The sequence below is a fragment of the Dasypus novemcinctus genome, chromosome 1 (assembly GCF_030445035.2).
Source record: "Dasypus novemcinctus isolate mDasNov1 chromosome 1, mDasNov1.1.hap2, whole genome shotgun sequence".
NCBI classification, from domain to species: Eukaryota; Metazoa; Chordata; class Mammalia; order Cingulata; family Dasypodidae; genus Dasypus; species Dasypus novemcinctus.
In genome coordinates, this window is record NC_080673.1 from 1,431,629 (window position 1) to 1,575,807 (window position 144,179).

General features: G+C 41.2%; 1 long non-coding RNA gene across 1 annotated transcript; it reads right to left on the reverse strand.

Annotated features, from left to right (window-relative positions):
* Window positions 1–25,122: 25,122 nt before the first annotated feature.
* LOC131279202 (uncharacterized) lies at window positions 25,123–80,708 on the reverse strand. Its single transcript, XR_009186581.2, has 3 exons — window positions 80,612–80,708; window positions 79,850–79,936; window positions 25,123–25,555 (listed from the first exon to the last, which is right to left on the reverse strand). It is a non-coding gene; the product is annotated as an uncharacterized lncRNA (long non-coding RNA).
* Between the last annotated feature and the right edge of the window lie 63,471 nt (window positions 80,709–144,179).

A 144,179-nucleotide genomic window follows, 5' to 3' on the forward strand; every position in this document is an offset into this window, starting at 1 on the left:
AGGGGCAACATACAAACATGGGAGAGTGCCAGAAGTTCGTTGAGAACTAAATGTTGAGTAAAACGTATCAAAGTATAAGTAGGAGGGTCACCTGGTTAGGACGCTCAGGGGGTATGGTCTGATGTGGGACGGACTCCAGAGGGAATAGCTGAAGGCTCATTTTGCCAAGGTGGGTTCTACCATTGGGTGGGGTTGGACCCATATCCTGGGGAAGACTAATGCCGTCGAATAGAGAGAACTGTATCTCTCGTGAGAAAGGACGGCTCCCAGGGCATTAGATTGGCAGGCGTTGTGGGCCCTAAGGGGATGGGAAAATGGACCGTGCAATGGATAGAACAAAGGTAAATAAGGGGGCAAAAGAGGAGTTATGTGAAAGTACACGAGGATGAATATAAAACAGCTAATATTACACCAAAAACACATAGGGGACGACAGACTAATAATGGAAAACCATAAGACAAAACATAGGATAACTAAAAAATTTAGAAAACTGTACAACCTAAAGTATGGACCACATAGTAAGCAACAAATGTTACCTTGTTTGAAAACTATAGTTTCGGAATCTGTACATCAGTTTCAGGAATATGATATGAATAAGTTAAAAGATTATTGCTGTGGAAGGGAAAAGGTTTATGGTGGATCTGGGGAAATACTGTATATTGTATATATGAATTTTGGTGATCTAAGACTCTTCTGAAGCTGACATTATGTTGGGATTCACTTTACGGGAAGTTTTGGATCACAGAGTGGTTCAACAATGGCAGCGGAGGAATACTGATATGGGATGTTATTGGCAGGATATATATGGTTGACAGGGAGTTATATAGGGCATATGCCCAGGGTATATGGTAATGTCTATATATACTCATAGTGGAAACAATTAAAAACAACAGCTGGGGGGGTACTGGGCTCCTGGCCAGGGGGGTCACTGTTGTGGGCCCTGGGAGAGCAGCGGCAATCCTCCAGGTGCAACGGCAAGAACCAGGAAGGAAGGAGGGCCCAACAGTGGGTTCTTGATACTAATGGCTACACTTTTGAGCCTATGCACCTGCAATAAGAACAAGGCCTAGAGTAGCATTGTGCCTGGGGGTTTCCTCCTGACAGCCTTCATGTTACTCAAATGTGGCCACTCTCACAGCCAAACTCAGTGTGTAGATGTGATGCATTCCCCCCAGTGTGGGACACGACACCCGGGGATGAGCCTCCCTGGCACCGAGGGATCACTACCACATACCAGCTGAAGAAGCAACTAGAAAATGACCTTGAATTAAAGATTCAATGTGGAACACCAGAATATACCTGTCTACATATAATAACATGACTTCAGGAAGCGGTTTGACCTAATGTAAGGGGGAAATGGAAAGAAGAAATGAGATTATAAGGCTGTGAGTCTCCAAAAAAGAGTCTGGAGGTTGTCAGAAGGAATACCCCTATGTACAACTGAACAGAGTCTAAGAGACAGATAAGGTAGATACAACCCCAGGTATTGGTTCTTTTGAGGGATAAAAGAGACCCACGGGTTCTATGGTCATGGCAGAAGGGGTTCACTGCCATGGACAGATGGCCCTTCTTTGGAGCTGGTGTTTCTGCGTGATGGAAATGGACTCAGAGGGGATCTCTTTTCACAAGACTTGCATGCTACTTTATTGAAATTGTAGTTGGTGCTGAGTTTAAGATATATGTAGGGGATTTGAATCTCTGGACTGATAATATGACACCCAGGCCCAGAGCCTCAACAGACTTCAGCTCCTACACTTTGACTTATTGGGCTTACTCCACTCAGCTAACATGGAGTTGAAGAAGGCCAACCACCACAACATGGAGCCTAGAGTGTCTACAATTAGAAGCGGAAGAGTGCATCCAGTACCCATGTGGAATCTAAGCCCTCACTTGACATAGGTGTGCAATGGACACAACCAATCCAATGTCCACAGAGAAAATGTGGAATGGGTGTGGGAACGGTAGCCATGGGGGCTGCTGGGTGTGGGGAACGGGAGGAAGAGATGAGATGTGGAGGCATTTTCGGACGTGGACTTGTCCTGGATAGTGCTTCACGGACAATTACGGGACACTGTAGATCCCCCCAGGGCCCACTGGATGGAACGTGAGAGAGTCTGGGCTATGATGTGGACCATTGACTATGGGGTGCAGTGATGCTCAGAGATGAACTTACCAGGTGCAATGGATGTATCACGATGATGGGAGAGAGTGTTGCTGTGGGGGGAGTGGGGGGCGGGGGCGGTGGGGTTGAATGGGACCTCATATATTTTTTTTAATGTAATTAAAAAAATAATAATAATAAATAAATATTTAAAAAAAAGAACAAGAATTCAAGGGCATAAGATTTAGAAAGGAAAAAATAAAATTGCTTGTATATTATTTGTCAATTTACATAGAACCATTAAAAAATCTACAGGAAAAGTATGAGAATACAAGGTAGTTGAATGAAAGAATAATATAGAAAATTATGTTTTTCTGTATCCTAATGACACAAACAGATTAATCTAACCAAAGGCATGCAAGATCGAAGGTAAAAAAAATGTAATACTTTATTAAGGGAAATTAAAAGTCCACAATAAAGAGATACATGTCCCAGTGCCTGAAGGGAATCTTGCTCAAGATCTGCAGCTTCAGCCTGGCCAAGAGATCACTTCAGAAGGAGCACCTAGACCTGGGTCTCCCGTGGGACCTTAGGCCTGAGGTAACTGTCTGCTGTCCTCTCCCCAGGTCTCTACTGTCATCTGCTTCTCCTACCCTAAACATCACCCTGCCTGGGGTTCCACCTGGGATCCTTCTCATTTGTCCCTCTGTGGGGCACCTGGTCACACCCCATGCCTTAAAATTCAGCTGCTCACATTCACATACACTGTCTTTACTACCCATCTGTTTTCCACACACAGGCATTCCCCCATCATTTCATTATGGAAAATTTCAAACACAGAAAAATTGAAAAGATCATGGAGAAAACAGCCCTAGATCCACCTCTTAGACTCCTGTGTCCTTGTCATGTAACCCATCTACCCCTTGATGTGTGGTGCCTTCCAAAGCCAGGGCAGTGGCCAGCACACTGTGCTGAAGGGAATCCGTGACCTGTGACTCCATTACACCCACTTCTGTCACTGTTTCTCTCTCATACACATACATGGCCACAGTGACAAATCGTGTGCCTTCCACTTTATTTTTCCTCTCTTCTCCATAACACATGGTTGAGTTTAAGTATCACCCTTGTGCCCCCTAAACATGCTTAATCTCAGTAGTCCAGCAATTCAGAGCATTGCCTGAAACTTGTCCTTGAGGCCATGAGGCTGCATCTGCCCACCCCTGTATTTATGTGGTGGCAGTCCGCTGCTCACCTGCAGTGAGGAGTAGCTCTGGGGGTGCACAGTGTTGGTGGAGCTCTACATTGAGGTCCAAAGAGAGGGTGAAAACTCCTTGGACTTCTCCCTGATAGGAGGAGAAAGAGTGCACATATATCCGTAAAGAACTCTTGCTTTGGGGAAAGCTGAAAGATAGTCTCTGAAGCCAGCAAATCATCCTACAAAGCATCACTATGGTGTTTTGCCTTTTATCTGCAGAACTTCAGAAACTATCAGTCCTGGGAGTTTGTTTGGGCCCTAGTGAGTTCACTGCACCACATAAAAGACCTACACAAAAGCTTCATGGGGCTGCTCATGTCATGGGATGCAGCAAAAAGATGTCCCCCACACCCTTACCACCCCTACCTCCACTCCCCTGCCACCTTGTCCCTTAGGCTGGCTTATTTACAAGTGGGTGCAGTGACCTGTTCTGGGCCCCATGACATCATCAAGGGAGGAAGACAGAGAAGAGCATGCAAGGTAGTTCCAGCTTGAGTCTGCAAACATTTTGGAGACAGGGGCTGAGGCAGGAAGTGGGAGAGGGACTATCTTGAAGGAGGAAGCCAGGAACCCATGGGCCATAACCCACTGGAGGTACTGGGGAGGGTAGATACTACAATGTAAACCACTATTCATGTGGTGCAGCAGTGCTCCAAAATGTATTCACCAAATTCAATGAATGTGCCACGATGATGGAAGAAGTTGTTGGTGTGGGAGGAGTGTGTATGTGGGGGGTTATGGGAAACTCTTACATTTTTTAATGTAATGTTTTCTGTGATCTATGTATCTTTTAAAAATAGACAATTTAATCTAAAAATTATATAAGAAAAGACATGATCATCCTATTGGGGCTACTTTTAAAATTAATATTTTTTCATTACAAATTTTTATTTTATAAGATGTCAATACCATTTTTTTTCTTTCTGAGAGACGTGGGTTTACAGAGAAATCATACATGATATACAAGATTCCCATATACCATCCAAATATTAACACTGAGCACTGGTGTGGAAAATATATTACAATTGATAAGAGCACATTTTTATAATTGTACTATGAACTCTAGTCTATGGTTTAAGGTCGGGTTTGTTGTTTATGTAGTGCAGTTCCCTGGAGTTTTGTAAAAGTTTTATTTTTTTACCATGTACAAAACTTTACATTTCTTCTTCTAACCACATTCAGATGGCTATTTCAGGGTTCTTAATTACCTTCACAATGTTGTGCCACCATCACCACCATCCACCACCAAAACAGTTATATCATTTCCAAATAATAGCCGTGTACATTTTAAGCCATAATTTCCCATTCCCTCTCCACACCTCATCCTCTGGTATCCTATATTCTAGATTCTGACTCTGTAAGTTTACTTATTCTAGTTTCATATCCATGAAATCATACAATATTTGTCCTTTTCTGTCTGGTTTATTTCATTTAACATGTCTTCAAGCTTCATCCACACTGTCTTATGTTTTAGTTCCCTAGATTGCTCAAAACAAATACCATGAAATGAGTTTGTTTAAACAATGGGAACTATATATTCACTCATGGTTAGAGTTCAGAAAAATGTCTGAATCAAGGCATCATCAAGGTGATGCTTTCTTCCTGAAGAGCAGCTTCTGGCAATCATTGACTCCTCTACCACATGGAACATGGTGGCATCTGCTGGTCTCTCCCTTCTTCCAGTTTTTGTTGATTTCAGCTTTTTGCTTTCATGGCTTTCTCTCTCTCTGTATTCATTCTGTTTATTAATACCCATCCTGATTGATGTTGGTGACACCCTAAATGAAGTAACCTTAACAAAAATCCCTCATTACAGTGGGCTCACACCCACAGGAGTGAATTAGATTTAAGAATGTGTTTTTCAGGGGCACATACAGCATTGCACCACCACAGCCCATCCTCTGGATCTGTTAAAGACATGTTCTCCCCATATGCAAAATACATTTATTCCATCCCAGAACCCAAAGACTTTAAATCATTTCAAAAACAATGCTTATTACAAAGTCTCATCAGAATTGGTTATGGGTGTGGTCTGTCCTGTAGCACAGTTTCCCTCCTTCAGTTGACCTGGGAATCCAGGTTAAAAAGTTATCTGCTTCCAATGTACAATTGAGAGATAGGCATAGGATAAACATTCCCATTCCCACAGGGAGAAATTGGAAGGAAAATAGGGATTAGAGTTTCCAAGCAATTATGAAACCCTGAAGGGCATACTCTGAGAGTCCTCTATTGAAAGATGTCTTGTTCTATGGGCCTGATGGAGTGGAGAACAACCCTTCCAAGTGTGTGTGCAGTGAAAATGCTCTACCCAAATACTAGTGGTGAAGGCACCACCCTCTCCACCACTGAGATGACATCTAGGCTGTCAGCAATCTTGGGACATAGGTTCCAACTTCCTAGAACACTGGGGCGATAGCACTTTCCCTGAACAATTGGCTGGATGGCCTGCCCTCTCCAATGCTATGGCAGATGCACATTTTCTGCACACATGGTGTGTCCACACTCTTGGCCTGAATTGTGTTTGGTCCAGAACTCAGCTTCCATGGTTCTGCCCTTGAAGTGATTTTAGTCTTTAATGTCTCCCTTTTAATCCAGGCTGGCAGTGGCTCCACTTATACAGATCTTGCAAAAAATCTTGTTGGTCTGCATGTAGTAAACAGGGTTGAATCCATCAAACAAGACTTTTCAGTTTTTTCCTGAGTAACTACACTGCAAGTCCTGACTTGCCCTGGAATGTCTGTCTAATTGGATTCATGTTCAGTTAAATGCTCACATGGACACTGTTCTCTAGGGACTTGCTTTATGGAAGCCCAGACTTTTCCAAGCCAGCAATTTCTGGTTTCTTTATGCTCAGGAATTCAGTTATCAGCTTTTCCCTTTCCTCTTATATTTTACCATAAGCTGCAATGAAGGGTAAACTGTCCTTTCTATAGTTACCTTGGAAAACTCTTCAGCTAAATAACCCAGATCAGTACTTTCAAGTTCTGCCTTCCGCCAACATCAGAACTTAATTTTGCCAAGTTCTTTGCCATTTTGAACAAGGATCACTTTAACTTCAGTTTCTAATAACATTTTCAAATTTCCATCTAAGGCCTCAATGGAAGTATATTTACTGTCCATATTTCTAGGAACAGACACTAGAAAGTAATCTTTAAACTTTTTCTAGCAAGTGCTGCACAGTTGTATGAGCCTCTAACCATTACTCAATTCCAATGCCATTTCCACATTTTTAGAACTTCCATTAGCAGCACTCCACTATCCTGGTACAAAAATCTGTTTTATTTTCCTAGACTGCTTAGAGCAAATATCATGAAATGGGTTTGACTTAAACAATAGGAATTTATTTGTTCATGGCAATAGTACAGGAATATGTTCAACTCATGTAATCCATCAAGGCTATGATTTTTTCTTTAAGACTACTACAGTGATTCTTGGCTCCTCTGCCCATGGCAAGGCATATGGTGGCCTCTCCTGGTTTCTTCTTTTTCTTCTAGGTTTTGTGACTCCAGCTTCTTCCTACCATGGCTTTTTTTCTCTCCATAATGTGTTCTGTTTAGAATGGACTGCAGAAATAGGAGTAAGTTCCATCCTGATTGAGATGGGTCACACCGTAACTAAATGAACCTCATCAAAAGACCCTACTTACTGTGGATATGCATCCATAGGAACGGATTGCTTTTCTGAGGTATGTACAGCTTCAAATCTTCACAATGCATGTATCAAATCTGCATTTCTTTTTATGACTGAATAATATTCCATTGTATGAATATATCACATTTTTTTCCGTTCACCAGTTGATGGACACTTGGATTACTTCCAACTATTTGCAATTTTGCATAATGCTGCTATGAATATCATTGTGCAATTCCATTCTTTTGGATTTATATCTAATAGTTGGACTATGGGGCATGGTAGTTTGAGAATTTTTAGACCCTAGAAAATCATGTCCTTAGAGCTAATTAATTCCCTGTGTGGAAACCAATTGTTGGTGGGATTTTTTTTTTTAAGATTTATTTTTTTATTTATTTAATTCCCTTCCCCTCCCCTGGTTGTCAGTTTTCTGTGTCTTTTTGCTGCGTCTTGTTTCTTTGTCCGCTTCTGTTGTCATCAGCGGCACGGGAAGCGTGGGTGGCGCCATTCCTGGGCAGGCTGCACTTTCTCTCGCGCTGGGCGGCTCTCCTTTAGAGGTGCACTCCTTGCGCGTGGGGCTCCCCTACACGGGGGACACCCCTGTGTGGCAAGGCACTCCTTGCATCCATCAGCACTGCACATGGGCCAGCTCCACATGGGTCAAGGGGGCCTGGGGTTTGAACCACGGACCTCCCATGTGGTAGATGGATGCCCTAACCACTGGGCCAAAGTCCGTTTCCCGTTGGTGGGATCTTTTGATTAAATTACCCCATTAAGGGCCTTTGATTAGATTGTGTGACCCAGGGTGTGTCTTAATCCTCCTACTGGAGTCCTTTATATATGGAGGAATAAAAGGTCACTGATGGAGGAAAAAACTTCAGAGACAGGGAAATGACTCCAGAAGCTAAAACCAATGCCCAGCAGAGAGAACAGCCAAAGACCGAGTAGTCAGAAGCTGAAAGAAAGGTGTGCCTGTTTTATTAACCTTTTCAAAGACCCAAGTTTTAGTTTCCCTGATTCTATTGTTTTATTATATTCTATTTCATTAATCTCTGCTCTAAACCTTGTTATTTACTTCCTTCGACTTACTTTGGTTTAGCTTGATCTTCTTTTTCTCTGGTTCTTCCAGGTTTGGGGTTAAGTCTCTAATATAAAATCTTTCCTAATTTTTAATATAAGCATTTACAGCTTCATACCAATTTTAAATGTAAGCATTTAGAGTTTTTTGGTTAGTTTTAGTCAATTTTATTTCACTATTTTTGTTCTTACACCTTTCAGAGCATTACACAATTACAGTTTTTTCATTTTCTGACCTGCAGACAGATACCTTATGTGGAAATTTTTTTTTTAATATAACAAATTAGGTATTTCCAAAATGCAACAACTACATATAAGACAATTCACAAAGTGTAATTTACTAGGACATGTACTAAGAATTTAGAGCAGCCAATCAGTAGAAATCTGACTAAATTTGGCAATCAGGAAAATTCTGACCAAATTTAGCAATCAGTTATTTATATATTAAAAGACAAACCTAATTAATCTTCCAAACAAGAAGCTTGAAACTTTTTGTTAAATCCACATTGGAAGATAGGAAGTGATCATTTAAACCTATATCCAGCCTTAACAGTGTTAATCCCAAATACTAGGCTATTTCCAGTCTGCCACTGAATAAGGAGCATCTCAGTTTGTCTGACCCCATGTATCAAACTCTTACGCTATTGTGTGCATAGAAAGGTTAAGTGATCGTTAATTAAAAAGCAAAACAAAAACTCATTAAATATCTGTACTATTCTTCCAGCTCATCTGCAATTCCAAGTCTTCAACTTGTGTCACTTAGTGACAAGCTACATTTTCTATTACATATATTTATGTTACCTGTGAGTATGTATGTGTACACACGCACACAAAGATACTATGTACAAACTGGCTATTAAAACTCTCTGCAATTGGAAAGCATCTACAGGACCTTGTAATAGGAAAGGGCTTTATGAACACCAAAAGCACTAGCAGCAAAAGAACAAATAGATAAATGGGACTTCCTCAAAATTAAAGCTGTCTGCATCTCAAAGGAGTTTTTCAGGAAAGTGAAAAGAGAGCCTACACAATGGGAGAAAATATTTGGTAACCATATATCTGATAGGAGACTTATATCTTGCATATATAAAGAACTCCTATATCTTGAAAGTGAAAAGACAAACAGCCCATTTAAAAAATGGGAAAAAGATTTGAACAGACACTTTTCCAAAGATGATATACAAATGGCTAAAAAACACATGAAAAAATGCTCAAAATCCCTAGCTATTAGGGAAATGCAAATCAAAACAACAATGAGATACCATCTTACCCCCATAAGACTGGCAGCTATCAAAAAATCAGAAGACTACAATTGTTGGAGAGGATGTGGAGGAATGGGAACACTCATCCACTGCTGGTGGGAATGCAGAAGGATCCAGCCATTCTGGAGGACAGTTTGGTGGTTTCTCAAAAAACTAGCTATGGATTTGCCATATGACCCAGAAATTCCACTGCTGGGTATATACCTAGAAGATCTGAAAACAAGGACACAAACCAATATATGCACATCAATGTTCACAGCAGCATTGTTCACTACTGCCAAAAGTTGGAATCAACCCAAATGCCCATCAACAGATGAATGGATAAATAAAATGTGGTATATACACACAGTGGAATACTACTCAGCTATAAGAACAAATAGAGTACAAACACGTGATAACATGAATGAATCTTGAGAACCTTATGTTGAGTGAAGCAACCCAGGCATTGAAGGACAAATACTACATGACTCTCTGATATGAAATAAGTAAACCAAGCTGTCTCAGAGAGCTAGAGACTGGATGATAAACTTTAAGGTGGTTGGAGGGTAGAGGAAGGTTTTGAGCTGACAGCTACTTGGGTGAAATTGATGATAAGCTGGAGGTAAGTATTTGTACAGGGAAGGGATAAAATGGGGGCATAGGGGTAACTTAGGGTGGTGCTGCATGGGCATTAGGGGCACTAGGGATGGGAGGATGGGTCAGATTGCCCAAGAAATTGGGCAGAGCATGAGGGGAACATTTGATCATGGGAGATTGTCAGGTATGTGGTTGAAATTGTGGTGCAGAGAAAACTCTTTAGAGAATGTAATATGGAAGGTTGCCTGTTTTGGCTGCTTAAGGGCAGAGGGCATCTGACACAGGGCAAGCTTCTGGGGAGTGTGTGAGTGCTCATTTTGTCATAGTGGGTTATATCATTGGGTGGAGACCCATACAATGAGAGTGAAGGTATACCCACATCCTGGGGAGGACTGATGTTCTCAAACAAAGGGAATTGTAACTCTTGAATCAGTGGCTCCCAATAGGTTAGGGCAGTCAAGTAGATCAAGCCCTCAACATTTTTGCAAGTATCTCTGAATATGGTCCCTCAAGTAATGAAGATTGATTGTCATGGTGGGCCCTGAGGGGAGGGGGAAAGTGGTGTTGAATACATGGAATCAGGGTAACTGTGGGGCAATGGAAGTGTTCCACAAGATCATGCCATGATGGATATAGGTCATGTTAAATTATACCAAAAATGTATAAAAGTCTATAGGCTAAAATGTAAACCATAATGTAAAACATAAGATAACTAAAAATTTAGAAAAGTGTATAGTCTAAAATATAAACCATGATGTAAACCCAAATGAAACCATGTTTGAAAGCTTTCATTTCAATATCTGTACATTAGCTGCAGCAAATATAACATGAACATGTAAAAAGATCACTGTTGAGGAAGGAAAAAGGGTTTGATGTTGGATATGTGGGTGTACCATATACTGTATATGTGAATTACTGTGACATAAAACTTACATCAAGAGAAAATTGATAATCAGGAAAAAAAAAAGGAGGTAGATACTGAGGAAGAAATGGAGGAAATTGCCTTGCCACTGTACATACAAGGCAACAGCTATAGCAGTGATGAAAGGCAAAATGTCAAAAACAAAGCTTTTTCATTTTTTTGATGCCCCAATTTATTTTTCCTTTATTTAATTTTTCTAAATTTCTATATATTCTATGCCTAACCTTTAAACCAATCACTATATTCCATTTTCTTATTAATGGAGTCTGGCAATATATTGGGCTTCCTTTTTGAATAAGTTTTGGATTACAGAGAGGTTCAACTATGGCGGGAGAGGAGCATTCATGTGGGGTGTCATTGGAGGGCTACACACGGTTGGGAGGGAGTTCTCCAGGGCATGTATACAGGGTACATAGAAAGGTTTGGATATTTTCATAGTGGTTTCAGTTGGAAACTACAGATGAGAGAGTGCTGAATTCCTGACCAGGGGAGCTCTACCACACTCCCCAGTGGGACAAAAACAATCCCCCAAGTGCAATGGTAAAGACCAATAAAGATGGAAGGTCCAATGATGAGCACTTGATACTGATGGCTCCAATTATGAGCCTGTGTGCCTGAAATATGAACTAGGACAATAGCTGTGGGGTACCTAAGAGTTACCTCCTGAGAGCCTCCATGTTGCTCAGATGTGGCCACTCTCTAAGCCAAACTCAGCATGTAGATGCATTGCCTTCCCCCCAGCATGGGACATGACTCCTGGGGATGAGGCTCTGTGGCACTGAGGGACTACTACCAAGTACCAGTTGATGATGTAACTACCAAAAGACCTTGAACAAAGAGGTCAACTCAGACCGGCACAATATCTCAGCCTACATATAATATCAGGTGTTAAAAACTGCTTTTTTACTTTGGATAAAAAGGGGGGAATGGAAAAGACAAGTGAGTTTATATGGCTAAGAGTCTCCAAAAAAGAGTCAGGAGGTCATCCGGGGGTGATGCTTATGCATGCCTCAGCAGGGTACCAGAGAGAGCCAAGGTAGATGGAAACCCAGGTGCTGGTTCTCCTGAGGGCTGCAGGAACTCACAGTTCTATGGTCAAGGCAGATGGCTCTGGAGTTCAGGACCATGTTAGTTGGCCTGACTTTGGAGTTTGTGTTCCTGAGTGTGATGGAGTTGGACTCAGATACAACCTTTCTACACATGCCTCTTCTGTTACTTTTACTGGACCTGTGGTTGGCATTTGGGTTGGTGTATACTCAGGAGACCTGAAACTCTGAACTGTCCAAGTGATGGCCAGGCCCTGGGCCTCAGCAGACTTGCAGCTCCTACCCTCTGGTTTCTTGGACTTACCCTAGCCAGCTGACAGGGAGGTGAAGAGGGTCAACCACCACACCAGGGAGCCAAGAGTGCCTACAGCTGCAAGCAGGAGAATTGCTTCCATCATCCATGTGGAATCTAAGCCCCCTCTTGAGGTAGAAGGGACTGGACATAGCCATCCCAGGTCCACAAGACACAGGAACAGAGTATGGATTAGAGTGGACTTAGTGGTGTTCTGCTGGGGAACTATTGTGATAAGTAAGGGAAAAAACTGTAGTAGTGATGTGGAGAGGGTGGCCATGGTGGCTGCTGATGACTGGGAGAGGGAAGAAGAGATACGGTGTGGGGGCATTTTCAGGATTTGGAGTTGTCCTAGGTGTTGCTGCAGGGATGGATGCTGGACATTGTGTGTCCTGTCATGGCCCACTGGGTGGACTGGGGAAGAGTGTGGACTACAATGTAGACCACTGTCTATGTGCTGCAGTGGTTCTCCAGAATGTATTTGCCGAGTGCAGTGGATGTGCCACTATGAGTTTGCTGATATGGGAGGGGTGGGGTGGGTGGGATGGGGGGTATATGGGGACCTCATTTTTTTTAATGTAACATTTAAAAGAAAATAAAGAAGAAAAAAATTTTTTTAAAGTGCAAAAATTCACTTTCAATTGAGGCTATGGTTCCTATGCCTTGGGGTTTTTTTGACTTCACAACTGAAAAATACTACTAACATTTCACTTCCCTAAGACAAAATTTCATTGCTTGTTCAATAAGTTGCTCAGTCAAAAAATGGCTATATGGAAGTAGAAAACCAAGCCCAACCAAAACATACAAACAAACCAGCCAATTCAGTACAATTTCTCTCTACAATTTGAACAGGCAATTTGTAGAAGTCATTGCTAACTAGATTAGAAAATCTGCGGTGCTTTCCAATTTTTCTCGCCTACCTTACTGTCCATGTTCATATTTCAAATTGCACCAACAGAGCCCACATTTCAGGGGTTGGCTGCTTGGCAGTCTTAGCTGCCTCTGTGACAGGCTTGTGGCACAGGCCCTTTCTCTTACTAAAGTGTTACTGGAAGTTTTCTATAAAGGGGGAGGGTTGCAAGAGAGCAAGGAAAGATGTTGGAGACTCAAACCATGAAATATGGGTCTCTTGTTGGATTGAAAGGCCATTATAAATTTCTGTCCCACAGTTATGATATGAATAATGGCCAATGGAAGCTGTAAATGTGGATGCAAACAATGTTCCCTACACATATGATCCTGCCATCTGGTGTGAAAGATTCAGAGATGTTTTTGGAACAGGCTTTCATTATCAGGAATTCCTGAGCTTTTTCTCTCCCTTTGAAGAGGAGGAAGTAGTGGAGGCAGAAGATGCATGCATGCTTCCTGGAGGAAAATCAAAGCTTTCAAAAGAACTAGGGTCTGCATGGGTTGATTTCAAATCAATGCTACAACTGATGCACTGGAAGAGTCAGGTCTCAATTTGTTTCTTTTGTGCCTTTTCTTTGGCAATTTTCAGTACATCCTGAGCTTTGTATGATCCAGTTCTTAACTCTGAAGCACATTTTTTGTACTTAACTGAGTGTTAATGTACTTGCTTGAGCAACTTGGCACTACTCTGTCTCTGTCATGAGCAAAATTTGAAACCTTAACCACAGAATAATCCATGGCTGCCCTTGGAGAGATGACAGTGGGCTTGGACTGACTGGGGGGCTTGTTTTCCTGGGCAGGAGCATGTGGCATTGGAGATGAGCTGGGCAGTCAAACATCTACAACTGTTGTGCCAGCTTCCAGGGGTGCTGAAGGTCTCTCCTCCTGAGTTCCATGCAAGGCCTGCCAGGACCATCAGGCAGCACCCAAGCTCATGCCCAGTTTGGGGACAGGCCTGTGCTGTCAGGTGAGTGGTGTGAGGGCCCAGACTCCTCATGGTTTGGGGTGGCTGCTGGCCTCCAGCAAGCTTCACATTCACCTGTGCCCTTCTGGTTAGACAGGGGCAGTGTGCCATTTGCAGGTTCAGAGCTTCTGGTGGCTAGAGCTCACCCTCAGGTGTTGTGGGGTCAGTTTGTTATCAGGGAATGAGAATGATGCAGCTGAGGCTGGCAAGAGGTTGGGCTTTGAGGCTCCTATGTGGCCAAGTATTGGCCAGGTGGGGCTGTGGCAGCCACTCTGTGTTTAGAGGTTAATGTGCAGCCAGGGCCGGGAGTCAGGTGGAGAAAGGGCCATCATGTGGTCAGAGGTAGGGAGCTGGTGAACCATGTGTTCTAGTTTCAGGGTGTCCAAGATTCATAATTCTGGTTGTTGGTTAAGACTGAAGAGAGACCATGCAGTAAAGGACAGCAGATTGAAGCAGTGGCAATGCCCTCTTCCAACCAGTGGATGCTCTTCCCTGCTCAGATGACCTAACTCTGCCAGGGGAAAGAGGCAGGGTCATGGAGCTTCTAGTCTCCTCTCCTTCTGACTCTGCCAGGGGAAAGAGGCAGGGCCATGGAGCTTCTAGTCTCCTCTCCTTCTGACTCTGCCCTGCTTTCAGCAGGAAGTCAAGGAACTGACCCTCTGTGGTCCCCAGAGGCCACTCAAGGACTGTGGGAACCACTGGCCCTGGTCCTGGAATTTCCTGGAGATGAGAACCTTTCAAAGCCACTGGAGCCCAGGTCCTGTCATCTCGATGGCTAATGTGACCAATCAGCAGTTTAGCCCCAACTCTGCTCTCAGGGCAAGAGTGGGGCTTGGAGAGAGTGGTTCTTGGAGGCTGAGAGCAGAGACAGCTGTCCCGGGATGGAAGGAGCCCCCATGGCCGCAGGTGGGGGCAGCTTCCATCTGGCAGCAGGAGAGGCAGACTTAGAAGTATAATGTGCTGCTGTCACCTTCATCTCTTTGTAGTATTTTGAGTTTTCAAATGTCATTGTGTTGCTTAAACCAACCCCTTCTGAGTCCCTCCTCTGCCCCAGGTGCTGTTCTAAGCACTGCCCCTGCCACTCTGCTCCTCCTCTCAAGAGTTCACAGTCCCTGGAGCTGTAAGGATGCTGCTGGTACCCATGTGGCTGGCTGGGGCAGGGCTGGGGCCCAAGCCAGGGCCAAGGCCCATCCTGACCTGCCCTTGACCCTGAGTGCATCTGTTCCTCCTTGTCCTTTAAATGATCTGACATCGAATCTCTCATGGCTCCCAGCTGGTTCACTTCCAGGCCTGGCCCCACCTTGCTGTGTGACCCTGAGCAGGTTCTCCTGACCTCTCTGTGCCTCAGTTTTCCCATCTGTGAGGTGGGCTTAGTGATAGGACTTTCGTGTTGAGTTGCTGCAGAGATTATCTGGGGTTAACCAAAGGCTCGGAGCTCAGTCTGAGAGACACTGAAAGTATGATGAATATTAATCTGTAAATTACTAGTTACTGCTGCCTGGCGTTCCTTTAATGAGCCACTATTCGATGTGGGAAGCCATGCTCCACTGAGGCCCTTGCTCAGCCTTTTCAATTTTCAGTCTTGTACCCGTGCTCCATTGCAGCCACTGTAAACACAACTGCTAATGAGTTGCAATTAGGTGTCTCTGGGGCCAGCCCCTCAGGTACAGCCTCTAGCCCCCTCATCTCACATGTGCAGGAGGACAGGGTATCCTAGTGTGACTCCTGTGTGGGTCCCACAGGTGGTCAGGGATGAGCCCAGATGGAAACCCAGATTCCCAAAGTCACTGAAGTCCCTTCCCAGGCCCCTGCCTGCAGGAACCTCTGCCCACTGAGGGGTGGTGTTTGCTTGTCCTTCAAGTCTCTTCAGGGCACCAATATGTTGGTGGAGGGTTCTGGCCTCCATGCTGCCTCCTGGACCCCCGCCTGGCCTGGGCCTGGCCTCTGCCCACTGGCAGCTGGCAGCAACCTGGTGGACCCACACTGGCCACATCAGGATCGTGGCTTATGTCCTGGTGTCATCCATGGAAGTGGGCAGCTGGTCCCCACTCAGGAGCTGGAATTCATGATGCCCCATCTGGATCCATCTGGATGCCAAAGCAGCTGTGTCCATCATTGCCTTGGACAATCCCAGCCCTACAGGTGGGTCTCCTCTTGACAGGATGATTAGTTCTGTACCAGATGCCATGGCCTCCTCACCTCTTTGTTGAGGGGGCAGAAGGATGGAAGGACCAGGATGTTTACCTTCCCCCATTGTCATCTGATTAGACCCAGAACCTGTGCCACTGAAACAGACACTCTTCCCACAGTTACTACCAATAGATTTTATTTATTTTGGACAGAAAATATGCACATTGCTAAAGAGTAAGGCAGTGTAGAAAGAACTAAAATGAAAGGAAAGAGCTGCTGCCTCTCTACTTCCCCCTCCAGGGCCATCTGGCCTCACCTGTTACCACCTGCCAGGGACCAGCAAATGTGAGGAGGGATTTCACTGGTAAACCACTAGCTTTCTTGTTCTTCCAATATTATTTTTGCCAGGTTTGTAGAATTCCCTGTCCGGGTATTCCTGCTGAATGCCCAAGCACTGGGATAAATAAGGACCCTTGGACAATGGCTGTTTCCTGGCTGCCAAACAGTGGATTGGCTTGAACAGTGGGAATTTATTTACTCATAGTTTTTTCAAGGAGAATACCAAAATCAAGAGTGTCATGAGAGTGACGCTTCCTCCCAGAAACTGAAGCACCCTGGAGCTGGCAGCCAAGGACCCTTGGTCCTAGCTCTTCTGTCATATCCCAGTGCACATGGTGGCCTCTGCTGGCTTCTTTCTATTATTCCAGGTTTTGTTGACTTTCACCTTTGGCTGCTCCTGGCTTTCTCTTGCCACGTGATCTTCCCTATAAGACCTTCAGTAACAGGACTGAGACCCATTCTACTTTAGCTGGGCCAGGCCTCAGCTGGTGTTACCTCGTCAGTAGACCCACATGATGGATTAGTTTTAAGAACATGCTTTTCTGGTGAATGTATCTCCAAACCACAAAAGTGAGTTACCCTGCTCTTGCCCCACCCTGTCCCCTGCCCTGTCCTGAAGATCTCAGATGACCATTGGCCATGGCCCTTACACTTGCTTCCTGAGTCTACAGAACTGTGGACATCTCCCACCTGCTGCTCACCTCACACCTCATCTCTCAGTTGTGGGTTCATGGCTGTGTGCTTGCCTTTCTCTTGGAAGGAATAGATACAATACATTCTCCTATGTTTGAACTAGACCTGGGAACTAAGCTCAAGGGTCTTCTCTTCCCTGCAATCACCCTGAACCCCCAAAGCCTCTATCTGGTATTTTCTTTACACCAGATAAATTGCTCCCAGGGTTCCTAAGCAGCATGACCTCCTTATTTTACATTCCCATTTGTAGTTTGAAAGGCTCTGGAGGGTCTTGCACATTCCAGGTGACAGTTTGTTGTTGATGGTGTAGGAAATGGAGAGGAGAAAACCAAAAATCCCAGGGCTGGGGGCCATGGCAGGAGGCAGGAGAGACAGAGGAGAGGGCACCAAGGGCTGAGAGTGCCAAGGGGCTCTGCTGGGGACCTTGCCCCATCTCCCAAACCACAGTGGACACCACATCCTGTGGTTACATCAGGTGCCAGCAGGACCATGTCCCCCAGGAGCAGGGTCTCCCTAATGTGGAGCCAAAGACCCCACTGCTGGGCACTGCCCTGGGAGGGCAGGATGATGGGACATGAGAGGGAGAGGGTGGGCCCCAAATCACAAGCTCTTAATAAGAGCAACCATTTGTGGGACCAGCAGGACCCTGTGGCCTGCACTCCCCTCACCTGTCCCCATCAGCCTCTCTGGGCCCCATGTCCTGTGGACAATTCCTGCATGTGCTCTGCACCCACCCTTACCTTCTTTTGCTCCTCAGAGCCCCTAGCTTCCTCCCCCCCACTCTGACCGGATGACCTTGTTTCTTTCTGTTAAAAACTCCTCCTTTGAATACTGGTATGGGATGTAATTGACAGGGGACACATGGTTGGCAGGGAGTTCTACAGGGCATATATCCAGGGTACATAAAAATGTTTGGATATTTTCATAGTGGCTACAATTAAAAACAACAACTAAGGGAGTGCTGAGTTCCTAGCCAGGGGAGCTCTATCACAGTCCCTAAAGGAACAGCAACAATCCCCCAAGTGAAGAGTAAAGACCAAAAAAGAAGGAAGGTCCAACAATGAGCCCTTGATACTAATGACTATGCTTGTGAGCCTGTGCACCTGAAATAAGAACAAGGCCTAGAGCTGCAGGGTGCCTAAGAGTTTCCTCCTAAGAGCCTCTGTGTTGCTCAAATGTGGCCAGTCTCAAAGCCAAACTCAGCATGTAAATGTGTTGCCTTCCCCCCAGCATGGGACATGACTCCCAGGGATGAGTCTTCCTGGTGCCAAGGGATTACTACCTAGTACCAGCCAATGATGTAACTAGAAAATGACCTGGAATAAAAGGGTCAACTCAGACCAGCAGAATATCTCAGTTTACATATAATACCAGGAGTTAAAAATATGTTTTGACCTGAATAAAAGGGGGAAATGGAAAGGACACAATGAGTTTATATGGGCTATGAGTATCCAAAAAGAGACAGGTTATCAGAGGGGTTGCCCTTATGCACATCTCAGCAGAGTCCCAGAGACAGATAAAGTAGATACAACCCCAAGTACTGGTTCTTCTGAGGGCTACAGGGACCCACAGGTTCTATGGTCATGGCAGATGGAGTTCAGTCCCATCTCAGTTGGCCCTACATTGGAGTTTGTGTTTCTGTGTGATGGACCTGGACTCAGATCTGATCTTTGTCCACAAGCCTCTCTTGTTACTTTTACCAGAACTGTAGTTGGTGCTGGGATTTAATGTATACCCAGGGGACCTGAATCTCTGGACTGACCATGTGATAGCCAGGCCCTAAGCCTCAACAGACTTGCAACTTCTACTCTGGTTTATTGGACTTACCCCACTCAGCTAACATGGAAGTGAAGAAGATCAACCACCACAACAGGGAACCAAGTGTGCCTACAACTGAAAGCAGGAGATTTGCATCCAGCATCCATGTGGAATCTAAGCCCCCTCTTGATATAGATGTGGAGTGGACACAACCATTCCAAGGTCTACAGAATGGAGGAATAGAGTATAGATTAGAGTGGACTTACTGATATTCTATTCATGAACTATTGTGATTAGTAATCGAAGAAAATGTGGCATTGGTGTGGAGAAAGTGGCCATGGTGGCTGCTGGGGGTAGGGAGTGGGAGGAAAAGATGTGAGGTGGGGGCATTTTGTGGACTTGGAGTTGTCCTGGGTGGTGCTGCAGGGACAGTTACTGGATATTGTATGTCCTCCCATGGCCCACTGAGTGGACTGTGGGAGAGTGTGGGCTATGATGTGGACCGTTGACCATGAGGTACAGCAGTGCTCAGAGATGTATTCGGCAAATGCAATGAATGTCTCATGATAATGGAGGAGGTTGTTGTTATGGGGGGAGGAGTGGGGTAAGGGGGGTGGGGGGATATGGGACCTCATTTTTTTAATGTAACATTAAAAAAATAAAGACAAAAAAAATCCCTCCTCCTTTGGGGGCATATTGACCTACTTAAACTGCAAGTCTAGAGGCTACAGCTGTTACGGTTTGTGTTTACATGTGTCCACCTATGTAGCCAAGACTAACATAAGGAACATGTCCACCCCTGGAGTCCCCACTTGCCCGTTCTCCACCCTCATTCCCTGCCCCCTATCCAGGGATCACTGCTGTGCTTCCTTTCACAACAGAGTCCCCTGCACCTTCTAGAATCGCATGGGGGGGATTTGCACAGCACTGCTCTCTCTCTCTTCTCTCCCTGCCCCCTTGGTCTGCCTTCATTAGCCCAGCATAATTACTTGGAGATCCATCATGGGGTGTGTATCCTTATTGCTAAGTAGAATTCCACAGTACAGATAGGCCACATGTGGCTCATGCTATATACCCTGTCAGACCTCTGAGTTGGCTCCAACTTTGGGCCTTTGCAGATAAAGCTGCTATGACCCAGGGACACATTAGTGGTGGCAGCACATTTGATCTCATTTCTCTCAGGTAAAAACCTTGGGGTGGAGTGCAGGGGTTATGTGACAGTCGTTGGGCCTGGACACGTGGCTGCACCTGGTTCCTCACTTCCCTCCCTACAAGTCCCCCGAGTTGGTCCTCAGGGCCTCTTCTCTCCTGTTGCACCCCAAACAGGCTGCTACCCAGAACCCCCACCTCCTTCCCACTTCTGTACACAGGTCCCCTTCCCCATTAGACCTCTCTGACATCCTACTTAAAACTGCTCTGTGCACCCCAATGTGTGAGATCCCCCCAGTCTGTGGTGTGACACTCAGCAGGTCTGACATCCTGGTTGTCATCATCACTCTCCCTCCAGCACCTCTCAGGGTGCAGAGCTCTGCTCCTGATCCACACCAGCCATCCTGAGGCTCACTGACGGTAGGAAGCACTCCCTGGGGCTGTTGATTTCTAGGGCTCCCTTTGCAGCTCTCCAGACCTGGTACACACCTCCGCCTCCTTCCCAGCCCCCTGTCTGCTGTGGGTTGAGGCAGCACCTGCCTCTGGTCAGGGAGGCCTTCCTACAGGGCTCCATTTGTGTCCCTTCTCCTGCCTGTGTGCCCTGGGGAAGATGGAGGAAGGGAGTCTTAACTTTCCTGAGCTGGCAGCAGTAGCTTTTGGGTGTGTTAATTCAGAGAGAGGAGAGTGGAGGAGCTTCCTGTCCTGGGTGGGGTTGACAGCTCCCTCTGCTGCTCCTGCTGCTCACTGGGTGCCTGAAAGGCCACTGCTGTTCCCTCCAGGCTTGGGGGCTCCCTCCTGCTTTGCCCCACCTGGTGAGACCAGGTCAGCTCCTCCTCTGGCTCATCAGGCTTTGTGCCAGTGCTGCCAGCTCCCCTCAGGCAGGAGCATCCCTGGAGGCCCCCCCAGAGGCCCTCGGGGTGCAGAGGGCAGAGGCACCTCCTGGGGGGCAGATTGCGGCTCTCTTCCTGCTCCACAGAGTTTCTTTCTCCTCTAGGGAAGCATCTTCAAGAGCAGATGCTCTTTCCATCCTTATTAAAAATCACTCCCTGCTGAGATTGACAATCCAAGACATGTTTCACTAGCAGATTTTTTTAAAGAGACAACCTTGTGACTTTGGGTCCATTATGGGTTTTCTTTTTTTTTTTTATTGACTTTGTAATAATATTACATTAAAAATATATATGTGAGGTCCCATTCAACCCCACCCCCCCACCCCACCTCTCCCCCCCCTCAGCAACACTCCCTCCCATCATCATGACACATCCATTGGATTTGGTAAGTACATCTTTGGGCACCTCTGCACCTCATAGTCAATGGTCCATATCATGGCCCATACTCTCCCCCATTCCATCCAGTGGGCCCTGTGAGGATATATAATGTCCGGTGATTGCCCCTGAAGCACCATCCAGGGCAGCTCCATGTCCCAAAGACGCCTCCACCTCTCATCTCTTCCTGCCTTTCCCCATACCCATCAGCCACCATGTCCACTTTTCCCAATCCAATGCCACCTCTTCTATGTGGACATTGGATTGGTTGTGTCCATTGCACCTCTATGTCAAGAGGAGGCTCAGATTCCACATGGATGCTGGATGCAATCCTCCCACTTTCAGTTGTAATCACTCTAGGCTCCATGGTGTGGTGGTTGTCCTTCTTCAACTCCATCTTAGCTGAGTGTGGTAAGTCCAATAAAACAGATTGTAGGTGCTGGAGTCTGTTGAGGCTCAGGACCTGGCTATCACATTGTCAGTCCAGAGATTCAAATCCCCTAAATATATCTTAAACCCCAACATTAACTGCACCTCCAGCACATTAGCATGAAAGTCTTATGAAGGGAGATCCCATCTGAGTCCTGATTCATCACACATAAACACCATTTCCAAAGAGGGGCCATCTGACCTGGTAGTTAACCCCATCGGCCATGACCATAACTCCCATGGGTCTCTTTAGCCCTCAAAGGAACCAATATCTGAGGGTTGTATCTGCTTTATCTGTCTCTCTGACTCTGCTCAGTTGTGCATAAGGGCAATCCTTCTGCCAGCCTCCAGACTCTTTTTTAGAAACTCGTAGCCATATAAACTCATTTCTCCTTTCCATTTCCCCCTTACTTTAGGTCAAACAGCATTTTAAAGTCATGTTATTTTATGTAGACAGGGATATTCTGCTGACCCGCATTGAACCTTCCATATAAGGTCATTTTCCAGTTGCATCATCAGTTGGTAGTTGATAGTGGTCCCTCGGTGCCAGGGAGGCTCATCCCCGGGTGTCATGTACCACGCTGGGGGGAAGGCATTGCATTTACATGCTGAGTTTGGCTTCGAGACTGGCCACATTTGAGTAACATGAAGGCTGACAGTAGGAAATTCCCAGGCACAATGTTGCTCTAGGCCTTGTTCTTATTTTAGGCTTATCAGCTCACAAGCAACGTCATTAGCATCAGGGGCTCACTGTTGAACCCTCACTCCCTCCCGGTCCCCGCCGCTGCACCTGGGAGACTGTCGCTGTTCCCCTAGGGACCACGACAGAGCACCACTGGCCAGGAACCCAGTACCCCCCCTGCTGTGGTTTTTAATTGTTACCACTATGAGTATATCCAAACATTACCATGCACCCTGGACTGCATTATGGGTTTTCAACCAGGTTTATCAAGGAGAAAATGTGGGCTCCTTCCCCTGCTCTTTTGTTTTTACTGTATATGGAGGGGAGGAGACCTATGAAATGTCAGTTGAATGACCCTCTGGTGCACCCTGCCAGCTATGGACCAGAATGTGTCACTTTATTAAAGAGTGTGTGTAGAGTTGCTGGTTTACTCACAGTACTGTCTCTGGGGGGTGTTAGTTTACTTCATTGCTTTTTTGTGAATTCCTTCATTTCAGACTTTTTCTCTTCCTTCCCATCCTGCCTTCCATCTTTGCCCCCCTCTGCTGAATGCCACTGTGCATGCATTTGCCTGCATGTGCATGTATGCAAAGTGCCACTGTGCACACAGGGCCCTAGATTTGTGCAAACTAAGTTTCTCCCTATGTTTCTGAGAAGCCCTAGGTGTCTCCTCTGTAGCACAGGCAAATACTAATGCTGCCTTTAACTTCCAAAAGATAGCCCACTCGCACCTGTTCAGCAGGCAGGTTCACATCTGTCATCAGGTCTGTCCACAGGTCACCATCAGCCATAAGCTGGAGGGAGCAGTAGGGGAGGCTGCAGACCTTTCCTTAGTTCAGGACAGCCCATGTGCCCACCCACAGAGCACCAGGGCACCTGGCCTGCTGGGCCCCCCATCCCAGGAGCTTGTGGTGGTCTGAGCAGAAGTGCCCAGTGCCAGCAGAGCAGTCCCCAGATGGGGCAGGAGGCCAGCTCTTGTGGTGACTCGCTGCAGGAGGATGGTGAGTGAGGAGCAGTGTCTGTTCTTTAACTGATGGCTGAGGAGATCACCCACCTGGGGCTCTTTAAAAGACACCTCTTGGCTCTAGGAGTTGCCATATTCCATGGCTCAGTGCTGCAGCCCTGGCTGTGGTTTGATTCTTGGGTGCCTGGGATGGGGAGATCATGAAAATCACCCTCTACAGACAGGCACTATCAAGATGATTTGTTTCCCTTTACACAGTCAGCCCTTACCTGGCAGGTGTGGGTGAAGCCAGGGAAGGGGCAGGCATGGGCCATGTCTGAACTGAACCCCAGTTTTGGGAAGCACCTTCCTCTCCAGCTGCACATCCTCCCTGATCTTATTTTGTAATATATATTCACCAACTAATCCATCCAATAGTGGGATCCACCTGCAGACATTTCAAACATGCAACTTTTACATGAAAGAAAAATTTCATTGCTTTTAATTGCCTCATCCAAGATCCCAGGTCTTTGGTGTTCACTAGTGTAAGCCCTAGCCACATTTGGCTATTAAATTTCAATTAATATATGAAATTTAAAATAACATTTTTTTTTCTTTCAGAGAAGAAGCTGTAAATGTTTTGTAGCTGCCAGCAACTGTTTCCAGTGGAAAACTGGGTGCTGGCTTATACAGATCCTGTTCTTTGGGGCTGCATAGCTCCCTTGCTTTGTGTTACTGAGGACTTCCTCTTTGTGCCCTGCATGCACCCCCCTCCAGTTTGGGGCTCTCTAGGTGCAGTGGCCATGATCTCCCCCTGGGGGTCCCTGTGCCCCCAGGTCCTGGGGACTCCGTGATAGGGAATGCTGTTATATCTTTCAAATTTTTGCAGTTTCTCTCCATCTTATTTTATGAATCATTTGTATGCAGGCCTATGAGCCCCTTATAGATAAATTTTCACTTTTTAGGATGTTGTGCTTTCATTTATACATTTGTTGAAAATTTGTGAAATTCATTCTACTTTTTTTGAGAAAGTATAAGAACTGCCCTTGTCAAAATAAATAGGAGATACAAGCACAACAGATAAATAAGTTTACTAGACCTGATATGGAGACTTTCATGCTAAGTCCATATCAGAAACCAAAGCTTAATTAAGTTCCTGTCTCTTGTAAAGGGTCCTTCTCCCTGAACCTGAAATTGGGGAGCTGGTTGCTCCCCTTTTTTGTTCTGTAGCCTACTTCCTCTAAGTCAATATTAAGCCAAGTAAGGCACTCTGTAAGACGGTATTTCCTTTTTTTTTCCTTAAGATTTATTTATTTATTTCCCTTCCTTCCCCCCACCCCAGTTGTCTGTTCTCTGTGTCTATTTGCTGCATCTTTGTTCACTTCTGTCATTGTCAGCGGCAAGGGAATCTGTGTTTCTTTTTGTTGCGTCATCTTGTGTCAGTTCTCTGTGTGCGCAGCACCATTCCTGGGCAGGCTGCACTTTCTTTCGTGCTGGGCAGCTCTCCTCATGGGGTGCACTCCTTGCGTGTGGGGCTCCCCTACGTGGGGGACACCCCTGTGTGGCATGGCACTCCTTGTGCGGATCAGCACTGTGCATGAGCCAGCTCCACACGGGTCAGGGAGGCCTGGGTTTGAACTGTGGACCTCCCATGTGGTAGATGGATGCCCTAACCCCTGGGCCAAGTCCACTTCCTGACTGTATTTTCTTTAAGACTACCTTGTTCTGCCTATATGAGCCTTACTCTTGGGTTGAATACTGCCTAATTCATGAATCACTTAATAAAGGTGTGAAATCCAAAATGTTAATTACCTGGGTATTTTTTTGCACAGGTTCAGTGATGAGAACAGAATCTGAATGCCACTGTGAAGGGCTCTGGAGAAAAGAAGACAGAAGGTTCCTGCTGAAACCTTTCAGCATGCTCTCCTCTCCACCATCTCTAAGGTTCATGAGTGAGCCCCTCTTGGATCTGAGTTCCACTTATTTGTGTCTGTGCTCTCCACTCTCACTAGCTTTCAGTCCAAAGGTCAGTGGGTCAATCTTTTTAATGAGAAAATTCAAGTTTTGATCCTAAATCTCTAGCCTTATGGTTCAGTCCACAGTTTCATGTTTGCTATGGCTGGTTTCTTTGACCTGTGCACAAGTTAAGAAGCAAAATGATAAAGATGGATCCCCATTCTCTTAAAATTTTAATTCTCTATCCTATGGCACACTGGCATATTATATATATTCAAATATTATGGAGTTGGAAGCTGTACATATCGAACAAATTGGCAATATCTAACAAAGACAACCTAGAATTTTAATGTTAATTATGAGAAACATTCCAAGTAGACAAAATTATTCATCTCAGAGATGTGCTCCCAAATGTGATATCCCAGCCAAACAGTCAAATGAGATGCCTATTTCAACGGATGCTCAGAGCATGTTAGCAATATTTTTAAAGTTTCATTAAATGATTCTTTGAAAAAGGCAAATGAGAAATTAAAAGCTCATGAGATATCTGTTTTCTGTATATCTGTTTTTTATGTTTGATTAGTAGCTTAAATTGAAAGTATAAACTCTGTAAGTGTGTCTGTCTTTATGTTTGATGCATATTTTCCTACATCTGAATATTATTTCCAAATTAACTTATAAAACTCCTGCAAAGAGCTCTATTCAAATTGACTTAGAGATAAGTAAGCATTTACATATAAATTAACACTCCTAATGTTACAGGGAGCCCCATGCACAAGAGTGTACCCCCTAAGGAGAGCCACCCAGAGCAAAAGAAAGTGCAGCCTGCCCAGGAATGGCACCATACACATGGAGAGCTGACACAGCAAGATGAGTCAACAAAGAGACACAGATTCCCGGTGCCGCTGATAAGGATAGAAGCAGTCACAGAAGAACACACAGCGAATGGACAGAGAAAGCAGACAACAGGGAAGGAGGGGAGAGAAATAAATAAATCTTAAAAAAAATAAGTACAATATAAGCATATAATTTCATTCTACATGGGTGTGTTCTTCCCAACTCTATGTAATTACTGATCAAATAAACTAGAACTATATCTATTAGAGCTTAAGTTGATTTTATTATTTTTATTATTTTTTGGCTTTTTAAAAAATACTACATTAAAAAAATATGAGGTACCCATATTCCCCCCATCCCCCTCATCTCACTCCTTCCCCCATAACAACAATCTCCTCCATTATCATGAGACATTCATTGCATTTGGCAAATACATCTCTGGGCACCGCTGCACCTCATGGTCAATGGTCCACATCATAGTCCACACTCTCCCACAGTCCACCCAGTGGGCCATGGGAGGACATACAATATCCAGTAATTGTCCCTGCAGCACCACCCAGGACAACTCCAAGTCCCCAAAACACCCCCACATCTCATCTCTTCCTCCCACTCCTTACTCCCAGCAGCCACCATGGCCACTTTCTCCACACTAATGCCACATTTTCTTCGATTACTAATCACAATAGTTCATGAACAGAATATCAGTAAATCCACTCTAATCCATACTCTATTCCTCCATTCTGTGGACCTTGGAATGGTTGTGTCCACTCCACATCCATATCAAGAGGGGGCTTAGATTCCACATGGATGCTGGATGCAAATCTCCTGCTTTCAGTTGTAGGCACTCTTGGCTCCCTGTTGTGGTGGTTGACCTTCTTCACCTCCATGATTATATTGAAAGAAAAATTATGTTTTCAAGATTGTTACATTGAAGAGAGTTTCCAAGATCTTTTTGATAATTTTAATACGTTTGCAAGATATGTTTTGTTAAAGGAAAATAAAGTTTTGTCTTAAAATTTAAAGTAAAAAAACTGGTTGTTGTAGAAAGAAATGGGAATATGTAGGACAATCATGAGTTGATATAGAAAGTTGAAGGTTTGCAGAAAATGAATTTTATTTGTCATGGGACAGGGTGGCTAAAATTTGATAGGTTTATAGATTTTTAGGAGTTCTCCCATCAGACAATATCTTCATACAGTGCTTCATACAAAATCACTTCATACCATGGTTTTCTCTCTGTTCAGTTAAAGTTTTCTTGTATTATTTGTCTGTTCTTAATAAGAAGTTATAGAAGGTTTTCCTTAACTGAGTGTCTTGTTTAGAAGGCAAACTTTCTGTATCACCTGTGCTCTGTATTTACCTTATCACCCTTTCTTGTTGTAGAGAATAAGCCTCAGTTTTGAAATAATTATGTTTCTTTTACAATCATGCTACCTCCTATCTTTAGTTTTACAATGTTTTATTTTGTTTTTTAAGTTTTTATTGAAGATTATCATTCACATGTGAATATCCATAAATAATAAGTGTATAGTATAAGTTGTGAACTTACAAAACAAACATGAATATCATCATACAGGGCTCCTATATATTACCCCAACAGCAGTACCTTGCACTGTTATGGAACAATAGTTACAAACTATGAAAAAGCAGTGTAAAAATATTACTACTAAATATAGCCAATATCTTACATTTGGTGTACTTTTCCCCCAACTCACCCAGTTAATGACACCCTGAATTAGAATTATGTACTTATTATAGTTCATGAGAGAACATTTTTATATTCTGTTAGCCACAGTCCATCTTCTACCACAGGATTCACTGTGTTATACAGTCTCCTGTTTTGTACAATCCACTCAAAGTGTATAGTCAGTGGCTCTCACGTCCATCGCAAAGTTGTGCTATCATCACCTCAGTCAATTTTAGAACATTTTCACTACTTGAGAAGGAAAAATCCCATATCCCTTTATACCCCCTATTATTGTCCCTTAGAATTAATATAATATCTTTGCCATTGCTGCAAATATTACAATATTATTGTTAACTCTACTCTGTTATATGCAGATGGTCTCTTCTTGCGCACGGCACTTTTTATAATACTTTTTGCACAGGGAGCCCATTTGCCATCTTTGGCAGCCCTAGGTGGGCTGCTCTTGTGGTTACTGGCAACCTACCCTTAGTTCCTGAAAATAAGCATAGCTCAAACAAAAGGACAGGTGAAATTTTCCGTGTGTAATCATCCAGGGGGCACTCCATCCTTGTAGCAGTTCCCCCTCTGTTTATAAACTCTCCTTACTCTTGAGGAGGTTTAGCTTCTGGAGCTGCTTCCTGCTGAGTGTGGATGTTGTAACAGGTCCCAGTGGAGGAGCAGAATCCTTCCCTAGCTATGGTAAGGTATACTTGACTGTCAGCATACTGACAACAGAATCGTTCATAGCTCTGTGCTATGATCATTTGCAGTTTAATAGCTTCTAAACTTTTACTCATGAAGTACACCAAGCAGTTAAGAAGGCAGGGACCACATTTTAAGAGCATGATACCAATTATTAGGGGACTTATTATGGGTAAGAATGATGATAATTTAGGCATAGAGTTTTTGATGGATTCTCATATCGATTATGCAGGAGGATTGGTAATGTTATGAAGCTAAATGGCTTGGGTGTTTAGCCCTAGCTGCACTGATGTATTTACCCATGTGCAGCAGGAGATATTGGCTACTGCACATACCCCTCTTTGTTCTGCCAGAAGATGATCTAGGGCCATCTCACTATCCATGACATTTGCTGTGTCTATAGAAACTCAAATTGTTTTGAGAATTTCATCGGTGATATTGACACATTCTTCTACTGTGGCTGTTAGGTTGCCTCATAATGGGCAAACATTCCATAGGGAGCTGATAGTCTTATGGTTAACCCTAGACCAGCTACTTCATATCTAGGGCATGTTTATTTCTGGTATGGCTAGTGGGTTGGTAAATAGAGCTACCATGACTCAGATATCCTATTGCATATTGGCTCCTTATCCAAACATTGTTTACACATTTAGACTTGGGGATCAAGCAGTCCTCCTTCTAAGCCTTCAAAAGGCAGTTGAAAATGTATCTTTTTGGTGCACACAGTACTTTCTAATTGGTTCTTTATAAAATTTGGATTTTTTTTAAAGACTCTGCAGCTGCCTGTTGTTTTAATTAGGTCACAGCAGACATTAGATAGGGGACCCAGTTTGTAAGGCAACATGATTCACAAAGCAAGTAGGAGCAAGAATTTTTCTAAGCAGCCCACATCCTTGAGTTTTTATATATTAGCTCTGACCTTGGATTTAAATAAGTATAGGACAGGTAAATAAAGGCTCCAACTTTTTTGTTCCCCTTTTAGATATTGACTGTAGCAGTTTGATATTATTGATAAATTCCAATTCTAGGCATATTAGATAATACTGGATTCATAGGTTTACTTAATTAAGGAATTACATAAACTTCTTGTGCCAGTAGGGCATTGAGTCCTCACCCACCAAAGAATGATATTTAATCAATTACCTAACTTCATATCTTGAGGAAAGAGAAAACTAAACCTAACATTAGTAAGAGGAAGGAAATAATAAAGATTAGAAAGGAGACAAGTGGACAGGGAGGAGGCAAGATGGTCGCTGAGTGAACTTGCCTTTGCGGTCTGTCCCAGGAAGAGACGGCTGGGCGGGGCTGCAGGTTCTCCAAGGTGGGGCTTTTTCGGGATTCTTGCAGGGCAGAAGTGCCTGGACATCGATTGGGTGGAAAGGTAATGGAGAGGATTGGTCTAGTAGATACAATTTGGGTTCTATTGCCCGGAGGTGAGACCCGCACACAGGCTCCTCCCTATTGGGGGTGGGGGGAACTGCGGTCCTGCCCAGCAGTTCCACTTTTAGATGACTCTGAGGTGCTAAGGAGTTCACGAGTTCTGGGCGAGCTGTTGGTGGGTTGATGCGACGGGTCGCCTTTGTGGATTGATTTCGGAAGATAGACGGTGTTTTGTTGTGAAGCGGGAGAAACTTTTGATTGTGAATACAAATAGCGCTTCTGCCTGAAGCCCTGCCCCCAAAAGCCTGGCAGCCAATCTCCAACCCAAATAGGCTATAGGCAATAAAGAGACGTAATTGGAAAATTGTTTTAGGCTGCGGCAAGGGAGGGGGACACGTCTGGAAGCTGATTAGGGAATATTCTGCGAAGCTTGGGAATTCCGGTTTTGGAATCTGTTTTCAGCATCACAGGCCGGGCTTCGGATCTGTACTAGTAAAGTGGCTGTGGTGTAGAGGCGCCCTCTAGTGGCAGTGGTTTGGAATCACAGGACAGGAGCTGTCCAAAAGCTGAAGTGAGATATACCCATACTAATGAGCCCACCTAAGTAAGTGAATTGCAGGGTTCAGTCATAATATAGAGTTTGCGGATCTGACTTCCCCCATAGGGCTGGCACCCAGCTGTGGGGATCCCTGAGGGCTGTGTTACACTGCGGGGCTCCCAGGCTTCCTGTTGACCAGATTGGAGGTTGCCAGGTCTGAATTCCCTAAACTCTGGTGGCCCACACCACAGAGACTCACACCTCTTGAGTCCTCAATATCTCAGACTTTCCATCCCTGAATCCATCACGCACTGAGGTCCATCTGAGGTCCTTAAATGCCCTAGCCTTCAATGTTGGCATTTTTTCTTTATCATTTCATTTTGTTTTGTTTTTATTTTCATTTTGACTTATTCTTTACTTTTTTCAATTTCCTGATTGCTAACACTACATTATCCCCTAGTCTTCTCTCACAGAGTATCCCCCAAAGTCTTTTTTTACTCAGTTATTTAAGTTTTTTTTTTTTGTGGAAGGTGCTGTGTAGTGGGTGTTTTAATTCTGGTTCGTGTATATCTGGGTTTTTTTTTCTTTCCCCTACCTGTTCCCCACCCTTTGCCCACCCTCTTTTCCTTTCTTCCTCTCGTCCCTTCCCCCCCTTTTTTTTTTCTTTTTTTCTGTTGTCTCTCTCCCTCTTGTCCCTCATATTCTACTTAGTTTATTTTAACTCAATTATACAATAGGTGCAGCAGGAAACACCTCACATTCGCTGGGTTTTCTCATCCTCCACTGACTCATTTCTGTGTGAACTGATTTAGGCTACCTACACTATCCTCTTTCCCCTACATCTTGATGTCCTCCACCATCTACTATCTCTCCTATATTCCGCCTCCCACCTCCCTTTCTTCGATCCATGAAGGGTCTAAGTCTTAATTCCTAATACCTTTGTTTTGTTTTCTGTCTGTTATCCACTCTTGAAACTATTACATTTCTTTTCCCTTTCCCTCTCTCACGAAAACAATAGCTTTTTAGCTCATACCATATTCCTCCCATATTCAATCATCTACCTCATAATAAGTACTTTACCTACTGCTATACTCTACACAATTTACATGAATCTAACCTCCATCCTCCCAGATCTCATATTCTTGCTTTGTTAACATATATCACCAATACTACTTTACACTTTTCCCTTGCTTACACAATTGCCTTTCCCCAACACTAATACTTTCCTTTAAAGTGAACTTAACCAACAACAAGAAATTAGAATAAGAAGAAAAAAGTGACAAAGAGAAGATATAACACCTATGCAAAAATAATAGCTAATTAAACTCCTAGAGTAGACAAAGAAGCTAAGGAACTGATTAAATCCGTCAAGATAAAGAGATGACCAGAAAGCAACAAAAATCTACAAACCAAACCAGTAATCAGGAAAACATGGCTGAATCCATTCAACAAACCAAAAATCACGAAGGGGAACAAAACTTTGCACAAGCAATGAAAGATCTCAGAACATCTATCACCGACAAATTTGACGAAGTAATGAAAGAGGTTAACAACATGAAGACATCACTTGGAGGGGAAATTGCAGACATATGCAAAAACATAACATATATAATGGGAATGAACACCACAGTTCAAGAAATCAAAAATACACTTGCAGCAAATATCAGCAGACTAGAAGAGAAAGAGCAGAGAATTAGTGATGTGGAAGACAGTACATCAGAAATCAAACAGATAGTAGAAGGGGTCAAAAAGAAGATACAAAAAATCCAGTTAGGACTTAGGGACCTGAATGACAATGCAAAACGCTCAAACATACATATTATAGGCATTCCAGAAGGAGAAGAGAAGGGAAAGGGGTCAGAAGGAGTGTTGCAGGAAATAATGACTGAAAACTACCCAAATCTACTGAAAGAGACAGATGTGCATATCCAAGAAGCACAGCGCACTCCACTAGTCATAAACCCCAACAGGCCCACCCCAAGACATATATTTGTCAAATTATCCAATGCTCAAGACAAAGAGAAAATCCTAAAAGCAGCAAGAGAAAAGAAAACCATCACATACAAGGGAAGCTCAATTAGATTAAGTGCTGATTTCTCATCTGAAACCATGGAGGCAAGAAGGCAGTGGTATGATATAGTCAAGGTACTAAAGGAAAAAAATTTCCAACCAAGAATACTCTATCCAGCTAAACTAGCATTCAAACATGATGGAGAGTTCAAAATATTCACAGACAAACAGAAACTGAAAGAGTATACCAACAAGAAACCTCCCCTTCAAGAAATTCTAAAGGGAGCTCTGCAGGAAGAAAGGAAAAAACAGGAAAGGCAGAGTTGGAGGAGAGTATAAGAGCAACAACAACAACAAAAAAGACAAAAAAAATATATACAAACAAAATATGACAAACACAAATCCAATCAAAATATGGCTAACACAAATAATTCCTTGGAAGTAATAACACTGAATGTCAACGGATTAAAGTCACCTATCAAAAGATTCAGACTGGGACACTGGATAAGGAAATATGACCCATCCGTATGCTGTCTACAAGAGACACATCGTAGACCCAGAGACGCATGGAGATTGAAAGTGAATGACTGGAAAACAATCATACAAGCTAACAATAACCAAAAAAAGACAGGAGTAGCTATATTAATATCAGACAAAATAGACTTTAAATGTGAAACAATTGTGAGAGACAAAGAAGGATACTACATTTTAGTGAAAGGGAAAATCTGTCAAGGAGATCAAACAATCATAAATATTTATGCCCCTAACAAGGGTGCCTCTATATACATGAGGCAAACACTGGAAAAACTAAGTGAAACAATAGATACATCTACAATTATAGTGGGGGGATTTTAATACACCACTATCAACTCTGGACAGAACATCTCAAAAGAGAATCACCAAAGAAACAAAACATCTGAACAGTATATTAGAGGAGCTGGATCTAATAGACATATATAGATCGCTGCACCCAAACACAGCAGGATATACATTTTTCTCAAGTGCACATGGATCATTCTCCAAGATAGATCATATGCTAGGCCACAAAGAAAGGCTGAATGAATTCAGAAAGGTTGAAATCATACAAAACAATATCTCTGACCACAGTGGAGTCAAGCTGGAAATTTGCAAGGCAGAAGCCCAGATTTCACACCACGATTTGGAAATTAAACAGCACACTCTTAGAAAAACAGTGGGTCAAAGAGGAAATCTCAAAAGAAATCAATGACTACCTTGAATCAAATGATAATATTAACACAACATACCAAAATTTATGGGATGCAGTAAAAGCAGTACTGAGAGGAAAATTTATAGCCATAAATTCATATATCAAAAAAGAAGAGCAAAAATTGAAGAACTGCACATTTGAAGGAATTAGAAAAACAACAACAAAGTAACCCAACAGGAAGAAGAAGGAAGGAAATAACAAAGATAAGAGCAGAACTAAATGAAATAGAAAATAAGAAAGCACTTGAAAAGATAAACAAGACCAAGAGCTGGTTTTTTGAGAAGATCAACAAAATTGACAAACCTTTAGCGAGACTAACAAAGAAAAAAAGAGAGAATATGCAAATACACAAAATAAGAAATGAGAAAGGTGATATCACCACTGACCCCACAGAAATAAAGACTATCATAAGAGGATATTTTGAAAAACTATATTCCAACAAAAATGACAATCTAGAGGAAATGGACAAATTCCTAGAAACACATAAGCAGCCCATATTGACAAAAGAAGAAATTGATGATCTTAACAAACCAATCACAAGCAGAGAGATAGAATCAGTTATTAAAAATCTCCCAGCTAAGAAGAGCCAGGGCCAGATGGCTTCACAGGTGAATTCTACAAAACATTCCGGAAAGAACTGACACCAATCCTGCTGAAACTATTCCAAAAAATTGAAACAGAAAGAACATTACCCAACTCCTTCTATGATGCCAACATTACCCTAGTACCAAAGCCAAACAAAGACATCACAAGAAAGGAAAATTACAGACCAATTTCTCTAATGAACCTAGACGCAAAAATACTTAACAAAATACTTGCTAATCGTATTCAACAACACATTAAATGAATTATACACCATGACCAAGTGGGATTAATCCCAGGTATGCAAGGATGGTTCAACATAAGAAAATCATGTTGAGTGAAGCAAGTCAGTCACAATGGGACAAATATTATATGACTTCACTATTAGGAACTAAATATAATGAGCAAATTCATGGAGTTAATAGCTAGAATATAAGTATCAGGTAATAGAATGTGGTTAGAGAATGGAAAGCTGAGGTTTAATCTGTGCAGAATTGGTGAAAAGTTGCTTGTAAATCTTTGGAAATCAATAGAAATAGGGAAAGCACATCATAGATTTGTAATTAGTAGTGCTAACATATGGATATAATAGTGGTTTGCTTTTTGTGTTTTTTTTCTTTTTTGAGGTAATAAAAATGCTTTAATATTGATTGAAGTGATGAATATATAACTCTTGATTATACCAAATGCCATTGATTGTGCACTTCAGATAAATTGTATGGGGTTTATGAACAACAACAACAAAAAAATAGTAAGGTGGGCTGGGGGGAAAATATATCAAATGTACAATATGGACTACAGTTAGAAATAATACTTTGATGAAGCCCTTTTATAATTTTTAACAAATGTGTCACAATGGTGCAAGGTATTTGTGGTGGAGTGATGTATAGGAGCCCTGTATGATGTTACACATGTTTTTTTTTGTAAATTCATAACTTTTACTATACACTTATTGTTTATGTATGTTCATATATGAATGATACACTTCAATAAAATTTTATTAAAATGAAAAAAAAACAAAAAAACAAAAAAAACATAAGAAAATCAATCAACGTAATACACCATATAAACAGATTAAAGGAAAAAAATCACATGATTATATCTATTGATGCAGAAAAAACATTTGACAAAATACAGCACCCTTCCTTGATAAAAACACTCCAAAAGATCGAAATACAAGGAAATTTTTTGAACATGATAAAGAGTATATATGAAAAACCTAAAGCCAATATTGTTTACAATGGTGAAATCCTAGACTCCTTCCTTCTAAACTCAGGAACAAGACAAGGATGCCCACTGTCTCCACTCCTATTTAACATTGTCTTAGAAGTACTTGCTCGAGCACTGAGGCAAGAACCAGAAATGAAAGGCATTCAAATTGGAAAGGAAGAAGTCAAAATTTCATTATTTGCAGATGACATGATCCTATACATAGAAAACCCTGAGAGATTTACAACAAAGATTCTAGAACTCATAAATGAGTTTAGTAAAGTGGCAGGTTATAAGATCAATGCACAAAAATCAGTAGCATTTCTGTACACCAATAATGAGCAAGATCAGGAGGAAATCAAGAAACAAATACCATTCACAATAGTAAATAAAAAAATCAAATACTTAGGAATAAATTTAACTAAAGAGGTAAAGAACTTATACACCGAGAACTATACAAGATTGTTCAAGGAAATCAAAGAAGACCTAAATAAATGGAAGAATATTCCTTGTTCATGGATAGGAAGACTGAACATTATTAAGATGTCTATCCTACCAAAACTGATCTACACATTCAATGCAATCCCAATAAAAATCAACACAGCCTTCTTTAAGGAACTAGAAAAACTAACTATGAAATTTATTTAGAAAGGAAAGAGACCCCGAATAGCCAAAGACATACTGAAAAAGAAAAATGAAATTGGAGGAATCACACTACCTGACTTCAAAACATACTACAAAGCTACGGTGGTGAAAACAGCATGATATTGGCATAAGGAGAGACACATAGACCAATGGAATCGAATTGAAAGCTCTGATATAGAACCTCACATATACAGCCACATATAATATTCGATAAAGCCACCAAATCCTCTCAACTAGGAGAGAGTGGCCTATTCAACAAATGGTGTCTGGAGAACTGCATAGCCATATGTAGAAGAATGAAAGAGGATTACCATCTCACACCTTATACAAAGATCAACTCAGGATGGATCAAAGACCTAAATATAGGAGCCAAGACCATAAAAACCTTAGAAAGCAGTGTAGGGAAACATCTACAGGACCTTGTAATAGGAAATGGATTTATGAATATCTCACCAAAAGCACGAGCAGCAAAAGAACTAATAGATAAATGGGACTTCCTCAAAATTAAAGCCTTCTGCACCTCAAAGGAGTTTGTCAAGAAAGTAAAAAGGGAGCCCACACAGTGGGAGAAAATATTTGGCAACCATATATCTGATAAGAAACTTATAACTTGCATATATAAAGAACTCCTATATCTTGAAAATAAAAAGATAAACAACCCATTTAAAAAATGGGAAAAAGACTTAAACAGACACTTCTCCAAAGAAGAAATACAAATGGCAAAAAAGCACATGAAAAAATATTCCAAATCTCTAGCTATCAAGGAAATGCAAATCAAAACCACAATGAGATACCATCTTACACCCATAAGATTGGCAGCTATGAAAAAAACAGAAGAATACAAGTGTTGGAGAGGATATGAAGAAAGGGGAACACTCATCCACTGCTGGTGGGAATGCAGAAGGATCCAACCATTCTGGAGGACAGTATGGCAGTTTCTCAAAAAACTAGCCATAGATTTGCCATATGACCCAGCTATAACACTGCTGGGTATATACCCAGCAGAACTGAAAACAAGGACACAAACCGATATATGTACATCAATGTTCATAGCAGCATTGTTCACTATCGCCAAAAGTTGGAATCAACCCAAATGCCCATCAACAGATGAGTGGATCAATAAAATGTGGTATATACACACAATGGAATACTACTCGGCTGTAAGAACAAACACACTACAAACACATGTGATAACACGGATCAATCTTGAGAACCTTATGTTGAGTGAAGCAACCCAGACATTGAAGGACAAATACTACATGACCTCAATGATATGAAATAACCAAGCTGCCCTAGATAGCAAGAGACTGAACGATAGGCTTATAGGAAATCGGAGGGTGGAGGAAGGATGTGAGCCGATGTCTGCAGGGGTGGAATTTAAGACGAGATGGTGGTAAGTATGAACACAAAGAAGAGATAAAATGGGGGCAAGGGGTTGCCTTTGGGAGGGGCTTTGTGGGTTTGAGGGTGGCTGGGGATGGGCGGATGGGAAACATTGCCCAAAACTGGGGGGAGGGAGGGGTAGCATACAAACACAGGAGAGGGTCAGGTGTTGGTGGAGAGTAAAATGCCGAGAAAATCATATCAAAATATAATAAAGAGGGTTACCTGTTTAGAATGCTCGGAGGGGAGGGTCTGATGCAGGACAGGCTCCTGGGGAATGTCTAAATGCTCATTCTGCCAGAGTGGGTGACACCATGGGGTAGAAACCCAAGTAGTGAGAGTGGGGGTGGACCCACATCCTGGGGAGGACTAATGCCATCAAATAGAGGGAACTGTATCCCTCGAGAGAAAGGGTGGCTCCCAGGGCATTGGGGCAGTTGAGCAAGTTAGGCCCTGAACACTATTCCATCTATCTCTAGAAGTGGCTCCTCGGGAAATGGAGGTTGGCTGTCACTGTGGGCACCAAGGTGGAAGGGAAAATGGACGTGTAAATGTGTGGAACCAAGGTAAATGGGGGGTAAGAGAGGAGTTTCAAGAGAGTACACAAGGATGGATATAAAACATGTAATATTACACCATAACATATAGGAGATAACAGACTGATAATGTAAACCATAATGTAAAACATAGGATAACTAAGAATGTAAAAAACTGTGTATCCTAAAGTATGCACCACAATGTAAGCACAGATGTCACCTTGTTAGAAAGCTATTGTCTCAGACTCTGTACATCACGTTAAGTAAATATGATGTGAATAGGGTGTAAGAGTATCGCTGTGGAAGGGAAAAGGTTTTGTGGTGGATGTATGGGAGTGCTGTATATTATATATATGCATTGCTGTGGTCTAGGGCTCCTGTGAAGAGAAGCTCAATAATTAGGGGGGAAAAAAAAAAAAGAAAAAGATAGGATGTAGAATTTTTTCCAAGTCAACACGTATTCTTTATCTAACCTTTAAACCCATCGCTATATGCCATTTCCTAGTAAGGTACCCTGACATTATATTGGGCTTCAAATTTCGGGGAGTTCTGGATCACAGAGTGTTTCAACAATGGCAATGGAGGGATACTGGTATAGGATACCATTGACAGGTGATATATGGCTGACAGGGAGCTGTACAGAACATATGTCCAGGGTGCATGGTAATGTTTGGATATACTCATAGTGGCAACAATTAAAAACCACAGCAGGGGGGGTACTGGGTTCCTGGCCAGTGGTGCTCTGTCGTGGTCCCTAGGGGAGCAGCGACAGTCTCCCAGGTGCAGCGGTGGGGACCGGGAGGGAGTGAGGGTTCAACAGTGAGCCCCTGATGCTAATGACTATGCTTGTGAGCTGATAAGCCCAAAATAAGAACAATGCCTAGAGCAGCATTGTGCCTGGGAATTTCCTACTGTCAGCCTTCATGTTACTCAAATGCGGCCAGTCTCGAAGCCAAACTCAGTATGTAAATGCAATGCCTTCCCCCCAGCATGGTACATGACACCCGGGGATGAGCCTCCCTGGCACCAAGGGACCACTATCAACTACCAACTGATGATGCAACTGGAAAATGACCTTATACGGAAGGTTCAATGCGGATCAGCAGAATATCCCTGTCTACATAAAATAACATGACTTTAAAATGCTGTTTGACCTAATGTAAGGGGGAAATGGAAAGGAGAAATGAGTTTATATGGCTACAGGTCTCTAAAAAAGAGTCTGGAGTCTGTCAGAAGGATTCCCCTAATGCACAACTGAGCAGAGTCTGAGAGACAAATAAAGCAGATACAACCCCCAGATATTGGTTCCTTTGTGGGCTAAAGAGACCCATGGGAGTTATGGTCATCACCGATGGGGTTAACTACCAGGTTAGATGGCCCCTCTTTGGAACTGGTGTTTATGTGTGATGAATCTGGACTCAGATGGGATCTCTCTTCATAAGACTTTCATGCTAATGTGCTGGAGGTGCAGTTAGTGTTGGGGTTTAAGATATATTTAGGGGATTTGAATCTCTGGTCTGACAATGTGATAGCCAGGTCCTGAGCCTCAACAGACTGCAGCACCTACAATCTGATTCATTGGACTCACCACACTCAGCTAAGATGGAGTTGAAGAAGGACAACCACCACATCATGGAGCCTAGAGTGATTACAACTGAAAGTGGGAGGATTGCATCCAGCATCCATGTGGAATCTGAGCCTCCTCTTGACATAGAGGTGCGATGGACACAACCAATCCAATGTCCACATAGAAAAGGTGGCATTGGATTGGGAAAAGTGGACATGGTGGCTGATGGGTATGAGGAAAGGCAGGAAGAGATGAGAGGTGGAGGCGTCTTTGGGACATGGAGCTGCCTTGGATGGTGCTTCAGGGGCAATCACCGGACATTGTAAATCCTCACAGGGCCCACTGGATGGAATGGGGGAGAGTATGGGCCATGATGTGGACCATTGACCATGAGGTACAGAGGTGCCCAAAGATGTACTTACCAAATGCAATGGATGTGTCATGATGATGGGAATGAGTGTTGCTGGCGGAGGGAGAGGTGGGGTGGGAGTGGTGGGGTTGAATGAGACCTCATATATATATATATTTTAATGTAATATTATTACAAAGTCAATAAAAAAAATTAAAAAAATAAAAATAAAAAAAAGAAAGGAGACAAGTGAGATAAAGCACAGAAAAACAACTGAGAGGATCAATGAAACCAAAATTTGGTTCCTTAAAAAGATTAATAAAATTGACAAACTTTTATCCAGACAAACAAAGAGAAATGAGAGAAGATGCAAGTAACTATTTAAGGAATGAAAGTGGGAACATTAACACTCATTTGGCAGAAATTAAAAGGATTATAAGAGAATACTATGAATGTTCATATGTCAATAAACTAGATAATTGAGAAGACATGAACAAATTCCTAAAACATAAAAATAACCTGCTCTGACTCAAGAAGATATAAAAGATCTTAACAGACCTATAAAAGCAAAGAGTTTGAATAATAATCAAAAATGTCCCATCAAGAAAAGGTCAAAGTCCAGAAGGCTTCAGGGAGAAGTGTACCAAATATTCAAATAAGAATTAACACCAATCCTTTCCAAACTCTTCCAAAAAACTAAAGTGGTAGGAATTCTTCCTAACTCATTATTCCATAAGGCTACTATTGTTCTGATACCCAAACTAGATAGACACATCAAAAGAAAACAAAGGATAACTTCCATATGAATATAGAAGCAAAAACTCCCAACAAAACACTGGCAAAATCAAATCAAACTACATATATTATAAGGATTATACCCCATGATCAAGGGTGACTCATCCCCAGAATGCAGTGGTGGGCCAACCTAAGAAAATCACTCACTGTAGTAACACCACATTAAAACAATGGTGGGAAAAATCTATGATCACTTCAATAGCACTGAGAAGGCTTCTGATGAAATCTACCATGATTTCATAATAAAATTGCTCAGAAAAATAGGAATGAAAGGTAACAACCACAAGTAAATACAAAAAACTCACAGCTAACATCATAGTCAATGTGAGAAACAATGAAAGCTTGCAATGAAAGAATGAAACATGAGGTCAGGAACAAGACAAGGATGACCACTGTTACCACTTCTATTCAAAATTAACTGGAAGTTCCAGCCAGGGTTATTAGGCAAAAAAAAGAGAGAGGCATTCAAATCAGAAATCAAAAACTACCACTATTCACAGATGGTATCATCATTCATATTGAAAATCCCAAAAAAATTCACAAGAAATCTACTAGAGGAAATAAATTCAGAAAAGTTACAGGGTATAAGATAAACACTAAAAAAAAAATCAGTTTTGTTCTTCCATACCAGGAAAAAACAGTGATATGGGCATTAAACATCAATTCCAGTAGCTGCAACACCTACTCTGCAGTTCATTGGCGTCACCGAGGATAACTAACAAGGAGGTGGGAAAGGACAACCACCATACCAAGGAACCGAGAGAGAGTCTACAACTGCAAGCAAGAGAGTCCCATCCATCAGCCATAAGGGATTGAAGCCTCCTCTCAATTAGAGTTGGAGTAGGTATCCCCATTCCAGAATCATCAGGATTGGGGAATAAAATATGGACGAGAATGGACTTACTAATATTCTACTATGAACTTACTGGTATTCCAGCAATGGAAGAAATTATATCACTGATGTGGAGACAGTGGCTGCTGGAGGTGCTGAAGGCACAGAAAGGGAAAAAGAGGTGTAATATGGGGGCATTTTTGAAACATGGAATTGTCTTCACTGACACTGCAAAAACAGATACAGGCCACTATATATCCTAAAGAATTGAGTGAGAGTGAGTAGGAAGAATGTAAACTATAATCCATGCTTCGTGGCAATGCTCCAAATGTGTTCATCAATTGCAATGAATATACCACATTAATGAAAGAAGTTGTTAATATGGGGAAGGGTGGGAGGTGTGGAATGGGGCATTTGGAAATCCCTTATAGTTTCTGTGTAACATTTTCTGTAACCTAAGTACATTTGAAAAAATAAAAAAATCTTTAAAACATTCCATTCACTATAGCCTCTAAAAGAATAAAATACCTGATAATGAATTTAAATAAAGAGATGAATAACTACCAGGTCAGATGGCCCCTCTTTGGAAATGGTGTTTATGTGTGATGAATCTGGACTCAGATGGGATCTCTCTTCATGGGACTTTCATGCTAATGTGCTGGAGGTGCAGTTGGTGTTGGGGTTTGGGATATATTTGGGGGATTGGAATCTCTGGACTGACAGTGTGATGGCCAGGTCTTGAGCCTCAGCAGACTCCAGCACCTACAGTCTCATTCATTGGACTCACCACACTCAGCTAAGATGGAGTTGAAGAAGGACAACCACATCATGGAGCCTAGAGTGATTACAACTGAAAGGGGGAGGATTGCATCCAGCATCCATGTGGAATCTGAGCCTCCTCTTGACATAGAGGTGCAATGGACACAACCAATCCAGTGTCCACAAAGAAAAGGTGGCATTGGATTGGGAAAAGTGGACATGGTGGCTGATGGGTATGGGGAAAGGCGGGAGGAGATGAAAACTGGAGGCGTCTTTGAGACATGGAGCTGCCCTGGATGGTGCTTCAGGGGCAGTCACCGGACAGTGTAAATCCTCACAGGGCCCACTGGATGGAATGGGGGAGAGTATGGGCCATGATGTGGACCATTGGCCATGAGGTGCAGAGGTGCCCAGGGATGTGCTTACCAAGTGCAATGGATGTGTCATGATGATGGGAATGAGTGTTGCTGGGCGGGGGGAGAGGTGGGGTGGGGGTGGTGGGGTTGAATGGGACCTCATATATATATATATTTTATTGACTTTGTAATAATATTACATTAAAAATATATATATGAGGTCCACATCATGGCCCATACTCTCCCCCATTCCATCCAGTGGGCCCTGTGAGGATTTACAATGTCTGGTGATTGCCCCTGAAGCACCATCCAGGGCAGCTCCATGTCCCAAAGACGCCTCCACCTCTCATCTCTTCCTGCCTTTCCCCATACCCATCAGCCACCATGTCCACTTTTCCCAATCCAATGCCACCTTTTCTATGTGGACATTGGATTGGTTGTGTCCATTGCACCTCTATGTCAAGAGGAGGCTCAGATTCCACATGGATGCTGGATGCAATCCTCCCACTTTCAGTTGTAATCACTCTAGGCTCCATGGTGTGGTGGTTGTCCCTCTTCAACTCCATCTTAGCTGAGTGTGGTAAGTCCAATAAATCAGATTGTAGGTGCTGGAGTCTGTTGAGGCTCAGGACCTGGCTATCACATTGTCAATCCAGAGATTCAAATCCCCTAAATATATATTTTTAATGTAATATTATTACAAAGTCAATAAAAAAATAAAAAATAAAAAAAAGAGATGAATGACCTGTACACTGAAAACTGCAAAGCACTTAATTAAATTTGACCTAAATTATGACCTAATTAATTTTAATTAACTAAAGATGATCTAAATAAATGGCAAGACATTGTGTCCTTGTTTCAGATTTAATATTGTTACAATATCAGTACTATCTGAAGTGATCTGCAGTTTAAATGCAATACACAAAATGGGGGGAAGGCAATATATTTACATGCTGAGTTTGGCTTCGAGACTGGCCACATCTGAGCAACACAGAGGCTCTTAGGAGGTAACTCTTAGGCACCTGCAGCTCTAGGCCTTGTTCTTATTTCAGGTGCACAGGCTCACAAGCATAATCATTAGTATCAAGGGCTCATTGTTGGATCTTCCTTCTTTTATGGTCTTTGCTATTGCACTTGGGGGATTGTTGCTGTTCCTTTAGGGACTGTGATAGAGCTCCCCTGGCTAGGAACTCAGCACTCCCTCAGTTGTTTTTAATTGTAACAACTATGAAAATATCCAAACATCTTTATGTACCCTGGATATATGGATATATGCCCTGTAGAACTCCTGGGAAACCATGTGTCCCCTGTCAATAACATCCCACACCAGCGTTCCTCCTCTGACATTGTTGAACCTCTCTGTGATCCAAAACTTCTTCAAAAATGAAGCCCTCTACTGCCAGGTTCCATTAGTAGTAAAATGAAATATAGTGATGAGTTTAAAGGTTAGATATAGAATACATATTAATTTAGAAAAATTAAGGTAAAAATAAATTGGGGTACCAAAAAATTTAAAAATGCAAAAGCTTTATTTTTGATGTTTTGCCTTCCATCACTGCAATAAGTGTTGCCTTGTATGCAAACTGGCAAGGCAACTTCTTCCACCAAGGGATTACTACCAAGTACCAGCTGAAGATGTAACTAGAAAATGACTTTGAATAAAAGGGTCAACTCGGACCAGCAGAATATCTGTCTACATATAATACCAGGAGATAAAAATGCTTTTTGACCTTGAATAAAAGGAGAAAAGGAAAGGACAAATGAGTTTATGTGGCTATGAGTCTCCAAAAAGAGCTGGGAGGTCATCAGAGTGGTCGCCCTTATGCAAACCTCAGCAGAGTCCCAGAGACAGATAAAGAAGATACAAACCCAGGTACTGGTTCTTATGAGGGCTACAGGGACCAACAGTTTCTATGGTCATGGCAGATGGAGTTCAGTGCCATGTCAGTTGACCCTACTTTGGAGTTTGTGTTTCTGTGTGATGGAGCTGGCCTCAGATCTGATCTTTGTCCACAAGCCTCCCCTGTTACTTTTGCTGGATCTGTAGTTGGTGCTTGGGTTTAGTGTATACCCAGGGGACCTGAATCTCTGGGCTGACCATGTGATAGCCAGGCCCTGAGCCTCAACAGACTTGCAGCTCCTACACTCTGGTTTATTGGACTTACCCCACTCTGCTAACATGGAGGTGAAGAAGGTCAACCACCACATCAGGGAGCCAAGAGTGCCTACAAGTGAAAGCAGATTTGCATCCAGCATCCATGTGGAATCTAGGCCCCCTCTTGATATAGATGTGAAGTGGATACAACCATTCTAAGGTCCACAGGATGGAGGAATAGAGTATGGATTAGAGTGGACTTACTGATGTTCTATTCATGAATGATTGTGATTAGTTATTGAAGAAAATGTGGCATTGGTGTGGAGAAAGTGGTCATGGTGGCTGCTGGGGACAGGGAGTGGGAGGAAGAGATGTGATGTGGGGGCATTTTCAGGGGTTGGAGTTGTCCTGGGTGGTGCTGCAGGGACAGTTACCAGTCATTGTATGTCCTCCCATGGCCCGCTGGGTGGACTGTGGGAGAGTGTAGGCTATGGTGTGGGTCATTGACCATGAGGTGCAGTGGTGCTCAGAGATGTATTCACCAAGTGCAATGAATGTCTCATGATGATGGAGGAGGTTGTTATGGGGGGGAAAGTGGGGTGAGGGGGATGGGGGTTTATAGGGACCTCGTATTTTTTTAATGTAACATTAAAAATTTTTTTAAAGACCAAAAAAATGAAAAAAATAATAAATGCAATACCTACCAAAATCTCTGCAACCTTTTTTTAGGAATGGAAAAAGGTGATCCTCAAATTCATATGGAATACCAAGGCACCAACTAGCCAAAACAATCTTTCAGAAGTATCTAACTATATAATAAGCACACACAACCAAGATATCATCCCAAATTATACAACATAACATAAAAAGAAATGGAAAAATCTCATTTATTCTCCAGGGGAAAAAATCAGCCAATACAGTCCCAAATGAACCAGAGAAGGAATTATGCGTCAAAGCAGTCTCTGCTCAATAAGAAAGGTAAATCCTCTTGGAGTGAAAGAAAAGATAGTTCTCAACAAAGAAACATAAACAACAACAAAAATGTAAAAGGAAACTTTAGATCTATATATAAAATATCCAAAATTCAAGGACAACTAACAAGATGTGGCAAAGTAAGGAGCTCCTAGAGTCAGCTCCTGCTACAGGGCAGTTAGTAATCACATGGTGTTATCTAAAGCACCTGTTTGGGTGCTCCAGGAAGCCAGAAGAGCATCCTGCAACATCCTTGAAAGAATGGAAGGAAGGAGACTGCCCATCTGCAGAAAAGATTCAGAAGTAGAGCACCCCATGACCTGGAAGCTGGTGCCCATCATCCAATGGAGGCACAAGCCACCTCAGGAGCTATTCTGCAGCTGGAATAGGAAGCTCCACTTTCCAAAAATGGGGAAGGAAAACGTAGTTGGGCACCAACTTCAGCTACTGATGAGTAAATTGAGAGGGCAACAGTATATAATCCTAAGAACAGCTAAAGTTTGAACCTGACTAAGTCAGAAAGAGACAGGGAGTCGCCATCTTAACTCCATGCCGGGCACAAGGGGAAGCAGGACAGAATAAAAATCCCAGTGCTGGTGGGGACCAGCACCTTTCGATCCAGATCAGATTGCAGCTCTAGCATAGGACCTAGCCTCACCTCCAGCAGGGAGGAATATGGGGGACCTGCATTAGCCTCTGTGGGAAATTACCAGCCAAGTTGAGATGTCAGAGAATATCCTACTAAAGCAGCACAAGCTGCCCAAGAGCTATCCTCTGGCTAGAAATGGAAGCTCCTTTTTCCCAAAAACAGGGGAGGAAGAGAGTTGGCCATTGATTTCAGCTAATGATTAGTAAATTCAGTTTGCTAGAGTCTAACCCTAAGAACAGCTAAAGGATGAACCTGTCCAAGTCAGAAAGAGGTTGGTGGCCACCATTTTAACTCCACCCCCAGCAGAAGGGGAAGCCAGGCTGATCAAAAATCATGGTGAACATAGGGACCTGTTTCTTTCACCCAGATCAGCCTGCAGTCTTATCCTAGGCTTCAGCCCCACCTCTGGCAGGGAGGAACCTAGTGGGCCCTGCACCATCCTATCCAGGTAACTGCAGGAACCTTTAGCTGATATGGACTGAACAATCAGAAGTCTACCAGGACAACTGCAGTCATCTTGGACCTGCAATGCATAGATAGCTGCCCACACCTGCAGCACTGTTCCTGCCCCAGGCAGGGGTGAAAGGGGCATGAAGCTTCAGCAGTCTCGCTGGGCAGCCACAGCCTAGGCCTGCATGACTTGAATTATTCCACACAGCTATGATTCTGTCCCTACCCCTACAAACAAGAAAGTTGAGAGAAGCTTCATAGGTCCCTGGGTAATGAGGGCAGCTTAAGCCTCCACAGCTTAGAGCACCAACTATATCCTTGGTTCCTACTGCACAACCAGTAAAGGAGAAAAGGCAGAAAGCCATAAATTAAAGAGGAAAAACCACACCCAGAATAAATACTCTACTACACCAGATGCCAAGACAACAAAAAATTATAATCCACACCAAGGAACAGGAAGATATGGCCCAGTTAAAGGAACAAGATAATGTTCCAAGTAACAGAAAGGACTTGAGACAACTAATCATAGAAGTTCAAACAAATCTCCTTAATAAATTCAATGAGATGGCTAAAGAGATTAAGGATATTAAGAAGACATTGGAGGAGCACAAAGAACTTGAAAGTATACATAGCAAATTAGCAGATCTCAGAATTAAAGGTGCAATAAATGAAATTCAAAAACATTGAAATCATATAAAGCAGATTTGAGGAGGCAGCAGAAAGGATTGGTAAGCTGAAAGAAATGGCCTCTGAAAGTGAACATACAAAAGAACAAATGAGGTATGGAAAAAATTGAACAAGGAATCAGGGAACTAAATGACAGCAAAAGATGTACAAACATACATGTCATGTGTGACCCAGAGAAGAAGAGAAGGGAAAAGGGGCAGAAGGAATATTTGAAGAAAGAATGGTAGAAAATTTCCCAACCCTATTGAAGGGCATAGATATCCATGTCCAAGAAGCACAATGTACTCCCATCCAAAAAAATCTGAATCAACCAACTCTGACACACATATTAACCAGAATATCTGATGCCAAAGACAAAGAGAATTCTGAGACCAACAAGAGAAAAGCAAAGCATGACATAAGGGATACCCAATAAGATTAAGTGCTGATTTCTCTTCAGAAACCAGGGAGGCAATAAAACCATGGCCTGATATATTTAAGATACTATGAGAAAAACTTCCAGCCAAGGATCTTATATCCAGAAAGACTGTCTTTCAAAATTGAGGGTGAGATTAGAATATTCACAGATAAACAGAAACTGAGAAAATTTCTAACCAAGAGGCAAGATTTTCAAGACATGCTAAAGGTTATGCTAGACCCTGACAAGAATAGACAGGAGAGAGGGGCCTGGAAGAGAGTCTAGAAATGAAGATTATGTCAACAAAATTAAAAGAGGAAAAGAAGGGTGAAAATAAAATATGGCAGATAAAACTCAAAAAGTCAAGAAAAAACTTAACCAATGATTTAAGGCACTTACAGTATTCATAAAACTGCAACTCAATGTTAAAAAAAAATCAAAAAAGTTCTAAATAACTGGAAGAATATTCCATGCTCATGAATTGGAAGACTGAATATCATTCAGATGTCAATTCTACTCAAATTGATATACAGATTCAATGCAAGTCTGATGAAAATTCCACCAGAATTTTTTTTAATTGAAAACACAATTATCAAACTTATTTGGAAGGGTAAGGGATCCTGAATAGCCAGAAACATCTTAAAAAGGAAAAGTGAACTCTCATCTCCAGACTTTAAATATTTCCTAGGTATAGTGGTTTAAAAAAAGCATGGTACTGCCATAAAGACAGACACATAGACCAATGGAATCAATTTGATGGTTCCAAAACAGACCCTCACATGTATGGTCAAGCCATTTTTGACTAGCCTGTCAATCCCACACAGCTCAGGCAGAATAGTCCATTCAACAAATGGTGCTGAAAGAACTTGATATCCATAGCCAAAAGAAGGAAATAGGACCCCTATCTCACATCTTATCCAAAAATTAACTCAAAATGGACCAAAAACCTAAAAATAAAAGCAAGAACCATAAAACTTCTAGAAAAAAATGGTAGGAAAGTATCTTCAAGATGTGGTGGTACATGGTGGATTCTTAAAGGAGATAAGAGGAGGACTGAGATGGACTACTGATGGTTAATGTACATAAGTTTTAATTAGCTTTGCTGTGAAAGTGTGGAAATGTATAGAGTGGATGGTAACACATAGTGAGTAAAAGCTAGTTTATAAATGGGGATGTGGTTGAAAATGGTAATCTAGATATGAAATGCCAATTGACAGAATGCTAAAGAATAATCTAGGAAATGAATAGCACAGTAAACCAAGAAGTAGATGAGAATTGTGTTTGATGGTACAGATGTAAGAGTGTCCTTCCTTAGCTAAAGCAAATGTACATCACTACTGTAAGGTGGTGGGAATGTGGAGAAGTATGGGAAAAATACAACTGGAGTGACCTATGGACTCTGATTAGCAGTAATAATATAATATTGTTGCATCTATGCCAAAGATGTACTGTGTTGATAATGGGGCAGTATGGAAAATGTGTGCCAAATGTACACTATGGTCATGGTAACAATCAGATGATATTATCTTATCTGTAACAAATGTTCAGATAGAGGCATGTTGTTTGGGAATTCTGTACATGTGCATGATTGCTTTATAAGTTTACAACTTCTGCCATAAAAATATACTTAAAAAATAATAATAGGGTAGGTTGGGGGGAAAATACACCAAATGTAAGATAAGGACAATAAGATTTTGACAAAAATCTTTCATAATTTGTAAGAAACATCTCACAAAAATACAAGGTGTTGGTGGAGGATTGATGTATGGGACCCCTGAATGATGTTACACATGTTTGCTTTCTAACTTCACAATTTTTACCATACTTATTATTTATGAATGATCATATATAAATGATATAAAGATAATAATAGGGTGGGTTGGGGGAAAATACTTTGGTTAGTAGCAATATTGTGACAATGCTCTTTAATCATAAATGTAAAATGTTTAACAATTCAAGGTATTGGTGATAGGGTGAGGTATGAGGGTCCTGTATGATGTTATATATATTTGTTTTGTAAATTCACAACTATTATTATACACTTCATGTTTACGTATGCTTATGTATGAGTGGTATACTTTAATAAATTAAAAAAAATTTTTTTTAAAGCATGGGACCCACTGAGTCCATCACTCTCCTTTCTGAGGAACAGGATTGGAAGGAGACTATCTAGGGAGTCAGGCAAGCTAAAATTAGATTCAATTATAAAACAAAGTTGAAAAATTAGGTATTTTTTTAATCACCATTTTACAGATGAGGAATAGGTACAAAGATCTCAAAGTAGTTTTCCTGAAGTGAACCACCAAGTACATGTCAAGATCTAAGTACAGGGAAGTCTGACTTAAGGTAAACCACTGTGGAAATGACTTCACAAGAGTCACAATTCCATCCAAGTTGGGCCACCCTCAAAGCCCATGGTGAGCCTCAACTACATTCAAGGGCTGCAAATATGATGGTCTGAAACCACCTACCCAACAAGGAGGGTCATCATAGAGATGGTGGAAAGAGCCACTGTCTCCACTCTTTACACTCTATTAAATAAAGTGAGTGCATGGTGACTGTTTAGGTGACCCTGTGCTAGGCACAGGGCAGGTAGAGATGAATGTAAACCTTATGGGAGTGATTTACAATTCAGTGAGCAAGAGATAAAGAATCAGCAAATACAACTTGAAGAAGAGGGGTCAATGGTAGGATAACAGAGCAGGTAAGAAAGATGCTGTGAGTTGATGAAGTTCAACCTGCTGCCCACATAGGATGTCCCAGGTTTGGTTCCTGGTGCCTCCTAAAAACAAACAAGCAAACAAATGAATAAACCAATTCAAGGGAGCCTATGTGGCTCAGTGGTTCAGTGCCAGCTTCCCACATACAAGGTCCCAGGTTCAGGTTCAATGCCCAGTCCTGGTACCTCAAAAAAAAAAAAAAAAAGGTTACCTAAGTCAGAGAAGACAAGACTGGAGCTGGGGATCAAAGGAGGAGGAGGAAGCAGGCAAATGGTGAGGGGCTATTTCCACATCAAGGATATAGCCAGTGACAAGTGGAGAAGGAAGAAAGAGCTTGATCACTCAATTACCTCCAAGGGAGGTGGGCATGGCAAAAAAAAAAAAACCATTAAAAATGTGCAAAGTATTTAAACAGACATTTCTACAAAGAAGATATACAAATGATAAGCATATGAAAAGATGCTCAAGTCCATTAGCCATTAGGGAAAGGCACATCAAAGCATGATGAGCTATCCTTCACACCCACTCAAAAGGCTATTATTTTTAAAATTGGAAAATGGCAAGTGCTGGTAAGGATGCATATAAATAGGAAACCTCATACACTGTTGGTAGGAATATAAAATAGTGTACTGGCTGTGGAAAACAGCTTGGCAGTAACTCAAAAAGTTAAACTAAAATTACCAAATGAACTGGCAATCCCACTTCTGCATATATATCCAAAAGAATTGAAAGCAAGGATTCAGACAGGTATTTGTAAGTCAATGTTCACAGCACAATAAAGAAAAGGTAGAAGCCAAATAACTACCAGCAGATGAATAGATAAACAAAATGTGGTGAATACATACAATGGAATATTATTCAGTTCTTAGAAAGAATGAAGTCCTGATGCATTCATCAACATGGATGAACCATAAGGACATTACATTCGGTAAAATAAGCCAGACACAAAAAGACAAATATTGTATGATCTCACTGATATGAACTAAGGATAAGAAGCAAACTCACAGATTTAGAATCTAGAATATAAGTTACCAAGGGATACAATGGGTTAGAGAATGGAAAACTGATACTTAAATTGTGCAGAATCTCTATTTAGGTTGATTATAAATGTTTGGGAATGGATAGTGGTGATGGCAGAACCTTACTGTGAATTACATGTTTGTGAATGTGGTTGAGAGAACTTGTTTAAGGTCATGTACACTACTAGAAGGAAAGCTAGAAGCCTAAAGATGGGATTGTTTAACTAAGTGAATCTGTTATGGATGATGGACTGAGGTTAACAAATATACGATTGCTCTTTCATGAATTATAACAAATGGATGACACTATTACACATTGTTAATAATAGGAAGGTAGATGGAAAAAATACACCTAATGTAAACTAAGGATTATAGTTATCAGTAATATCTTATATTCTTTCATTAATCCTCACAAAGCTGACACACTAATGCAAAGAGTCAACAATAGAGGGATACATGGGAACATTGTATTTTTTACATGAATTTTCTGTAAACATGAAACTTCCCTCGTTTTAAAAAATTGTAGTAATTTAAGAAAACATTATGCTATGTGAAAGAAACTACATGCAAAGTACCATATATTCTATGATTTCATTAATATAAAATGGAAAGATAAATTTATAGAGATGAAATTTATAGTGGCTATGTAGGGCTGGAGAATGATAGAGGGATTGAGAGGTGACTTCTAAGGAGTATAGGGCTTTCCTTCTAGGAGTAATGAAAATGTCCTGAACTTGATTGTGGTGAGGAATGCACACATCTGTAATTATACTAAAGTACACTTAGGATAGCTTATATGGTATGTAACTATATCTCAATAAAACTGCTTTTAAAACTTGGAGCACACATTGTGGAGGTTCTTGTAGTCCAGTGTAATAGTCTTGCATTTTACTGTAAGCTGGGAAGGCATGGGGGTTTCAGTAAAGAAAAACAAGGGCCAAGACTTGCCTGAGGTTTTAACAGGATCATTCTGGCTGCTAGGTAAGAATGCAGAGATACCCAGAGATGTACTTACCAAATGCAATGGATGTGTCATGATGATGGGAGTGAGTGTTGCTGGGCGGGGGAGGGGTGCGGTGGGGGTGTTGGGGTTGAATGGGACTTCATATTTTTTAATGTAATATTTTTACAAAATAAAAATAAAAAAATTAAAAAAAAGAATGGACCACAGTGGCAAGTAGGTCAAAGGTAGACCAGTTAGGGAGCTACCACAGTAGTCCAGGCAAGTGATATGGTGGATTAGACAGAGCAGCAGCAGTTAGGGGAACCAGGTGGTCGGGTTCCACACTTATTTGAAGTAGCTGTTGCTGGATTACTGTGGGGTAAGAAAGTGACACAATCCCAACTCTAAAAGACAGAGGAATGAACAAACAGGAGGAATGCACCTATGGATTAAGTAGACTATTATTATTCTAATAATGGAAGAACATAACATTGATATAAAGACAGAGGACACAAGAGGTTCTGAGGGGAGGGAGAGGGAAGAATAGGCATTACATGGGGCATTTTTCAAACACTGGAATAATTTTGCATGATACTGCAATAACAGATACATGTCATTATACATTTTCTCAAAACTTATAAAAATGTGCTGTGCAAAGTGTGAAACAATGCAAACTATAGACCATGCTTAACAGCAATGCTTCAATATGTGCTCATCCCATGAAACAAATGGACCACACTAATGAAGGATAATGTATATGGGGAAAAGTGTGTTAGGGGGAGGGAGTAGGGTATATGGGAACCCCCTATATTTTTGATGGAACATCTATGGCAACTAAAGCTCCTTTAAAAATAATGAAAATAAAATTTTTTAAAATTGTGACATTGAAGCAGAAATATCAATGGAGTTGTGATGTTAGGCAAGAGAAAGACTGGGGTATCATCAAAACTAGCTGATATTTGAAAACATGGAAACAGATTCTGAAGAGAGAGTGCACTGAATGAGATCCATAAAAAATAAAAATGATACACAGCTCTTCACCAAATTTTAAAACTATAGATCTGAAAATAAGAAACTATAAAGGCAAACTATAGACAGAGAATAATATTTACAAACTTAACTATGACAAAGAAAGAACACATACCTAGACTATCTGAAACTGATATCTGGAACAGCTATCTACAATATTGGGAGTGGATGTGGCTCAAGCAGTTGAGCACCTGCTTCCCACAAGAGGTTCTGGGTTCAGATCCAAGTACTTGCTAAAATAAACAAAAATAAAAAACAAGCAAACAAAAAAATTTCAGGGGAGCCCATGTGGCTTGGTGGTAGAGGGCTGGCTTCCCACTAATGAGGTCCTGGGTTCAACCCCTGTGCCAAATACCAAAAAAAAAAAAAAAAAAAAAGCCCATAAAAACACAGATATCTAGAATAAATCAAAAGAATTTCCAAAATTCTCAAAATTCAACCATGAAAAAACAATCCTGGGAAGCAGCTGTGGCTCAATCACTTGGGCTCCTATCTACCATATGGGAGGCCCTGGGTTCTCATCCCAGGGCCTCCTTGTGAAGGCAGGCTCACCCACAGGCTGCGGATCACTGCCCAGCCCACAGGCACTGCAGAGAGCCAACTCAGCCAGGTCATGCAACAAAGGAGGAAGACAAGCAAAAAAACCCACAGAAGAGTGTGCAGAGAATGGACACAGCAAACAAGCTGCAAGGGTGGAGGGGAAATTTAAAAATTAAAAAAAAAACAATCCAATTAGAAAATGGGCACTATATATGTGCAAACATTTCACCGTAGTAGATGAATGGATGGGAAATAAGTACAGGAAGAGATGCTGGATATAATTAGTCATTAGGGAAATGCAAACTATACCATTATGATATATAACTACACACTATTAAAACAACTAAAACATAAGGTGACAATACCAAATGCTGGTGAGAATGCAGAAAAACTGAATCACTCATACATTGCATAAGGGAATGTAAAATGGTACAGTCACTCTGAAAACTAGTTAGCAGTTTCTTATAAAACTAAACATAAACTTATCATACAGCCCAGCAAGTGCACTCCTGCACATTAATCACATAGAAATCAAAACATATGCCCAAACTAAAGCCTTAGTTTGTTGTTTGAAATGATCTAATCAAATGGATAAATCTCTAGCTAGACTAAGCAAACATAAAATAGAGAAGATAAAAATTACCATTACCAGGAATGGAAGAGGGGTCATCACTACTGCTTCCACAGACAGTAAAAGGATAATCAAACAAGACTATGAACATCCTTAGGTCCAATAATTTTATAACTTAGATGTAATGACTCAAAAGTTCTTGGGAGGTGCAAATGATCAAAATGAACACAAGAATAGATAATCAGAATAGCCCTATAGCCATTAAAATTTTGAATCAATAATTAATAACATTCCAAAAAACAAAGGACCTGGCTCAGACAGTTCAAAAGCAAATTCTACCAAACATTTAAGGAAAAATGAAACCAATTCCCCACAATCTCTTTCAGAAACAACGCAAAGGGAACATTTCCTAACTCATGAGATGAGGCCAACATTACCCCAATGGCAAAACCAGAAAAATATATTAAAAGAATGGAAAAACACATACCAATATTTCTCATGAACATAAAAACAAAATTTTGTCCTATTTCCTGGGATTTTCCAGCTCACTAGGCATCTCCTAGAAGGAAAATTCACATAACAGGACATATGTCAAATGCCTATAATGATCCCTTCCCAGAATCTTATTATTGTGTATTTTGTAGGAAAAACACTCATTTTAATAAAAATCAAATGTTGAAAAAGCTACACAATGAAAGGTAAGCCTCCCTCTCATTCAGCCCATTCCCTCTGTTCTACCTCTGCTCAGACACCTAATTACCAATTTCACACACCTCCTTCCTGGATAGGCCATCCAGACACAAGTATATATGCCTGTGTCTCATTGTAAACCCTATATTTTACAAGTTTTTTTAACTTAAATCATTCAGTCATTAAGTCAACCTTTCTTAAAGAAATGCCCAAAATAGACCTAATATTTTGACCATGTAACATAAAGTCACATCAGGATACTCTTAGTGAGAGAGGGTGACATGAAAAGGAAGGACAACGGACAGAAACCAGAACTGCCCTCAACAAGGGGGAGCACACAGTCATCCTGGAGCTCATCCATCTGTTAAATGGCTCTGTGGAAACCCAGTTCATGGACTTTTTTAAATTGACAAATCAGTGATCTGGAGTCCCCCAGGTCCACCCAGATGAATGCACTACTTCCTTCTCCGGCAGCAGGAGGTCCAGTATTAAAGGATGAGACAAAGCACAGGTCTACACCCTCCCCAGTGCACAGGACTAACAACTCCTGCAAACATCCCCAGGGTACAGAGCTCAAGGCTGCCTAGCACCTGAGCAGCCACAGTCATCACCAAAGGCCGGGCTGAAGGAGCCTGGACACCCTGCCAAGGCCTGCAGCCTGGAGCTGAACATCATGGGAGGGAGGGCCGGGCAGCCTTCAGCACTGCCCATGTGCAGGCCCCACCCAGACCTCAGGGCCCACCCAAGGCCTCCAGACTGGGGATGGCCCCACCCACTTCCTGCTTCAGGCACCCAGGGTTCAGCTAGTGGATCATCGGAACCATTCCTCAACTTCTGAGTGTTTTTCTTCAATCTTTAACATTCTTCATTTAATATTTCAGCCCTTTCAGCTTTTCACTTTATCTACTTAAGCATTATCTTGTCACCCTATTTCTTAGAGATTATACTTCAATTTTGAGCTGTATTTCCATTTTCCTTATTTCTTCTCATTCACTTTTTGAGTTTTTTTAAATTTATGATATCTTATCATGTATGATTTCATTTTCTTAATGCCTGTTCTCTACTTTTCAGAAAGTATACTTCAGTACATAATATAGATCATGACAAAGAGCTTTCATTCATTTGATGTGGATTACTCTGCACCTACTCCTTTTCTCCCTATATTACTTTGATACCTGAAAATAATAATGTTTTTTCTCTTGGTTTTCATATGATTAAAAAAATTATATAGACAGACGTGAAACTGAAAATAGCTTTCTAACAATACAGCTCTGTTTCTCTTTCTACATGTTTTATGAAATATTTTAAAATATGGAAGCTTTCTTCCTCATATTTTCAGATTCTATACTTCCACCACTCTTCCAAGAAGGGTCTTCACTCAGTTCATTACCTCTACTGCACCTTTTCTTGTCTATTTTCTTTCTCCACCTGACTACTGAATGTTCCTTTTACATGTACTCCTCTCTTAAGAAACATTACCACGTTGCCAAAATCTAGTCATTCTCTATACATGTCTACAGATTTTCAAAATCAATGATCTATGAAAGTCTATATATATTCAAAAGCAATATGTATATGTTATTTCAATATGTTATACTGTATTTCATTTCTGAATTATCTTGTTTTTGTATATTTAATGCATCATATTCCCACAATCATTAGATTTTAGTTTCTTATATTTTATGACTACAGTTACTAATTTTCTATTTAGTTTTAAATCAATCTATTTTCATACATACTTGGTGTTAGCAATCATGGTTCATATTCAGCAAATTCTGAAACATTTTTATTGCTTTAGATTCATAATCCAATAGGTTCAGCACCATTTATATCTGGACTACAATATTACCACCATATGGCTTGATACCTATCATCAGACACACACATGGTCCTCAAGGATTCTGGCTAATACTTGTTCTTACTCTAGTTAAAGTACTGTTTTATAAATAACCTGAGGAAAGAAAAATTCATTTAATAGGGTTTATTGAATTTTTAAAATTTAAGAACACATCAAAATATTTCAGGCATAGCCTATCATGATCTTCTTATTAAACGTTGAACATATGGATATTGGCGAGAATTAAGTTCTTCAAAACCACAAAAATGTAGGTATCCAACAATTAACTCACATTCCAGGATTTCAAAAATGCACTCACAGGATGCCTATAATCTGGAGACTTTCTGCTGCTCACTACGTGGATGGTCATTTGTGGATGTCATTCTACTCTGTTCACAGCTGCATTTTAAAAATCCACAGCTAACATCACACTCAAGAGTGAGATACTGAAACTCTTTCCCAAGAGTTCATGAACAAGATAAGTTAACTCACTTTCATCACTGCTTTTCAGCAATGTACTATAAGTTCTAGCCAGAGCAATTGGGTAAGAAAAAGAAATAAAGTCATCCATACTGGAAGGGAAGAAGGAAAGCTATCCCTATAGATGACATACTCCTTTAACTACATAACTCCAAAGAAGCCACAACACTAATGCAACAATAAAGGCATTAAGCAAACTTGCATAGTAGGAGATAAAGGCACAAAAGTCAGTTTCATTTAAACAGCACAACAAAAAATAAGTCTATTCAATCAGTCGCTAACAAATAAAATACCTAAGAATGAATTTAATGAAAGGATAAAACACATGAACACTAGCAAACAAACTGAATGAAACTAAAGAAGACCTAAACATATAGCAAGACATCCATTGTTCAATGATGATAAGACTGTATTGTTCTAATATCAATACTATCCACAGGGAACTACAGATTCAATATAATAGTTATAAAAATCCCAGCTGCCATTTTTGTTTACAGAAATGGAAAAACCGATTCTCTAATTTAAATGGCTTCAATAAGTATCTTTAATGAGAAAACAATCACCTTTCTCCCTTGTGAGACTGGGATAGATTAATTTATATGGTATGAGGCGGGCTTTCATTGAGATCTGGTTGACTTGGGTAGGAATATGTGGGATTCTTTGAGGGATATTGGGGTTCACAGAAATTTGAGTCCTAATTCTCCCTGTTAATGGAGGGCAATATTTTCCTGTAAATTTCATAGGGACACAGAGGCCAGGATGTGGAATATCTCTGAGTACAGAGCTGTGTCTCCATTGCCATATTTTCATTCAGGCTGGGTGAAGTTTTTGGTTCTCAGAAGGAAGTAGAGGACTCTGAAAACGCAATAATTGACCAAGTCCCCTCCTCTTTATACCCTAAATCTCAGGATCTGCAGTGAGTTAAGCATGAGCAAGTGTATGAAAATTCACTCAACATCAGTAGTGACCAGTAAAATTAATAAGAAAACTAGAAGGTCTCACTGCTACATCTTTTTTTTTTTTTTTAAAGATTTATTTATTTATTTAATTCCCCCCTTCCCCCGGTTGTCTGTTCTCTGTGTCTGTCTGCTGCGTCTTGTTTCTTTGTCCGCTTCTGTTGTCGTCAGCGGCACGGGAAGTGTGGGGGGCGCCATTCCTGGGCAGGCTGCACTTTCTTTCGCACTGGGCGAGTCTCCTTAGGGGCACACTCCTGGCGCGTGGGGCTCCCCTACACGGGGGACACCCCTGCGTGGCAGGGCACTCCTGCGTGGCAGGGCACTCCTGGCGCGCATCAGCACTGCGCATGGGCCAGCTCCACACGGGTCAAGGAGGCCCGGGGTTTGAACCGCGGACCTCCCCTGTGGTAGACGGACACCTTAACCACTGGGCCAATTCCATTTCCCATCACTGCTACATCTTCTGGAGTGCACATGATGTGGGAGAGGAAGGACTGAAATAGGAAGGTGCACACTCCAGGCTTCTGAGGGAGTTGTTAGATCTTTAATCAGGGAAACACCTGTTGTTGACCACCTCTAGAGTTCTCATATCATTCTACTTTTCAACTCCAGAATTTCTACTTCCACTAAATTTATACTTTCTAGCCCTTTATTGATATTCTCTACTTGGGGAGACATAATTCTCATGTTTTCCTTTCACTCACTGAGCAGATTAAAAATCTGTAGATGCACTAATCTGGAAAATGGTGTCAATGGAAGTGGGTACTGCTCATCTCTTTTGAAAAAAAATGGCAGAGAGGGGGCAGGGACCTAACTTAAGTGAGCTGTTCTGGGAATCCAAGGAGCAAGAGGCAGCAGGAATCATTCAGGAGGGAGGTGGACAAAGAGATAAAGAGCCCAAGGCAAAACAATGAGGTGCTCACCCCTGTGGTTGGAAAAGGTGGTTGGCAAGCCCCACCCTCAAGGCAAATAGCCTCCATGGACCCCCTGGCCCTCAAAGGCCAGCTGAGGGGGAGGGAGCATCCCTGGAAAGAAGCAGGTCTGCTGCAGGATGGGGAGTGGTTTCCCTTCTGTGGATTTGCAAACCTCAGCCCCCTTTGAATCTCAGGGAGGACATCAGCCAGCACTGAGGTGGCCTTGGGGAGAGTGGAGGGGGAATCTGCTCAGGCAGGCTGTCACACCCAGCCACCCTGGGAGAGAGGAACTTGATCAAGGAGGAGGAGGGATGGGCACCCAACTAGCCCAGCTCCTGAAAGCTGTTAGAAAGTCCAACTCTTAAGGGAAACAGGGCCAGGAAGAGCCAGACAGGCTTCCAAAAGCCTGTTTAGCTCATAGAGCTGCTGCAGCACAAGAGGGAAGCCCCTGCCTTGCATGTAGGTGCCTGGTTGGAGCCCTGGTACCTCCTGAGTGAAGGGATCCAGAGAGAGTAGGCACACAGTGAGCACCTCATGATAGGGGCATAAGGCTGAGATTCCATTGTTTTTTTAATGGTTTCTTGGATTTTTTTCTTTTTCCTTTATTTCACTTGGTAAAACTGGATGCATCACCTGTGGAAGGCAGGCTGTAGGTGACTGACTGATGAACACCAGCAGCCTATGAGGTCTCTGGGGGCCTAAGAAGGAAGGCTGCTCTTCTAGGGTGGCTTCTTTGTTACTCTTTTGTTTTCTTTGCTCTTTGTTCCTTTTTCTAAACTTATTTTTCAACCTATTTTACTTCTCTTCCTTTTGTTTTTCTGCCTTCTGACTTCTGTTGCTTTTCTTTCATTCTACCAGTTCTTCTTTGGTCTTCATTTTTTCATTTTCTCTCTTTTCTTCTATGGTCTTCTGATGTGCTTGGCATTTTAATTCATTCTATTTTTTTTTTTTCTATATTCATTCTGTTTAATTTTTTCTATTCCAACTCTTTTTATTCTTATTCCTTTGTATTTTTTATGGTTTTTTACTTATATTCCTTAGTTTCCTAGCTCTTATGCAGTTCCTCTTTACATTTTTTGCATTATTATTACTATTATTCTTATCTCTTTCCTTTCCTATGGGTCTAGCATTTTTCCCCCCAAGGGAATAGAGACAACTGGGAGGATATTCTAGAGGACCAAACATCAAAAAACAACTTTTTAAAAAAGATTTATTTTTTTCTCTCCCCTCCCCACCCCCCATTTGTTTGCTGTGTCCATTCACTGTGGTTCTTCTGTGACCTCTTCTATTCTTAGCAGCAACACCAGAAATCTGTTTCTTTTTTATTACATCATCTTGTTGTGTCAGCTCTCCGTGTGTGCAGCACCATTCTGCACTTTCTTTCGTGCTGGGTGGCTCTCCTTATGGGGTGCAGTCCCTCCACGTGGGGCTCCCCTACTTAGGGAACACCCCTACATTGCACAGCACTCCCTATGTGCATCAGCACTGTGCATGGGCCAGATCCACATGGGGCAAGGAGGCCTGGGGTTTGAACAGTGGACCTCCCATGTCATAGGTGGATGCCCTATTCATTGGGCCAAGCCCACTTCCCCCCAAAAAACAACCTTGAGGACTGCCAGGAAAAGGGATGAAGAAGGTAGGTAGAGACCTACATGCCTACAAAAAAAAAGCACCCAGAAGGCAGGTACCTATCTAAAGGAGGTGCTCTAGATATTTATAGAACAGGAAGGTGCTCTGAGTCATCTGGAAGGTACTGGAAAGATAAAGAAGAAAACCAGGAGTTGCTCACCCCTGTGGCTGGAAATTGCACATGTACCCCACAATCCCAGCAAGTAGCCACATGGCTCCTGGCTTGCTGCTGCCAAGGGACTGGGAAGGTGTGTTCCCTGGGAGGAAGAGGGGTCTGGCAGATGCTGCACAGTGGTTTCTTTGTGGTGAGTTTGGCCAGCTCAGGTCCCTTTGAATCTTGGAAGTGACCCAGACCTGCCTGGGAGAGGGGAGGTGGGATCCCCTCAGGCAGGTTGTCGCACCCAGATGCCCTCCTGAGGAGAGAAAGCCATTAGACTAGAGAGGGGCTGGGCACAACCACCTCATCAGCAGGACTCTAGGAAGTACAGAAGTCTACAAACACCTGGGAAAGGTGGCACCTAGCTCTCTAAAGACCCATTAACTTAAGGAGACAATTTAGCTCAGTGGAGGGAGTCCTGCCTTGCATGTATGAGGCCCCTGGTCTAAGGTGTGACCCAACTGGTTATCAGGCATCAGTTAGTAGTTTATAACAAGGAATATATTGGCACTCTTTGTGATTTAAGTTCTCTTGGACCTGTTATTTCTTTGCTTTAAAAAAGTCCCCCTTCTTTATTTTAACTTTTTAAATTTTAATCACTAAAAGTGGGTCCATCACCTGCCTGCAGAAGCTAGGCTGTAGGGTGAATGATGAACACCAGCAGCCTGAGAAGCTCCTTAGGGGCCTAAAGGGAAGGCTGTCTTTCCTCAGTTGTTTTGTTGTTGTTGCTGCTGCTGTTTCATTTCTTTTGTGGTGTTCCCCTCTCTTTGTCCCCCCAATTTTACTTTTACTGATTTTTTTCTGCCTACATAATTTATTTTCTTTCCTTCATTTATCTATCTTCTGTTTTCTGTTCTTTTTCATGCACCTTGCCTATTTTCCTTGGTCTTCAATTTTTAAAAAAATTTTATTTATCTTTCACACTGTTTTTCCGTTTTCTTTCCTTATTATTTTTTTTTTAATTTTGCTTTCCTTTTCACCTATCTACTCATCATTCCAGGCTTTTAATTCATTACTGTTATCTATTTTTTCTCATTTCATTTTTTTATTCCACTTTTTAAAACTTATTCCACTGTCCTTAAGATTTTTTACTCATGTGGAGTATTTATTTTCCTAGGTCTTATTATTATTACTGCTATTATTATACAATAAGAGGAATGAAGTGTCAAAGTGAAAACTTACAACATGCAAAAACAATAACAAAATAAAACACTAGAGCAGAAAGAGAAGCTAATCAACTGAATAAACCCATCAAGATAAACAGATGCCTAGACACCAACAAAAAATTATGACCCATACTAAGAAACAGGAAGACATGGCCCAGGATAATGAATAAATTGAAAAAAAGGAGGAAATACAGAACAAGAAACTAATCAAAGATGTTCAAATATCATGAGTCAACTTAATGAAGTGAAGGGAGAGATTGAGGATATTAAAAAGAAACAGGGGGAAGCAGATTTGGCTCAACAGATACAGCATCTGCCTACCACATGGGGGGGGGGTCCAAATTTCAAACCCAGGGCCTCCTGACCCATGGGATGAGCTGGCCCATGCGCAGTGCTGATGTATGCAATAAGTGCCATGCCACACAGGGGTGTCCCCTGCATAGGGAAGCCCCATGCACAAGGAGTGCACCCCACAAGGAGAGTTACCCAGGGCAAAAAAGTGCAGCATGCCCAGGATGGCACCACATACACAGAGAGGTGATGCAACAAAAAGACACAGATTGCCGGTGCCACTGACAAGAATACAAGTGGACACAGAAGAACACACAGCAAATAGACACAGAGAGGAGACAACTGGGGGGAGGGAAGGGGAGAAAAATAAATAAAAAATAAATCTTAAAAAAAGACACTGGGAGAACATACTAAGAAATTGAAAACATACATACATAAAAAGACAATGGATATGATGGTGATTAATGGCACAATGCAGGAAATCAAAAATACACTGAAAGCACAAAACAGCAGATGTGAACAAACTGAGGAAAGAATCAATGATGAGGAAGGCAGTACATCTGAAATCAGACAGCAAAACAGAAGGATGAAAAGACAGAAAAAATCCAGCTGGAACTTAAGGATTTGAATTGCAGAAACATATGCACTGTAGGCATCCCATAGGGAAAAGAGAAGGAAAAGGGGACAGAAGGAATGCTGGAGGAAATGATGGCTGAAAAATTCCCAACCCTACTGAAGGAAAGGGATGTACACGTCCAGGAAGTACAGCACAACCCAAAAAGTATAAATCCCAATGCATCTACCCAAGACATATATTTGTCAAATTGTCCAATGCTCATAACAAAGAGAGAATACTGAAAGTAGCAAGAGAAGAGAGATCCATCACATACAAGGGAAGCTCAAAAAGATTAAGTGCTGATTTCCCATCTGAAAGCATACAGGCAAGAAGGCAGTGGTATGACAGAGTTAAGGTGCTAAAAGAAAAAAACTTCCTGCCAAAAATTCTCTATCCAGAAAATCTGGCATTCAAAAAATGAAGACTTCAATATATTAACAGATAATGAGAAATTAACAGCATTTGTCAATAAGAAACCTGCCATTCAAGAAATACTAAATGGAGGGAAGTGGACTTGGCCTAGGGGATAAGGTGTCCGTCTACCACATGGGAGGTCCATGGTTCAAACCCCAGGTCTCCTTGACCTGTGTGGAGCTGACCCACATGCAGTGCTGATGTGCACAAGGAGTGTTGTGCCACACAGGGGTGCCCCCCACATAGGGGAGCCCCAGGCACAAGGAGTGCACCCATAAGGAGAGCCACCCAGTGCAAAAGAAAGTGCAGCCTGCCCAAGAATCGTGCCACACACATGGAGAGTCGACACAAGATGATGCAATGAAAAGAAACACAGATTCCCATGCCACTGACAACAACAGAAGCAGACAAAGAAGAACACACAGCAAATGGACACAGAGAGTAGACAATGGGGGGATTGGGGGGAAAGGGGAGAGAAAGAAAATAAAAAATTAATCTTTAAAAAGAAAGAAATACTAAAGGGAGTTCTTTAGGATGAAAGGGAAAAAAAGGAGAGAGGTGGAAGAGAATGTAAGAATAAAAAGATAAGAAGTGAAATAAAAACAACATATGGCATATATAAGTCTAAAAAAAAATGGCTAATATAAGTAATTGCCTGACAGTAATAACATTGAATGTTACAGGCTTAAACTCTTCAGTCAAGACACACAGATTGGCAGAATGGATAAGGAAATATGAACCATTCATACGCTGCCTACAATAAACTCATCAAGGACCCAGGGATGCAAGAAGACAGAAAGTGAAAGGATGGAAAACAATTTTACATGCAAACAATAATCAGAAGAGGGTGAGAGTAGCTATACTAAAAACACACAAAATAAACTTTAAATGCAAAACTATCATGAGACAAAAAAATGACACTATATATTGAAAAAAGGAGAAATCTATTGAGAAGAAAGAACAATCATAAATATTTATGCACCAAACCAGGGAATCTCAAAATACATGAGACAGACAAGGGAAATAACTAAGTGGGGATATACATGCCTCTATAATTACTCTGGGGAATTTTAATACACCATTATCACCATTAGGCAGAATATCTCAATGAAAATCAATAAAGAAGCAAAGACCCTAAATAATACATTAGAGGACCTGGACCTAATTGACATACACATAATAATACACTCAAATACTGTGCAATACACAATCTTTCTGAGAGCACATGGATCATTCTCCAGGATAGACCATATGCTAGGCCACAGAACAGCTCTCAATGAATTTGGAAAGACTGAAATTACACAAAGTAACTTATCTGATCACAAAGGCCTGAAGCTGGAAATCAGCAAGGAGCAGAGAAGCAGATTAGGCACAAAGACATAGAAGTTAAACAATATACTCTTAGACAATCAGTGGGTCAAAGAGAAATTTGCAAAGAAATCAGTAACTACCTTGAAATGAATGAAAAAATAACACAACATAGCATAACCTATGGGATGCAGCAGAGCTGTACTGAGAGGAAAATTCACAGCCATAAATGCTGATCTTAAAAAGAAGAAAGTGCTAAAATCAAAGACCTAACTGCACACCTGGAGGAACTAGAAAAAGAACAACAAGCTAACCCCAAAGGAAGTACAATGGAGGAAATAGCAAAGATTAGTGCAGAACTAAATGAAATTGAAAATTAGAAAGGACTAGAAAAAATAAAACCAAAAGCTGGTTATTAGAGATCAATAAAATTGACAAACCCTTAACTACACTAATAAAGAAAAAAAAAAGGAAGATGTAAATACATAAAATAAGAAATGAGGAAAGGGAAATCACCACTGACCCCACAGAAATAAAGTGTATCATAAGAGAATACTTTGAAAAATTATATGCCAAAAAGAATAATTTAGAGGAAATGAGCAAATTCCTAGAAACACACAAGTAGCCTACACTGGTGAAAGAAGAAAAATGAATGCAATAGACCAATCACAGGTAAAGAAATAGAATCAGTCATCAAAAACCTCCCAACTAAGAAGAGCCCAGGAGCAGTTTCACATGTGAATTCTACCAAATATTCCAGAAAGAACACCAATCCTGCTTAAACTCTTCCAAAAAACAGAAGTAGAAGGAACATCGTCTACCTCAGTCTAGGATGCCAACATTACCCTAATACCAAACCCAAAGATGATACAAGAAAGGAAAATTACAGACCAATCTTTAATGAACCAGATGCTAAAATCCTTAACAAAATACTTGCTAATCATATTGAACAACACATCAAGCAAATTACACACCATGACTAAATGGGTTTCATCCTGGGTATGCAATGAGCATTAAACATACGAAAATCAATCAATAAAATATACCACCTAAAGAGATCAAAGGAAAAAAACCACATGATCAAATAATCATCTCTACAGATGCAGGAAAAGCATTTGACAAAACACACCCTTTCCTGATTAAAACACTCCAAAAGATAGGAATAGAAGGAAACTTCCTCAACATAATATAAGGTATTTATGAAAAACCCACAGCTACATCATAGACAATCGTGAACTCCTAAAAGGTTTCCATCTAAGATTGGATACAAGAGAAGGATGTCCACTGTCACTGCTCTTATTTAACATTGTGTTACAAGTACTTGCATGAACACTGAGGCCAGAACAAGATTTAAAAGGCATCAAAATTGGAAAGGAAGAAGTAAAAAGGGGCAGCGGACTTGGCCCAGTGGTTAGGGCATCCATCTACCACATAGGAGGTCCAAGGTTCAAACCCGGGCCTCCTTGACCCATGTGGAGCTGGCCCATGCACACTGCTGATGCGCGCAAGAAGTGCCGTGCCACGGAAGGGTGTCCCGGTGTAGGGAAGCCCCACATGCAAGGAGTATGCCCCACAAGGAGAGCCACCCAGCGTGAAAGAAAGTGCAGCCTGCCCAGGAATGGTGCCACACACATGGAGAGCTGACACAAGATGACACAACAAAAAGAAACACAGATTCCCATGCCATTGACAACAACAGAAGCGGACAAAGAAGATGATGCAGCAAATAGACACAGAGAATAGACAAAGGGGTCGGGGGGGAAGGGGAGAGAAATAAATAAATATATATATATATATATATTTAAAGTAAAAGTTTCACTATGAAAAAAAAAAAAGGTTTCACTATGTACAGACAACATGATCCTATACATAGAAAGCCCTCAGAAACAAAGCTTCTAGAACTGAGAAATGAGTTCAGTAAAGTCAAAGGTTATAAGAATAATGCAAAAAAATAAGTAGCAGTCCTCTACACCAATAATGAGCAATCTGATGAGGAAATCAAGAAAAAAAAATACCATTTACCATAGAAACTTAAAAAAATCAAATATCTAGAAATAATTTAACTAAAGAAGTAAATGACTTATACGTAGACAACTACAAAGAACTGTTAAAGAAAATCAAAGAAGACTTAAATAAAAGGAAGAATATTCCCTGCTCATGGATAAGACTAAATATCATTGAGATGTCTGTCCTACCCAAACTAATCTACAGATTTAATGCAATCCCAATAAAAATCAACACAGTGTTTTTTAATGAATTGGAAATACTTACTATGAAATTTACTTGGAAGGGCAAGAGTCCCTGAATATTAAAAGACATATTGACAAAGTAAAATGAAATTGGAGGAATCACACTACCTGACTTTAAAGCATACTACAAAGCTACAGTGGTCAAAACTGCATGGTACTGGCACAAGAACAGACAATAACTAATGGAACTGAACTGAGAGTTCTGATATAGATCATGGCATATACAGTCACTGGATCCTCAGCAAAGCCACCAAGCCCACTCAACTGGGAGAGAATGGCCTCTTCAACAAATGGTGCTTGGACACTGGATATGAATATCCAAAAGAATATCCATCTCACACCTTACACAAAAACTAACTAAAGATGGATCAAAGATCTAATTATAAAAGCCACCAAGACCATTCAACTAGAAGAGAATGGCCTCTTCAACAAATTGTGCTTGGACACTGGATATGAATATCCAAAAGAATATCCATCTCACACCTTATACAAAAACTAACTAAAGATGAATCAAAGATCTAATTATAAGAGCCAAGGCCATAAAGACCTTGGAAGGTAAGTAGGGAAGTGTCTATAAGACCTTGTAATAGGAAATGTCTTCATGAACTTCAAACCCAAAGCATGAGAAGCAAAAGAAAAAAAAATAGATAAATGGGACCTCCTCAAAATTAAAACCATTTGTACCAGAAAGGAGTTTGTGATGAAAGTGAAAAGACAACCTCAACAATGGTAGAAAGTATTTGGTAACCAAATATCTGATAGGAGACTAATATCCAGCATATGTAAAGAAATCCTATTTCTCAAAAGTAAAAAGACCAACAACCCATTTTAAAAATGTACAAGTGGGAAACGGACTTTGGCCCAGTGGTTAGGGTGTCCGTCTACCACATGGGAGGTCCGCGGTTCAAGCCCTGGGCCTCCTTGACCCGTGTGGAGCTGGCCCAAGCACAGTGCTGATGCGCGCAAGGAGTGCTGTGCTACACAGGGGTGTCCCCCGCGTAGGGGAGCCCCACGCACAAGGAGTGCACCCATAAGGAGAGCCGCCCAGCGCGAAGAAGGGAGCAGCCTGCCGAGGAATGGTGCCGCCCACACTTCCCGTGCCGCTGATGACAACAGAAGCAGACAAAGAAACAAGATGCAGCAAAAAGACACAGAAAACAGACAACCGGGGTAGGGGAGGGGAATTAAATAAATAAAAAAATAAATAAATCTTTAAAAAAAAATGTACAAGTGATTTGAACAGACACTTCTCCAAAGAAGCAATACAAAAGGCTAAAAAGCATATGAAAAGATGCTCAACATCACTAGCTATTAGGGAAATGCAATTCAAAACTACAACAAGACACCATCTTACTTCCATCAGACTGGTGGACATTAGAGAATCAGAGGACTAAGGTGTTGGAGAGGATGCAGAGTAATGGATGCCCTCATCTACTGCTGGTGGGAATATAGAATGGCCCAGCCATTTTGGATGACAGTTTGGGATTTCCTCAAAAAACTAACTGTAGTTCTGTTACAAGACCCATCAATTCCACTGCTGGGTATATATCCAGAAGAACTGAAAACAAAAGACAAGAACGGAATATGCACAACAATGTTCATAGCAGCATTATTCACTATTGCCAAAACTGGAATTAGCCCAAATGCCCATTAAGAGATGAATGGATAATCAAAATGTAGTCTATACATACAATGGAATATTATTCAACTGTAAGAAGGAATACAGTACAACACATGGGATAACACGAATGAATCTGAAGGGCCTTATGTTGAATGAAGCAAGCCAGGCATTGAAGGACAAATATTACATGACCTCTTTGATAAGAATTAAGTTAAGTGAGCAACTCAGGGAGCTAGAGTCTGGAAGATAGGTTTACAGGAAATAGAAAGGGAGAAGAAGATTGTGACCCAATGCCCACAGGGGTGAAATCTATGATAAGGTGTGAGTAGTTGTGCAGTAAAGGGATATGACAAGGGTGTAGGGATACTATTGGGTTGGGTGGTACAAGCTTAACAGGGAGCTAGGGTAGGGAGGATGGGTTGGATGGTCCATGAAAATGGGGGAAGGGTTGGGGAAGGTAGCAGGTGAACACTGGGGATTGGCAGGTATGTGGTTGAAACTACAATGCTGAGAAAATTGTTTTGGCAATATGACAAGGAAGGGCTACTGGTTTAGGGTGCTGGATGGAGGTACATTTGGGACAGGGCACACCTGAGTAGTCTTCTAGAGAAGGTGCAAGTGATGCTTTTGTCATAGTGTGTTGGATCAGTGGAGGGAGACCCACATAATGAGTGGAAAGGAGTTAAACTCCCATACCGGGGAGTCTTGATATGTTCTCAAACACAGGGGAGGGTGTCTCTGGAGAGTATGGGTGGTTCCCAATAGGGGAGGACAGACGACTGTGTCAAGCCATCAGCATTGTTGCAAGAATTACAAATCTTGTCCTTCAAGGAGTGAAGCCTTGTGGGCACAGTGGGTCCTAAGGGGAGGGAGAGGGAGGAAAGGGATCAATGGAAGAGTAGGTATTTAGGGGGCAAAGGAAGTGTTCTGTATGATCTTGCAATGATGGATACAGGTCAAGTTAAATTTCATCAAAAATGCATAAATGTATATGGTCTAAAATGTAAACCATAATAGAAACCACTGACCATAGTTTGCAGCTATGTTTTAGTATTTGTACATCAGTTGCAACAAATGTACCATCCATATGTAAAAACGGTTCTTAAAAAGGAAAGGTGAAAAAGGGGGGAATGTTGGGTATATGGGAGTCCCCTATATTCTGTATGACTTTACTGTGACCTAAAACTTCTTTGAAGACAAAATGAAAAAGGTAAAATACTGGGGAAGTAATGGAAGAAAATGTAACTGTACATACAGGACAACATATATTACAGTGATGAAAGGCAAAACTTAATTTTTTAACTATTTTTCATTTTTTAAATACCCCTTTTTAATCCTATTTTAGTTTTTGTTTTCTTAAATTTTTATGTATTTTATTTCTGATGTTTAAACCTTTCGTTATTATTTCATTTTCCTATAGCGAATTTGAAAATATTCTTGGCTTCATTTTTTAAGAAGTTTTAGATCACAAAAGGGTTACAAAAGGGTTAGGGGAGGACCATTGGTGTGGGGTGTCTGTGATGGGGGAGACATGGGAGGAAGTTCATGTGGGGATATAAACAAGGTATATAAATATGTTCAAATGTTCATGGGGCATTGCCACAGTGGGTAGAGATTCATAAAATAACTGAAAGAATATTGAAGTCCTATATTCAGGAGCTCTGCCACATTCTCTAATGCTACAGCAACAATCCCCCAAGGAGCAAGGACTAGTGAAAAAGGATGGCCCATTGATATACCCTTGAGATTGATGACTATGCTTATGTACTTTTTGCTCTTAAATTTGTAACTTAGCCTAGTGATGTAGGATACCTAAGAGTTATTTCTTGAGAGCCTCCATGTTACTCAAAGGTGGCCTCTCCCTAAGCCAAACTCAGCATATAAATGCATTACTTTCTCCCCCAATGTGGGACATGACTCCCAGGAATGAGACTGGACACTGAACTAAAGAAGGGGAAAGGTAAAGATACATGACTTTATATGGCTAAGAGACTTCAAAGTAAGCCAGGAGGCCATCAGAGATTTACACTTAAAATGTCTCTGCAGGATGTCATAGACTGCCAAAGCAGATGCTACCACAAATAGTGGGACACTTGAGGGATCCAGAGATACCCAGTTCATATGTTCAGGGCAGATAGCTCCAGAGATTGATGCCTGGCCACTGGGTCCTCCTTTGGAGTTTGTGCTCCCGAGTGTGACAGAGTTGGACTCAAATGTGACTTCTCTACACATGCCTCTTCTATCTCTTTTATTTGAACCTATAGTTGATGCTGGAATTGGTAGGTATACATCCAAAAGACTTGAATTTCTGGATGGTTCATGTGTCAGCTGGGCCCTGAGTCTCAGTGGAGGTGTAACACCTACTCTCCAGTTCATTGGCCTCACCCAGGACAACTAACAAGGAGGTGAGGATGGACAACCACCATACCAAGGAACTGAGAAAGTCAACAACTGCAAGCAAGAAAGTCTCATCTATTAGCCAAATTAGTTCAAAGTCACCTCTCAGGTAGAGTAGGCATCACCATTCCAGAATCCTCAGGATTGGGAAATAAAGTATAGATTAGTGTGGACTTACTGGTGTTCTACTATAGACTTACTTTGGTTCTATCAATGGAAAAACTATTCATCAATGTGGAGACAATGGCCACTGGTGGTGCTGAAGTCAGGGAGAGGGAAAAAGAGGTATAATATAGGGGCATTTTCAGGGCTTGGAATAGACCTGAATGACATTGCAATGACAGATACAGGCTGTAGCGTTTTGATATTATGGATGAATTCCAAAAAGAAATATTGGATTATGTATGTAAACTGATCTTTTTCGGGGTGGGCATATTAAATTATGTTGGATTCATAGGTTTACTTGATTAGGTAATTATGTTAATCACTTGTGACAGAAGGGCATTGAGTCCCCACCCTTTGATGAGCAGGGACACACAGATAAAAGGCAAGGCAAAGGACAGAGTTAAGGGTTCTTAATGTTGGAGTTTTGATGTTGGAGTTTGATGCTGAAGCTGGAGTCCTGGGAAGCAAGGAACCCTGAACCCAGAAAGAAGCAATATCCTGGAAGGGAAGAAACACTTGCAGATGTCAGCAGCCATCATGCTCCAACATGTGAAAATAGACTTTGGTGAGGGAAGTAACTTATGCTTTATGGTCTGCTATCTATAAGCTCCTACCCCAAATAAATACCCTTTGTTAAAAAAACAATTTCTGGTATTATACATCAGTACCCCTTTGCCTGATTAATACACAGGCCATTATATATTCTGCCATAACCTACAGAATTGAGTGTGAGAGAGTGTAAACTACAATGTAAACTATAACCCATGCTTAGCTGCAATGCTTCAAAATCTGTTCATCAATTGTAATGAATGTAGCACACTAGTGCAAGAAGTTGGTAATGTTGGGAACAGTGGGAGGTGTACGGAGTAGGGCATATGGGAATCTCTCATATTTTTTAATGTAACATTTTATGTAATCTAAGGATCTTTTAAAAATAAATTTTAAAAGGACACAAAGGCCTCTGAGCTGACTACAAAGAGGTATCCAGGGATCTACAATCCCTAGAAAGGGGAGAGAGAGGGACACTGCTTAAGGCTGATAGCTTCTGACCCACAGTTCTGGTCTACTGTGTCCTACCAGCCCTTCTAGGCTGAGTGGGACCATACTGTTGTCTACCTTAGGACACTAAACAGGACTGGAGAAATCCAACATTCTCAATCTCCCTCTCTTATAGCTGGCACTGACTGTTGAGGATGCACCTTCCCAGAAAACAGGGAAGAGAGGGACAAGATCTAAGGCTGACTCAGGTTTTGACCCACAAATTTGGTCTGTTGTGTCCCATGGGTCCTTTCAGGCCAGGGAAGCCTTGCTATTGTTTGCCTTAGGAGGCTGCAAGGGAGTAAAGAAACCTGACCCTCTCAATTTCCTCTATGAAGGCGGACTGATTGTTGAAGATGCAGAAGGGAGTGGAATTATTTCTTACCCAGAAAATGGGAGGGGGCTGCCAGAGAAGGCTAGAGACTTTTTTATAAGAAAGTTCAAATTACAAGGCTCTTAGGATCCAGGTAGGACCCTTTCAGATTGATTCAGGCTGTGTTACAGTAAAAACACTCTAAACATGCATTGAACTGAGAGGACTGTCAAAGAGTGCCATCTGTTGGCAGAACTAGGAAGTACATATGAGAAAATAAAAAATAAATGAGGCATTTTTTGACTTTTATAGCTTTCCTCCCAAGGCCCTAGGAAGTAGGTCTGCAAAACATTACTGGGTGCAGAGCACACCTTTGAGCAACTAACAGGGACAACCCTAATGATTCAGGTTGAATCAAGAATCAAAGAGCAACAGTAACACACAGCCTCCTGCCACTAAATCCCAATAAAAGACAAAGAAATTGATCATCTGAGTAAACTACACTCTAATCAGGTGCCTAGACATCAGCAAAAATTTATGAGCCAGAATAAGAAAATGGAAGGCATAGCCCAGGAAAAGGAATATATCAAAGTCCCAGAAGAGATGCAGGATTGGAGAGAACTAATTAATGAGATGTGTACCAATTTCCAAAATTAAATTCATGAGTTGAAAGACAATACAGCTAAAGGGATGAATGACATCAAGAAGATGTTGAGCAAGCAAAAAACAGAATTTGAAATGTGGAACAGAAAAGAAACAGAGCCATGGGAATGAAAGACACAATAGGCAACATCAAAAGCACATTAAAGGTCTACAACAATTTCAGGCAGACTTGAAAGGACAGAAGAAAGTAGAAGTGATACCAAAGACAGAACAGCTGAAATTGAAGAGAGAAAAGAACAGAGGGAGGGAAAAAATGGGGGAAAAAAATTGAGCAGAGCCTCAGGGAGATAAATGACAACAGAAAACACAACAACATACATGTCATGGGAGTTCCAGAAATAGAAGAGAAGGGAAAAGGGTTAGAAAGAGTATTTAAGGAAATAGTTAAAATTTCCCAATGCTCACAAAAGGAATGACTCTGCATGTCTAAGAAGCCCACCTTATTCTAATTGGAATAAATCCAAATAGACATACTCCAAAAGATATATTATTCAGAATGTCAAATGTCAAAGATAAAGAGAAAATTCTGAGAGCAGTAAGGGAAGCAAATCATCACATACAAGGGATGCCCAGTAATAGTGTGGATTTCTCATCAGAAACCATGGAGGTAAGAAGACAGTGGTATGATACAATTAGGAGACTGAAAGAGAAAAACTGCCAGCCAAGAATTCTGCACCCAGCAAAACTGTCCTCCAAATGAGGTGAGTATAAAATATCCACAAACAGAAACTAAGAGAGTTTGTAAAAAAGAATCCAAATTGCAGGAAATAATAAGGAAGCCATAGAGCCTGAAAGAAAAAGAAGAGAAAGGCCTGGAGGAGAGTAGAGGAAAAAGAAGAGCAGAAAGGATAATCAAGAGAAAAAAGACAGACCAAAATATGACATGACACATGAAAACAAAAGAATAAAATGTAGGAAGTAAACAATGCATTTATAGTCCTATCATTGATTGTTAATGGATTAAATGCACCAAACAAAAGATATAGATTGACAGGATGGATAATAAACACATGAGCCATCCATATGCTGCTCACAAGAGACCCACCTTTGACTCACGGATACAAACCAGCTATAAGTAAAAAGTTGGAAAAAGATACTTCATGCAAATAGTAACCAAAAAAGAGCAGGGACAGCTATACTATTATTGGACAAAACAGACTTGAAGTGAAAAAAAGTTATGAGTCAGAGAAGGCCATTATATATTAATTAAAAGGACGACCCACCAGAAAGATATATTTATGCACCTAACCAGGGTTTCCCAAAATACATAAGACAAACTCTGTCAAAACTGAAGGGAGAAACAGGTATCTGTACAATAATCACTGGAGACTCTAATACACTACTCACATTATGAGACAGAACAACTGGACAGAAGATCAACAAGGAAAACAGAGAACTTAAAGAACAATAAATGAGTTAAACCTAACAGACACACAGAATGCTGAATCCAAACACAGCAGGTTATACCTTCTGTGCCCATGGATCCTTCACCAGGATACACCATATGTAGGGCACACTGCAGGTCTCAATACATATGAAAAGACTGAAATTATACAAAGCACCTTCTTAGATCATAATGGAACAAAATTGGAAATCAAGAATAGACAGGAAAAAGATAACTTTGCAACTGTGTAGAGTCTGAACAACACACTGTTAAATGATCAGTAGATCAAAGAAGAAATTGCAAGTGAAATTAGTAAATATATAGACAAATGAAAATGAGAACACAAATTACCAAAACTTAAGGGATACAGCAAAGTCTGGAGAGGGAAATTTATAGCCCTAAACACCTATATTAAAAAAGAAGAAAGCACTAAACTCAAAGACTTAACTGAACACCTACAGAAATTGGAAAAAGAACAGCAAACCAATCCTCAAAGCAAACAGAAGGAAAGAAATAATAAAGATTAGAGCAGAAATAAATGAAATTGAGAACAACAACAACAAGAAAAAAAAATAGATAAAATCAAAACCAAAGGCTGGTCCTTTGAGAAGATCAGTAAAATTGACAAATCGATAGCAAGATTAACAAAGGAGAAAAATAGGCAAATAAATACAATCAGAAATGAAAGGAGGGAAGTTATGACTGACCCCACAGAAATAAAAAGTATCAAAAGACGATATTATGAGAAACTGTATGCCAACAATGACAACCTAGAAAGGCACAACCAACCTACACTGACACTACAAGAAATACAAGAATTAACAAACCAACCACATTTAAAGAGACTGAATCCATCATCAAACACCTCCCAACAAGGAAAAGCTCAGGACCAGATGACTTCAGAGATAAATTCAACCAAACATTTCAAAAAGAATTAACAACAATCCTGTTTAAACTCTTCCAACATGATGATGAGGAGGGAAAATTACCCCACTCTTTTTATGAAGCCAACATCTCCCTAACACCAAAGCCAGATAAAGACACTACACGGAAAGAAAAGTACAGACCAATCTCTTCAATGAACACAGAGATGCAAAAATTCTCAACAAAATATTGACAAATTGAATCCAGCAGCATTATTGAAGACTTACACATCATGACCAAGTTGGATTTGTTCCTGGTTACAAGGTTAGCTCAACATAAAAAAAAACCATCAACATAATACACCACATTAAAAAGAATTGAAGGGAAAAAACACATGGTGATCACAATAGACACAGAAAAGGCATTTGACAGAATCCAGCATTCTTTCTTGGTAAAAAACACTTCAAAAGGTATGAATAGAAGGAAAATGCCACAATATGATAAAAGGCATATATGAAAAACCCACAGCCAACATTGTACTCAGTGGGGAAAGGTGGAAAGCTTTCCATCTAAGATCAGGAACAAGACAAGGATGCCTACTATCGCCATTGCTATTCAACATTGTACTACAAGTTCTAGCTAGAGTAATTAGAGAAGAAAAAAAAATTAAAGGCATCCAAATAGGAAAAGGGGACATAAAGCTTGCACTATCAGCAGATGACATGATCCTATATTTAGAAAATTCTGAAATGTCTACAACAAAGCTACCTGACATAAGAAATGAGTTCAGCAAAATGGCAGAATACAAGATCCACATGCAGAAATCAGTGTTCTTGTACAGTAGTACTGCACAATCTGAGGAGAAATCAGGGGGAAATTCCATTTACAACAGCAACAAAAAGACTCAATATGTAGGTATCAACTTAGTCAAAGAAGTACAGGACCTAGATGCAGAAAACTACAAAAGAGTGGTAAAAGAAATTTAAAATGCCTAAACAAATGGAATGACACTCCGTGTTCATGTACTCTAAGACTAAATATCATGAAGATGTCAATCCAACCTAAACTGACTTATAGACTCAATGTAATACCAATAAAAATTCCAACAGCCTACTTGACAGAAATAGAAAAGGCAATTACCAAATTCATTTGGAAAGGAAATGCACCCAAGTAACCAAAAACATTCTAAAAAAGAAGAGCAACATGGGAGGAACTTCAATGCCAGACCTTGAAACATATTACAATGCTACAGTGGCCAAAACAGCATGGCACTGGCATAAAGAGAGACTCATTGATCAGTATAATAGAATTTAGAGTCCAGAAATAAACTCCCACCTCCATGGTCAACTAGTTTTTCAGACACCTACCAAGTCCATGTTAATGGGGGGAAAGTCCCTTTAATAAATGGTGCTGGGAGACCTGGATATCTATAACCAAAAGAATGGAATGGAACCCCTATCTTACATCCCATACAAGAATCAACTCAAAATGGATCAGAGATCTAGATATAAAAGGACCATAAAACTGCTTGAAGAAAATGTAGGGAAACATCTTAAAGACCTTGTGCTACATGGTGGTTTCTTGGACCTTACATCCAAAGCACACAAAACAAAAGAAAAAATGGATAAATGGGACCTCCTCAAAATTAAACACATGTACACCTCACAGGACTTTGTCAAAAGGGTGAAAAGGCAGCTGCCTCAGCAGAAGGAAATACTTGGAAATCACATGTCCAATAAGGGATTAATATCCATGATATGTAAAGAGATGTTACAACTCAAAAATAAAAAAAGACTCAATTAAAAAATGGGCAAAAGACATGAATAGACATTTGTCCAAAGAAGAAATACAAATGGTGAGAAAACACGTGAAAAAATGTTCAATATGAGTAATGATTAGGGAAATACAAATCATAACTAAGAGATATCTTTTCACGCCTATCAGAATGGCCACAATTAAAAAGTCAGAGAACTACAAATGTTGGAGAGGATGTGGAGAGATAGGAACTCTTACTCACAATTGGTGGGAATGCAGAATGGTACAGCCACTGTGGAGGACTGTTGGGCAGTTCCTAAAGAAGTTGAATATAGGGCAGCAGACTTGGCCCAGTGGTTAGGGCATCTGTCTACCACATGGGAGGTCTGTGGTTCAAACCCCAGGCCTCTTCGACCCATATGGAGCTGGCCCATGCGCAGTGCTGATGTGCACAAGGAGTGCCCTGCCACGCAGGGGTGTCCCCCACATAGGGGAGCCCCACATGCAAGGAGTGTGCCCCGGAAGAAGAGCGGCACAGTGCAAAAGAAAGTGCAGCCTGCCTAAGAATGGTGCTTCACACATGGAGAGCTGACACAAGATGATGCAACAAAAAGAAACACAGATTCCCGTGCCGCTGACAACAACAGAAGCAGACAAAGAAGAAGATGCAGCAAATAGACACAGAGAGCAGACAACTGGGGCAGGGCGGGGATGAGGGGAGAGAAATAAATAAATAAATAAGTCTTTAAAAAAAAAAAAGAAGTTGAATATAGATTTGCCAGTGACCCAGCACTATCACTATTGGGTCTACACCCAGAATTGAAAGCAGTGATACAAATACACATCTGCACACTCATGTTCATAGCAGTACTAGTCACAATGTCAAAAGCTGGAAAGAACCCAGGTGCCCATCAACTGACAAATGGATAAACAAACAGTGGTATATTCCCACAATGGAATATTATGCAGTACTTAAGAAGAAATGGGAAAGCAGATTTGGCCAGACAGGGCATCTGCCTACCACATAGGAGGTCCAAGGTTCAAACCCAGGGCCTCCTGATCCATGTGATGAGCTGGCCCATACATAGTGCTGATTTTCCCAAGGAGTGCTGTAGCACGCAGGGGTGTCCCCCGCATAGGGGAGCCCCACGTGCAAGGAGTGCACCCCGTATGGAGAGCCACCCAGCACAAAAGAAAGTGCAGCCTGCCCAGGAGTGGTGCCACACACATGGAGAGCTGACAGAACAAGATGACGCAACAAAATGAGGCGCAGATTCTTGTCGCTGACAAGAGTACCAGTGGACACAAGAAGAACACACAGCAAATGGACACAGAGAGCAGACAACTGGGGGTGGGGTGGGGAAGGGAAGAATAATAAATAAAAAATAAATCTTAAAAAAAAAAGAAAAGAAGTCCTAAAACATTTGACAACATCAATGAACCTGGAGGACATTATGTTGAGTGAAGCAAACCAGACACAAAAGGACAAATACAATAAACAGAGGATCGCTATGAACTAAATATATTGTATAACATATTGTATGATTCCATTTACATAAAACATAAATATAAATCAATTTATAGAGGGGAAATAAAAGTATCTGTGCAAGAATAGCCAAAATGGGGAGCTGTGAACAGTAGGGGAAGCACAGATGAAGAAGTGATGGATTTACTTTTTAAATTATTATTCAAATTAGGAAAATGCTCTAGTAATGATGGAGGTGATGAATGCACAACTATGCGATGCTGCCAAACACCACTGATTGTGCAGTGAACTGTATGCTTTGTTGATAAGTATTGATAAAAATGATTTGTTAAAAAAAACAACAAACAGCACTTAAAAATGGGAAACTATGTAAATAACACTTTCACCAGAGAAGAAACATTCAATTCTTTTCATCACTAGGGAAATACAAATTAAAACCTGCTATGACTTATCATATAGACATAGTAAAATGGCTAAAATCAAGAAAGATAATACCAACTGTTAAAGAAGATGTGGAAAACCTGGAGCCCTCATACATTTCTAGTGAGAATGCCAAATGGTGCTGCCACTTTGGAAAACATTTTGTCAGTTTCTTAAAAATATAAACTTACATCATTGTTGCTAGTTCCACTCCGAGATATCTATCCAAGACAAATTGCTGTACCATGATTCCCACAGCAAGTTCATGGCTGCCAAAACTGGGGAAAAAAATACAAATGCCTATCAACCCGGGCTTGGATAAGAGAAGGTGGTACATCGTAAATAGCTCTGCAGTTCTAACGAGGTAATTTCATTCAACTAACTTTCACAGAATAAACAAGTTATCCGTGTATGGAAAAATGCCAAAGACTGAAGCAGGCCCCGGGTCCCCCGCCGCCCACGGCCCCCGCGAAGGCAGCCCCCCAACCGCACAGCGGGAGCTTTGGCAGCCGGGCGTGTCCTCAGCGCAGCGCGGGGACGGCCGCTCGCCCGCTTTTCCGCGCTGCCGGCGGCCCCCCGCAGCCCCGCGCCCCCTGGTGGGGTCCGCACACGTACCGGGCTCCGGGCCAGGAGCAGGCCGGCATCTGAGAAGGGACCGTGCGCTCCGCCTGAGGGTTCCGGGCCGGTGCTCGCTGCCCGGCGCGGAGCCTCCGCCAGGCCCAAGAACTAGGACACCGCCGGGACGGGAACCCCCAGGGTCTGAAAGCTGCAGCCGCTGCGCGGCGTGCTGGACGGGGCTGAACAGCCAGGGGCGGGGCCGAGCGGTGGGGAAAGCGGCTGCGCGGCCAGCGCCACGCCCTTGACAGAAGCCCCACCCCTGCCACGGCCCCAGGCGGGCCTGCGCACTTAGGGCTCCTGCCCGCTCCAGTCCCACTAGACTTCGGGGCCCCTACCTGCGTCCTCCAGGAGGAGGGTCTCCCCACCCCTGACATCCGGCCAGCGCCTGGCAGCCACGCAGATCCTCCTGGCCAGGTATGGGGATGCCTCCCGGGAGGAGCTGTCAGCCCCAACCCCCCTTGTGAGCTAAATATTCTTCTTTGTCACAGAAGACTGAAGCTCAGGGTGCAGCGCAATAAAGGGCAGCAGGAGGTGCGCTGGGCCGGGGGGAGCGGGGAGTCTCATTGTAAACAGATGGTTACTGGCCCCTTTTCAACTAACAGGTCATGATTCTAGAACCCAAGATTATAAAAATAGTTAAAATGAACAGAATTATTGTAGTTTCCCAAGATACACAGGATTTTAAAGTGGAAAATCTTCAAGGGAAATTAAGACCTATGAAATGCTATGGTTATAAGTGAATCAACACTTGGAATATTTTGGAGCAATACTTGGGACAAACTACCAGTAATTCATCTTTTGGGACTTGTGTAATCTCTCCAAATAGATTATTCCTGTAATGTCAAAAAACTATCATATAAATGGAAACTTTAAAAATTTTTTTATTTAATTGCCTTTTTTTAAGCTACCTTGAGCACAAATGTTACATTAAAAATATGAGGTTCCCACCCCCCTACCCCCCACTATACTATGCAAATAAAGAGAGACAGAACGAGGATTAATGGCTGGCAGGGGTTGAGGGGAGTGGGAAAGGTGGAGTAACTCCTTTTGGGTCTATGAGATTTCCTTCAGAATGGATAAAAAAGTTCTGAAATTAGATAAATTTGATGCGCAACATAGTGAATATACTAAATGCCACAGAATGTACTGTTAAAATTGTTAATTTTATGTTATGTCGCTTTCACCTAACAAAAAATATACAGATAATGTGAAGTGGAGGAAAAAGAAACTCTCATAATTATAATGCTCTTATCGTGCTTGAAAGAAACACTTTCTTTCTACTATATCTCTCACCTGCACAGTTCTGAGTTGTCACCTGCTGATGGTAGAGTTCCATGCCATCCAAAAGGACAAGGTGTGCCTACATTGCAAAGGAGCCACAAAAATCCTGACTGGTTCCTGTACAAGGAATAGGTTTCTCTAGTTCTAAAAATGGCTAAAAGCTAGGGTATTAAGTTAAACAAGTGTTATCAACACAGACATACTCAAGATGAATTAGGAGGAAAAAGGAATTTTGCAATTGAGCAAATCTCTTGCTAGACTTCATTACTAGAACCAATTAAAGCATTTTTCTTTTCTGCTCTAGTACAGAACCTGGTCAGAGGGTTTTTCTCCTAGCTCACTTAAGCTTCCCCTCTTCTATTAGTGCCTTTGCAGGGTCCTCTCTGACCACATGAACCTTCCCTGGCATTCTTTATGTCCCATTTCTCCCCTCCTCCCTCCAGTTCCTCCTCCCCCTCCTCCGCCTCCTCCTCCTGCCTCTTCTCTCTCTTCTCTCAGGCTTTTCTAAACCACAAGAGGCAGTGGCCTCATTTCCATTGTCATAGAACCCTCAAATCCCAAAGAACTACAGAATCGCTCATCAAAGTTTGCAAGTTTTTTCTTTTACTTGTGTAGAGGACATGATTTTTTTGGTTACTGTTAGCATGGAGTATCTTTTTCAAAGATTTCATTTTCAGGCAGTTTTTATCCTGGATCTAAGGTGAGTCTCTTGTAGGCAGCACATGGATGGCTCATGTTTTTCCATCCATTCTGTCAGCCTGTATCATTTTTTTTAAGATTTATTTTATTTATTCCTATCCCCTTCCCCCTCCATTGTCTGCTCTCTGTGTCCATTTGCTGTGTGTTCTTCTGTGTCTGCTTGCATTATCTGGCAGCACTGGGAAACTGTCTCTTTTTTGTTGTTGTTCCATCATCTTGCTGTTTAGCTCTCCATGTGAAGTGCCACTCCTGGGCGAGGTGCACTTTTTTTCACATGGGGCAGCTCTCCTTGTGGGGCACACTCCTTACACATAAGGCACTGCTATGCAGGGGCACCCCTGCATGGCAGGGCACTCCTTGAGTGCAGCAACACTGCACATAGGCCAGCTTACCGCACAGGACAGGAGGCCCTGGGGATTGAACCCTGGGCCCTCCATGTGGTCTGCTTCCCAGCCTATATCTTTTGATTGGGGAGTTTAATCCATTCACATTCAATGTTATTACGGTAAATGCGTTATTTACTTCTGTCATTTTATTCTTTGGTTTTCATATGTCATGTCTTATTTCTGTCTGTATTTTCACTCTCTTGATTATCCTTTCTGCTATTCTTTCTCCTATAATCTCTTCCAAACCTCTGTATCCTGTCTTTTCCTGTCAGGTGGTAAGGCCTCCTTTAATATTTCCTACAAAATGGAATCATTTTCATGAATTCTCTTAATTTCTGTTTTCTTTGTATTTTAAATGCACCTTCATATTTAAAGGCCAATTTTGGTGGATAAAGATTTCTCAGCTGGCAGTTTTACTCTTTTAGTATCCTAATTACATCATGCCATTGTCTTCTCTTCTCCAAGTTCTGATGAGAAATCCACAAAAAATCTTTCTGGGCATCCATTGTATGTGATAGTTTGCTTCTCCATTGCTGCTGTCAGAATTTTCTCTTTATCTTTGACATTTGGCAATTGGAGTAGTCCTGTTAGACCTACTATGAATCTGAATAGACCTATTGGAGTAGGTCTATTCACATTTATTCTGATTGGGGTACACTGTGCTTCCTGGACATGCAAGGTCATTACTTTCATAAGGGTTGGGAAATTTTCAGCTCTTATTACCCCAGATACTCTTTCTACTCCTTTCCCTTCTCTTCCCCTTCTGGAACTGACATGACATGCATGTGGTTGTGTTTTCTGTTATCACTCAACTCCCTGAGCCCTTGCTCAATTTTTCACATTCTTTTCTCTTTCTGTTCTTTTCTCTCTTCCATTTCTGCTGTTCTGTCTTCTGCATCACTTATTGTTTCTTCTGTCATTTCAAACTTGCTGTTGTATGCCTCTAATGTTTTTTGTTGTTGTTTTGTTTGTTTCCTCTTTAGGAGGTACTGACAATCGAACCCAGGACCTTGTGCATTGTAAGCAGATGCCCAACCACTGAGCTACATCTGCTCTGCAGTGAGAGTTCATTTTTTCATTTGTTGTTTTTAGAAGGTGCCAGGGATCAAACCTGGGACCTTGTACATGAAAAGTAGATCCTCAACCACGTGAGCTACAACTGCTCCCCTCTAATTTGTTTTTTATCCCACTATGGTGTCTTTCATTACCATGAGTTCTGTTACTTTTCTATTCAGGCTTCCAAATTCTTCTTTGTGCTCACTTGTCTTCTTGATATCTTTTATCTTTTTATCCATATCATCTTTCAATTCATTAATTTGATTTTGGAAGTTTGTGTGCATCTCCTTGGTTAGTTGTCTGAAATCCTGTGTCTCTTCTGGGAACTTTGATAGATTCCTTTTTTTGGGTCATTTCTTTTCTTTTCTCAGGATGACTTGTAACTTTTTCCTGATGTCTAGGCATCTGATTTGAATGGTGAGTTTACTCAGATGCTCACTTTCCTTTCATAGGGATTTAGTGGCAGGAGACTGTGCGTTACTGTTGCCCTTGATTCTTGGTTCAACTTGTTCTGGGTCTTAGGATTGTCCCTGTTAGTTGCTCAGATCTGGGCTCTGAGCATAGTAATGTGTTGCAGACCTGCTTCCTAGGCCCTTGGGGAGGGAGACTGTAAAGACCAGAAAATGCCTCTCTTGTTTATTTGTGTTCTTTATATGCTTTTCCTTGGTCCAGCAGATGGCACTCTTTGTCAGCCTTCTCAATTCAAAGCCTGGTCAGAGTGTGTTTGCATCCACCAGACCAGATCACTGTGATAGAGGATCCAGCCTGGAGGCTAAGAGCCCCCTAATTCAAACATTCAGTCCTGGTCAATAGAGAGGGCAATTAGTCCCCTGCTTGCTTCCAAACAATAGCAGGGCCCCACCCAGCCTGCTGGAGCTCAAGGGCACAGTTGGCCAAAAGCAGCCAGCCTTAGGCTGTGTTGCTCTCTCCTCTCTTCTGAGAGGTGGGTCCCTGTTTGTAGCCAGTGGCCCTGAGGCCTGAGAATTCAAAGTGTCTATATGGTGGGGGTGGATACTGGCAGCTGCAGCATGTACTCACAGTTCTGTTACCATGGTTTTTTCCATTGCCGCTCTCTCTGCTTGGTGGTGTCCAGCCTTCTCCTGGGGTCCTGACCCCTAGAAGTTTCTTTCCAGGCCATTTCTGCCTGTCCCCTAGCTATTTTTCTGGAAGAGAAGAGAATCCTCTGTCTTGCTAATCTGCCATATTCCCAGAAGAATCATTGTAAAGTAATGGAAGCCATTTGAGTTAACAAGATTTCAATAAAGATAATAATAATATGTATTCAGACTATTTGTACCCCATCTTTCCATAATGGTTTTTTAGTATATGCACAAATATATATTTATAGAAATAATTATGAAATTCTCTTAAAACTAAAGCCCCAAAGAAGTTAAAGCTATAAAAAAGGCAAAAGTAAACATTCTCACAAAGAGAGTTAATACAAATTGCATCAAATTTGACTGAATTAGTGTTCAGAGCAAAGTGAGAATTGTGGACATTTGAAATACTGATTTCCAAAGTGATTTTTCACTTAATGATTTTTTTATTGCTTTCTGGGTCCCATTGGAAAGGTGAGTTGTCAGAGGGAATCATTGGTGTTGGGGATTGCATAATGTCCCCCACAAAAGGTATGTTCAGGTTCCAACCCCTGGTCTGTGGTTGGGAACACTTTTGTAAATAGGACCTTTGAATATATGGGCCCTAAATCCAGTGTCGCTGAAGTCCTTATAAGCAAACCAAATGGATGTGGAAAGGAAGCTCTGGGAGCAGCCTGAAGCTGGAAGTCAACAGAACCCAGAAGAGAAAGGAGAAGATGCAGCCATATGCATCAGCACATGACAGAAAAGCCAAGGAGCACCAACATGGCTGGTGAGTTCTAAGTACTGACTCTGGGAGGAAGCAAGCCATCTAGCCTCTGAAACCTTGAGTCTGTAAATCCCTGTTGGTAAGCCAACCCATTATACGGAATCCGTTACAGCAGTGAGGAAATTAATGCAAGAGTCATGGAGGAAACTGAGAGTACACAGTTCCGACACTCAGCCCCTTCCATCAGGGCAGCCATGCTTTTATCATTTTTGTTAAATAGTTTCTCAGGCTAAAAAGCAACTACATATTTGTTTTTCACAGAGAAGAAAACATACCATTCTTAAGAAAAAGTTTTCCTGATGCAAGAATGCTGAAAGTGATAGTGTAGTGGAGAAATTCGGATAGGCGCGGTTTCGAAGGCCAGGACACGAGAATACCGAGAAGGAAGTTGGTTTATTTCGACCGGCCGGGCTCGGCAGACTCTTGTCCTAATAAAAACCAAGCCCTGAACAGCCTTTTCCAGACCCTTTTATACAGAGGATATAGGATTAGGAAGACTAACAGTGATGGTAAACAGACCTTTGGTTAGGTTCTTCAGATCTTAGTATCAGATAGGTTATTTCCTCCCGGTGAGTTACATATTCTCCACATCCAAGCCAGTTTGGATTAGCATATCTTCCACATCGTCTGGAGGCAGCCCTGAATACACATTCAGTCTCACATCCCTTCTGAACATTCAAAGACTGTAGGGCCTATATTACTTATTTGGCCATCTTGGAGACTAGGTACTCTTGGAAATAATTTTGATTTAATGCACAGGCTATATCAATAGCTTTTACAGGGATAATTAAATAACATATAACTGTTATTAGAGACAATGAATAAAAAAGAATAATAATAAAAAAGATAATTTTTTTTAAGCAAATAAGAACCCTTTCTTGGTAAATAAAAAACAAAACTATAATTTAAAGACATTGTGGCAGGAGGTTAAACTGTGGTCCAGGAATATAATATTTTAGTGGTCAGTGGAAAATGAAGAAGCCAATATATATGACTTATGTCAGGGATTCTGAACCTTTCAATTATTAAATTCATTACAGTCTCCCAACAGAAAGGTTCAATCTTTATTGTACATGGAAATCTTGTAGGAAACATATTTAAAATACTATTTTCTATACCTTATACTCAGATATTTTTATCTGTGATTTGGTGTGGAGAACCAGAAATCTGCAATTTATTTAAAATATATTAGTTTTCTTGATTAGATACATGAACATAATGAAAAATATCTATCTAGAATAATCTCATGATTACTTCTGTCCCATCAGCCTAGTTTACTCTGCCACTCTTTCAAATTATTATTATTATGAATTTCTTAACTCTATCCAGAAAGTTTGTCCTAAGGTAACAATTCATTTTAAACACAACCCTTTTTTCCTACTATTATATGTATTGGATGTTTTGAATTGTACCATATTGATTGCCTTCCTTTTCCTATATGGATATATTGTCATTTCCTTTTCCTGTGTTTTCCATGGGGTTAAAATGCTGGACAGCTCTCCTTATGGGGTGCACTCTTTGTGCATGGGGCTCCCCTATGTGGGGGACACCCCTGTGTGGCACAGCACTCCTTGCACACATCAGCACTGCATGTGGGCCAGCTCCACATGGGTCACGGAGGCCCGGTGTTTGAACCGTGGACCTCCCATGTGGTAGGTGGAAGCCCTATCCATTGGGCCAAGTCCACTTCCCTGATTGAGTTATGATTAGGGCATTGAGTCCCCACACTTTGGTGGTTGAGGACTCACAGATAAAAGGTGTGGCAAAGAACAGAGTTGAGAATTTCTGATGTTGGAGTTTAATGCTGAAGACTTAAGCTGAAGTCCCAGGAAGTCAGCATGCAGAGAAAAGAGAAGCCAGCACCAGGAAGAAAGGAACCTTGAGCCCAGAGAAAAGCCCCAGGAATGTAGGAACCCAGGAAGCCTGAACCCTCACAGACATCAGCAGCCATCTTGCTCCAATTAGACTTTGGTGAGGGAAGTAATTTATGCTTTATGTCCTGGTATCTGTAAGCTTCTACCCAAAATAAATACCCTATAAAAACCAACCAATTTCTGGTATTTTGCATCAGCACCCCTTTGGCTGGCTAATACATTTTCCAAGGGCAGAAAAAACACTTAGAATGAGCCTGCCAGGCTGTGGGTACAGGAGTCCTCTATTTGTGTGACTCCCACCATTGTGCCCTGCCATGCTCAGTGCAGGGCATGGATGAGGTCAGGGCACTGCTTGATCCTCTGGGCTTGCTGTAGGCCCAGGTGGGGCACAGAGAGGCCAGAGCACAGGGGCTGGTCTCCTTTGCCTGACATCAGCCAAAGGACTGATTAATGCACAGGACAATTAGCACTTTCTGTTTATACAAAGAGCAAAGCTCGAGAGCCTTGTTGTATAGAGCCTTGCTGGTCTCCCCCATGATGCCCAATAACAGTCTTCCCTGGTGACATCTGGACAGTGTCAGGACAGCTTCCTTGAAGACCCCAACACAGCCTCCTCTGGCTGTCCTTTCAGAGATAAGCCCCTTAGAAACAGTCCCATGCAGTCCCTCTCCAGACCTATTCATTTCTATTTCAGCCCTCTGTGTTTTTCAACTTGCTGAACCCAGCCAACCACTCCAGTGGAACAACTCTCCTATGGGTATTCCAATTACATTCAAATTCTCACATGAAAGGCCACTTTCTTTATCATTCTTGAACTTTCCTTCCTGATTTTCTGTAGTGTTAACAGATTTGATTATGTTCTTCCCCTTCTGCTATCTTGGCTTCACCATATTTACCTCTTGGGGCTCCCTGCTAATTTTCTTTCATACATCTCAGTGTCCTCTTCCTCTGTTAACCATTTACATGTTGATGTTCCACAAGGTTCAGTCTTCTCACTTTCCTTCTCATTCACCATAGTCTATTTCAGTGACCACATCCAAACCTATTGTTTCAAGCACGATGCCAAGGGCTCTTAACTTTTCATATCTAGCCCAGATCTCTCTCCTGAGTCCCAGATGTGAACTTCTCACTTGTTTTTCATAGATCCCTCAAACTAAGGCTGTTATCCCACAGTTCTACACCCTTTTCTTTTTCAGTATGAATGTCACCACCCCTGCCCAATTCTCTAAGCCAAAAACTGGAAAATTTCCTATATATCTCCCACTCTATCATTCTGAAATACAATTACTCTGAAGATGTGTCAATATTACTTCCTAAATATATCTTCTCAATTCCACCCTGCCTCCCCATTTCTCATTGTAGACTTAGTCCAGTATTTCATCACTGATAGCCTGGATTATTGTCACAAGCTTCCAAATAATTTCTCCACTTCTGGTCCAGCCTCCCTCAACTTTATCTTCTACATTGTGGCTAGCACATGTGTAAAAATGCAAAATATTTCTTATCTAAAACCATTCAATTATTTATATAGTTTGCATATTAAAATTCAAGTTCATCCAGCATTTTAGAATGGAAACCTCCAAACTGGCCACCACCCACCTCTACGACTCATCTGCAAACCACCCAACAGAATTATCTTACACTAAAGGTCAGCATATTCTAAACAGTGTTCCAAGGAGCACTTCTTTCAGATATTAATAAAATTCTGGTCTAATAAGTTTGTGAACATGGGGAAATGGACTTAAACACAGTGATGGGCAGGGAGTTAAACTACAATGTAAACTATAATACACTCTTAGTGGCAATGCTCCAAAATATGTTCATCAATTGTAACAAACATCTATGAATTGTAACAAATATACCAATTGTAACAAATATATGGAGGATGTTGCTAATGTGGGAAAATATGGGAAGAGTTGAGATTGGGGCATATGGGAATCCCCTCTATATTTTTTGTAACATTTATGTAGTCTAAGTATCTTTTTTAAAAAATTTAAAAGTATATTTAAAAAATAGACACTAAAATGGGCATTGGGCATATTCAAATAAGGAACAGAGAAGATAAAGTTTGAGTACTGAACTCCTGTTTTTCATTGAATAGCTATTAACATCTCAAGGCATTCAGTTTGGGGTATGTTACTGAAGGCATTTGGGAAAACCTAAAGTTTCAACAATATGCTCTACTCTCTTACATCTTCACCTCTGCCTGGTGAGCCATCCATTCAGGCATTCATTTGCTCATACATTCCAAGACAATCATTGGAAATCAACTAGTATATGCTGTACTTTCAGGGGGAGAACATGTTCTTGGTGAGCCAAACTTTATAAATATATGATTAAAACAATCAGAATGAGTGCTCTGAATTTTGGAGCATAGTACAAGGACCTGAATTTGGGAGATCAAGAGACATCAAGCTTTCCCCTCCTCCTTGACAGGGGTATCCCTCAGATAGGTGTCAATTTTTTTTACTCTAGGTATTAAATGGAATCTTAGGTGTTAAATGAGCATATATTTACTGGTGTCATATCTTTCCCTTAGGTTGATCCTTTCATTGTTACAAAATCTCCCTGTCTGTAGAGGTATAGGTAAAGTATATGTACATGTCATGAAAGTTAAGTTCGTATCAAATGAAATAGGATTTTATATATTTAGGATGTTAAATTTTGACCCCATGGAAAACAGAGGAAAAAGAAATGACAATATATCCATATAGGAAAACGAAGGCAATCAATGTGGTACAATTCAAAACATCCAATACATATAATAGTAGGATAAAGGGCTTGTTTAAAATGAATTGTTGTTTCCTTAGGAAAAACTTTCTGGATAGAGTTAATAAATTCATAATAATAATAATTTGAAAGAGTGGCAGAGTAAACTAGGCTGAAGGGACAGAAGTCATCATGAGATTATTCTAGACAGATATTTTTTATTATGTTCATGTACCTAATCAAGAAAACTAATGTATTTTAATTAAATGCAGATTTCTGGTCCTCCACCCCAAACCACGGATAAAAATATCCAGGTATAAGTTACAGAAAATAGTATTTTAAATATGTTCCCTACAAGATTTTCATGCACAATAAAGATTAACCCTTTCTGTCAGGAGACTGTAATGAAATCAATAATTGAAAGGTTCAGAATCCCTGATATAAGTCATATATATTGGCTTCTTCAAGTTTCGACTGACCACCAAAATATTACATACCTGGACCAAAGCTTAACCTTCTGGGGCCCTGCTATTGTTTGCCAGGGAGCCAGCAGGGGACTAAAGAGATCCAGGACTGAGGAGATCCGACAATCTCACTCTCTTCCTCTACTGACCAGGACTGGTTGTTGAGGACAGAGAAGGGAATGGAATTACTGCCTACCTGGGATGAGGGAGAGGACTACCAGCACAGCCTGAGGAACTGCCTTTGAGAAAGTTTAGGATTCTCTATCACAGTGATCTGGTCTGATGGATGCAAACACACTCTGAGCAGACATCAAACTGAAGGCCTGACAATGAGTGCCATCTGCTGGTGGACCAAAGAAAAGCATGTGGGAACACAGACATAAATAAGCAAGCTACTTTACTGGAAGTGTAGTTGGTGCTGGGGTTTAAGATATATCTAGGGGATTTGAATCTCTGGACTGACAATATGATAGCCAGGCCCTGAGCCTCAACAGACTTCAACTCCTACACTCTGATTTATTGGCCTTACCCCACTCAGCTAACATGGAGTTGAAGAATGTCAACCACCACACCATGGAGCCTAGAGTGCCTACAACTAAAAGCAGGAGGATTCCATCCAGTATCCATGTGGAATCTGAGCCTCCTCTTGACATAGAGGTGCAATGGACACAACCAATCCAAGGTCCACAGAGAAAAGGTGGCATTGGTGTGGGGAAAGTGACCATGGTGGCTGATGGGTATGGGGAATGGGAGGAAGAGATGAGATGTGGAGGCATTTTTGGGACTTGGAGTTGTCCTGGGTGGTGCTTCAGGGACAATTACCAGACATTGTAAATCCTCCCAGGGCCCACTGGATGGAACGTGGGAGAGTATGGGCTATGTTGTGGACCATTGGCCATGAGGTGCAGAGATGCCCAGAGATGTACTTACCAAATGCAATGGATGTGTCATGATGATGGGAATGAGTGTTGCTGGGGGGGGGGGGGGGGAGTGGTGGGGTGGGGGTGGTGGGGTTGAATGGGACCTCATATTTTTTTAATGTAATATTTTTACAAAATGAATAACATTAAATAAATAAATAAATAAAATAAAATAAAAAGAAGGAAAAAAAAAAGAGAGAGGCATTTTCTGGTCTTTACAGTCTCCCTCCCCAAGGCCCTGGGAAGCAGGTCTGCAACACATTACTCTGCTCAGGGCCCAGATCTGAACAACCAACAGGGACAATCGTAAAGACCCAGAACAAGTTGAATCAAGAATCAAGAACACCAGTAAGAGCCTTCTGCCACTAAATCCCTATGAAAGGAAAGTGAGCGTCTGAGTAAACTCACCATCCAAATCAGATGCCTAGACATCAGCAAAAGTTACAAGTCATTCTAAGAAAATAGAAGAAATGACCCAAGAAAAGGAATATACCAAAGTCCCCAGAAGAGACACAGGATTTCAGACAACTAACCAAGGAGATGCACACAAATTCCCAAAATCAAATTAATGAATTGAAAGACGATATGGATAAAAAGATAAAAGATATTAAGAAGACACCAAGTGAGCACAAAAAAGAATTTGGAAGCCTGAATAGAAAAGTAAAGAACTCATTGGAATGAAAGACACAATAGTGAGATAAAAAAACTAATTAGAGGGGAGCAGTTGTAGCTCAAGTGGTTGAGGACGTACTTCCCATGTACAAGGTCTCAGGTTTGATCCCTGGCACCTTCTAAAAGCAAACAAATGAAAAAATGAACTCTCACTGCAGAGCAGATGTAGCTCAGTGGTTGGGCATCTGCTTACAATGCACAAGGTCCTGGGTTCAATTGCCAGTACCTCCTAAAGAGGAAACAAACAAACAAACAAACAAAAAACAACAAAAAACATTAGAGGCATACAACAGCAAGTTTGAAATGATAGAAGAAACAAGAAGTGATCCAGAAGACAGAATGGCAGAAATGGAAGTGAGAAAAGAACAGAAAGAGAAAGAATGTAAAAAATGGAGCAAGGGTTCATTGAGTTGCGTGATAACAGAAAACACAACAACATGCATATCATGGGCGTTCCAGAAGGAGAAGAGAAGGGAAAAGGGGCAGAAAGAGTATCTGAGGAAATAAAAGCTGAAAATTTCCCAACCCTCATGAAAGAAATGACCTTGCATGTCCAGGAAGCACAGTGTACCCCAATCAGAATAAATGTGAATAGACCTACTCCCATAAGTCTATTCACATTCATAGTAGGTCTAATAGGACTACTCCAAATGTCAAACATCAAAGACAAAGAAAATTCTGAGAGCAGCAACGGAGAAGCAAACTATCACATACAATGGATGCCCAGAAAGATTTAGTATGGATTTCTCCTCAGAACTTGGAGGAGAGAAGACAGTGGTATGATATAATTAGGATATTAAAAGAGAAAAACTGCTAGCTGAGAATTCTTTATCAAGCAAATTGGTCTTCAAATATGAAGGTGAGTTTAAAATACAAACAAAACAGAAATTAAGAGAATTCATAAAAGTGATTCCATTTTATAGGAAATATTAAAGGAAGCCTTACAACTGACAGAAAAAGACAGGAGACAGGGACTTGAAAGAGATTATAGAAGAAAGAATAGCAGAACAGATAACCAAAAGAGAGAAAATACAGACAGAAATAAGACATGACATATGAAAACCAAAGAGTAAAGTGATAGAAGTAAATAATGCATTTACCGTAATATCATTGAATGTGAATGGATACAGGCTGACAGAATGGATGAAAAGACATGAGCCATCCATGTGCTGCCTACAAGAGACTCACCTTAGATCCAGGATAAAAACTGCCCGAAAGTGAAATATTTGAAAAAGATACTCCATGCTAACAGTGACCAAAAATGATCATGTCCTCTACACAAGTAATAGAAAAAGCTTGCAAACTTTGAGGAGTGATTCTGCAGGTCTTTGGGATTTGAGGTTCTATGACAATAGAAAAGAAGCCACTGCCTCTTGTGGTTTAGAAAAGCCTGAGAGAAGAGAGAGAAGAGGCAGGAGGAGGAGGGGGAGGAGGAGGAACTGGAGGGAAGAGGGGGGTAATGGGACACAAAGAATGGCAGGGAAGTTTGCTGTGGTCAGAGTGATGTGGGCTATGAGTGGGAGGCTCTTTGTCTCTTCAGAGATAACCTAAACTATCTGTGACTTGTGGGTGTGGGATAATAAAAGGCTGCAGTCCCATTACAAGGACTCCAGTCCCAGGAAACAGTTTAACAATGCAAGGTCTATAAACTTTAAGTATTCAGGGGAAATGCAAACCAAATATGCTAAAAGCTTATCTAGAATGTCTGAAGTCCATGCTAAAAGCTTACTTAAGCTGTGGAAGATATATATGCTAATTCAAGCCTATTGAGAACTGAAACAAAAGGACCATTTAACCTTTCCTCTCGTATAAAAGAAACTTGAAAGTTTTCCGGGCCTGGGTTTGCAACAGGCCAGCCTTCAATAAACCATTTTTCCTTCTCAAAATCCTTCCTGAGTGCTGGCCTCTCTATACACAAATAATCAAACCTCTCTCAAATTCTACAACATATGTCTGTGTTGATAATACTTTTTTAACTTAATACCCTAGCTTTTAGCCATTTTTAGAACTAGAGAACCTATTCCTTGAACAGGAACCAGTCAGGATTTTTGTGGCTCTTTTGCAATGTAGGCACACCTTGTCCTTTTGGATGGCATGGAACTCTACCATCAGCAGGTGACAATTCAGAGCTGTGCAGGTAAGAGATATAGTAGAAAGAAAGTGTTCCTTTCAAGCACCAAAGAACATTATAATTATGACCGTTTCTTTTTCCTCCACTTCACATCTGTATTTTTTTGTTAGGTGAAATTAACATAACATAAAATTAACAATTTTAACAGTACATTCTGTGGCATTTAGTATATTCACTATGTTGTGCATCAAATTTATCTAGTTTCAGAACATTTTTATCCACTCCAAAGGAACCCTCATAGATCCAAAGGGAGTTACTCCACCTTCCCCACTCCCCTCAACCCCTCCCAGCCATTAATCATCTTTCTGTCTCTCTGTATTTGTATATTATGGTGAGGGTGGAGTATGGGAACCTCATATTTTTTAATGTAACTTTTTTGTGATCAATGTAGCTTTAAAAAAAGGGCAATTAAATAAAATTTTTAAAAAATGTTTCCATTTACTTGATAGTTTTTTGACATTACAGGAATAATCTGTTTGGAGTTATTACACAAGCCCTAAAAGATGAATTACTGACAGTTTGCCCCGAGTATTGCTCTAAAATATTCCAAGTGTTGATTCACTTATAACCATAGCATTTCATAGGTCTTAATTTCCCTTGAAGATTTTCCACTTTAAAAATCCTGTGTATCTTGAGAAACTACAATTCTGCCCATTTTAACTATTTTTATCATCTTGGGTCCTAGAATCATGACCTGTTAGTTGAAAAGGAGCCAGTCACCTTCTGTTTACAATGAGACTCCCCGCTCCCCCCCACCCAGCGCACCTCCTGCTGCCCTTTATTGCGCTGCACCCAGAGAGCTTCAGTCTTTTGTGATGTAGAAGAATGTTTATCTCACAATAGGGGGGCCGACAGCTCTTCCTGGGAGGCGGCCCCATTCCTGGCCAGGGGGATCCAAGGGGCTGCCAGGCCTCAGCCAGGTCTCGGGGGTGGGGAGACGCTCCGCCCAGGAGAACACAGGTAGGGGCCCCGAAGGCGGGTGGGACAGGAGAGCCGAGGGGCGCGAGGGCGCGCAGGCCCGCCTGGCAGGGGCGTGACCGGGCACTCAGCCCCGCCCCCTCGGGCCCCACCCCCTCAGGCCCCACCCCCTCAGGCCCCACCCCGCATGCGGCGCGGCGGCCCTTTGAAGCTCCGGGTGTTCGGGGTCGTCGGACGCGCTGACCTGGTGCTCCAGCAGGGCCGAGGCCCCGCGCGCGGGGCTCTGCCTGTGCGGGGCTCCGTGTGTGCGGGGCGTGTCTGGCCCGCAACCCTCAGGCGGAGCGCGCGGCCCCTCCTCAGACGCCCGCCTTCGCCCGGCTAGGAGCCCGGTACTGTGCGGACCCCACCTGGCGGCGGCGGGGCGGGTGGGTGGGGAGCGCCCGCGGGCCTGTGGGCGCGGCGGGGCGCGGGGCTGCGGGGGACCCCGGCAGCGCAGAAAAGCGGCCGAGCGGCCGTCCCCGCGCTGCGCTGTGGGAGCGCCCAGCCGTGCGGCTGCCAAAGCTCCTGCTCGCTTGACGGTTGTGCGCGGCACCCCCGCCGGTCCTGCCCTCTCTGTGCGGTTTGGGACCGGGAGTTTGGGGGCTGCCTTCGCCGGGCCGTGGGCAGCAGGGGGCTTGGGGCCTGCTTCAGTCTTTGGCATTTTTCCAGACGCGGATAACTTGTTTATTCGGTGAAAGTTAACTGAATGAAATTACCTAGTTAGAGCTGCAGAGCTATTTACGATGTACCACCTTCTCTTATGCAAGCCCCGTTTGATAGGCATTTGTATTTTTTTCCCCAGTTTTGGCGGCCATGAACTTGCTGTGGGAATCATGGTACAGCAATTTGTCTTGGATAGATATCTCGTAGTGGAACTAGCAACAATGATGTAAGTTTATATTTTTAAGAAACTGACAAAATGTTTCCCAAAGTGGCAGTACCATTTGGCATTCTCACTAGAAATATATAAGGACTCTAGGTTTTCCGTATCTTCTTTAACAGTTGGTATTATCTTTCTTGATTTTAGCCATTTTACTATGTCTATATGATAAGTCATAGCAGGTTTTAATTTGTATTTCCCTAGTGATGAAAAAAATTGAATGTTTCTTCTCTGGTGAAAGTGTTATTTACATATTTTCCCATTTTTAAGTGCTATTTGTCAATTTTTTTAAAAAAATCATTTTATTGGTACGTATCAAGGAAGCATACAGTTCATCCAAAGTGCGCAATCATTGGTATTTCGGCAGCATCACATAGTTGTGCATTCATCACCTCTATCATTATTAGAGCATTTTCATAATTTCAATAATAATAAATAAGAAAATCCATCACTTCTCCATCTGTGCCTCCCCTACTCTTCACAACTCCCATTTTTCAATATTCTTGCACAAATACTTTTTTCCCCTTTATAAATTGATTTATATTTACATTTTATATAAATGAAATCATACAGTGTGTTATACAGTATATTTAATTCATAGTAATGCTGTATTTACTGTATTTGTCCTTTGTGTCTGGCTTCACTCTACATAATGTCCTCCAGGTTCATCCACATTGTCAAATGTTTTATGACTCCCTTTCTTCTTACAGCTGCATTATATTCCATCATGGGAATATACCACTGTTTGTTTATCCATTCCTCAGTTGATGAACAACTGGGTTCTTTCCAGCTTTTGACAGTTGTGAGTAGCACTTCTATGAACATAGGTGTGCAGATGTCTGTTTGTATCTTTCAGTTCTGGGTGTAGACCCAATAGTGATATTGCTGGGTCACTGGCAAATCTGTATTCACCTTCTTTAGGAACTGCCCAGCAGTCCTCCACAGTGGCTGTACCATTCTGCATTCCCACCAATAGGGAATAAGTGTTCCTATCTCTCCACATCCTCTCCAACATTTGTAGTTCTCTGACTTTAATAGTGGCCATTCTGATAGATGTGAAATGATATTTCTTAGTTGTGATTGGCATTTCACTAATTTTTACTCATGTTGGACATTTTTTCATGTGTTTTCTTGCCATTTGTATTTCTTCCTTGGACAAATGTCTACTCATGTCTTTTGCCCATTTTTTAATTGAGTCTTTTTTTATTATTGAGTGGTAACATTTCTTTATATATTATAGCTATTAAACCCTTATTGGACATATGATTTCCAAGCATTTCCTTATGCTGAGGCAGCTGCCTTTTTACCCTTTTGACAAAGTCCTGTGAGGTGCACACATGTTTAATTTTGAGGAGGTCCCATTTATCTATTTTTTCTTTTGTTTCATGTGCTTTGTCCAAGAAACCACCATGTAGCACAAGGTCCTTAAGATGTTTCCCTATATTTTTTTCAGGTAGTTTTATGATCCTTCCTTTTATATTTAGGTCTCTGATCCATTTTGAGTTGATTCTTGTATAGGATGTAAGATAGGGGTCCTATTCCATTCTTTTGGTTATAGATATCCAGGTCTCCCAGCACCATTTTTTGAAGAGACTTTTTTCCCATTAACATGGACTTGGTAGATGTGTCAAACGCTAGTTGACCATCGAGGTGAGGGTTTATTTCTGGACTCTAAATTCTATTACACTGATCAGTGAGTTTTTCTATATGCCAGCACCATGCTGTTTTTACCTCTGTAGCTTTGTAATATGTTTTAAGATCTGGCAGTGAAATTCCCACCATGTTGCCCTTTCTTAGGATGCTTTTGGTTATTTAGGTGCACTTTCCCTTCCAAATGAATTTGGTAATTGCCTTTTCTTTCCTTTTTTTTTTTACAGATTTATTTATTTATTTCTCCCCCTCCCCCGTTTGTCTGTTCTCTGTGTCTATTTGCTGCATCTTGTTTCTTTGTCTGCTTCTGTTGTCGTCAGCCGCAGGAGAAGTGTGGGCGGTGCCATTCCTGGGCAGGCTGCACTTTCTTTCATGCTGGGCGGCTTCTCCTTAGGGGCGCACTCCTTGTGCGTGGGGCTCCCCTATGTGGGGGACACCCCTGTGTGGCAGGGCACTCCTTGTGCGCATGAGCACTGCGCATGGACCAGCTCCACATGGGTCAAGGAGGCCCGGGGTTTGAACCATGGACCTCCCATGGAGTAGACGAATGCCCTAACCACTGGGCCAAGTCCTTTTCCCTGCCTTTTCTATTTCTGTAGAGTAGGCTGTTGGAATTTTGATTGGTATTATATTGAGCCTATAAATCAGTTTAGGTTGGATTGACATCTTCATGATATTTAATCTTTCAGTATGTGAACACGGAATGTCATTCCATTTGTTTAGGTCATTTTAAATTTCTTTTACCACTGTTTTGTAGTTTTCTGCATATAGGTCCTGTACTTCTTTGATTAAGTTGACCCCTACATATTTGAGTCTTTTTCTTGCTTATTGTAAATGGAATTTTTCCCTGATTTCTCCTCAGATTGTGCAGTACTAGTGTACAAAAAACACTGATTTCTGCATGTGGCTCTTGTATTCTGCCACTTTGCTGAACTCATTTATTAGCTCAGGTAGCTTTGTTGTAGACATTTCAGAATTTTCTAAATATAGGATGATGTCATCTGCTAATAGTGCAAGTTTTACTTCCTCTTTTCTTATTTGTATGCCTTTAATTTTTTTTTCTTCTCTAATTACTCTAGCTAGAACTTGTAGTACAATGTTGAATAACAGTGGTGATAGTGCACATCCTTGTCTTGTTCCTGATCTTCGATGGAAAGCTTTCAGCATTTCCCCACCAAGTACAATGTTGGCTGTGGGTTTTTCACATATCCTTTTACCATATTGTGGCATTTTCCTTCCAATCATATCTTTTGAAGTGTTTTTTTATCAAGAAAGAATGCTGGATTTTGTCAAATGCCTTTTCTGTGATGATCATGTGTTTTTTTCCCCTTCAATTTGTTAATGTGGTGTACTATGTTGACTGATTTTCTTATGTTGAGCTAGCCTTGCCTAGCAGGAATAAATCCCACTTAGTCGCGATGTGTAAGTCTTTGATAATGTTGCTGGATTCAATTTGTCAATATTTTGTTGAGAATTTTTGTATCTCTATTTCATTAGAAAGATTGGTCTGTACTTTTCTTTCCTTATACTGTCTTTATCTGGCTTTGGTATTAGGGTGATGTTGGCTTCATAAAAAGAGTTGGGTAATTTTCCCTCCTCTTCATCATTTTGGAAGAATTTAAACTGGATTGGTGTTAATTCTTTTCAAAATACTTGGTAGAATTTATCTCTGAAGTCATCTGGTCCTGAGCTTTTCTTTGTTGGGAAGTGTTTGATGATGGATTCAGTCTCTTTAAATGTGATTTGTTTGTTAAGTTCTTGAATTTCTTATAGTGTCAGTGTAGGTTGTTGGTGCATTTCTAGGAATTTGCCCATTTCTAAGTTGTCTAGATTGTTGGCATACAATTTCTCAGAATATCTTCTTTTGATTCTTTTTATTTTTGTGGGGTCAGTCATTACTTCCCTCCTTTCATTTCTGATTTTTTTTTTGCCTCCTTTTTCTCCTTTGTGAATCTTGCGAGCAATTTGTCAATTTTACTGATCTTCTCAAAGAACCAGCTTTTGGTTTTGATTTTCTCTTTGTTGTTGTTTTTCTCAATTTCATTTATTTCTGCTCTAATCTTTATTATTTCTTTCCTTCTGCTTGCTTTGAGGATTGGTTTGCTGTTCTTTTTCTGATTTCTGTAGCTGTTAAGTGTGAGTTTAGCTCTTCTTTTTTAATATAGGTGTTTAGCACCATAAATTTCCCTCTCAAGACTGGCTTTGCTGTATCCCATAAGCTTTGGTAATTTGTGTTCTCATTTTGATTTTTCTCAATATATTTCCTGATTTCACTTGGAATTTCTTTTTTGATCCACTGATCATTTAAGAGTATGTTGTTTAAAGTCCACACAGTTGTGAAGTTGCCTTTTTCTTGTCTATTATTGATTTCCAGTTTTATTCCATTATGATCTAGGAAGGTGCTTTGTATAATTTCAGTCTTTTCACATTTATTGAGACCTGCATTGTGCCCTGCATGTGGTGTATCCTGGTGAAGGATTCATCAGCATGTGTGAAGAATGTATTACCTGCTGGGTTTGGATGCAGCATTCTGTGTGTCTTTTAGGTCTAACTCATTTATTATTCTTTAAGTTCTCTGTTTCCTTGTTGATCTTCTGTCCAGTTGTTCTGTCTCATGATGTGAGTGGTGTATTAGAGTCTCCAGTGATTATTGTAGAGATGCCTGTTTCTCCCTTTGGTTTAGTCAGAGTTTGTCTTACATATTTTGGGGCACCCTGGTTAGGTGCATAAATATATCTTCCTGGAGGGTTGCCCTTTTTATTAATATATAATGGCCTTCTCTGTCTCATAACTTCTTTTCACTTAAAGTTTGTTTTGTCCAATAATAGTATAGTGATCCCTGCTCTTTTTTGGTTTCTATTTACATGGAGTATCTTTTTCCAACCTTTTACTTTCAGCTGGTTTGTATCCATGAGTCTAAGGTGGGTCTCTTGTAAGCAGTGTGTGGATGGCTCTTGTGTTTATTATCCATTCTGTCAATCTGTATCTTTTGTTTGGTGCATTTACTTCATTCACAGTCAATGATACTACTGTAAATGCATTATTTCCAACATTTTATTCTTTGGTATTCATGTTGATATCATATTTTGGTCTTATCTTTTTACTCTTGGTTATCCTTTCTGCTATTCTTTTGTCTCTACTCTGCTCCAGGCCTCTCTCTTCTGTTTTTTTTCTTTCAGGCTCTATGGCTTCCTTATTATTTCCTGCAATTTGGATTCTTTTTTACAAACTCTCCTAGTTTCTGTTTGTTTGTGGATATTTTATACTCACCTACATATTTGGAGGACAGTTTTGCTGGGTGCAGAATTCTTAGCTGGCAGTTTTTCTCTTTCAGTCTCCTAATTGCATCATACCACTGTCTTCTCGCCACCATGGTTTCTGATGAGGAATCCACACTATTACTGGGCATCCCTTGTATGTGATGATTTGCTTCCCTTACTGCTCTCAGAATTTTCTCTTTATCTTTGACATTTGACATTCTGAATAATATATGCTTTGGAGTATATCTATTGGGGTTTATTCAGATTAGGATAAGGTGGGCTTCTTGGACATGCAGGGTCATTTCTTTTGTAAGCATTGGGAAATTTTAACTATTTCCTTAAATACTCTTTCTAATCCTTTTCCCTTCTCTTCTCCTTCTGGAACTCCCATGACATGTACGTTGTTGTGTTTTCTCTTGTCATTCATCTCCCTGAGGCTCTGCTCAATTTTTTTTCCATTTTTTCCCTCCCTCTGTTCTTTTCTCTCTTCAATTTCAGCTGTTTTCTGTCTTTGGTATCACTTATTCTTTCTTTTATCCTTTCAAGTCTGCTTGAAATTGTTGTAAACCTTTAATGTTGTTTTTGATTTCACCTATTGCATCTTTCATTCCCATGAGCTCTGTTGCTTTTCTCTTCCACATTTCAAGTTCTCTTTGTGCTTGCTGAACATCTTCTTGAATGACATTCATCTCTTCAACCATATTGTCCTTTAACTCATGAATTTAATTTTGGAAATTGGTACACATCTCATTAATTAGTTCTCTCCAATCCTGCATCTCTTCTGGGACTTTGATATATTCCTTTTCCTGGGCTATGCCTTCCATTTTCTTATTCTGGCTCATAAATTTTTGCTGATGTCTAGGCACCTGATTAGTATGTAGTTTACTCAGGTGCTCAATTTCTTTGTCTTTTATTGGGATTTAGTGGCAGGAGGCTGTGTGTTACTGTTGCTCTTTGATTCTTGATTCAACCTGGATAGTTAGGCTTGTCCTTGTTAGTTGCTCAAAAGTGTGCTCTGCACCCAGTAATGTTTTGCAGACCTACTTCCTAGGGCCTTGGGAGGCAAGCTATAAAGGTCAGAAAATGCCTCATTTATATTTAGTTTTCTCATATGTACTACCAAGTTCTGCCAGCAGATGACACTCTTTGGCAGCCCTCAGTTCGATGCCTGTTTATTGTGTTTTTACTGTAACACAGCCTGGATCAATGTGACAAGATCCTGCCTGGAGGCTAAAATCCTTGTAATTTGGACTTTCTTATAAAAAAGTCTCTAGCCTTCTCTGGCATCACCCTCCCATTTCCTGGGTAAGAAATAATTCTACTCCCTTCTGCATCTTCAACAATCAGTCCCTGTTCATCGAGGAGATTGAGAGGGTCAGATTTCTTTACTCCCTTGCAGCCTCCTAAGGCAAACAATGGCAAGGCCTCTCTGACCTGGAAGGGCCCATGGGACACAACAGACCAAATTTGTGGGTCCAAAGATAGTCAGCCTTAGATTGTGTCCCTCTCTCTCCTGTTTCCTGGGAAGGTACATCCTCAACAATCAACCCCGGCTATAAGAGAGGGAGATTGAGAATGTTGAATTTCTCCACCTCTGTTTAGTAGCCCAAGGTAGACAACAGTGTGGTCCCAGTCAGCCTGGAAAAGCTGGTGGGACACAGCAGACCAGAATTGTGGGTCAGAAGCTGTCAGCCTTAGGCTGTGTCCCTCTCTTTCACCTTTCCCAGGATGGTAGATCCCTGGATACCCCTTTGTAGTCAGCTCAGAGGCCTTTGTATCCTTTTTTAAATTTAATTTTAAAAGATCCTTAGATTACATAAATTGTTACATTGAAAAATATAAGACATTCCCATATGCCCCACTCCCTATACCTCCCACTGTTCCCAACATTAACAACTTCTAGCATTAGTGTGCTACATTCATTACAACTGATGAACAGATTTTGAAGCATTGCAACTAAGCATGGATTATAGTTTAACTTGTAGTTTACACTCTCTTGCATTCAATTCTGTAGGTTATGGCAGAATATATAATGGCCTGAGTATTAATCAGTCAAAGGTGTACTGATGTAAAATGCCAGAAATTGGTTGTTTTTTTTATAAAGGGTATTTATTTGGGGTAGGAGCTTACAGATACCAGACCATAAAGCATAAGTTACTTCCCTCACCAAAGTCTGTTTTCACATGTTGGAGTAAGAGGCTGCCTACGCCTGTGAGGGTTCAGGCTTCCTGGGTTTCCTCCCTTCTGCAGTCTTGCTTCTCTGTGAGTTCAGGGTTCCTTGCTTCCTAGGACTCCCGCTTCAGCATCAAATTCCAACATAAAAACTCCTACATTAAGAACCTCTAGGGAAACGGACTTTGGCCCAGTGGTTAGGGCGTCCGTCTACCATATGGGAGGTCTGCGGTTCAAACCCCGGGCCTCCTTGACCTGTGTGGAGCTGGCCCATGCGCAGTGCTGATGCGCACAAGGACTGCCGTGCCACGCAAGGGTGTCCCCCGCGTGGGGGAGCCCCACGCGCAAGGAGTGCGCCCATGAGGAAAGCCGCCCAGCGTGAAAAGAAAGAAGCAGCCTGCCCAGGAATGGCGCCGCCCATACTTCCCGTGCCGCTGACGACAACAGAAGCGGACAAAGAAACAAGATGCAGCAAATAGACACCAAGAACAGACAGCCAGGGGAGGGGGGGGAATTAAATAAATAAATAAATCTTAAAAAAAAAAACCCTCTAACTTTGTCCTTTGCCATGCCTTTTTTCTGCCCACCAAAGGGTTGGGACTCAATGCCCTTCTGGCAGAAGTGATTAACATAATTACCTAATCAGGTAAACCTATAAATCCAATATAATCTCATATGCCCAGAGGAAAAGATCATTTTACAAACATAATCCAATACTTCTTTTTGGAATTCATCAATAATACCAGACTGCTACAGCCTGTATCTGTCATTGCAATGTCAGGTCTATTCCAAGTCCTGAAAATGTCCCCATATTATACCTCTTTTTCCCTTTCCATGACTTCAGCACCTCCAGTGGCCATTATCTCCACATTGGTGATAGATTTACCATTGATATAACCACAATAAGTCTATAGTGGAATACCAGTAAGTCCACACTCCTGAGGATTCTGGAATAGTGATGCCTACTCTACCAGAGAGGGGACTTTGATCCCCTTTGGCTGATAAATGGGACTTTCTTGCTTGCAGTTGTAGACTTTCTCAGTTCCTTGGTGTGATGGTTGTCCATCCTCACCTCCTTGTTAGTTGACCTAGGTGAGTCCAATGAACTGGAGAGTAGGTGTTACAACTCCACTGAGGTTCAGGGCCCAGCTGGCACAGGAACATTTCAGAGATTCAAGTCTTTTGGATGTACACCTACCAATTCCAGTGTCAACTATAGTTTCAAATAAAAGAGATAGAAGAGGCATGTGTAGAGAAGTCACATTTGAGTCCAGCTCTGTCACACTCAGGAGCACAAACTCTGAAGTAGGGCCCAATGGCCAGGCTTCAATCTCCAGAGCTATCTACCCTGACCGTATAAGCTGGGTGTCTCTGGATCCCTCAGATGTCCCACTATTTGTGGTAGTATCTGCTTTGGCAGCCTATGAGATCCTGTGGAGACTTTTATAAGGATAACTCTCTGATGGCCTCCTGGCTTACTTTGAAGTCTGTTAGCCATATAAACTCATGTATCTTTACCTTTTCCCCCTTTAGTTCAGTGTCTTTTTCCAGTTGCATCATCCTCTGGTGCTTGGTAGTAATCCCTCAGTGTCAGGGAGGCTCATTCCTGGGAGCCATATCCCACATTGGGGGGGAAGGTAATGCATTTATATGCTGATTTGACTTAGGGAGAGGCCATATTTGAGTAACATGGAGGCTCTCAGGAAGTAGCTCTTCAGTACCCTACATCACTATGCTAACTTGCAAATTTAAGAGCAAAAAGTGCATAAGCATAGTCATCTATCTCAAGCGTATATCAGTGGACCATCCTTTTTCACTAGTCATTGCTCCTTGGAGGATTGCTGCTGTAGCATTAGAGAATGTGGCAGAGCTCCCAAGGATAGGAATTCGGTATTCTTTCAGTTGTTGTGTGAATCTCTACCCACTGTGGCAATGCCCCATGAACATTGGAACATGTTTATATACCTTATATATATCCCCACATGAACTTCCTTCCATGTATCTATCCCCCATCATGTACTCCCCACACCAATGATCCTCCTCTATCATAGTTGTAACCCTTCTGTAATCTAGAAGTTCTTCAAAAATGAAGCTAAGAATATTTTCAAATTTGCTTAATAGGAAAATGAAATAATAACGAAAGGCTTAAACATAAGAAAAAATACATGATAATTTAAGAAAACTAAAACTAAGGTTAAAAAGGGGTATTTAAAAAATGAAAAATAGTAAAAGAATTGTTTTTTAAGTTTTGCCTTTCATCACTGTAATATATGTTGTGCTATATGTACAGTTGCATTTTCTTCCATTACTTCCCCAGTATTTTATTTTTTCATTTTGTCTACAAAGAAGTTTTAGGTCACAGTGAAGTCACATACAGAATGGAGGGGACTCTCATATACCCAACATCCTCCCCTTTTTCCCTTTCTTTGTTAATAATCTTTTTACATGTGGATGGCATATATGTTACAACTGATGTACAAGTATTAAAACATAGCTTCAAACTATGGTCAGTGGTTTCTATTATGGTTTACATTTTACACCATTCACTTTTATAAATTTTTGATGAAATTTAACATGGCCTGTATCCATCATTGCAAGATCATGCAGAATTCTTCCTTTGCCCCCTAAATACTCACTCTTCTGTTGATCCCATTCTTTCTCTCTCCCCCCACAGGACCCACTGTGACCACCAGGCTTCACTCCTTGAAGAACAAAATTTGTAGATATTTGCAACAGTGCTGCTGGCTTGACACAGTAGTCTGTCCTCTCCTGTTAGGAACCACCCATACTCTCCAGAGACACCCTCCCCTGTGTTTGAGAACATATCAAGACTCCCCTGTATGGAAGCTTAATTCCTTTTCACTCATTATGTGGTTCCCCCTCCACTGATCCAACACACTATGACAAAATCATCACTTGCACCTTCTTTAGAAGACTGCCCCAGGTGTGCCCTCTCCCAAATGTATTTCCATCCAACACCCTAAACCAGTAGCCCTTCCTTGTCATATTGCCAAAACAATTTTCTCAGCATTGTAGTTTTAACCACATACCTGCCAATGTTCACCTGCTACCTCCCCCCTCAACTCTTTCCCCATTTCCATGGACCATCCAACCCATCCTCTCTACCCTAGACCCATCAAGCTTGCACCACCCAACCCAATAGTATCCTTACACCCCTGTCATATCCCTTCACTGCACAACTACTCATACTTTATCATAGATTGCACCCCTGTGGGCATTGGCTTACAACCTTCTCCCTTTCTATTTCCTGTAAACCTATCTTCCAGACTCTAGCTCCCTGTGTTGGCTCAATTAGCTTAATTCTTATCAAAGAAGTCATTCAATATTTGTCCTTCAATACCTGGCTTGCTTCATTTAACATAAGACCCTTCAGATTCATTCATGTTATCCCATGTGTTGTACTGTATTCCTTCTTACAGTTGGTAGTGTTCCATTGTATGTATCTACTGAATTTTGATTATCCATTCATCTCTTAATGGGCATTTGGGTTGATTCCAGTTTTGGAAATAGTGAATAATGGTGCTATGAACATTGTTGTGTATAATCGGTTCTTGTCCTTGTTGTCAGTTCGGGGTATATATCCAGCAGTGGAATTGATGGGTCATATGGCAGAATTATAGTTAGTTTTTTGAGGAAACCCCAAACTGTCATCCACAATGGCTGGGCTGTTCTACATTCCCACCAGCAGTGGATGAAGGTGTCCATTACTCCACATCCTCTCCAACACCTTAGTCCTCTGATTTTTAATGTCCACCAGTCTAATGGAAGTAAGATGGTATCTTGTTGTAGTTTTGATGTGCATTTCCCTAATAGCTAGTGATGTTGAGCCTGTTTTCATATGCTTTTTAGCCTTTTGTCTTCCTTATTTGGAGAAGTGTCTGTTCAAATCACTTGTCCATTTTTTAAATGGATTGTTTGACTTTTTATTTTGAGATATTTCTTCACATATGGTGGACATTAGGCTCCTATCAGATATTTGGTGTTTCCAAATATTTTCTACCATTGCTGAGGCTGTCTTTTCACTTTCTTCACAAACTCCTTTCAGGTGCAAAAGGTTTTAATTTTGAGGAGGTCCCATTTATCTATTTTTTTCTTTTGCTTCTCATGCTTTGGGATTGAAGTTCATGAAGACATTTGCTATTACAAGGTCCTATAGAAGCTTCCCTACTTATCTTCCAAGGTCTTTATGGTTTTGGCTCTTATAATTAGATCTTTGATCCATCTTTAGTTTTCATATAAGGTGTGAGATGGTGTTCCTCTAATTCTTTGGTTATTTATGTCCAGTCTCCAAGCACCATTTATTGAAGAGCCGAGTGGATTTGGTGGCCTTGTTGAATATCAAATGACTGTATATGTGATGATCTATATCAGAACTCTCAGTTCAGTTCCATTGGCTAGTATGTGTATTCTTGTGACAGTACCATGCAGTTTTGACCACTCTAGCTCTGTAGTATGCTTTAAAGTCAGGTAGTGTGATTGCTCCAATTTCATTTACTTTTTCAATATGTCTTTGAATACTTGGGGACTCTTGCCCTTCCAAATAAGTTTCATAGTCTTTCCAAGTCATTAAAAAATGCTGTGTTGATTTTTATTGGGATTGCATTAAATTTGTAGATTAGTTTGGGTAAGATAGACATCTAATGATATTTAGTCTTCTTATGCATGAGCAGGGAATATTCTTCCATTTATTTAAGTCTTCTTTGATTTCCTGTAACAGTGCTTTGTAGTTTTCTGGATATAAGTCATTTACTTCTTCAGTTAAACTGTTCCTAGGTATTTGTTTTTTTTTTAGTTTCTATTGTAAATGGTATTTTTTTCTTGATTTCCTCATCAGATTGCTCATTATTGGTATACAAGAATGCTACTGATTTTTTTTGCATTGTTCTTATATCCTGTGACTTTACTGAACTATAAGTTCTAGAAGCTTTGTTTCTGAGGGCATTCTATGTATAGGATCATGTTGTTTGTAAATAAACTTGTACTTCTTCCTTTCCAATTTTGAGGCTTTTTGCATCTTTTTCTGGCTGCAGTGCTCATGCAAGCACTTTGAACACAATGTTACACAGGAGCGGTAACAGTGGGCATCCTTGTCTTGTGTCCAGTCTTAGAGCAAAAGCTCTTAGGATTTCACCATTTTATATGATTTAGCTGTTGGTTTTTCATATATACCTTATGTTCTGTTGAGGAAGTTTCCTTCTATTCCTGTCTTTTGGAGTGTTTTAATCAGGAAAGGGTGTGTTTTGTCAAATGCTTTTACTGCATCTGTAGAGATTATCATGTGTTTCTATTCCTTTGATCTCTTTATGAGGTGTATTTTATTGATTGATTTTCTTATGTTTAACACTCTTTGCATACCCAGGATGAAACTCACTTAGTCATGGTGTGAAATTTGCTTGATGTGTTCTTGAATATGATTAACAAGTATTTTGTTGAGGATTTTAGCATCTAGGTTCATTAGATTGGCCTGTAATTTTCCTTTCTTGTAGCATCTTTGTTTGGGTTAATTTTAGGTTAATGTTCACATCATAGAATGAGTTAGGCAATGTTCCTTCTACTTCAGTTTTTTGGAAGAGTTTGAGCAAGATTGGTGTTAGTTCTTTCTGGAATGTTTCATAGAATTCACATGTGAAGCAGGTCTGGGCTCTTGGTTCGGAGATTTTTGTTGACTGTATCTGCTTACTTCTGATTGGTCTGTTGAGTTCATCTTTCTTCTTTCATCAACATAGGCTGCTTGTGTGTTTCTAGGAGTTTGCCCATTCTAAATTATTCTTGTTGGCATACAGTTTATCTAAGTATCCTCTTATGATAAACTTGATTTCTGTGGGGTCAGTGGTGATATCCTTTTCCTCATTCCTTATTTTTTGTATTTGCATCTTCTTTTTTTTTTTCCTTGTTAGTGTAGCTAAGGGTTTATCAATTTTATTGATCTCCAAGAACCAGCTTTTGGTTTTATTTTTTCTAGTCCTTTCTTATTTTGAATTTCATTTAGTTCTGCACTAATCTTTGTTATTTCCTTCTTTCTACTTCCTTTGGGGTTAGTTGTTGTTCTTCTGGTTCCTCCAGATGTGCAGTTAAGTCTTTGATTTTAGCACTTTCTTCTTTTTTAATATCAGCATTTATAGCTGTGAGTTTTCCTCTCAGTACAGTTTTTGCTGCATCCCAGAGGTTATGCTATGTTGCTGTGTTATTTTTTTATTCATTTTAAGGTAGTTACTGATTTCTTTGCAATTTTCTCCTTGACCCACTGTTTGTCTAAGAGTGTACTGTTTAACTCCCATATCTTTGTGCCTAATCTGCTTCTCAGCCCCTTGCTGATTTCCAGCTTCTGTGCATTTTAGTCACATAAATTACTTCATGTAATTTCAGTCTTTCTGAATTCATTGAGAGGTGTTCTGTTGCCTAGCATGTGGTCTATCCTTGAGAATGATCCATGTGCACTCAAGAATAATATATATCCCACTGTATTTGAGTGGAATGTTATGTATATGTCTATTAGGTCCAGATCCTCTAATGTATTATTCAGGGTCTTTACTTCTTTATTGATTCTCATTGAGATGTTCTGCCTAATGGTGATATTGGTGTATTAAAGTCCCCCAGAGTAATTGTAGAGGCATGCATTTCCCCACTTAGTTTTTTTCCTTGTTTGCCTATGTATTTTGAGGTGCCCTGCTTCGGTGCATAAGTGTTCATGATTGTTCTTTTTTTTTCCTTAAAGATTTGTTTATTTTTATTTCTCTCCCCTTCCCCCCCCACTCTGGTTGTCTGTTCTCTGTGTCTATTTTGCTGCATCTTTTTTGTCCACTTGTGTTGTTGTCAGCAACATGGGAATCTGTGTTTCTTTTTGTTGCCTCATCTTGTGTCAGCTGTCCATGCATGCAATGCATTCTTAGGCAGGCTGCACTTCCTTTCATACTGGGTGGCTCTCCTTACAGGGTGCACTCCTTGCATGTGGAGCTCTCCTATGCAGGGGACACCCATGTGTGGCACAGCACTCCTTGGCACATCAGCACTGCCCATGGGCCAGCTCCACAGAGGTCAAGGAAGCCCGGGGTTTGAACCATTCTTTTTCAAAAGAGATGAGCAGTACCCACTTCCATCAACACCCATTTTCCGGATTAGTGCATCTACAAATTTTTAATCTGCTCAGTGAGTGAAAGGAAAACATGAGGTGATATCTCTCCAAGTAGAGAATATCAATAAAGGGCTAGAAAGTATAAATTTAGTGGAAATAGAAATTCTGGAGTTGAAAAGTAGAATGATATGAGAACTCTAGAGGTGGTCAACAACAGGTGTTTCCCTGACTAAAGAACTAAACAACTCCCTCAGCATCCTGGAGTGGACTTCCTATTTCAGTCCTTCCTCTCCCAGATCATGTGCACTCCAAGAGCAGTGAGACCTTCTAATTTTCTTATTAATTTTACTGGTCACTACTGATGTTGAGTGAATTTTCATACCCTTGCTCATGCTTAACTCACTGCAGATCCTGAGATTTAGGGTATAAAGAGGAGGGGACTTGGTCAATTATTGTGTTTTCAGAGACCTCTACTTCCTTCTGAGAACCAAAAACTTCACCCAGGCTGAATGAAAATATGGCAATGGAGACACAGCTCTGTACTCAGAGATATTCCACATCCTGGCCTCTGTGTCCCTATGAAATTTACAGGAAAATATTGCCCTCCATTAACAGGGAGAATTAGGACTCAAATTTCTGTGAACCCCAGTATCCCTCAGAGAATCCCACATATTCCTACCCAAGTCAACCAGATCTCAATGAAAGCCCTCCTCATATTATATAAATTAGTCTATCCCAGTCTCACAAGGAAGAAAGGTGATTGTTTTCTCTATTAAAGACACTTATTGAAGCCATTTAAATTAGAGAATCAGTTTTTCCATTTCTGTAAACAAAAATGGTGCTGGGATATTTGTAACTATTGTATTGAATCTGTAGCTCCCTATGTTAAGTATTGATATTAGAATAATATAATCTTATCATCATTGAACAATGGATGTCTTGCCATATGTTTAGGTCTTCTTTAGTTTCATTCAGTTTGTTTGCTAGTGTTCATGTGTTTTATCCTTTCATTAAATTCATTCTTAGCTATTTTATTTGTTAGCAGCTGATTGAGTGGACTTATTTTTTGTTGTGCTGTATAAACAAAACTGACTTTTGTGCATTTATCTCATACTATGCAAGTTTGCTTTATGCCTTTATTGTTGCATTAGTATTGTTGTGACTTCTTTGGAATTATGTATTTAAAGGGATATGTCATCTATAGGGATAGCTTTCCTTCTTCCATTCCAGTATGGATGACTTTATTTCTTTTTCTTACCCAATTGCTCTGGCTAGAACTTATAGTACAATGCTGAAAAGCAGTGATGAAAGTGAGTTAACTTATCTTGTTCATGAACTCTTGGGAAAGAGTTTCAGTATTTCACTCTTGAGTGTGATGTTAGCTGTGGATTTTTAAAATGCAGCTGTGAACAGAGTAGAATAATTTCCACAAATGACCATCCACGTAGTGAGCAGCAGAAAGCCCCCAGATTATAGGTATCCTGTGAGTGCATTTTTGAAATCCTGGAATGTGAGTTAATTGTTGGATACCTACATTTTTATGATTTTGAAGAACTTAATTCTCACTAATGTCCATATGTTCAACGTTTAATAATAAGATCATGGGAAACGGACTTTGGCCCAGTGGTTAGGGCGTCCGTCTACCACATGGGAGGTCCGCGGTTCAAACCCCGGGCCTCCTTGACCCATGTGGAGCTGGCCATGCGCAGTGCTGATGCGCGCAAGGAGTGCCGTGTCACGCAAGGGTGTCCCCCGCATGGGGGAGCCCCACGCGCAAGGAGTGCGCCCATGAGGAGAGCCGCCCAGCGTGAAAAGAAAGTGCAGCCTGCCCAGGAATGGCGCCGCCCACACTTCCCGTGCTGCTGATGACAACAGAAGCGGACAAAGAAACAAGACGCAGCAAAACAGACACCAAGAACAGACAACCAGGGGAGGGGGGGAAATTAAATAAATAAATAAATAAATAAATCTTTTAAAAATAATAATAATAATAAGATCATGATAGACTATGCCTGAAATATGTTGATGTGTTCTTAAATTTTAAAAATTCAATAAACCCTATTAAATGAATTTTTCTTTCTAGAGGTTATTTATAAAACAGTTCTTTAACTAGAGTAAGAACAAGTATTAACCAGAATCCTTGAGGACCATGTGTGTGCCTGGTGATAGGTGTAAAGCCATATGGTTGTAATATTGTAGTCCAGATAGAAATGACCCTGAACCTATTGGATTATGAATCTAAAGCAATAAAAATGTTTCAAAATTTGCAGAATATGAATCATGATTGCTAACACCAAATATGTATGAAAATAGGTTGATTTAAAACTAAATAGAAAATTAGTAACGGTAGTCATAAAGTATAAGAAACTACAACTAAGGATTATAGGAATATGATGCATTAAATATACAAAAACAAGATAATTCAGAAATGAAATATAGTATAACGTATTGAAATAACATATACATATTACTTTTGAATATATATAGACTTTCATAGATCATTGATTTTGAAAATCTGTAGACATGTGTATAGAGAATGACTAGATTTTGGCAACATGGAAATATTTCTCCAGAGAGGAGTACATGTAAAAGGAACATTCAATGGTCAGATGGAGAAAGAAAATAGACCAAAAAAGTTGTGGGAGAGGTAATGAATTGAGTGAAGACCCTTTTGGAAGAGTGGTGGAAGTACAGAATTTGAAAATATCAGGAAGAAAGCATCCATACTTTAAAACATTTCATAAAACATGTAGAAAGAGAAACAGATCTGTATTGTTGGAAAGCTATTTTCAGTCTCAATTCTCTCTATAAAATTTTTTTAATCATGTGAAAACCAAGAGAAAAAACAGTTATTTTCAAGTATCAAAGTAATATAGGGAGAAAAGGAGTAAGTGCAGAGTAATCCACAACAAATGAATGAAAGCTCTTTGTCATGATCTATATTATGTACTGAAATATGCTTTCTGAAAAGTAGATAACAGGCATTAAGAAAATGAAATACATGATAAGATATAAATTTTTAAAACTCAAAAAGTGAATGAGAAGAAATAAAAATGGAAATACAGTTCAAAATTGAAGTATAATCTCTAAGAAATAGGGTGACAAGATAATGCTTAAGTAGATAAAGTGAAAAGCTGAAAGGGCTGAAATATTAAATGGAGAATGTTCAAGATTAAAGAAGAACACTCAGAAGTTGAGGAATGGTTCAGATGATCCACTAGCTGAACACTGGGTGCCTGAAGCAGGAAGTGGGTGGGGCCATTCCCAGTCCAGAGGCCTTGGGTGGGGCCTGCACATGGGCAGTGTGGGAAGCTGCCCTGGCCCTCCCTCCCATGATGCTCAGCTCCAGGCTGCAGGCCTTGGAAGGTGGTGTTTGTTTGTTTGTTTGTTTTTTCTTGTCTCCCTCCTTTGTTGTGTCACCTTGCTGAATCGGCTCTCTGCAGCATGTGCGGGCCAGGCAGCGATCGGCAGCCTGTGGGTGAGCCTGCCTTCACAAGGAGGCCCTGGAGATGGGCCACAGCCACTTCTCTGGTGTAGGAGAAATAAAAGCTCCCAAGAGCACCCTGTGCACAGCCGACAAGGCATAGCTTATCAGTTGCCAATACGCTGTCTCTAAGGCAACCACACAGCTAAACAAAATAACCACTGACCACAAGGTCAGACAGAATGGCAACCAGGCCCTGTCCAGCTACACCATGTCTTCTTCCTCCTCTCTGAGCCCTTTTCCCTTTGTTTGATACCCACCAATCAGGCAGTATTGTGTGAAAAAGCTCAGACTACATGATCAACCTAACCGTCCCCCATAGCTTACCCCTCTCCTTGTTTGGGCATATATTCACCCCTGCCAATCTAATACCACCTAGCCCCCCTTCCCTATTGCCCTGAACTATAAATAGCTGTTTCTATGTTATAAAGTTAGACTTGGTCCAGAACCCTGTCTCTGGAGTGTGCATAGTCTCCATATCTGTCCTCACTCCCCTGGGGCCAACTAGTTTGAGCCCACTGGCCTGAGGGACACCTCAGTCTGGTGAAAACCGGTAGCAGTTATCACCCTGTGACACCCTGGATTGTTTTTTCATGGTTGAATTTTGAGAATTTTGGCAATTCTTTTAATTTATTCTAGAATACCTGTGTGTTTTTTTTTTTTTCCTTGGTATTAAGCCCAGAGGTTGAACCCATGACCTTATAAGTGGGAAGCCAGTGCTCTACTACCAAGCCACATGGGATCCCCTAAAAAATTTTTGTTTGCTTGTTTTTTGTTTTTGATTATTTTAGCAAGTACTTAGATCTGAACCCAGAACCTCTCTTGTGGGAAGCAAGTGCTCAACTGCTTGAGCCATAGCCGCTCCCAATATTGTAGATACCTATCCAGATATCAGTTTCAGATAGTCTAGGTATGTGTTCTTTCCTTGTCATAGTTAAGTTTGCAAATATTAGTCCCTGTCTGTAGTTTGCCTTTATAGTTTCTTTTTTGCAGATCTGTAGTTTTAAAATTTTGGTTAAGAGCCGTGTATCATTTTTATTTTTTATGGATTTCATTCAGTGCACCCTCTCTTCAGAATCTGTTTCCATGTTTTCAAATATCAAATAGTTTTGATGATACCCCAGTCTTTCTCTTGCCTAAATCACAACTCCATTGATACCTCTGCTTAAATGTCACAATTTTTAAAAGCATTTTGTTTTCTTTATTTTTAAAGGTGCTTTAGATGCCATAGTGCGACGGCTTGCTCGGTCGGTAGAGGTGGGGTCTGGCTGCGGACGAGGGGTCGGTCCAGCTCTGGATGAGGGGTCGGTCCTGCTTGGGACGAGGGGTCGGTCCCACCTGGGACAAGGGGTTGGTCCGGCAGCAGACGAGGGATCGGTCTCACAAGGGGTTGCACGGTTCGGCTGACGGGGTCGCCCGGAGAAGCAGGCGACGAAGGGGTCGCCCGGAGAAGCAGGCGACGAACTGGGGACAAGGGAGGCCAGGCCCATGTCGGGGGCTCTCAGGACTGGAGGGCGCACGGCAGAAGAACTACCGCGGAGACAAGGTAAACACGCAAGTCCACTTTACTGAGGGAGAGGCAACAGTTTTATAGGGGCTGGGGAAGGCTGATTGGTCGAAGCCACGCCCTGTTCTGATTGGTTGCCAGCGAAAGGTCAGTGGGCGGTACTGGACGGGGGAGGGGTGGTGGTTAGGGATTGGCTGTCGCTGTTGCTGGGGGAAGGGGCAGGGTTTAGGGATTGGTGGCTGCTGTTGCTGGGGTGGAGGGCAGACTTGAGTTTCCCGCCCATGCCTGGCTGTTGCTGCTGTCGGGGGAAGGGAAAAGGGCAGACTGGATTTCTCCGCCCACGCCTGGCTGTTGCTGCTGTCGGGGGAGGGGAAAAGGGCAGACTGGAATTTTCTGCCCTGCGCCTGCACAGGGAGAAGGAAGAAGAAGGGTGCCGCCCCACAAGGCATCGGGTGGTGCCATCTGGGAGGAGGGGCAGCCGCGGAAGCATGGCTGCCGAGAAGGGGAGACCCGAGGGCACTCTGCGCCCATGCCGAGCTTCCTTCACGGGTGGCGGTGGGCCCGACCAGCCACCCTATTATGGGGGCAGCGGAATTAGGCCTACCGCGGCCGCTCCCCTGCCAGGCCAGCAAACCACACTTCAGCCCGAGGGGTGACCGCACCATAGATATTCCATCAAAAATATAGTGGAATCCCATATACCCTACTCCCTCCCCCTAACACATTTTTCCCCATGAACATCATCCTTCATTAGTGTGGTCCATTTGTTTCATGGGATGAGCACATATTGAAGCATTGCTGTTAAGCATGGTCTATAGTTTGCATGATGTTTCACACTTTGCACAGCACATTTTTATATGTTTTGAGAAAATGTAGAATGACTTGTCTCTGTTATTGCAGTATGCAAAATTATTCCAGTGTTTGAAAAATGCCCCGCATCATACCTATTCTTCCCTCTCCCTCTCCTCAGAACCTCTGTGTCCACTGCCTTTATTTATATCAATGCTACAAGTTCTTACATTATTAGAATAATAATAGTCTACTTTCATGCATAGTTGCATTCCTCCTGTTTGTTCATTCCTCTGTCTTTTGGAGTTGGGATTGTGTCACTTTCTTACCCCACAGTAATCCAGCAACAGCTACTTCAAATATGTGTAAAACCCAACCACCTGGTTTCCCTAACTGCTGCTGCTCTGTCTAATCCACCATATCACTTGCCTGGACTACTGTGGTAGCTCCCTAACTGGTCTGCCTTTGACCTGCTTGCCACTGTGGTCCATTCTTACCTAGCAGCCAGAATGATCCTGTTAAAACCTCAGGCAAGTCTTGGCCCTTGTTTTTCTTTACTGAAACCCCCATGCATTCCCAGCTTACAGTAAAAAGCAAGAGTATTACACTGGACTACAAGAACCTCCACAATGTGTGCCCCAAATTTTAAAAGCAGTTTTATTGAGATATAGTTACATACCATATAATCTATCCAAAGTGTACTTTAGTATAATTACGGATGTGTGCATTCCTCACCACAATCAAGTTTAGGACATTTTCATCTCTCCTAGAAGGAAAGCCCTATACTCCTTAGAAGTCACCTCCCAGTCCCTCTGCCATTCCCCAGCCCTACATAACCACTAATTTCATTCCATCTCTATAGACTTATCTTTACGTATATATTAATGAAATCATAGAATATGTGGTACTTTGTGTCTAGTTTCTTTCACTTAGCTTAATGCTTTTTAAAATTACTGCAATTTTTTTAAATGAGGGAAATTGTATGTTTACAGAAAATTCATGTAAAAAAATAATGTTCCTGTGTATACCTCTATTGTTGACTCTGCATTAGTGTGTCAGCTTTGTGAGGATTGATGAATGAATATAATGTATTACTGATAACTATAATCCTTAATTTACATTAGGTGTATTTTTTCCATCTACCTTCCTATTATTAACCATGTTTAATAGTGCCATACATTTGTTGTAATTCATGAAAGAACAATCTTATATTTGTACTATTAACCTCAGTCCATCATCCATAACAGTTTTCACTTAGTTAAACAATCCCATCTTTAGGCTTCTAGCTTTCCTCCTACTAATGTACAAGATCTTAAACAAATTCTCTCAACCACATTCACAAACATATAATTCACAGTAACGTCCTGCCATCACCACTATCCATTCCCAAACATTTACAATCAACCTAAACAGAAATTCTGCAAAATTTAAATATCAGCGCTCCATTCTCTACCCCCATTCTATCCCTTGGTAACATATTCTAGATTCTAATTCTGTGAGTTTGGTTCTTATCCTTAGTTCATATCAGTGAGGTCATACAATATTTGTCCTTTTGTGTCTGGTTTATTTTAACAAACTTAATGTCATGATGGTTCATCCATGTTGATGCATGTATCAGGACTTCATTCTTTCTTACAGCTGAATAATATTCCATCATGGGAAACAGACTCTAGCCCAGTGGTTAGGGCGTCCGTCTACCACATGGGAGGTCCGCGGTTCAAGCCCCGGGCCTCCTTGACCCGTGTGGAACTGGCCCATGCGCAGTGCTGATGCGCACAAGGAGTGCCCTGCCACACAGGGGTGTCCCCCACGTAGGGGAGCCCCACGCGCAAGGAGTGCACCCATAAGGAGAGCCGCCCAGTGCGAAGGAGGGAGCAGCCTGCCGAGGAATGGCACCACCCACACTTCCCGTGCCGCTGACGACAACAGAAGCGGACAAAGAAACAAGACGCAGAAAAAAGACACAGAAAACAGACAACTGGGGGAGGGGAACTAAAAAAAAATTCCATCATATGTATTTACCACATTTTGTTTATTCATCTTCTGGTAGTTATTTGACTTCCACATTTTCTTTATTGTGCTCTGAACATTGGCATACAAATACCTGTCTGAGTCCTTGCTTTCAATCCTTTTGGAGATATATGCAGAAGTGGGATTGCCAGTTCATATGGTAATTTTAGGTTAATTTTGAGTTACTGCCAAGCCGTTTTCCACAGCCAGTGCATTATTTTATATTCCTACCAACAGTGTACAAGGTTTCCTATTTATATGCATCCTTACCAGTACTTGCTATTTCCAATTAAAAAAATAATAGCCTTTTGAATGGGTGTGAAGGATAGCTCATCATGCTTTTGATGTGCCTTTCCCTAATGGCTAGTGGACTTGAGCACATTTTCATATGCTTATTTACCATTTGTATATCTTCTTTGTAGAAATGTCTATTTAAATACTTTGCCCAATTTTAAATGGGCTTATTTGCCATGTCCACCTCCCTTGGAGGTCATGCAGTGATCAAGCTCTGTTTTCCTTCTCCACTTGTCACTAACTATTTCCTTGATGTGGAAATAACCCCTCGCCACTTGGCTGCTTTCTCCTCCTCTTTTGATCCCCAGCTCCAGTCTTGTCTTTTCTGACTTTGGTAACATTTTTTTTTTGAGGTACCAGGACTGGGCATTGAACCTGGGACCTTGTATGTGGGAAGCTGGCACTGAACCACTGAGCCACATAGGCTCCCTTGAGTTGGTTTATTCATTTCTTTCCTTGTTTGTTTTTAGGAGGCACCAGGAACCAAACCTTAGACATCCTATGTGGGCAGCAGGTTGAACTTCATCAACTCACAGCATCTTTCTTACCTGCTCTGTTATCCTACCACTGACCACTCTTCTTCAAGTTGTATTTGCTGATTCTTTATCTCTTGTTCCCTGGACTGTAAGTCACTCCCATAAGGTTTAATTAATCTCTCCTTGCCCTGTGCCTAGCACAGGGTCACCTAAACTGTCACCATGCACTCACTGTTTATTTAATAGAGTATAAAAAGTGGAGACAGTGGCTCTTTCCACCATCTCTATGATGTCTCTCCTGGCTGGGGAGGTGGTTTCAGACCATATTATTTGCAGCCCTTGGATGTAGTTGAAGCTCAACCATGGGCTTTGAGGGCAGCCCAATTTGGATGGAATTGTGACTCTTGTGAAGTCATTTCCACAGTGGTTTAGCCTAAAGTCAGACTTCCCTGTACTTACATCCTGACATGTACTTGGTGGGTCACTTCAGGAGAAGTACTTTGAGATCTTTGTACCTATCCCTCATCTGTAAAATGGTGATTTAAAAAAATACCTAATTTTTACTTTGTTTTATAATTGAAATCTAATTTTAGCTTGCCTGACTCCCCAGATAGTCTCCTTCCAGTGCTGTTACCCAGAAAGGAGAGTGATGGACTCAGTGGGTCCCATGATTTAAAAAAAATTTTTTTTAAATTTATTAAAGTATACCACTCATACATACACATACATAAACAATAAGTGTATAATAATAGTTGTGAATTTACAAAACAAACATATATAGCATCATACAGGACTCTCATACCTCACCCTACCACCAATACCTTGAATTGTTGTTAAACATTTTTAACTAATGATTAAAGAGCATTGTCACAATATTACTACTAACCAAAATATTTTCCCCCAACCCACCCTATTATTATCTTTATATCATTTATATGTGATCATTCATAATAAGTATGGTAAAAATTCTGAACTTAGAAAGCAAACATGTATACCATCATGCAGGGGTCCCATATACCACCACCAACACCTTGCATTTTTGTGAGATGTTTCTTACAAATTATGAAAGATTTTTGTCAAAATCTTATTGTCCTTATCTTACATTTGGTGTATTTTTCCCGCAACCCACCCTATTATTATTTTTTAAGTATATTTTTATGGCAGAAGTTGTAAACTTACAAAACAATCATGCACATGTACAGAATTCCCAAACAACACCCCTCTATCTGAACATTTGTTACAGACCAGATAATATCATCTGATTGTTACCATGACCATAGTGTACATTTGGCACACATTTTCCATACTGCCCCATTATCAACACAGTACATCTTTGGCATAGAAGCAAGAATATTATATCATCAATGCTAACAAGAGTCCATAGCTCCTTCCAGTTGTATTCCCATGCTTCTCCACATTCCCACCACCTTACAGTAGTGATGTACATTTGCTTTAGCTAACAAAGACACTCTTGCATCCATACCATCAAACACAATTCTCATCCACCTCTTGGTTTACTGTGCTATTCAGTTCCTAGATTATTCTTTAGCATTGTGTCACTTGGCATTTCATATCTAGAATACCATTTTCAGCCACATCCCCAATTATTAACTAGCTTTTACTCACTATATGTTACCATCTACTCTATACATTTCCACACTTTTACAGCAAAACTAATTAAAATTCTACATACATTAATCATCAGTAGTTCATCTCAGTCCTCCTCTTATCTTCTTTAAGAATCCACCACATACCACCAAGTCTTGAAGATACTTTCCTACAATTTCTTTAGAAGTTTTATGGTTCTTGCTTTTATTTTTAAGTTTTTGCCCATTTTGAGTTAATTTTTGGATAAGGTGTGAGATAGGGGTCCTCTTTCCTTCTTTTGGCTATGGATATCCAGTTCTTTCAGCACTATTTGTTGAATGGACTATTGTGCCTGAGCTGTGTAGGTTTGACAGGCTAGTCAAAAATGGCTTGACCATACCTCTGAGGGTCTGTTTCGGGACCATCAAATTGATTCCATTGATCTATGTGTCTGTCTTTATGGCAGTACCATGCTTTTTTTAAACCACTATACCTAGGAAATATGATTTAAAGTCTGGAGGTGAGAGTTCACTTTTCCTTTTTAAGATGTTTCTGGCTATTCAGGATCCCTTACCCTTCCAAATAAATTTTATAATTGTGTTTTCAATTAAAAAAAATTCTGGTAGAATTTTCATCAGACTTGCATTGAATCTGTATATCAATTTGAGTAGAATTGACATCTTAATGTTATTTAGTCTTCCAATGCATGAGCATGGAATAGTCTTCCAGTTATTTAGAACTTAAAAAAAATTTTTTTTAACATTGAGTTGCAGTTTTATGAATACAAGTACCTTACATCATTGGTTAAGTTTATTCTTGACTGTTTGAGTTTTATCTGCCACATTTTATTTTCACCATTCTTTTCCACTTTTACTTTTATTGATATAATCTTCATTTCTAGATTCTCTTCCAGGCCTCTCTCTCCTGTCTTTTCTTGTCAGGGTCTAGCACACCCTTTAGTATTTCCTGAAAATCTTGCCTCTTAGTCAGAAATTCTCTCAGTTTCTCTTTGCCTGTGAATATTCTAATTTCACCCTCAGTTTTGAAAGACAGTCTTGCTGGATATAAGATCCTTGGCTGGAAGTTTTTCTCTTGTAGTATCTTAAATATATCAGGCCACTGTCTTATTGCCTTCCTGGTTTCTGAAGAGAAATCAGCCCTTAATCTTATTGGGTATCCCTGATATTATGCATTGCTTTTCTCTTGTTGTTTTCAGAATTCTCTTTGTCTTTGGCATCTGATATTCTGGTTAGTATGTGTCTCAGAGTTGATTTATTCAGAATTTTTTTGGATGGGAGTACATTGTGCTTCTTGGACATGGATATCTATGTCCTTCAATAGGGTTGGGAAATTTTCTACCATTATTTCTTCAAATATTCCTTTTCCCTTCTCTTCTCTTCTGGGTCACCCATGACATGTATGTTTGCACATCTTTTCCTGTCATTTAGTTTCCTGATTCCTTGTTCATTTTTTCCCATTCTTTATCTGTTCTTTTGTATGTTCACTTTCAGAGGCCATTTCTTCCAGCTCACCAATCCTTCCTTTCTTCTGCCTTCTCAAATCTGCTATTATATGATTCCAGTGTTTTTAAATTTCATTTATTGCACCTTTCATTCTGAGATCTGCTAAGTTGCTATGTATGCTTTCAAATTCTTCTTTGTTCTCCTTCAATGTCTTCTTAATATCCTTAATCTCTTTAGCCATCTCAGTGGATTTATTAATGAGATTTGTTTGAACTTCTATAATTAGTTGTCTCAACTCCTTTCTGTGATCTGGTGGGTTATCTTGTTCCTTTAACTGGGTCATATCTTCCTATTTCTTGGTGTGGATTTATAATTTTTGTTGGTGTCTTGGCATCCGGAGTAGTAAAGTATTTATTCTGGGTGTAGTTTTTCTCTTTAGTTTATGGCTTTCTGCCCTTTCTCCTTTGCTGGTTGTGCAGTAGGAGCCAAGGATGTCATTGGTTCTCTATGCTGTGGAGGCTTAAGCTGCTCTCATTACTCAGGGACTGATGAAGCTTCTTTCAACTTTCTCCTTTGCCAGGGGTAGGGACAGAATCACAGCTGTGTGGAATAATTCAAGACATGCAGACCTAGACCATAGTTGCCCAGAGAGATTGATGAAGCTTCACACCCCTTTCAATCCTGCCTGGGTCAGGGATGGAGCTGCAGGCATGGGCAGCAATCTATGCATTGCAGGTCCAAGATGACCACAGTTGTCCTCGTAGACTTCTGATTATTCAGTCCATGTCAGCTAAAGGTTCCTCCAGTTACCTGTATAGGCTGGTGCAGGACCCACTAGGTTCCTCCCTGCCAGAGGTGGGGCTGAAGCCTAGGATAGGACTGCTGCCTGATCTGGATGAAAGAAACTGGTCCCTATGGTCACCATGATTTTTGGTCAGCTGACTTCCCCTGCTGGGGGCAGAGTTAAAATGGTGGCCACCAGTCTCTTTCTGACTTGGACAGGTTCATACTTTAGCTGTTCTTAGGGTTAGACTCTAACAAGCTGAATTTACTAATGAGTAGCTGAAATCAGTGGCCAACCATCTCTTCCTCCCCTGTTTTTGGGAAAATGGAGCTTCCATTTCCAGCCACAGGATAGCTCTTGGGGTGGCTTGTGCTGCTATAGTAGGATATTCAGTGGTGTCTGCAACTTGGCTGGTAATTTCCAAAGAGGCTAATGCAGGTCTCCCAACTTCCTCCCTGCTGGAGATGAGGCTGGGTCCTATGCTAGAGCTGCAGTCTGATCTGGATGGAAAGGTGCTGGTCCCTACTAGCCCTGGGATTTTTATTCTGTCCTGCTTCCCCTTGATGGCAGCTCCCAGCCTCTTTCTGACTTAGTCAGGTTCAAACTTTAGCTGTTCTTAGGATTATATACTATAGCCCTCTGAATTTACTCATCAGTAGCTGAAGTTGATGCCCAACTACCTTTTCCCTCCCCATTTTTGGGAAGTGTAGCTTTCAATTCCAGTCATGGAATAGCTCCTGAGGTACGTTGTGCCACCAGTGGAGGATGGGCACCGGCCTCCGGGGCGTGATGTGCTCTACTTAAAAGTCTTCTCTGTACATGGGCAGACTCCTCCTTCCATTCCTTCAGGATGTTGCAGGATGCTCTTCTGGTCCCCTGGGGCCCCTAAACAGGTACTTAGCTAGCTCCAGATAGCTCAGGGTGTTTACTAACTGTCCTGTAGCAGGAACTGACTCTAGGAGCTCCTCACTCTGCCACCATCTTGCTGGTTGTCCAGCCCTATGCTTTTTTTCTTTTTTTAAGGCAAATTGTCCAAGAATATTTCATATCTTAGGCATATGCATTTCACTGTTTACAGAGCAGAGGTGAATTTTCATCTCTTGTTCACTCTGGTCCTAGTGCCTTGATGCCAGGCCCACACTCTCTAGGTGAGCTGTGATTTGTCTAAACCTTAATTAAAAGCAAAAAAATCACCAGCTTCAAAACACTGAGTGTATCACTTGTGTTTTATTGTATGTACAAGTGATGATGCAGCCCGTTCCATAGTCAGAGTCCCCTTCCCTGGGCCCACTATCTTGGGCCTCCACCTGTGTCTCCCCCTCTTCAGGGGAGGAGAAGGGGCCTTCCCCAGGTCATTTTTACCCTGGGCACCCCATCTATCCTTTCCTTGGATCCACTGTATATTGGACTCCCAGACCTTAAAGTCCAAACACATTTTTAATATTTATGTGTCAGGCTTCATACCCAGGTTTCATTTATTTTGCTGCTTTCCCTACCCCATTACCTGGGACATCAGAAACTTTAAAGAGTTAAGCCTGGCTTTATCCCTCTCCAATTGTGCAAGTCAATGGCTTCTCTGTAGTTGATTTACAGATCAGAGATATATTATGGAAAAGAAAAAGAATTAGGTTTTATTTATAAAACATCTGGAAGCCTGACAAGGAAGATGGGCAGGGCAGGAGGCACCTGTGGCAGCAGTGGGCTCAGCCAGCTCCATGTCTGGAGCAGACAGGCCAAGGCCTCCTCTCCTGCCTGAGTAATCTGGCTGCTGGGATCCTACTAGATGACAACCCAAACCCCCAACTTCAGGAACAAACCTGCAGGGAATGCAGAGGAAATGGAAACCTTTATCTTTGGGTCTCCAGCTGGCTCTAGAAGTGAAGAGAACAGGGGTTGATTTGTATGACACATTTAAACTTGGCAACCTCAGATCCAGCCTGTGGACAAGGCTTTTTTTTAATTTTTAATTTTATTTATTTCTGCCCCCCCTCCATTTTTGCTCTCTGTGTCCATTTGTTGTGTGTCCTTCTGTTTCTGCTTGTATTCTCATTAGGCAGCTCTGGGAACCAATTCTGGGACCTTCCAGAGTGTGAGAGGGTTGATCATTTTCTTGTGCCACCTCAGCTCCTGGATTTGCTTTATCTCTTATTGTATCTCCTCTATATCTCTTTTTGTTGCATCGTCTTGCTGCACCAGCTCTCCATGTGGGCCAGCACTCCTGCATGGTGCAGCTCCCCTGTGTGGGGCAGCACTCCACATGTGCCAGCTTACCACATGGGCCAATTTGCCTTCACCAGGGGGCCCTGGGCATCAAACCCTGGACCTCCTGTGTGGTAGATGGGAGCCCAGTTGCTTGAGCCCCATCTGCTTCCTAAGGCTGCTTGAGGTTCCACTCCTCACACCAGTATTCTCCTTTTAGACCCTGAGATGGTGGAGCCCCACCTGGAGAGAAGCGAATGGGCTGAGGGCCTACATTTCTGTCTCATGCAAAGCCCTGCCTCGTGATGACAGAACCCTGAAGACAAGGCTGCTCCTGGTGGGTTGGTGGGAATAAAGGTTGGGATGGATGTGCATGTAAATCCAGTATGGCTCTGAGAGGTGCTGGGCCTCCACCAGAAGAAGTAAGGGGACCCTGCTGGGGCAGGCCCCTGGGTGTCAAGCAGCTAGTAGGGGCATTAATGCCTCCAAACACAGGGTTCCTCTCAGGGGTGCTGGCTGCCACAGTGACTATAGGAGTGCTCTGGCTCCAGGGCCCCAGGGCTTCAGGCCCAAGCTTACCCCATAGCAGTTTGTGGTGTGGGGCTCCACTCGTTTCTCCTCTTACACTGAGTGCTTGAATGCTGGAGCACAGATCTGTGACCTCCACTTGGCTCCCAGAGCTCTTACATCCTACTGAAACCCCCAACCTGGAGCTGGCTGGGGGGTGCTGCCAAATGTTGAGCATCACTGCCTCATGTTGGGATTGAAATTGGTCACAGCACAGGGGCTGTTGGTGGCAGCTGCAAAGCCAGAGGCATTGGCTGTGCCAGAGGACAATATGGGGGGATGGACCCACAGGCCCACTGGAGCCTGGCATGGGTGCCCAAGGTGGAACTTGTGGGTATCAACTCCCCAAAGCTAACTGGTGCTACTCACGGGTGTCTGGCCTTGAGGAGAGGTTGAGGTGGGAGCTGCCAGTTTCACAAACCGGAAAGAATGGTTAGTGCTGGTGACTCCATGAGGCTGCCCACCAGGAACTTAGGGTGAAAGGGGTCTTTACACTTTGGGGTGGGGTTGCAGGACCCAAATGTGGGTCGGCTGGGGGTGCCTGTGGCTGAGGCAGTGCTGCCACTTGTGTTTTCTGAAGGGCTTGATCAGATGGGAAGAAGGCACTGGAGCCAGCGGTTGGCCCACAGAGGAGTAGTGGGGGAAGGGATGTGTATTCATCAGGGTGACCCCAAGGTTGGAAGATGGTAGGAAACCAAGCCTACAGATATGCTGGTTGACTTGTGGAATTCTTTTTTTTTTTAATTTATTGAAGTATATCACTTACACACAAAATATATAAACAATAAGTGTATAGTAATAGTTGTGAACTTGCAAAACAAACATATATAACATCATATGGGGCTCTCATACTTCACTCTGTCATCAGTGCCTAGCATTGTTGTGAATCATTTATAACTAATGAATAAAGAGCATCATCAAAATATTACTACTAACCAAAGTATCTTACATTTGGTGTATTTTTCCCCTAACCCACTCTTTTATTTTTTATATGATTTATACATTTACAGGCATAAACAATGTATATAGTAAAAGTTGTGAACTTACAAAACAAACATGCATAACATCATACAGGGGTCCCATACATTAACCCAACACTAACACCTTGCATTGTTATGAGACATTTGTTCAAATTATGAAAGAATATTGTCAAAATCTCACTAACTACAGTCCTTATCTTTCATTTGGTATGTTATTCCTCCAACATACCCTATTATTACTTTTTACATTTTTTTATGACAAAGTTGTAAGCTTACAAAACAATCATACACATGTGCAGAATTCCCCTATAACAATACACCACACTGTGGTGGCACATTTGTTACAAATTATGTGATGATATCATCAGATTATTACCAGATCCATAGCTTACATTTGGCACACTTTTTCCATGCTTCCCCATTATCTAAACAGTACATCCTAGGCATAGATGCATAAATGGTACATTATTACTGTTAACCACAGTCCGTAGGTCATTCCAGTTGTATATTTTTCATGCTTCTCCACATTCTCACCACCCTGCATTATGTATATCTGCAGATGTGTATCTTCTCTAGTTCACAAAGGACACTCTTGCATCTGTACCATCAACCACAATTTTCATCCACCTCCGGGTTTACTGTGTTATTCATTCCCTAGAATATTCTCTAGCTTCCTGTGAATTGACATATACATCCCTAGACTACACTTTTCAGCCACATTCCCATTTATACACCAACTGTGACTCACTATAATATATTACCATCAACTCTCTATATTTCCACCCTTTTACAGTAGGGTTAATTAAAACTTTTACATACATTAAACATCAGTAGTCCATCTCAGCCCTGCTCTTAGCTCCTTTAAGAATCGGAGGGTGGAGGAAGGATGTGAGCCGATGTCTGCAGGGGTGGAATTTAAGATGAGATGGTGGTAAGTATGAACACAAAGAAGAGATAAAATGGGGGCAAGGGGTTGCCTTTGGTTGGGGCTTTGCGGGTTTGAGGGTGACTGGGGATGGGCGGATGGGTAATATTGCCCAAAAGTGGGGGGAGAGAGGGGTAGCATAAGAACACAGGAGAGGGTCAGGTGTTGGTGGAGAGTAAAATGCCAAGAAAATCATATCAAAATATAATAAAGTGGGTTACCTGTTTAGAATGCTCGGAGGGGAGGGTCTGATGCAGGACAGGCTCCTGGGGAATGTCTAAATGCTCATTCTGCCAGAGTGGGTGACACCATGGGGTAGAAACCCAAGTAGTGAGAGTGGGGGTGGACCCACATCCTGGGGAGGACTAATGCCATCAATTAGAGGGAACTGTATCCCTTGAGAGAAAGGGTGGCTCCCAGGGCATTGGGGTAGTTGAGCAAGTTAGGCCCTGAACACTATTCCATCTATCTCTGGAAGTGGCTCCTCGGGAAACGGAGGTTGGCTGTCACTGTGGGCACCAAGGTGGAAGGGAAAATGGACGTTAAATGTGTGGAACCAAGGTAAAGGGGGGGTAAGAGAGGAATTTCGTAGGAGTACACAAGGATGGATATAAAACATGTAATATTACACCATAACATATAGGAAAATGACAGACTCATAATGTAAACCATAATGTAAAACATAGAATAACTAAGAATTTAAAAAACTGTGTATCCTAAAGTATGCACCACAATGTAAGCACAGATGTCACCTTGTTTGAAAGCTATTGTCTCAGACTCTGTACATCACGTTAAGTATATATGATGTGAATAGGGTGTAAGAGTATCACTGTGGAAGGGAAAAGGTTTTGTGGTGGATGTATGGGAGTGCTGTATATTATATATCTGCATTGCTGTGGTCTAGGGTTCCTGTGAAGAGAAGTTCAATAATTAGGGGGAAAAAAAAAGAAAAAGATAGGATGTAGAATTTTTTCCAAGTCAACACGTATTCTATATCTAACCTTTAAACCCATCGCTATATGCCATTTCCTAGTAAGGGACCCTGACATTATATTGGGCTTCAAATTTCAGAGAGTTCTGGATCACAGAGTGGTTCAACAATGGCAACGGAGGAATACTGGTATAGGATACCACTGACAGGTGATATATGGCTGACAGGGAGCTGTACAGAACATATGTCCAGGGTGCATGGTAATGTTTGGATATACTCATAGTGGCAACAATTAAAAACCACAGCAGGGGGGGGTACTGGGTTCCTGGCCAGTGGTGCTCTGTCATGGTCCCTAGGGGAGCAGCGACAGTCTCCCAGGTGCAGCGGTGGGGACCGGGAGGGAGTGAGGGTTCAACAGTGAGCCCCTGACACTAATGACTATGCTTGTGAGTTGATAAGCCCAAAATAAGAACAAGGCCTAGAGCAGCATTGTGCCTGGGAATTTCCTACTATCAGCCTTCATGTTACTCAAATGTGGCCAGTCTCGAAGCCAAACTCAGCATGTAAATGCAGTGCCTTCCCCCCAGCGTGGGACATGACACCCGGGGATGAGCCTCCCTGGCAACGAGGGACCACTATCAACTACCAACTGATGATGCAACTGGAAAATGACCTTATATGGAAGGTTCAATGTGGATCAGCAGAATATCCCTGTCTACATAAAATAACATGACTTTAAAATGCTGTTTGACCTAAAGTAAGGGGGAAATGGAAAGGAGAAATGAGTTTATATGGCTATGAGTCTCTAAAAAAGAGTCTGGAGGCTGTCAGAAGGACTGCCCTTATGCACAACTGAGCAGAGTCTGAGAGACAGATAAAGCAGATACAACCCCCAGGTATTGGTTCCTTTGAGGGCTAAAGAGACCCATGGGAGTTATGGTCATGGCAGATGGGGTTAACTACCAGGTCAGATGACTCCTCTTTGGAACTGGTGTTTATGTGTGATGAATCAGGACTCAGATGGGATCTCTCTTCATAAGACTTTCATGCTAATGTCCTGGAGTTGCAGTTAGTGTTGGGGTTTAAGATATATTTAGGGGATTTGATTCTCTGGACTGACAATGTGATAGCCAGGTCCTGAGCCTCAACAGACTCCAGCACCTACAATCTGATTTATTGGACTCACCACACTCAGCTAAGATGGAGTTGAAGAAGGACAACCACCACACCATGGAGCCTAGAGTGATTACAACTGAAAGTGGGAGGATTGCATCCAGCATCCATGTGGAATCTGAGCCTCCTCTTGACATAGAGGTGCAATGGACACAACCAATCCAATGTCCACAGAGAAAAGGTGGCATTGGATTGGGAAAAGTGGACATGGTGGCTGATGGGTATGGGGAAAGGCAGGAAGAGATGAGAGGTGGAGGCGTCTTTGGGACATGGAGCTGCCCTGGATGGTGCTTCAGGGGCAATCACCGGACATTGTAAATCCTCACAGGGCCCACTAGATGGAATGGGGGCGAGTATGGGCCATGATGTGGACCATTGACCATGAGGTGCAGAGGTGCCCAAAGATGTACTTACCAAATGCAATGGATGTGTCATGATGATGGGAATGAGTGTTGCTGGGGGGTGAGAGGTGGGGTGGGGGTGGTGGGGTTGAATGAGACCTCATATATATATATTTTTTAATGTAATATTATTACAAAGTCAATAAAAAAAAGAAAGTACATCACAGGATTAATTAGTAGAGCTAACATATAGATAAGACAGTGGTTTGTTTTTTGTTTTTCTTTTTTTGGTGTAATGAGAATACTCTAATATTGATTGAAGTGATGAATGCATAACTCTGTGATTATACCAAATGCCATTGATTGTACATTTTAGATAAATGGTATTGTTTATGAACAAAAAAAGTAATAGGGTGGTTTGGGAGGATGAAAAATACTTCATCTTAAGATTTATTCAATAAATATTCATTGACCTATAAGGACAAAAAAAAAAAAAAAAAGAATCCACCACCTGCAGCCGTGCTCCAAAATGTGTTCACCCAGTGTGATGAGTGTGCCACAATGATGGGGGAGGTTGTTGGTGTGGGAGGAGTGGGGTAGGGGGTGTGGGGAGTACAATTTTTAGTGTAACATTTTTTGTGATGTGTATGTCTTCAAAAAATACAGTTTACAAAAATGATGGGGTTGGGGCATGGGGAGTGGATTATATGGGAACCTCTGATGTTTTTTAATGTAACGTTCTTTGTGCTCTATTAACTTTAATTTTTAAAAAGTATTAAAAAAAAAAAAAAAAGAATCCACCACCAACCACCAGGTTTTGAAGATATTTTCCTACATCTTCTTTTAAAAGCCTTATGGTTCTTGAATTTATATTTAAGTTTTTGTTCCATTTTGAGTTAATTTTTGTATAAGTTGTCAGGTAGGGATACTTTTTCCTTCATTTAACTATGGATATCCAGTTCTCCCAGCACCATTTGTTGAATGGACTCTCTGCCTGCCCTGAATGGGTTTGGCAGGCTAGTCAGAAATCTCTTGACCTTAGATGTGAGGGTCTGTTTCTGAAACCATCAATTTAGTTCTATCAGTCTCTGAGTCTGTCTTTATGCCAATACCATGCTGTTTTTAACCACTGTAGCTAGGTAATATAGTTTAAAGTCCAGAAGTGAGAGTCCGCCAACTTTGCTTTTCTATTTTAAGATGTTTCTGGCTTTTCAGGACCCCTTACCCTTCCAAATAAATTTCCATTTATTTTTAAAATGCTGGTGGAATTTTTATCAGGAATGCACTGAATCTTTATATCAATTTGAGTAGAATTGACATCTTAGTGACATGTAGGGTTCCAATTAATGAGAATGGAATGTTCTTCCAAATATATAGGTCTTTTTAAAATTTCTTTTAGCAATGAGGTGTGGTTTTCTGAATACAAGTGCTTTAGAATGTCGGTTAAGTTTATTTGTAAGTGTTGGGGTTTTATCTGTCATATTTTATTTTTACCACTGTTTTTAGATTTTCAGTTACTTTGACTGATATAATCTTCATTTTTAGACTCTCTTCCAAACCTCTCTTTCCTGTTTTTTCTTTACAGGCTATAACACACCCTAACCTTTACTGCAAAGCTGGTCTCTTGGTTATAAGTTCTCTCCTTTTCTTTTTATCTGTGAATATTGTAAACTCATCCTCAATTTTTAAAGACAATCTTGCCAGGTGTAAGATTCTTCTCTGGCAGTTTTTCTCCTGCAGTATCTTAAATATATAATACCACTGTCTTGGGAAACAGACTTTGGCCCAGTGGTTAGGGCGTCCGTCTACCATATGGGAGGTCCGCGGTTCAAACCCCGGGCCTCCTTGACCCGTGTGGAGCTGGCCATGCGCAGTGCTGATGCACGCAAGGAGTGCCGTGCCACGCAAGGGTGTCCCCCGCGTGGGGGAGCCCCACGCGCAAGGAGTGCGCCCGTGAGGAAAGCCGCCCAGCGTGAAAAGAAAGAGCAGCCTGCCCAGGAATGGCGCCGCCCACACTTCCCGTGCCACTGACGACAACAGAAGCGGACAAAGAAACAAGACGCAGCAAATAGACACCAAGAACAGACAACCAGGGGAGGGGGGGAAATTAAATAAATAAAATCATTAAAAAAATAAAATAAAATAATACCACTGTCTTCTTGCCTCCATGGTTTCTGATGAGAAATTGACATTTAATCTTATTGGGTATCCCTTATATATTTTGTGTTGCTCTTCTCTTGCTGCTCTCAGAATTCTTTCTTCATCTTTGGCATTTGACATTCTGATTAATATGTATCTGAGTTGGTCTATTTGGATTTATTCATATGGGAGTATGTTGTGCTTCTTGAATGTGGATATCCATGTCCTTCAATAGGGTTGGTTAATTTTCTACCATTATTTCTTCAAATATTCCTTCTGCCTTTTTTCTCTTCTCTTCTCTTCTTCTTCTGGGACACCCATGTCACTGTTTGCATATCTCTTGCTATCATTTAGTTCCTTGAGACCTTGTTCAATTTTTTCCATTCTTTTTTTCATCTGTTCTTTTGTCTGTTTTATTTCAAAGGCCATTTCTTCAAGCTCACCAATCCTTCTGTCTCCTGAAATCTGTTATTATATGATTCATGTGTGTTTTTAAATTCATTTATTGTTCCTTTCATTCTGATAAGATCTTCTCTTTTTCTATGTGTTCTTTCAAATTCTTCTTTGTGCTCATCCAATGTCTTCTTAATATCCTTAATCTTTTTAGCCATCTCATTGAATTTGTTAAGATTTGTTTGAACATCTATGATTAGTTGTCTCAACTCCTTTATGTCATCTGGAGGCCTATTTTATTTTGTTCCTTCAACTGGGCTGTGTCTTTCTGTTCCTTGGTGTGGATTGTAGTTTTTTTGTTGGTGTTTCCACATCTGACTTGTTAGAAGTATTTATTCTGGATGCATTCTTTCTCTTTAGTTTAGGGCTTCCTGCCCTTTCTCCCTTGTTGATTGTGCAGTAGGAGCCAAGGATATAGTTGGTGCTGTGAGCTGTGGAGGCTCAGGCTGCCCTCATTTCCCCAGGGACTGATGAAGCTTCTCCCAACTTTCTTCTTTGCCAGGTGTTGGGACAGATCCACAGCTGTGTGTAATAATCCAAGTTTTGCAGGCCTCAATTGTGGTCACCCAGAGTGACTGATTAAGCTTCAAGTCCTTTTCTCCCCTGCCTAGGGGAGATGGAACTGCAGGTGTAGGCAATAATCTATGCCATGCATGTCCAACATGACTGTAGTTGCCCCAGTAGAGTTCCCACTATTCAGTCTCCTCACTGAATGTACCTGCAGTTACCTGGAGAGGGTGGTGCAGGCTCCATCTGCTTGCTCTCTGCTAGAGATGGGGCTGAAGCCTGGGCTAGGCCTGCAGGCTAATCTGGGTGAAAAAAGCTGGTCTCTACCAGCACTTTGATTTTCAGGTAGCCCAGCTTCATCTCATGCTCGGGGTAAAGTCAAATGATATCTACTGTCCTCTTTCTGACTTGGATAGGTGAAAACTTTAGCTGTTTTTAGGGTTGTACTTCATCCTGCTGAATTTACTAATTAGTAGATGAAATTGGTGGCCAAGCATCTCTTCCTTCCCTGTTTTTGGGAAATAGAGTTTCCAATTCCAGCCACAGAAGAGCTCCTTAGATGACTTGCACCACCAGTGTAGGAGATAACTGGCATCAATTGTGTGGCCTGTATTTTTCCAGAGAGGCTGGCAAAGTTCCCTCCAACTTTCTCCATGCTGGAGGCAGGGCTGGGGCTTGGGCTAGAGCTGCAATCTGATCTGGATGGAAAGAAGTTGGTCCCTACCAGCACTGGGATGTTCAGTCCATCTGCCTCCCTTGTGCCTGGGGTGGAGTTAACATGGTGGATACCAAAATCTTCTGACTTGGATAGGTTCAAATTTTAGCCATTCTAAGGATTATACTTTCACCTGCCGAAATTACTAATCAATAGCTGAAGCTGGTGTCCAGTCTTAACTTCCTGCCCATTTTTGGGAAATGGAGCTTCCAATTCCACCTGCGGAATACCTCCTGAGGTGGCTTGTGCCTCCAGTGGAGGATGGACACTGGCCTCCAGGGCATGGTGTGCTCTACTTTTGAATCTTTTCTGCAGATGGGCAGTCTCCTTCCTTCCATTCTTTCAAGGATGCTGCAGGATACTCTTCTGGCTTCCTGGAGTCCCCAAACAGGTGCTTTAGATAGTGTTGTGTGATTACTAACTGCCCCGTAGCAGGAACTGACTCTAGGAACTCCTTACTCTGCCACCATCTTGTTAGTTTTCCTTGAATTTTGGATATTTTATATATAGGTCTAAAGTTTCCTTTTACATTTTTGTTATTTATGTTTCTTTGTTGAGAACTATCTTTTCTTTCATTCCAGGAGGATTTACCTTTCTCATTGAGCAGAGACTGCTTTGTCAGATAATTCCTTCTCTGGTTCATTTGGGACTGTATTGGCTGATTTTTTCCCCTGGAGAATAAATGATATTTTTCTTGTTCTTTCTACATTACGTTGTATAATTTGGGATGATATCTTGGTTGTGTGTGCTTATTATATAGTTAGAGACTTCTGAAAGATTGTTTTGACTAGTTGGTCTACATTATGTTGTATAATTTGGGATGATATCTTGGTTGTGTGTGCTTATTATATAGTTAGAGACTTCTAAAAGATTGTTTTGACTAGTTGGTGCCTTGCTATTCCATATGAGTTTGAGGATCTTTTTCCATTCCTAAAAAAAGGTTGTGGAGATTTTGATAGGTATTGTATTTAATCTGTAGATTACTTCAGATAGTACTAATATTGTAACAATATTAAATCTGAAAAAAGGACATATATCTTGTCATTTATTTAGGTCATCATTAATTAAAATTAATTAGGTCAGATTTAATTAAGTGCTTTGGAGTTTTCAGTGTATGAGCCATTCATCTCTTTATTTAAATTCATTATAGGTATTTTATTATTTTATTCTTTTAGAGTCTATAGTGAATGAAATTTTATGTAAGACAGTTTTTATTTTTTCAAATGTACTTAGATTACAGAAAATGTTACACAAAAAATAGAAAGGATTTCTAAATGCCCCATTCCAAACACCTCCCCCTTCCCCACATTAACAACTTCTTTCATTAATGTGGTACATTCATTGCAATTGAACACATTTGGAGCATTGCCATGAAGCATGGATTATAGTTTATATTCTTTATACTCACTTTCACTCAATTCTTTAGGATATATAGTGGCCTGTATCTGTTTTTGCAGTGTCATTAAAGACAGTTCCATGTTCCAAAAATGCCCCCATATTACACCTCTTTTTCCCTTTCTCTGCCTTCAGCACCTCCAGCAGCCACTGTCTCCACATCAATGATATAATTTCTTCCATTGCTGGAATACCAATAAGTCTATGGTAGAATAGCAGTAAGTCCACTCTCATCCATATTTTATTCCCCAATCCTAAGGATTCTGGGATGGGGATACCTACTCCACCTCTAATTGAGAGGAGGCTTCAGTCCTAAATGGCTGATGGATGGGACTCTCTTGCTTGCAGTTGTAGACTCTTGTTTCCTTGGTATGGTGGTTGTCCATCCTCGCCTCCTTGTTAGTTATCCTGGGTGATGCCAATGAACTGCAGAGTAGGTGTTGCAGCTACTGGAATTGATGTTTAATGCCCATTTCAGATTGTTCTTTCCTGGTATGGAAAAACAAAACTGATTTTTTTTTTAAAATATTTATTTTTATTTATTTAATTTCCCCCCCTCCCCTGGTTGTCTGTTCTTGGTGTCTGTTTGCTGCGTCTTGTTTCTTTGTCCGCTTCTGTTGTCGTCAGCGGCACGGGAAGTGTGGGCGGCGCCATTCCTGGGCAGGCTGCTCTTTCTTTTCACGCTGGGCGGCTTTCCTCACGGGCGCACTCCTTGCGCGTGGGGCTCCCCCACGCGGGGGACACCCTTGCGTGGCACGGCACTCCTTGTGCGCATCAGCACTGCGCATGGCCAGCTCCACACGGGTCAAGGAGGCCCGGGGTTTGAACCGCGGACCTCCCATATGGTAGACGGACGCCCTAACCACTGGGCCAAAGTCCGTTTCCCCAAAACTGATTTTTTTTAGTGTTTATCTTATACCCTGTAACTTTTCTGAATTTATTTCCTGTAGTAGATTACTTGTGGATTCTTTGGGATCTTCAATATGAAGGATCATACCATCTGAGAATAGTGGTAGTTTTTGATTTCTGAATTGAATGCCTTTCTCTTTTTTTGCCTAATAACCCTGGCTAGAACTTCCAGTTTAATTTTGAATAGAAGTGGTTAACAGTGGGCATCCTTGTCTTGTTCTTGACCTCAGGCTTCATTCTTTCATTGCAAGCTTTCATTCTCATGTTGACTATGATGTTAGCTGTGAGTTTTTTGTATTTACTTGTTATGGTTGTTACCTTTCATTTCTGTTTTTCTGAGCGATTTTATTATGAAATCATGGTAGCTTTCATCAGAAGCCTTCTCAGTGCTATTGAAGTGATCATAGGTTTTTCTCTCCTTTGTTTTAATGTGGTGTTACTACAGTGAGTGATTTTCTTAGGTTGACCCACCACTGCATTCTGGGGATATGTCACCCTTGGCCATGGGGTATAATCCTTATAATATATGTAGTTTGATTTGATTTGCCAGTGTTTTGTTGGGAGTTTTTGCTTCTATATTCATATGGAAGTTATTCTTTGTCTTTTGATGTGTCTATCTGGTTTGGGTATTAGAACAATAGTAGCCTTAGTTTTTTGGAAGAGTTTGGGAAGGATTGGTGTTAATTCTTGTTTGAATGTTTGTTACAATTCTCCCTGAAGCCATCTGGACTTTGACCTTTCCTTGATGGGAGGTTTTTGATTATTTATTCAATCTCTTTGCTTTCATATGTCTGTTAAGATCTTTTATATCTTCTTGTGTCAAAGCAGGTTATTTTTATGTTTTAGGAATTTGTTCATATCTTCTCGGTTATCTAGTTTGTTGACATATGAATGTTCATAGTATTCTCTTATAACCCTTTAAATTCTGCCAGGTGACTGTTAATGTTCCCACTTTCATTCCTTAAATAGTTATTTGCATCTTCTCTCATTTCTCTTTGTTTGTCTGGTTAAAGGTTTGTCAATTTTATTAATCTTTTCAAAGAACCAAAGTTTGGTTTCATTGATCCTCTCATTTGTTTTTCTATTTTTTATCTCACTTGTCTCCACTCTATAATCTTTATTATTTCCTTCCTCCTACCAATGTTAGGTTTGGTTTTCTCTTCTTTCCTCAACATATGAAATTAGGTTATTGATTTTAATATCATTCTTCCTTAATATAAGAATTTATAGTTATTTTTCCTAGTGAGTACTGTCTTGCTCCTTTCCATAGTTTTTTGCACATTTAAAAAAAATTTCTCTAAGAATTTTCTGGTTTTCTTTGTAGGTGGATTTCAGAAAATTAGCCCATTAGTTATTTAAAAATGGGTCATATATTTTCCACTTAATCGTATAATTCCAGTTTTCTTTCTATTGATTTTTATATAAATCCATTGGGGTAGGAGAGGATTTTTTGTGATTTCTATCTTTTAATTTTTGTTGTCTTGTGCCTAGCCTGGAAAATGATCCATGGACACTTTAGAAGAATGAGTATTCTACTGTTGTTGGGTGGTGTTCTATATATATTAGGTGCAGTTTGTTTTTAATATTGTTCACATCCTCATTTTCTGTTCTGAAAATTATTTTTACGAATTACATTCAAAAAACACGAGGTCCCAATCAACCCCACCGCCCCCACCCCCCACTCCCCCCACAGCAACACTCTCTCCCATCATCGTGAGACATCCATTGCACCCAGTAAGTACATCTCTGAACATCACTGCACCCCGTAGTCAATGGTCCACATCATAGCCCACACTCTCCCCCGTTCCATCCAGTGGGCCCTGGGGGGGTCTACAATGTCCTGTAATTGTCCGTGAAGCACCACCCAGGACAACTCCACATCCCAAAAACGCCTCCACATGGAAGAGATGAAACTCTGTCTTAATGATTGACTCATTCTTTTTTTTAAAGATTTATTTAATTTCTTTCCCCTTCCCCTCAGTTGTCTGCTCTCTGTGTCCATTAGCTGTGTGTTCTTTTGTGTTTGCTTGCATTCTTGTCAGGTGGCACTGGGAATTTGTGTCTCTTGGTTGCATCATATTGCTGTGTCAGGTCTCCCTTGTGTGTGGTGGCACTCCTGGGTGGGCTGTGTTTTTCATGTGGGGTGACTCTCCTTGAGGGGTGCACTCCTTGTGCATGGGGCACCCCTACACTGGGGGCACCCATGCATGGCATAGCACTCCTTGCACATGGCAGTACTGTGCATGGGCCAGCTCACCACATGGGCCTCAAGGCCCTGGATATGGAACCCTGGACTTCCTATATGGTAGGCAGACATTCTATCAGTTAAGGCACATCCACTTCCCTTATTCATTCTCTCTTTTTTTAAGATTTATTTATTTATTTATTTCTCTCCCCTTGCCCCCCCCCCCCGGGGTTGTCTGTTCTGTGTCTATTTGCTGCATCTTCTTTGTCCATTTCTGTTGTTCTCAGCGGCATGGGAATCTGTGTCTCTTTTGTTGAGTTATCTTGTGCCAGCTCTCCATGTTGATGGTGCCATTCTTAGGCAGGCTGCACTTTGTTTCGCACTAGGCGGCTCTCCTTATGGGCCACACTCTTTCCATATGGGGCTCCCCTGCGTGGCACGGCACTCCTTGTGCACATCAGTACTGCGCATGGGCCAGCTCCACACAGGTCAAGGAGGTCCGGGGTTTGAACCGTGGACCTCCCATGTGGTAGACAGACACTCTAACCACTGGGCCAAGTCTGCTTCCTGTTGATTCATTCTTGAAAGTGGTGCTTTGAAGTCTCCAACTATTACTGTATAACTATTTTGTCTTTCAGTTTTGCCAGTGTTGTTTCATGTATTTTGTGGCTCTGTGTATGTATGTTGTCTATTGCTATACCTTCTGGTGGATTGACCCTTTTCTTAATATATAGTGTCCTCCATTTTCTTTTGTTGTAGTTTTGGACTACAAGGCTATTTTATTCTGCTAGTAGTTTAGCCACCCCTGCTCTCTTCTAGTTACTCTTAGTATGTAACATTTTTTTTCTTTTCAAAATTTCCAAACTATTTGTTTCTTTGGATCTAAAGTGAGTGTCTTCAATGTATATGAGGTGCAGAGGTGCCCAAAGATGTACTTACCAAATCCAATGGATGTGTCATGATGATGGGAACGAGTGTTGTTGGGGGGGGGGAGAGGGGGGGTGGGGGGGTGGGGTTGAATGGGACCTCACATATATATTTTTAATGTAATATTATTACAAATTCAATAAAAAATAAAATTAAAAAAAAAATAAAAAATAAAAAATAAAAAATAAAAAAAAAAAAATAAAAAAATAAAGTGAGTGTCTTGAAAATAACATAGGTGTTTGAAGTATTTTTTACAATACATTCTGCCAATATGTGTATTTCAATTGGTGAGTTTAATCTACTTCTTTATTTTTTAAAAGATACTTAGATTACATAAATTATGTATAAAAAACATAGGGGATTTCTGTATGCCCCCCTCCATATACCTCCCCCATTTTCCAACATTAACGTCCTCCATCAGTGTGGTACATTCATTACAGTTGATGAACACATTTTGGAGCATTGCCTCTAATCATGGATTATAGTTAACATTGTAATTTATATTCTCTCCCACACAATTTTATAGGTTATGGGAAGATATATAATGGCCTGTATCTGTCATTGCAATGTCATTCAGGGCAATTCCCAAGTCCCAAGAATGCACCCATTTTACATCTGTTTTTCCCTCTCCTTTCCCTCAGAACCTCTAATGGCCACTGCCTTCACATGAATGATATAAATCTTCCATTGCTAGAATCACAGTAAGTCTGTAGTAGGATACCAGTAAGTCTACTTTAGTCCATAGTTCATTCCCCCAGTGCTGAGGATCCTGGGATGGATGCCCATTCCACCTCTAATTGAGAGGGGGCTTTCCTCCCATAGAGCAAGATGCATGAGAATATCTTGCTTACAGCTGTAGACTCTTTATGTTTCTTGGGACCATTGTTGTGTCATCAACCCATCATTATTGTGCCATCATTTTCTAGTTAGTTGTACTGGGTTAGTCCAATGAACTGTTGAGATTCAAAGCCCAGCTGTGACATGGACAGTCCAAAGGCTGAAGTCTCTTGGGTGTACACCTTATAATCTATTTATTTTGAAGCAAGTACTTTGAAAAGCAGGATTCATTTAGGCATTTTAAATTCATTTTTTATACATCTTATACTTTTTCCCCTCATTTTCTCCATTCCTGCCTTCTTTTGTGTATAGTTGATCTTTTGTAGTGAAACAGTTTTTTCCCATTCTTATTTCTTTTTCTGAAATTTTTTAGATATTTTATTTGTAGGGTTATGTTGGAGTTTATATTTAACATCACAAATTGATGATAATCATCTTTGAATTGACTTGAACTTACCTTCAGTTTCAACAGTAATAAGAAACTAAAGGGAAGCAGATTTGGCCCAATGGTTAGGGCATCTGCCTACCACATCTGAGGTCCAAGGTTCAAACCCAGGGCCTCCTGACCCATGTAGTGAGCTGGCCTACATGCAGTGCTGATGCATGCAAGGAGTGCCTTGCCACGCAGGGGTGTCCCCAGCATAGGGGAACCCCACAGGCAAGGAGTGCATGCAATATGGAGAGCCACCCAGCATGAAAAAAGTGCAGTCTGCCCAAGAATGGTACCACACACATAGAGAGCTGACTCAGCAAGATGACACAAAAAAAAAAAACAACACAGATTCCTGTGCTGCTAACAACAGAAGCAGACAAAGAAAAACACACAGCAAACAGACACAGAGAACAGACAACAGGGGGGAGGAAGAGAAATAAATTTTTAAAAATCTAAAAAAAAAACCAATAATCATATGCAGAATGGAAACAACAGGGTACAATAGAGGCAGAGAGAACAAAGACCTATATTTAAGAGTGGGAAAAATATGGAACCAGGAAATACCCAGAATTAAACTGCCATATTTTTGAGCATTTTACAGAAACTACAGGAGAGACAGCTCTGTGAGGTTGGGAAAGCTATTCTGAATCATAATACTGCCTACAAATTCAAGGGGGAAAATCATATAAATTGACCAATAGAAAAAATACTCATGTCAATCGACATACAAAGGTAATAGAGGGCAAAAAAAGGAATAAATGCAGAGTAACAGCGTAGAATGAAATGAAAAATCTTCATTTCGGTGTCCTTTATGTTGTAGTTTTTCAAAAAAACATGGCATAAGGCATTAAGAAAATGAAGGAAGGTATGAAAAGACATCAGATAAGAAATAAAAAATGAAGGGACAGAAATGTGGAAAGAAGATGGAAAAGAAGAAGGAAAAATCACTTCAAAATGTAATGCAAGCTAGAAGAAACACAGTGAATGATAATGCCTTATAAGAAATAGAAATTGATGAAGAGAAAAAATATTCAAGAGAAATAAAAATTTGTTTAAAGATTTGAGAAAAAGTGTCAAAAGCTAATGATAGGTACAGAAGAGCCAGTATGTTAATAACTGGAGTGCATGAAAAGACAAAACCAAAGCAGAGACCTGAAACAAATTTTAAGATGTCATTTTTGTCTGTAAATAGAAGGAATGCTTTGAAGTTTCTTATTGAAAGTACATACTGAGCACTGAATAAGAATGAATATAATAACAATATATAGTGTAGTAGAATTGATGGGCTTTGCAGAAAAAGAAAAATCATTTGTGCGTTTAGCACAATAGATAGAAAGAAAATTAGATCCCCATCAAGGTTTTTGAAGACAGTGCATTGTGTCAGAAGAAAATGGAGCCATTAATTTTATACCCAACAAAATTAATTTGCAAGTATAAAAGACAGGAAGTCCAAGTTATACTGTTAGACCCTGGGTAATATTGTTCCCACATTCCCTTCCAGCTGAGTGAACAAAGTTCAGTAAAGGTATGTTTAGAAAAACATTGACCTGAGGACAGATGCTTAACTAAGTATTACATTTACACTTGTTCCACTATGACTAAATGAGGGTTGTATGAGAGTGTCTTTGGTGAAAGCTACTAGGGAAACAGACATAGGATAATTCAGGAAGTTCTAACTCTCTTTAGGGTGCTTGATAAATATTAAGAAAACTTGTAGGAGATAAATATTGTTTAATATAATAATACCTAACATTAAAAGTGAAGTCTATAAACCTCACTTTAAATCTGTCAAAACCAGACTTTCACTAAATCAGCTGATTAGAGAATGGGTATAAGGGGCTGAGTACTGAGGTTTCTCCATTTCATGGAATTATGCCTTTCAGTCTGCAAACACCAGCTCCTCTGAGGCTCTGGCAAAGACCTTGAGTTCATGCATGGTCTTTGTAGCTGTTGATACTAGGATCTGGAACACAAACACAAGTTCTAGAATCTGGAAAGGCACAGATTAATGGAAGAGGAAGCTGTATACAGTGACCCTACATGCACCTACAGCTCTCTTGCCCAAATTAAGGAGCCATTGGATGGATGGCCAAGCAACTAAAGGGCTTTTATGGAAAGCGTTTCTGTCCCCTGGGTAGAAGTTGTCAGGGCATCTTTACCTCCTGTGCCTATTTTTACCAGCTAGTTCCCAGCTCCACTTGCATGTTCACATAAAATGTTAATTGCAGTTACCTAGTGTTCCCCTCAGTTTTGCTGAATTTCCTGAAATGCCAAAAAGAAAGCTAGAAAAGCAGTGGATTCCATATACACTTATTTCCCTTCCCTTCTTCTGACCTGCTCCACATTTCCTCTTCTTTCTCTTCAACTCTTCATTCTTCCCAAGTCTCTTCTCTTGAACCAGTGCAGAATAATTTTTGGAACCAGACTTGCTCTGGAACAGTGTTGACAGCTGGGGGAAGGAAGAAAACATTTATGCCAGTTGGAGTGACCCAGTGCAGGAAAACTATGGCCTGAGGAAACTTCACAGGGAGGGGCATTGGTAGAGTCTGGGGGACAAGGCTGACCTGTCTCACTGGAGCTGTGGGTTCTGAGAAGAGCAGGGAGCCCTGGGCCCTGTGGTCCAGAGATTCTGTGGTGGGTCTAGTTCATTCCAGGAAACCATGTCAGCAGGAGTGTGAGAGCCAGTGTGTGGAACAAGCCAGGCAGTAGCCCCTTCACACAAGTCCTCCAGAAAGCCTGCCAGGCCTTGGGAAGTATTGAGGGGCAGCTGGACAGCAATCCCTCTCAACTGAGAACAAGTTCAGGTTTTATTCCTAATCCTTGAATTTTGGATCTGGGTGTAGAGTGGAGGCTAGAAGTGTGTTCAAGGATATGCATCCCACTGTCCCTCTCCAGGACACACACTCACACCCCCTCCCCTGCCCCCACATTCACAAGCACACCACTCAGACTTGCACATAGACAGTCCCCAGTGCCTGTACACAGAGTCCATGACATCTAAGGGAACATTGATGCTTGTAAGACCTAGTTCTTTACCTGGAAACTCTCTTTTCTTTAGCCATACCCCAATCTTCATTTCTTCCGGGATATGGAAACAGAATGACTCTCCAGACAAAGCCAGCAAGAATGCTCTGATTTTCTTATGCAGATATTTCCTCAAACATGAGTGCTTCCAAAATATGTGCTGTTTTTGCTTCTGCTTAGTGTCATTCCCAATTATAGAAATGAAAACTCCATAGTGGATCATGCTGTGTAGTGTTTGCTCAGGTACTTTGTTCCCTTGGTGCTTTAGAAGAACAGATGGGAAACTGTGGTCAAGTCGAAGACCCCATAAGCAAGTGGAGGGACATCTGTGGTAGGGCACATGCTTTGCTTGAACATAAATCTCTCAAGTCCGTTTTAGTTTGTGATTACAAAATTCTTAATCAGTGGAGGGAAAAATTTTGCTGAGGTAAAGACCCCAACCACATAGTTTATAATCTGCTGCCTTTTGTGGATGCTCTTTTAAAGAAGGGGTCAGTTTGAAGAGGACCCCACTCGACACTTGCCTCTCCTAGGAAATTGTATGTATGAAAAATATTATACGTAATTAGATAACCTTATCTGAAGTCAGTGGAAAGAGAAAGAAACAAAAAGGATAACATTTATATCTTAGACAAAGAATAGTGACCTCACCTCAGCATTAGTTGGGCTACCTCATCTTCTTGGTTTTTGGGAAGCTCCACTATCATTTATTCCTTGGGAGCTTGGATGACACAGAGTATCTGTGAGCACACTAATTGTTTAACCATGAATTACTCAAGTAGTATTCTAGCCTTGGGCA